General features: G+C 42.0%; 3 protein-coding genes across 4 annotated transcripts; 2 read left to right on the forward strand and 1 right to left on the reverse strand.

Annotated features, from left to right (window-relative positions):
- Window positions 1-6,596: 6,596 nt before the first annotated feature.
- LOC139320845 (membrane-spanning 4-domains subfamily A member 15-like) lies at window positions 6,597-33,287 on the forward strand. Of its 2 annotated transcripts, XM_070949311.1 has the most exons (7): window positions 20,306-20,330; window positions 23,698-23,858; window positions 24,930-25,046; window positions 27,354-27,410; window positions 28,866-29,024; window positions 30,428-30,547; window positions 33,126-33,287. In XM_070949311.1, exons 2-7 carry the CDS (start codon window positions 23,748-23,750, stop codon window positions 33,210-33,212), a joined length of 651 nt encoding a protein of 216 aa, XP_070805412.1. In that variant the 5' UTR covers window positions 20,306-20,330; window positions 23,698-23,747; the 3' UTR covers window positions 33,213-33,287. The 2 variants fall into 2 exon arrangements, with proteins under 2 accessions (XP_070805413.1, XP_070805412.1); XM_070949312.1 differs by lacking the exons at window positions 20,306-20,330; window positions 23,698-23,858; window positions 24,930-25,046; window positions 27,354-27,410 and adding exons at window positions 6,597-6,704; window positions 8,311-8,427; window positions 10,222-10,278.
- A 616-nt stretch (window positions 33,288-33,903) lies between these two features.
- LOC139320843 (sushi, nidogen and EGF-like domain-containing protein 1) lies at window positions 33,904-44,562 on the reverse strand. The gene is made up of 7 exons (XM_070949308.1): window positions 44,456-44,562; window positions 42,533-42,568; window positions 41,002-41,132; window positions 39,544-39,825; window positions 37,393-37,530; window positions 35,727-35,899; window positions 33,904-34,073 (listed from the first exon to the last, which is right to left on the reverse strand). Exons 1-7 carry the CDS (start codon window positions 44,490-44,492, stop codon window positions 34,070-34,072), a joined length of 801 nt encoding a protein of 266 aa, XP_070805409.1. The 5' UTR covers window positions 44,493-44,562; the 3' UTR covers window positions 33,904-34,069.
- Window positions 44,563-54,130: 9,568 nt separating this feature from the next.
- On the forward strand, window positions 54,131-74,388 carry LOC139321353 (IgGFc-binding protein-like). Its single transcript, XM_070950023.1, has 10 exons — window positions 54,131-54,289; window positions 54,426-55,323; window positions 58,962-59,587; window positions 60,995-61,559; window positions 63,398-63,993; window positions 65,722-66,286; window positions 67,645-67,844; window positions 69,713-70,096; window positions 71,959-72,241; window positions 74,012-74,388. The coding sequence occupies exons 1-9, from the start codon at window positions 54,131-54,133 to the stop codon at window positions 72,235-72,237; spliced, it is 4,272 nt and encodes a 1,423-aa protein (XP_070806124.1). The 3' UTR covers window positions 72,238-72,241; window positions 74,012-74,388.
- Window positions 74,389-144,179: the final 69,791 nt, after the last annotated feature.

The raw sequence follows: 144,179 nt of genomic DNA on the forward strand, positions 1-144,179 counted from the left end.
AGTACCATGGAGCGGCTACTACAGGGGATCCCCGGGGTGGTGCCCTATTTCGATGACGTGCTCATTACCGCCGACAATGAGCACCAGCTAAGAGAAAGGCTGAGGGAGGTGTTAAGGAAATTCAGGGACGCAGGACTCAGAGTAAAACGCAATAAATGCATGATTGCAGTCCCCTCAGTCGAATTCCTTGGGTACAGGGTTGATGGCACCGGCATCCACCCCACAGAAAGCAAGATCAGGGCAATCCAAGAAGCACCCACCCCCAAAGACAAGGCAGAGCTACAAGCCTTCCTGGGACTATTAAACTTTTACGCCATCTTCCTAAAAGACAAGGCAACAGTGGCAGAACCCCTACATAGACTGTTAACCAAAAAAGCCACCTGGAATTGGGGGAAGGCTGAAGACAGGGCATTCGCTGGCATTAAAAAACTGCTGTCAGCCGAGAGTTTTTTAATTCAGTACAACGCAACGCTTCCCCTTGTTCTAGCATGTGACGCGTCCCCGTTCGGGGTGGGAGCCATCCTGAGCCACAGACTCCCGAATGGCCTAGAGGCGCCCATCGCATACTACTCCCGAACCCTATCAAGTGCCGAGCGAAATTACAGCCAGCTCGACAAAGAGGCCCTAGCCGCCGTTTCGGGAGTAAAGAAATTCCACGAGTACTTGTTCGGGAGAGACTTTGAATTGATCACAGATCATCGACCGCTCCTGGGTCTCCTCGCGGGAGATCGACCAACCCCGGCAGCACTTTCGCCCAGGATGACACGCTGGGCCATTTTCCTCGCAGCATACTCTTATCGCCTGGTACACCGACCAGGGGCGGACATGGGCAACGCGGACGCACTCAGCCGATGCCCACTACCCGACAGTTTAGAAGACCCCACACCCGGCATCCCCATCCTGCTGATAGATGTTTTGGACTCTGGGCCCATCACATCAGCCGAGGTTGCGAGAGCCTCAACCAAAGACCACGTGATCCGGACAGTCGCAAGTTGGGTTATGAGGGGGTGGCCGGAAAGGATTGGGAGCGGGGAATTTAAACCATTCACGGGAAAACGGGACGAGTTGACAATGCAAGGGGGTTGTTTACTATGGGGCGATCGGGTTGTTATTCCTTCACGCTTAAAGGAAAAGGTTCTAACGTTGTTGCATGAGGGGCACCCCGGGATTGTAAGAATGAAGGGGCTAGCCAGGAGCTACGTCTGGTGGCCCAGCATGGATGCAGACATTACCGAGTGGGTGGGGAAATGCCAGCCCTGCCAAGAGTCCAGATCAGACCCGCCAACGGCACCCGTGAGAGAGTGGGAAAGACCCCAGGGACCCTGGTCCAGAATACATATTGATTTTGCAGGCCCCTTCCATGGACAGACCTTCATGGTCATCGTAGACGCGTTCTCCAAATGGTTGGAGATCAAGCTAATGAAGGCCACTACCACCGACGCAACCATTAGAGAGCTAAGACAATTATTCGCCACACATGGGTTACCGGACATCCTAGTGTCAGATAACGGGCCACAGTTCACCGCAACACAGTTCGAGGGCTACTTAGCGGGACTTGGGATCAGACACGTCCTTTCTGCCCCGTTTCATCCGGCTAGTAACGGACAGGCTGAGAGATTTGTTAGATCAGCAAAGGAGGCCCTTTCACGCTTAAGCCCCGGGGACTGGCAGGAAAGGGTAGACAAGTTCCTACTAGCCCAGCACTCCACACCCTGCACAGCCACAGGCCGAAGTCCGGCCGAACTATTAATGGGGCGGAAACTCCGGGGAATACTAGATAGACTGAACCCCAACTACTCCCCAGAGGTATTCAAGGGGGGGGGAGAGGAAACTTAGAGAGTTCACCATAGGAACACCGGTACACGCCAGAAACTATGGACAGGGCCCACTCTGGGAGGCAGGAACAATCACAGAAATCACAGGCCCCAAGTCATACCGGGTAGACATGGGGGACGGGAGAGTTTGGCGCAGACACATTGACCAATTAAGAAAACGGGTAACCACAAACACAGACGAGACATTAGACGACCCCATCTCCGACCACGACTACCAACCAGAGGCACAAGCCACTAGCCCGAGTAGAGCGGAGGACTTAGCTGAGGATTCGGGTATCCAGTGCCGTCCCATCGAGGTAGTCCCAGCAGCCGAAGTAGTCGCCGCCCACGAGGAGGTTCCGGAGGCCTCATTGGCGGAGCAGGGAGAAACAGAAAGTCCCTCCGACCTGCTCGACGACGCCCCTCCGACTGAACTGCGCAGGTCAACTAGGACTCGTACACGCCCTAGTCACCTGAGAGACTTTGTATGCAAATGACACCCCAAGTGACTTCTGGGAGGGGAGGAGTGTTATGTAAATAGGTTTGCTTGGCGGGAAGTTTGAACTAACTGACCCTCAGCTGATTGGCTGACCACCACAGCTGCAAGGTATATAAAGGGAGCTGGCTCCCCTGGTCAGTTGCTGGAGTCTCACCATATAATAAAGAGCTGTTGTCACTAACTACTCTGGCTTGCTGCGTCCTCATTCACCCCACTTAACAAGAACTAAGGAGAAATTTCCTGACAGTCGGAACAATTAATCAGTGGAACAACTTGCCTCCAGAAGCTGTGAATGCTCCAACACTGGAAGTTTTTAAGAAGATGTTGGATAACCAATTGTCTGAAATGATGTAGGGTTTCCTGCCTAAGCAGGGGGTTGGACAAGAAGACCTCCAAGGTCCCATCCAACTCTGTTATTCTATTAAATTTCTATGTTTTAAAAATTTGATTTGACATTTTTTACACGCTACAAAAGTCCCCAACACGCTCCCTTACTCTTTACAGAACAAAAGTTTACAAACGTTTGGAAGGCTTAAAAAAGATGCTCAGATGCCGGGATGGGTCTTGTAGCTGCAAAGATTAGGCTTGTGCAAGCCCTACCCTATTCCCTCAAAGGCTCTCGGCTGACGAAGCGAAATTGGGTTTTCGAAGAAGAGAAGAGGAAGGACAGAGATTTCTTTGAATTTCTTTGATTTTTTTCACAGAAAAATCCGCTCTGCTTCCTCGCAACCAATGAGTCCCTCGCCCGACTCTAAGGAAGAAGAAGAAGAAAGGAGCAGGGACGCTACCCTTCCAACGGAACTCCGACTAGGTGAGTCTTTATCTTGTCCTTCCCCGGCGGGCAACACTGGGGAGAACACGAGTTTGGAGCGGGCCAAGCCGAATAGGTCAACCTCAGCCGGTTCGCTTCCCCTTCTCCCTTCTCCTACTCTGCGGGGGGGGGGGGGGCGTTGGACTAGATGGCCTCCAAGGTCCCTTCCAACTCTGTTACTGTTACTGCTTCGGGGTGACTGTTCACGCTTAGCCCACCTGATTCCTAAACCCAGCGGTTGAATCCAAGCAATGTAGTAACTTTTGTAAATTATTTCAGATGGACGCTTTTTTTGCTTCCACCCCCCCCCCCCGCTTAGAATCTGCGCGTTTCCAACTCCATTCGGGCTTTTTGGGTTCAATCAATGGATCCTGCGCCCACGAAAGCAGATGAATGAAGTAACGGGGTTTGGATGTCTTGGGCGAATCGAATAAAAGCTCTCCGGATCTCCGATCTGTTCGGCGGGAGGAGGGGTAGGGACGGGTGGGAGGTTCAGGATTGGGGAGATTCAACCTCTGAAGGGTTGACTCAAAGGTGGAGAAAGTCTTGGGGGAGTTGCCAAAAAGGGGAGCAAGCTACTTTTAGGAGGGTGAGAGGAATAAATAAATAAATAAAACGGGGGTACCGGCTGGGCTGCGCCATACTTGACCCAATGAATTGTTGGACTCTCTGCTTACCAGCAGCGGGAATTTGGCATCGGTAATAAGACCTGTTGTTTTATAGTCTATTTCTTCTCCATTAGCGTTGGTCGCACAGTCAGCCGGATGTTTAAAGCATTGGAAAAGCATTTTTATGCCAAATCCTTCCCAAAGACCTGATAAGGAGATGCTATTGTTTGAAGGTATCATCAAGGCTATAGAGCAGGGGTCTCCAACTTTGGCCACTTTAAGCCTGGAAGACTTCAACTCCCAGAATTCCCCAGGTGGGAAAAGCAAAAGCTGGCTGGGGAATTCTGGGAGTTGAAGTCCTCCAGGCTTCAAGTGGCCAAGGTTGGAGACCCCTGCTCTAGAGAATCTGTTCCGGATAAAGCTGTTTTTTTCTAGGCTTCCTAGATTTGTTCTTTTATGAAAATAGGGTGTTCTCTCTTCTGCCCCCCCCCAATTAAAATGTGTTTGGCCCTTAATAAAAGATTGAATTGCCCTATGGATCGAATTGCTATCTACCAACCAACCATGGCTTTTAAATCTTGGTCTGTGCGAGAAACCGTAGGAATAGAATAACAGATTTGAAATGGACCTTGGAAGTCTTCTAGTCCAATTCCCTGCCTAGGCAAGAAACCCTACACCACTTCAGACAAATGGTTATCCAACATCTTCTTACAAACTTCCAATGTTAGAGCATTCACAACCTCTGGAGACAAGTTGTTCCACAGATTGTTCTCACTGTCAGGAAATGTCTCCTTAGTTCTAGGTTGCTTCTCTCCTTGATTAGTTTCCACCCATTGCTTCTTGTCCTACACTCAGGTGCTTGGGAGAATAGCTTGACTCCCTCTTCTTTGTGGCAGCCCCTGAGATATTGGAATGCTGCTATCATGTCTCCCCTAGTCCTTCTTTTCATTAAACTAGACATACCCAGTTCCAGAAACCATTCTTTATATGTTTTAGCCTCCAGTTCCCTAATCATCTTTGTTGCTCTTTCCTGCACTCTTTCTAGAGTCTCCACATCTTTTTACATCGTGGTGACCAAAACTGGATGCAGTATTCCAAGTGTGGCCTTACCAAGGCATTATAAAGTCGTATTAACCCTTCATATGATCTTGATTCTATCTCTCTGTTTATGCAGCCCAGAACTGCATTGGCTTTTATGGCAGCTGCAGCACATGGCTGGCTCATATCTAAATGGTTGTCCACTAGGACTCCAAGATCCCTCTCACAGTTACTACTATTGTGCATTTTGTTTCTCTTGCCTAAATGTAGAACCTTATTTTTTTCACCATTGAATTTCATTTTGTTAGATAGCCCCCAATGTTCAACCTATGAGGGAGGCTTTTACCGAACACTAAATTGGTTTCAAACAGCAGAGACTAACTTTGTGAAATGGATGGACGAAACTGATCTGCAAGATTGCCTTTTCGTAATGTGTCTTGTCCTCTCCAGTGGCTCCTAACCTCCATTCAGTTAGACCCACAACTCCCTATAGAGCTCCTGAAACGCAAGATTATTTGTTTAATCTTGTTGGAGGTTCAGACATGAACAGTTTTCTTGTCCGATCGAATTTGGGTCGGTCACTGGGACCAGAGATTTTACTCTTCCGAGCATTCGGACTCATGCTTGGAGCCCATCTTGTCATTTTTTTTTGTCATATATGGAAGAGCCTCTCTTTGCTCTTCTCCCAAAGACACGAGATTCTCCCTGCAGGCAAAATTCCCAGAATAACTTTATTTTCACTCTAGGAAAATGTAACCACTAATCCACTGTCTGCTCCCATAGGTACCTGCAATTTAAGGATAAATTTAAAAGTAAAAAGCAGGGGTGCTATTCAGCAGATTCTGACAGGTTCTGGAGAACCAGTAGTGGAAATTTTGAGTAGCTCGGAGAATCAGCAAATACCACCTCCGGCTGGCCCCAGAGTGGGGTGGGAATGGAGATTTTGCAGTATCCTTCCCCCAGGAGTGGGGAGGGAATGGGGATTTTGCAGGATCCTTCCCCTGGAGTGGGGTGGGAAAGGAGATTTTGCATTATCCTCCCCCTGGAGTCGGATGGGAATGGAGATTTTGCATTATCTTTCCCCTGGAGTGGGGCAGGAATGGGGATTTTGCAGTATCCTTCCTCTGGAGTGGGATGGGAATGAGGATTTTGCAATATTCTTCCCCTGGAGTCGGATGGGAATGGAGATTTTGCATTATCTTTCCCCTGGAGTGGGGCGGGAATGGAGATTTTTCAGTATCCTTCCCCCAGAGTGGGGAGGGAATGGGGATTTTGCAGTATCCTTCCCCCGGAGTGGGGTGGGAATGGAGATTTTGCAGTATCCTTCCCCCAGAGTGGGGAGGGAATGGGAATTTTGCAGTATCCTTCCCCTGGAGTGGGGAGGGAATGGAAAATTTGTGGTATCCTTCACCTGGAGTGGGGTGGGAATGGAGATTTTGCAGTATCCTTCCCCCAGAGTGGGGAGGGAATGGGAATTTTGCAGTATCCTTCCCCTGGAGTGGGGAGGGAATGGAAAATTTGTGGTATCCTTCACCTGGAGTGGGGAGGGAATGGAGATTTTGCAGTATCCTTGCCCTGCCATGCCCACCAAGCCATGCCCACAGAACTGATAGTCAAAAAAAATGAATTCCACCACTGGTAAAAAGTACTGTAAACTGCATTCCTTATAAGGTTCCTGGTGCAGAACCTAACTACTGAGGAATGGGAAATTAAAAGATGGGGATTGTGTCTTTTCAACAGTCTCTCTCTTTTCCCTTCCTTTCTATCGTCCCCAGCATTGTTGGATTTGCTGGCCTAAAGGAGCCTCCCTTCTTGCAAAGCCCAGCATGGATTCCCCTCTAGACCAGGGCCCAGGCTCCCTGTCTTCCACCACTCAGACGGATCTTCCAGTCGCACTGAAGAAGTTTTATCAGGGTGAACCTCTGGCTCTGGGGGTGAGTACAGAGAGAAACAGAATGATGGTCCTTGCGTTTTGGAAATCCCCGGCTCCCCTATTCTGTTGCAATCGGACCATGAGGATTCTTTGTTGTGTACATATCAAAAGCCTTCATCCATTTGTTTTATTGGCCAAGAGTGGTCCTGTTGTGGCCCGCCGGTGGCCAGCAGAGCTGGCAGAAGAGTTGGACAGTGGGGAGGTTGGGGAGGAACTTTGGCCAGTCCTGGGAGGTGGGGAAAGCTTGGATGAGGTCAGAGGCAGAGAAGGAGGTAGACAGCAGCGAGGTAGAGGAACTGCTGGAGCCTGTTCCCAGTGCGTGCATGCGCAGAGCTGCCAGAAGACAAGAACCACTCAGAAAGCAGGGTCGACTCTGGAGTAAAAGCCACACCTTGGAGGTGATTGGCCCCTCCCATAGGAAATAAAAGAGGAGAAAAGAGGGAGTGGGTTTTTGCAGGAAATAATTCGTTCATTCCGTGACTCTGAGAGACTCTGTTCCAAGTTTTGTCTTGTACTGTGATTGGAAACAAGTTACATGGCAGCTTGCCAAACGAGATAAGGTGAGTTGAGAAATATTCCTTTGAAAAATTGTTTGGACAAACTTTGCTGACTGTGAATGAACGTAATTCACGGTCGTGTAAATAAAAGAGGTTTTGCCAGTAATTCCTGCCTCCTGCTTGTTAAGGGAGCCTAGGCCAGAACAGGTGCGGTGGCCTAGAGGTGGAGCTCTCGCCTCACAATCAGGAGGCTGTGAGTTCGATCCTAGGTATCGCTGGGCACAATGAGAATATATCTATTGAACAAAGCTCCGCATTGGCGACAGGAAGGGCATCCGGCTATTAAAACACTCTGCTAGCTGCATTCAGTTGCCCAGACTCCATCCTGCAAGGGATTACGGGATTGTTAAATGATGATGATGATTTGTTTTATTTGCCAGCTAATGTAACATCTAAGAACTATATAACCCCCTCCCCCTTAAGGGAAGTTGGTCTTGAGGGCTGTACATGAGGCCTAGAAAAATAAAAACCAAAAAAAAATCCTTTTCTTAGTTTTTATCATCCTTTTTCAAAATCTTTCCTATATATATGGGTTGAACATAAACATGCCTATGCCTGATGAGTACCAACAAGGAGGAAACTGATTGGATAGTGCCTCCTACTGGGCAGTTGCTAAGGTGACGTGAAGAAAGAAATAGGTTCTCCAGAGGCTGGTGAACAATAGTGATCTAAACCAGTGCCAAGAGATGCTGGGAGTTGTCGTTCAGAGACATTGGGAGTTTTGTTGGTTCCTCACTCCTGACCATCACTGATCTTTTTTTTTTTTTTAATTTGATTTATATGCCGCCCTTCTCCGGAGACTCAGGGCGGCTTACAATGTGTTAAGCAATAGCCTTCATCCTTTTGTATATTTATACAAAGTCAGTTTATTGCCCCCACAAACTGGGTCCTCATTTAACCTACCTTAGAAAGGATGGAAGGCTGAGTCAACCTTGAGCCTGGTAAGATTCGAACCTGCAGAAATTGCAGGCAGCTGTGTTAATAACAGGGTGCATTAAACCACTGTACTACCAAGGCTCTTGTGATTTCTTTTTATTTTTCTCTTTCCAGATCACACAGATCTTCATAGGAATCATAGGAATTATTTTGGGGATCCTGCTCAGTGTAATCAGTGATAGTTTCATCGAGTATGTTTCGATAAAGATGCCTTATTGGAGTGGAATCTTGGTAATTTTACATAATGGTGTATTTAAAAAAAGTCAATAGCACAACCAGGGATTCTGGTGCATATCATACCGGTAGTAGTGGGGGTGGGTTCTACTTAGCTTTACTACCGGTTCGCTACGGGAGCACACGCACATACTTGCTTCCCTTGTGCGTGTGTGCGCGCTTCTGCGCATGCGCAGATCATCAATTATGACATCCGGGGGTTGGGTGGGTAGAGCCTCCTACCACTTTTACTACCGGTTCTAAAGAACTGGACAGAACTGGGAGCAACTCCACCACTGCATAGTAGCCTCAAGGCAAACTGGCCTTAGCTGAAGGGTGCTATAGTTTACCAGCTTGGCTAGTTTCATTTTGTGGCTGATGTCTGTTCTCCCAATCTCAGAAAATTTCAGAAAACCGCTGAACTAAGAGATTGCAAACATTAACGGAAGTAACTTCACGGTCTCTCTTTCCTCATTCCAAGCTCATTCAGCCGTCGTTCCAAATTACAATATGGGGGGGATGAGGGACGGACCCGTTTTCAAACATCTGGCCATCATAATCCCTCCAAGGTCCCCATGATCATGATTTGGTCGTTTGGCACCTGGTGTGCATTTTACAGTGGCTGTAGCATCCTGTGGTCATGAGATCACCATTTGAACAATCGGCTTCTGGCATTTTAAGTCAATGGGGAAGCCGGCAGGAGGTTGAAAGTCACCTTCATGGGAATTTCTGCTTCAAACTGTTGTAGGAAAAATAACGGACTAGGACAAGCTCTTCAGTGCAGGAAAGAGTTTTTATTTGCGCAAAGGTTCAAACAGTCCGAGGACCACGAAACAAAAGTCTGAACGCTGATGGCTTCTTCTGGCCATGTATTTATACAGTTTAAAGACAAAAGTATTACAGAGAGTGATGCATTTCACACGTAGAAGCTACCCTTTAATCTATCTCTAGGAAAGACATAACAGCCCTGTTCCCACAGGCTCAGGCTTTCAGCTCCGGAGCTCAAGACATAACAAAAGGAGATAAGAGGCTAGAAGACGCCTCACAAGCAGTAAAGAGGACAGTAAGGGAAGCAGTTTTTCTTCTCTAGGATATACATGACATTTGAGGTGCAATAAACATTAAACACCAGGATGTATCTGTTTAGGGTCAGTTTGCCCTTTTACAATTCTGTACCTACGTCAAATACCGTTTGTCATCTCAGCACCTTGGCATGGGAGAGGCACTTCTGTCTTGACCAAAGATTTGGATTTCTAATATTTGAGTTTTATCCCAATATCGAATCTTAGCCTGGCTCAAAACGACTCGTTTGATTTGCTTCATTACTTCACCTGGACCACTCTCGGTATAAGTCAGCACAGTCAGGTCACGTAACACTTCATAACTGCACCAAGTTGCCCATCTCAATTTCGGTGGGTAAGTGAGGACTGCCCATATAATCATTCTGAGTATCAGTTGCCATTTATGGCTGCCCTTCCTCGAGGTTTCATTCAACTCGAATCCTGAGTCTGAGAGTTGTTCACAGCGTCTGCAGAGCTGTGTCCTTGCCATAACAAAATGGGGGAAATTGAATGCTAGTGCAGAGCTACACAAATAGCCTGTGAATGTAGTAGCTCCTTTCTTTAATGGCTTCAAACCAGCTGCATCTTCAGATGGAATATGGAACGTTGACTGAGGTTCAGCACAACAGATAATCCGAGCACAATAAGCACTGACAGTAGGCAACCATTTAAGGTGGGAGGAGATTCTGGGTCTATATTTTTCTCTAGGGATAGAGCCACTGTGGCTCACTTGCTTTTCCTTCTCTTCCAGTACATCATCTCTGGATCCTTAGCTGTGGCAGCTGCTCGGAATCCCAAGATCCCTCTGGTAACTAACCCATTTGACATAAGTGAATGACATGGCTTAATCGGAAACCCTCAATTTCTGGGATCCTGGCCATGATCTCCATCTTCTTCAGGAAAGGTTGAAAAAGCCTCTCATCTGAAGCTCTGGATTGCTACAACCCACTGGGTGGTCAAACAGGAGCTTGGTGGATTTCTGATGTTCCTGAATCACTAACATCAAATGGAGCATCATAATGATTCTGCCTTGTTGCTTAAGACCTTCTCCGCTCCAAATACTTGCCTTGAGTTCCCTTTTTGGAACCTCCAGGTCAGGGGTGAAATGCTCCCGGTTCGGACTGGATCGCCCGATCCGGTAGTGATGGCGATGGGTGGTTTGGAGAACCAGTAGCAAAAATCTCTGCCCACCCCCCATACCCAGCTGAGCCGTGCAATCATCAGAGGCTTTTTTTTTTTTTTTACTTTTAAAAGCATTTTTTCTTCGGCCAAAAAAAATGCTTTTACAAGTAAAAAAAAAAAAAGCCTCTGAGGATCGCACGGCTCAGCTGGGATCGTCAGAGCCTTTTAAAAGCATTTTTTTTACAACCTCTTCGGCCAAAGAAGTTGTAGAAAAAATGTTTTTAAAAGTAAAAAAAAAAAGTTGGCCACACCCACCCAGTCACATTATCTCCCCAGGCCACGCCCACAGAACCGGTAATAACAAATTTTACATTTCATCACTGCTCCAGGTGTTTTGTGGGTCATTTTATGCCAGCTTTTGGCAAAGAGGTTGCTTGTCTCAGTCTCTGAATTGAATATTCTGATTGGATGAGGCTGTAAGGACTTGCCTCTCCTCTCTCCTCAAGAAAGCAGAACTCTTCAAACAGGCATCATTTCAAAAGGAACTTTTATGGCGAGAAAGTGATAGCAAGGAAAGCAAGGCAGGATCTGAAGTTCCTGCTCAAAAACCGTTAGATTAAATGTTGCAGAAAACCCCTCCCCTAGGTCCAGTCTGAGGTAGAGCCCATCCATAGGTGCAAAGTTGTTGTGAAAACTCAGAACTGAGAAGGTGATAAGAAGTTTTTCTCAGGCTCCTTCTGAGCTGAGACAAAACAGATGGCCCCCAGCCCAATCCCTCCCCTTCCCCTTCCCAAACAGGTACATCAAAGTGACAGGAAGAACCAGATACGTGAAAAAGGTTGTAGAAGAGCATTCAAGACCCCCTCCCCTCCAGAACGGCAGCGTCAGAGGCAGTTGCTTCCACAGAAGGAAACACCTTGAAACTCTTCCTCCATGGTAGTCCATCTGGCGTGCAAATGAGAGTCTCCAAATTGCACTACTCAAAAAGGACAAGAAGGAATTCAGCCATTCCTGAGGATGTAGAGCAGGGGTTTCAAACTCGATTTCATTGAGGGCCACATCAGGATTGTGTTTGACCTTGGAGGCTGGGGTGAGCGTGGCCAGCTCAATATCACTCTTGTTGGGGGCACCCTTCCCAGGCTCTGTTTTCAGCTGCGACGGCCTCCTGCAGTGTTGTGCCAGCAAAACATACGGCCCTCCCAAGCTCTGCTTTTGCTGGCACAGTGCTGAAGGAGGGCGTCTCAGCCAAAAACAGAGCCTGGGAGTGTCAGGGCGTTGATTAATCCCATTCTGCTTTTGGGATAATTGCACCTGATTACGAGGGGTGGATCGAGACCTTTCCTTGCAAGTATACTTTAAGAAAACAAAACCCGAAGATATTTTTTCTAAGAAAACTGATTTATTTGTTATAAAGAAAATAAAACACCTCACTAAGAAAGAAAATTAATTGTTACATTTTGAAAATAAAGTTCGTGCCAGCTGCTTCTCAGCAGCCGGACTTTTCTGGCAAGAGAACAAAAGGAAAAGATGTGAAGGAATGCGGATACACATAGCTTACTGATAAGAAGTTGGCAAGCTACGGAAAGTCTGATAGTCCAGAAATAATGAGCTCAGCTGGTAAATAAAAAAAACGCAGTGACCGGGAGGACCACGCATGGCCCTCCCGAGCTCTGTTTTCGCTGGCAGAGGGACTGTAGGCCAGTCCTTTGCTATTTCCAGGGTGACCCCATGGGCCAGATCGAAGCACCCCGTGGGCTGGATCTAGCCCGCAGGCCTAGAGTTTGACACCCCTGGTGTAGAGAATAAAAGTCTCCCATTTTCTGTCTAAAGCAAATTCAGAATTCAAAGCCAGCTGAATTTCTTGGTGTGTGTACCTGTTTTTATATGTTTATTAATTTATTTTATCCCTTCTAGGTGCAAGGCACGCTGGCAATGAATGTGATAAGTGCAGCAATAGCTGGTATTGGCATCATATTCCTGGGTCTCACAATCAAAATTACTGACTATCGTTTTTTTTACTTTTGCAACGAACATGTAGGCGAACCTGAGGAAAAGTGTCATGAAACGATTGTAAGTCTGTGACCTTTCAGAATTCATCTAAAAAGTTGGCTTCAATAAGGCAGAGAAGGCAAATGGTGACCTTTAGATGGACATGCAAATCTTTCGAGGACATGGTGGTGTCAAAAGCAGGGGTGAAATGCTCCCGGTTCGGATCGGATCTCCCGATCCGGTAGTGATGGCAGCGGGTGGTTCGGAGAACCGGTAGCAAAAATCCCTGCCCCCCCCCATGCCCATCTGAGCAGGGCGATCATCAGAGGCTTTTTTTTTTTTTTTTTTACTTTTAAAGCATTTTTTCTACAACCGCTTCGGCCGAAAAAATGCTTTTAAAAGTAAAAAAAAAAAAAAAGCCTCTGATGATCACGCGCCTCAGCTGGGATTGTCAGAGGCTTTTAAAAGCATTTTTTTACAACCTCTTCGGCCGAAGAAGTTGTAGGAAAAAAAATGAATTTAAAAGCCTCTGGCGATCCCAGCTGAGTTGCCTGATCATCAGAGGCTTCTAAAAGCATTTTTTTCTGCACCCTCTTAACTAAGTCCACCCAGTCACATTACCCACCACCACCACCAAGCCACACTCACAGAACTGGTAGTAACAAATTTTAGATTTCACCCCTGGTCAAAAGTCTATCTCAAACAGAGTTTTAACCATAGAATTGAGGGGTAGAAATGTTGTCTTGGGGTTTTAAGAGTTTGGCCTGCTCTAATTTCCTTTCCCTCGATCTTTTCAAGACAGCTTCAAGAGAAGTGTCTTCAAGGCATGGCCAAGAATGGAAATGGCAGCTGTATCAGTGCACCCAAAGTTTTGCCAGATTTTTATGTGGGACATAGGAAAATCTGGCCAGAGCTTTTATTGCACTGTTGTGTCCATTTTTTTGACCAAATGTTAACTCCCCCCCCCAAAAGTGTGGTTTTCAGTTTTTGTTGTGTAGACTGTGACCAAACTTGATGGTTGGAACTGGGTCCCATCTTGACTAGGTGCTAGCTATGCTACCCAATGGGCATTAGTCTGCCCCATCAGGTAGAACAGACCAGGAAACCATCTCTGCAGGAAAGCTACTACTAATTTTATTGAAATGGCTGTAATAATAGAATCTTGCAACGTTGATTGGACTGTCCCTCCTCCCCCTTCTTATACCGCCCTCGGTTAGGAAGGTGTTGGCCTGAGATACTTTTATACATTATCTCACTGCTCTTGACTTTAAAAAAACAACAACCCAAAATGTCATCCTCCTTTTTCACCAGGCAAGACAGAGCCTGCATATCTCATCCAGGCCATTTTCCTTCCTCTAGAATTGGAGATAAATATGCCTATCTCTGTGGGACATGGTGGCTCAGTGGCTAAGACGCTGAGGTTGCCGATCGAAAGGTTGGCAGTTCAGCGGTTTGAATCCCTAGTGCCGTGTAATGGGTGAGCTCCCATTACTTTTCCCAGCTTCTGCCAACCTAGCAGTTCGAAAGCCCGTATAAAACGCAGGTAGAATAATAGGGATCACCTTTGGTGGGAAGGTAACAGCGTTCCGTGCGCCTTTGGTATTGAGTCATGCCGGCCACATGACCACGGAGACGTCTTTGGACAGCGCTGGCTCTTCGGCTTTGAAACGGAGATGAGCACCGCCCCCTAGAGTCAGGAACAACTAGCACATATGTATGAGGGGAACCTTTATCTTTTACCTTTATGCCTATCTCTATTTATAAAAATGGATATGTTACTTTTCTGCTTCATTGATAGTACATAATTAATGGAATTTTGGCTGTTCTTACTGCGTTCAACGTCCTGGAGTTTTGCATCGCCATCTCTCTTGCGTCTTTTGGCTGTAAGATGCTTTGCCGAAATGCCTTCACTGAAACGGTAAGATTCCAAAGGAAGGAGGTTAGCTTATCAAAGGAAACATATTCAGAAACATGGCTTGCCAGTAAACTTAGGTTCTAGTTCATACATTGTACTAAGTGTGATGTAAAAGAAACAAAACAAAAATTTGGCTTCACACATTATGCTATGTTGCAAATCCTGAGTTCTAAATAGTGGTGGTTGATTCTCATATTGCGATAAACCTAAAGGAAACAAACCACCATTCACATCTCAGTGCGCCCAACCTTCATCTTTAATTGGCAGGGAAGGGGGTAATGTCCTCACCACCCAATTGAGACGTGCTCAGTGTTGCCTCGAAGTGCAAGATGGACAGCAAATGAGTTTGATAATGATAATAAAAAAATGAAAATAAGTACCACCTAATCTACACACGGTCCAGGCAACACTTCAGGTAGAATCCCAGAAATGTGTGAGAGCGTATCAAATATTGGGATTTGGGAGGCAGCGCCAGCCATGCAAAACCAGAAAAGGATGCAGCTGCTTTAAAGAGAGGCAGTGATGTCTTTATGCTCTAGGATTCTACGGAGAATCCAGATGCCTCTTGGGAATGGATTCAAAAGTGCTTCAGATCCTTATTTGAAACAAGGAGAGACAGAAGCATTCAACAGGCCGTTGGCAAGCTGAGAATTTCCATTCTAAGGTATAGAATGAGAAATGCATGCAAACATGTGGCTTAAAATCTCATTATATGTTTCTTTAGGTTGTGGTCATTTATCAGAATGCGCCTCCTGCCAATGCTGAACATCCAGCCATCGACTGCAAAGAGCCAGAATCCCCCTGAGTTGCTTTCCCTTCATGGCAGCTATTCTGGAGTGTATCGGCTCCTGCAAAATTGAAGCCTTAAGCTTTTAAAGGAATTACATGGAACTTTTCACCCAGGGGAACATAGAAATATTGAATGGGCTAAGCAAGGCACCACGTAAAAGGTCTTGGGAATGCGAATGTTCTTTGTTGCTGGTTAAAATATTTCCGTATGTGATGGTTGGCACCTGTACCAAGTTAAGTTTTGCTGTTGGAAAATGCACTGTTGGTGGGTTTATACAGCATGTTATGGATAAACTACCCTTTCCCCATTATAATGGTCGTATCACAGACCAGGCAAAGTCCAAAGCTCACCTCAACAGAGTTTAGCAACCATCCAAAGCTTGGAACCCATTCCAGAAATTGATTTGTGGGATGTAACCGTCTCTCCCTGGGAATTGTTCAAACAAAAGCCTCGGCAGCCATATATAGTCCCATGAAATATAAAGAGCCAAATTTATAGCCATAATTTACATTCTTAGCCAATTTGTTCTAGTGGTTGAAATACCAGGCTAGAAACCAGGAGACTCATCCCACCTTATAAAGAAAAGGCAGCTGGGTGACTTTAGGCCAGTCCCTCCCTCGGCCCGACTCACTTTGTTGTGGTGGGGAAAACAGGAAGAGGAAGGAATATTAGCTACCTTCGCTGCCTTAAATTATTGATAAAAATAATGAAGACAGGCTGTAAATGTATACATCAGAAGACAAACTTGTTTCCTGCCACTCGACTTTCCATCAGGTTGCCTTCTGCCAATCCAGCTCATCTCACCCATTGAGGCACGAGTGCACTCCAGACCAATAAATTTGCTGAACTCGTTATGGCTGTTTTCATTTTCTTTAAATTCCACAGAAATAAAGAGGAGTGGGGGGTGTGTTTCATTCTTTGGGTACTCTCTCCTCTCTCATTTTGCTGGCCCTCGTGCTTTGCAGCAAAGGAGAGTTTGGAAGGTTCAAAAACAATTGATCAGTGGAACAACTCGCCTCCAGAAGTTGTGAATGCTCCAACACTGGAAGTTTTTAAGAAGATGTCTGAAGTGGTATAGGGTTTTCTGCCTGACCGGGGGTTGAACTAGAAGACCTCCAAGGTCCCTTCCAACTCTGCTATTCTATTCTATTCTATTCTATTCTATTCTATTCTATTCTATTCTATTCTATTCTATTCTATTCTATTCTATTCTATTCTATTCTATTCTATTCTATTCTATTCTATTATTCTATTCTATTCTAAAAAGATATCCAGATGCTGCGAAGTGTCTGCAGTGACAAAGATCAAGGCTTGTGAAAGCCATCAATGGAAGCCAAAGTGGGACTTGGGAAGGAGGTGAGGAAGAGCTTCTGAACTTGACGATGGAGAAAAGTCCAATCTGCTTCCAGACAGCAATGAGTGACCGTCCGGTGGGTCTGGGTAGGAGGAGAAGGGGAAAGAACTGGAACCACCACCGCCTTTCCGATTCCGGATGGGCGAAACGCCCAGCGGTGGGTTCTACTTACCTTTACTACTGGTTCACAACGGAGCCACGCACTCTTCTGCACATGCGCAGAAGCATTTTGATGACATCGGGGTCGGTGGGCGGAGCTTCCTGCTAGATTTACTACGGGTTCTATAGAACCAGTGCGAACTGGGGGCAACCCACCACTGGTCATAAGTCCCTTTTTTTTCAACCCCGTTGTAACTTCGAACAGTCACTAAATGAACTGTTGTAAGTTGAGGACTTCCTGTATACCAGGGTATTCAATGCCCAGACATTCAAAGGGGAAGAAGCAGAAAGATCTCCATGAAAAAAAAAATAAAAGTTCGGATCAGATAATATTGTTTGGGATGCTCTCTCTCTGTTCTCATTTTGCTGGCCCTCGTGCTTTGCAGCAAAGGAGAGTTTGGAAGACTTTAAAAGATATTTTAAAACTCTTACGGCATTTCTTTGCACAAGTGGATTGCTGCTTTCCTGTCTAACAGACTGCAGAAAGTCAAAATAGGGAACTCGCTGTCTAATCCTGCATCGGTTAACCGTGGTGTTCCACAAGGCAGCATTTTAGGTCCCACCCACATTTTTTTTTTTGCTCTATATCAACAATTTATACGATCAACTTAAACGCAATTGCACTCTTTTTGCCGATGATGTAAAGTTATTTTATTTTATTGTCATTGCACCTCGTACAACGAAATTAAATGCCATCTTCAGTGTACATTATACCGTGTTTCCCTGAAAATAAGACCCTGTTTTATATTTTTTTGAACCCCAAAATAAGCGCTTGGCCTTATTTTCGGGGAGGTCTTATTATTTTGGGGCGCCTGGTGCAAGATGGGGTTCCTCTTGCCATCTTACCTGATTTCCAGCTCTGTCTCCCTAACCAGAAGAAATGACAGGGACTGGCTGCACATGCAGTTAAATATTTTTGGGGAGAGCTTATTTTTAGGGAGGGGGGCTTATTTTAGAGCATGCGCTCAAAAGCCTGATTGGGCTTATTATCAGAGAAGGTCTTATTTTTGGGGAATCAGGGTAACTATAAAAATAAAGCACAAACATACATCCCTCACATTCTATATAATTGAACTGAAAACCCCGATATTGCATTAATATTGCACTATACAGGAGAATTCAATATAGTTTACTGCTTTGGGAGAGAAGCTGTTTTTCAGCCTCTTTGTCCTTGTTTTTATTATCCTGTACCGTCTGCCAGATGGTAATAGTTCAAAAAAAAAAAAAAAAAAGGTGCCTAGGATGAGATGGATCTTTAAGAATGTTTTGAACTTTCTTAAGGCAGCGGGAGCTATTATTCAACTCTACAGATAATTCTGTTGTTTTGCAATGTGATCTCGACTATGTGTCTGAATGGTCATCTGTTTGGCAACTTCAAATTTCAATTAATAAATGCTCTGTCTTACATATTGGTAAACGTAACCAGGATGTCAAGTATAAGCTAGGTGGCATTGATCTAGCAGATGACCCTCCCTTTGTTAAGGACCTAGATCAGAGGTCTTCAAACTTGGCACTTTAAGACTTGTGGATTTCAACTCCCAGAATTCTCCAGCCAGCACAGCTGTGCTGGCTGGAGAATTCTGGGAGTTGAAGTCCACAAGTCTTAAAGCTGCCAAGTTTGAAGACCTCTGACCTAGATGTACTTATCTCTGACGATTTATGCTCCAAAGCTCACTGTAACAGCGTTGCTAAAAAAAAGCATTAAGAGTTGTAAACTTAATTTTATGAAGCTTTTTTTCTGGAAACATTGTATTGCTAATTAGAGCTTATAAAACTTATGCTAGACCAATTTTAGAGTATCGTTCAACTGTTTGGAATCCCCACCATATATCTGACATCAGTACAATTGAGCAGGTTCAGAGGTACTTCACCAGAAAATCTTGCACTTTTCTGTACACAATAGAATTCCTTATGCTACTAGACTCAAAATTCTCGTTTGGATAAGTTAGAACTGTGTCCCTTGTGGTCAGGCCTAGGTATTGCATACAAAATTATACGTAGTAAGGTTTTACCTGTAAATAACTTTTTCTGTTTTTAATTGCAATAATACGTGCGTGAACAACTGCTTTAAACTCAATATAAATCGTTCTAAACTTGACTGTAAAAAAATGTGATTTCTGTAATACAGTTATCAAAGCCTGGAATACTTTACCTGATCCAGTTGTCTCGGCTACAGATTTTCACAGTTTCAACCACAAATGGACTTCCTCGGACCTTGCTTCATATTTACAGCAAGTGATCAGTAGAGGGGGATGTGCATAAGTGCACTAACGTGCCTATTGTCCCTTGTCATTTTTTTTTTTAATTTGATTTATATGCCGCCCTTCTCCGGAGACTCAGGGCAGCTTACAATGCGTTAAGCAGTAGCCTTCATACTTTTGTATATTTTATACAAAGTCAGCTTATTGCCCCCACAATCTGGGTCCTCAATTTACCTACCTTAGAAAGGATGGAAGGCTGAGTCAACCTTGAGCCTGGTGAGATTTGAACTTACAGTAATTGCAGGCAGCTGGTCTTAATAACAGTGCTAAGGTGGGCGGATGGGCTCAAGGAGACCCTAAGAAGATTCTTGGAAGAACTGTGGATTGTTGCCTGTTATAGGTTGATCTGATATTTGTCTATTGCCCCCACAAACTCGATCCTCAATTTACCTACCTTAGAAAGGATGGAAGGCTGAATCAACTTTGAGCCTGGTGAGATTCGAACTTACAGTAATTGCAGACAGCTGGTGTTAATCACAATGCTATCAGTCTGCTGAGCTACCAGGCCGTCATTGTATTTGTATTCTCTTATTCTTGTTCTCGTTTTTGTTTGACAAATTCCAATAAATAAATAAATAAATAAAATATAAAATAAAATATAAAATAATAAAATAAAATAAAATAAAATAATAATATAAAATAATATAAAATAAAATAATAAAATAATATAATAAAATAAAATATAAATGAGGACCCAGTTGTGGCGGCAATAAGCTGACTCTGTATAAATATACAAAAGGATGAAGGCTATTGCTTAGCGCATTGTAAGCCGCCCTGAGTCTCCGGAGAAGGGCAGCATATAAATCAAATTAAAAAAAATAAAAAATAAATATCCAGATGCTGGGATGGGTTTCTTAGATCAGAATCAAGCAAGCCATGTAACGGAAACCTAAGTTGGTGGGGTCTCCTGCTTGGACAGGGGGTTGGACTAGATGACCTCCAAGCTCCCTTCCGATTCTGTTAATCTGGTAAACAGAGAGGAACAATATCGGCTTCTTTGAACCTGGCGGTTGGAGAAAACTCCGGGCTCCGCTTCCTCGCAGCACAGATCGCTGGCCCGACTCTCCCGGGAGAAGAGAAAGGAAGGAGGGAGGCGGAAAAGGCCGCCTTGTCAATGACAATCCGCCCGGGTGAATCACCTCCTCCTTCCCGGGCGGGCCTCCCTCGGGCAACGCTCAGCTCCGCGGTTAAAGGAGCGGCTGGGCCGGACGAGAAGACGGGACGGTGCCAAACCGAGCCGAGCCGAGCCGAGTTTAGCTGGAGCGGATGGGTCAGCCTTACTCCGAAGGGCAGGGAGGGAAGGAGGGAGGGAGGGAAGGGGCCGGCTCCCTCTTCTTCTTCCTTCGGGAGCCGCTGGAGGCGGTAGTCGGTGGGCAGGGAAAGGGGCTTTGCCGGGCGGCAGGGGATCGCAAGGAGGCGCCGGTTCTGGATCGCCTGCGCCTTGCGCTTCTTTCAGCCGGATCCGAGCGGCGGGCGTCTTTGCGCGCGGGGGAGGGGGAAACGGGGGGCGCTTCTGGAGCGCCCCGTTGCTTTGTGTCAGAGAAGCCCGTTTCCTGGGTTTTACGCGCGACGGCGGCTGAGCAACGGGCCGGGCCGGACTCGGGGCTGGAGATGGCGGGGTGGCTGTTCAGGTTTCACCTGTTGGATCGAACGCCGCGGCAGCTGCTGCCCTCGGGCGATGCTCTCAGTCTGTTGAGTGTTGTAAACTGGATTACTTTTTTGTTTGGTTTGGGTTGCATCGGCGCGTTTCCGGGCTCCATAGCTGGCACGACTCAGCGTCCTTCGCAAGCAGGTGGATGAAGTCAGGGCATTAAAGGGTGTTGTTGCGTCAATCCAGTCTCTCTCTCTCTCTCTCTCTCTCTCTCTCTCTCTCTCTCTCCCCCCACTCTCTATCATCTATCAATCTATCTATCTCTCTATCTATCATCTATCTATCTATCTATCTATCTATCTATCTATCTATCTATCTATCTATCTGCTATCATCTATCTATCTATCTATCTATCATCTATCATCTATCATCTATCATCTATCATCTATCATCTATCATCTATCATCTATCTATCTATCTATCTATCTATCTATCTATCATCTATCATCTATCATCTATCATCTATCTATCTATCATCTATCTATCTAACTAACTATCTATCTATCATCTATCATCTATCTATCATCTATCTATCTATCTAACTATCTATCATCTATCATCTATCATCTATCATCTATCATCTATCATCTGTCTATCTATCTATCTATCATCTATCATCTATCATCTATCTATCAATCTCTCTATCTCTCTATCTATCATCTATCTATCTATCTAACTATCTATCATCTATCATCTATCATCTGTCTATCTATCTATCATCTATCATCTATCATCTATCATCTATCATCTATCATCTATCAATCTCTCTATCTCTCTATCATCTATCTATCTATCTATCAGCTATCTATCTATCTATCAGCTATCAGCTATCTATCATCTATCATCTATCATCTATCATCTATCTATCATCTATCATCTATCATCTATCATCTATCTATCTATCTATCTATCTATCTATCTATCTATCTATCTATCATCTATCATCTATCATCTATCTATCATCTATCATCTATCTATCTATCATCTATCTATCTATCTATCTATCTATCTATCTATCTATCTATCATCTATCTATCTATCTATCTATCTATCTATCTATCTATCTATCTATTCATTCAATTTATATGCCGCCCCTCTCCGAAGACCCAGGGCGGGATCCCACGAACGCCAAACCTGTCACGGCAGGTGGATTTTGAGGAAGTTCAGCCTAGAGGTGGAGAAACTCCTGGGGATCTAGATAACAGATACAGATTAACAAGAGTTGGAAGGGACCTTGTAGGTCATCTAGTCCAACCTCCCACCCAAGCAGGAGACCCTACACCATTTCTGACAGATGGCAGTCCAGTCTCTTCTTGAAAGCTTCCAGGGATGAAGCTCCCACAACTTCCGAAGGCAACTTCTGTTCCATTCGTTGATTGCTCTCGCTGTCAGAAAATGTCTTCTTATTTCCAGGTTGAATCTCTCCTTGATCAGCTTCCATCCATTATTACCTTGTCTGGCTTTCGGGTGCTTTGGAAAATAGATTGACCCCAGTGGTGAAATCCAAATTTTCTTACTACCGATTCTGTGGGCATGCCTTGGTTGGTTGGCATGGCAGAGGAAGGATACTGCAAAATCTCCATTCCCTCCCCACTCCTGGGGGAAGGATACTGCAAAATCCCCATTCCCACCCCACTCCTGCGGGAAGGATAGTGCAAAATATCCATTCCCACCCCACTCTGGGGCCAGCCAGAGGTGGTATTTGCTGATTCTCCGAACTACTCAGAATTTCCGCTACTGGTTCTCTGGACTGTTCAAACTTTCTGCTACCGATTCTCCAGAACCTGTCAGAACCTGCTGGATTTCACCCCGATTGACCCCCCTCCTCAGCCTTAGGAAGCCTCTTAGACTAGGATGAGAGCGATGTTTCCATTCATCTCAAAGTTATCTATTGTTGGATCTCGGTTGGCAGACATCCTTGCGATAAATCTGGCTGTGGTGGGGCATGCTTAATCCAACGCCCAGAATTGTTGGACTCTGTCCATACCATTAGTATGGATTTGGCATGAATAGTAAGACTGGTATCTTAGCTTATGCCTTCTCTATATTGCTGTTGTTGTTTTATTATCATTATTAATCATCGCACAGTCAGCCAGATGCTCAGACTGGATTTGGCATATTTGTCTACCTATCAAGTCCTTACCAAGGACCTGGGATAGGCAGATCAGGATGTTTGATGGTGTTAACAGATATCGTCGCAGGAGGGAAGCTGTTCCAAGTAAAGCTGCCTTTTGCAATTGACTGATGGTGAATTTGTCAATGCCTGTGGTGTTCAAATGGTGCTCCAATTATTTTGGGATTGCACCCAAGGTGCCTATTACTATTGGTACTACCTTTGCTTGCCTTTGCCACAGTCATTCTATTTCTATTTGTAGGTCTTTGTATTTTGTTACCTTTTCCCGTTCTTTCTCTTCTCTTCTCTTCTGCTGTCTCCAGGCACTGCCACATCCACTATCCGGACTTTTGTCTTTCTTATTGACAATTGTTCAGTCTGGAGCATTATGTGGCACGTGCCACATTGAATTCTAAAGTCTCAGAGCAATTTAACGTCTTCGTGTTCTATGATTTTCTCTATTTTATGGTCCCACCAGTTCTTGCTTACAGGCAAATGATATTTCTTGTAGATCTTCCAGTGCACCATTGTTGCTACTTTGTCATGCCGCTGCTTGTAGTCTGTGATTATTATTATTGTCATCTCTTTTATTCATTAAACTTGAAACTCAGTCAACTGAACATTTAAAAATGTATCACAAATGGCGCTAATGGTTGATAGGACTAGGCCCCTGTCTGCTACTGTAGGGGAAAGCAAACGCCGCAAATTAAGGATAAAAGATAATGTAAAGTGCATTCCTTCTAAGCTTCCTAATGCAGAACCTAACTATTGAGGATTGGGAAATTAATAATGGGGATCATATGCTTTATGTTTTGTAAGACTCTCTATTTTATTATCCTCTCTCTGTTTTCCTTCCTTTCTACGGTCCCCCAGCCTTACTGATTTAGATGGCCTAAAGGACTTCCCTACTTGCAAAGCCCAGCATGGATGCTCAGCCTGTGGTCACGAGTGCGGGCTCTCTTTCTTACATCACTCAGACTGATTTTCCAGTCCCGCTGAAAAAGTTTTATCGGGGTGAGCCTCTGGCACTGGGGGTGAGTATGGAGATGAGTGGTACGATAGCTTCTCTCATTTTGAGGATCCCATGGTCCCCTATTCTGTTGCAGTAGGATAGTGAGGATTCTTTGTTATGCACACATGAAAATTCATTGATCCATTTGTTTTATTGGCTGGCTAATGTAACATCTAAAAACTATATAACTCTCTCCCCCTTAAGGGAAGGTGAGGCCCGTAGCACGAAGCCCAGAAAAATAAAATTTAACACCAAAATCCCTTCTTTTTGTATTTATGTTCCTTTTAAAATAGCACTTAGACTTATATACCGCTTCATAGTGCTTTACAGCTTATCTAAGTGGTTTACAGAGTCAGCATCTTGCCCCCAACAATCTGGGTCCTCATTTTACAGACCTGGGAAGGATGGAAGGCTGAGTCCACCTTGAGCTGGTCAGAATCGAACTCCTGGAGTGAATAGTGAGTTAGCTTGCAGTACCTCATTGTAACCACTGTACCACCACGGCTCATACATACACATACACATACACATACACATACACATACACATACACATACACATGCACATACACATACACATACCGTGTTTCCCCAAAAATAAGACCCTGTCTTAAATTTTTTTGAACCCCGAAATAAGCACTTGGCCTTATTTTCGGAGAGGGCTTATTATCAGAGGATGTCTTATTTTAGGGGAAACGGTACCTATACCTATACCTATACATATGAAATGGGTTGAACATGAGAATGCCTGATGAGTCCCAGCAAAGATGAAACTGATTGTGCAGTGCCTCCTACTGGCCAATAGCTAAAATGACATGAAAAATAGGTTCTCCAAAGGTTATTGAACAATACAGTAGTGATAAAACCACCAGTTGCCAGTGCTGAGAGATGCTGGAAGTTGTAGTTCAGCAACATCTGGAGTTCTGTTGGTTCCCTACTCCTGAATATCACTGAATTGCATGTATAATTAGATATTCTATTTTAAAATATTGTATTACTTTACTAACATTCAAGGTTTTTTGGAGGCGAGGAAAGGTATCAAATTTGCATGTGTGAGTTGGAAGTGAAGGCGCTGTTTTTTCTTCTCTTTGCAGATCACACAGATATTCATAGGAATCATACAAATTATTTTTGGGATGCTGATCGACATAATTGATGAGCGTGGTATTTTCTATCTTATTGTATGGATGCCCTATTGGAGTGGAATCTTGGTAATTTTACACCAGGGGTGTCAAACTCAATTTCATTGGGGGCCGCAGCAGGGCTGTGGTTGACCTTGGGGGGCTGGGTAGGTGTGTCCGACTGGTTGGCCGTGGCCAGCTTGATGCCACTCCCCAAACTGCTGGCATGTTTCCTCTTCATATTGGGTAAACCGGGCCAAGGCCAGGCTGGCCGGTTCCTTATATTTTCTAGGACGGCCCCATGGACCGGATCCGACCCCTGGCCCTTGTGTTTGACAGCCCTGTTTTACACGATGGTGCATTTAAACAATTCAATAGCATGATCCAGACATTAAACTGGACATCACAATAGCCTCAGGGCAAATTGGCCTTCGCAGAAGGATGTTTGGAGTTTACCAGCTGTTGGTTTCTCTAAACCTTTTTACAGGTTTTGCTTTAGGAAAAGGGCTGTTTGACTAATTCAATTTTGTGGGTGATGTCTTTTTCCCAAGTTTCAGACACTGAAGAACTAAGAGCCTAAAAACATAAAACAGGAGCCTGGATAGCTCAACAGACAGAAGCACTGTAATTTAACACCAGCTGTCTGCAATTAAAGTAAGATCGAATCTTGCCAGGCTCAAGGTTGACTCAGCCTTCCATCCTTTCTAAGGTAGGTAAATTGAGGACCCAGTTTGTGGGGGCAATAAGCTGACTTTGTATAAATATACAAAAGTATGAAGGCTATTGCTTAACGCACTGTAAGCCGCCCTGAGTCTCCGGAGAAGGGCGGCATATAAATCAAATTTAAAAATAATAAATAAATAAATAAATAAATAGAAGTATCGTCCTTTGTTCTTATCGTACAGATAGTTTTCACTTACTGCCTCATTGAGCAAACATTCAAACATTAAAAATGATGCTGGAAGAGGGGCACTTATGACCGGTCCTCGATCTTGGGGCCATTGCAGGATCCCCATGGTTGCAATTCAGGTGCTTGACAACTGGCTGGCATTGACAACAAGTTGCAGCATCCCACAGCTACGTGTTTGCAATCTGCGACCTTGACCGCTGGCTTCTGACAACCAGAATCAATGGGGAAGCCTGCAGGAGGTCGGTCACAAGTCGCGATGACACGAGGTTGGATTTAACGATCAATTCGATTTGCTTAATGACTGCATCTGAATCGGTGGTCAGCAGTCAGCACGGTCACGCAATAGGGTGCTTTAACCACCGAGCCATTTAGTGACAGGGGTGCTGGCCGCAACTGTGGTGGGTGAGGATTGTCTGTATAAACATTGTGAGTCGCCATTCTGTGGCTACACTTCTTAGGGGGCTTCATTCCACTTGAATCATGAGGCCGAGAGTTGTTTGCAGCATTTGGAGCTTTGATCATAGTGATGCGGAGAGGGGGGGTTTAAGTTGAATACTAGTGCAGTAAATGTGAGAGGGATCTTGGAGTCTTAGTAGACAACCAATTAAATATGAGCCAGCAGTGTGCGGCGGCAGCCAAAAAAGCCAATGCAATCCTAAATTGCATTAACAGAGGGATACAATCAAGATCAAGGGAAGTACTAATACCAGTCTATAAAGCCTTAGTAAGACCACACCAAGAGTACTGCATCCAATTTTGGTTGCCACGCTATAAAAAAGATGTTGAGGCTCTAGAAAGAGTGCAGAGAAGAGCAATCAGGATGATTAGGGGGCTGGAGACTAAAACATACGATGAACAGTTGCAGGAACTGGGCATGGCTGGTCTAGTGAAGAGAATGGACCAGAGGAGACATGAGAGCAGTCTTCCAATATTTGAGGGGCTGCCACAGAGAGGAGGAGGGGATCAAGCTATTTTCCAAAAATAGATTGTATGCCAGACATGGAATAATGGATGGAAACTGAGCAAGGAGAGATTCAACTTGGAAATAAGGAGAAATTTTCTGACAGTGAGAACAATCAGCCAATGGAACAGAAGTTGCCTTCAGAAGTTATGGGAGCTTCATCACTGGAAGCTTTCAAGAAGAGACTGTACTGCCACCTGTCGGAAATGGTGTAGGATCTCCTGCTTGGGTGGGTGGGGATTTGGAGTAGATGACCTACAAGGTCCCTTCCAACTCTGTTAACCTGTTAAATCTGTTAGTGCTGTGTTGCACAAAAATTCAACGTGTCTTCTGGCTGTGACACCTTAAAGCAGCTGCATCTTCAACTAGAACAGAGAAAGTTGATTGGCTTTCAACACAAAAGATGACCAGAGTGACAATAGGCAGCAGTTTAAGGTGGAAAAGATATTATGGGTGTCTACTGTAAATCCCATTCTATGGGGATAGAGAAGCCACAGTGGTTCACTTCCTTTTCTTTTTCTTCCAGTACATCATCTCCGGATCCTTAGCTGTGGCAGCTGCTTGGAATCCCAGGATGCCTCTGGTAACTAATCCATTGGAAAAAAAGTGGCTTAATCAGAAACCCTCCTCCTGTAGGGTTTCTCCCCAGCAATGAAAGATTGAGAAAGCCTCTCCTCTGAAACCATGGAGAGCTACAACCGATTGGGTTACCAATCAGGAGCTTGGTGGATTTCTGATGTTCCTGGATCACTAAAATCCAAGAGAGCATCATGATGGTGTTCTGATTTAGGCTTCCCCAAACCACGAAGCAGATTCTTTGTCTCGACAAAAAACCCTTTTTATTAAATTACTGTGAATTCTTCTCATTCACATCCAGCAAATTCTTTCAAGGGTGAATTTACAGTCACAGACCTTATCTGGCTTGGGAGAGCTGCCAGGCCGATATCTTCAAAACTTGGCAAGGCGTCTCGGAGAGTTACGAACCAATTAAGCGAACTAATTGTCTTCTGCAAAATCCCCTCCCCTTTCTCTCCTCTTTATTCCCTATGGGAGGGGCCATTCACCGTCCAACTGTGCCTTTACTCCCGAGTTGACCCTTGTTCCTTAGCTGTTCCCTTCTCCTGGAAACTCTGCGGATGCGCACATCGGGAACAGGCTCCAGCTATTCTTCTGCCCCACTGATATCCGACTCCGAAGGCAGCTGATAACTGTCGGACGGCCCTGCCCCATCTCTGCCTCTGATGCAGAGCCCTCATCAGAGCCTTCCCCAGACTCCAGGACTGGCCCATGTTTCTCCCCAATCTCTCCACCACTGGCGGGCCACAACACATGGTTGTGATTTCTTGTTTAAGAGTCTCTCCCCCAAATTCCCTTTTTGGAAGCTGCAGGTCTTTCGTGAATCTTTTTGCCTGATTTTTTTTTTTAATTTGATTTATATGCCGCCCTTCTCCGAAGACTCAGGGCGGCTTACAATGCGTTAAGCAATATCCTTCATACTTTTGTATATTTTATACAAAGTCAGCTTATTGCCCCCACAATCTGGGTCCTCATTTTACCTACCTTAGAAAGGATGGAAGGCTGAGTCAACCTTGAGGCTGGTGAGAATTGAACTTGCAGTAATTGCAGGCAGCTGGTGTTAATAACAGTGCTTTAGTCTGCTGCGCTACCAGGGCTCTTTTTTGGCCAAGAGGTTCTGTGCTTCCATCTCTGGTGATGGAATATTCCAGTTAGTCGAGGCAGTTGCTTCCATGAAAGCAAACGTCTTGAAGTTGTCTCTCTTCTTTCACCGTGGCTAATCTGCCATGCCGAAGAGTCTCCAACCAAGCTGCGGTACTCGAGAGGAGCAAGAAGGCTTTGAGCCAGTCCTGCAAAGGGGTTAAAGGATGCCAACCTCACCTTTTCTGTTGAAAGCAAATCCAAAACTGACACTCTTCTGTTCCCATCATTGTCCGAGAAACCTCAGTTGCATCATACCAGCCTGTGTGTGTGTGTGTGTGTCTTTGTGATCATGTTTATTAATTTATTTTGTCTCCCCTAGGTGCAAAGCATGGTGGCCATGAATGTGTTAAGTACTGTAGCGGCTGGTTTGGGCCTGGCATCCCTGTTTGTCTCCTTCAGTGTACTCTTTCCATTCGATTTGTCTTGGTACTGCCATAACCTTGAAAAAGACATTCAGAAAAAGTGTAATCCAATCCGGGTACGTCCTTTTATATGATAAGTATGTGACCTTCCTAAACTCATCCGTAAGAAGTTGGTTTCGACAGGGCAGAGAAGGAAAAAGAAGTTAACAATGACCTCTAAGTGGGCATGTATCTCTTTGGAGGAGATTGTCAGTTCCCTGATGTGATACTGCCATTCATATGGAGGGAGTGGGGAGCATGGGGAAGCTGTATTTTATAACCTTTTTCCTGGCGCCTAAGCGCCCTGCAATATTCTCACCTTTTGGGAATGAAATAAGGAGGGTTGGTTGAAAGCAAAGGAAGACCATGGGAACAGATCCTTATCTGGCTCTCAGGACGGCCATTACAATAAACATCTTCACATCTGTGGATTGGCTGAAATCCACATTCGAACTGGAGGGATGGATTCTAGAGCCCTATTTGTAACTGTGCAGTTTGGGAGGGAATTTAGAGTCTGCTTTCGCCTGTCCTGCTGTCCCTTCTTCTCAATAAAAGGTTCCTTTTGAAATACCACGTTTCAAGAGACTATACTTTCTTGAGAAAGGAGGAGAGGCAGATCCTTACAGAGATCTAAAAATCTCCCCAAATTCCCAAATAGAGTTTTAACCATGGAAAGGTCATTACCGTGGGATTTCTAGAGTTTGGGTATTTTTCTTTTGCCCAATCTTTCCAAAGGATATACACCAGGGCTGTCCACAAGAATGGCCGAGGTTTGAAGGTAGCAGCTCTAACAGCACAGTCAAAGTTTTGCTAGATATTAATGTGTGGCATAGAAAAAAAAAACTGGCTCAAAATAGTCTGATTGGGCTTTACCTATTTTGGGTTGTACAGTTGCTTGGGCTACTTCCAAATGTTATCTCACTGCTTGGAATGCCAAGATGTCTCTGATAATTAACCCATTCGAGAAAAAAAAAATGAAGGCCATGGCCCTAGCATTCCAAATGTTAGCTCACTGCCCCCAATATCTATGGGGCTGCCAGAAAGAAGAGGGGGTCAACCTATTTTCCAAAGCGCCAGAAGGCAGGACAAGAAACAATGGATGCAGAGAAGCAACCTAGAACTAAGGAGAAATTTCCTGACAGTTAGAACAATTAATCAGTGGAACAACTTGCCTCCAGAAGTTGTGGATGCTCCAACAGTGGAGGTTTTTAAGAAGCAAGAGGACAACCACTTGTCTGAAATAGCATAGAGATTCCTGCTTGAGCAGGGGTTGGACTAGAAGATCTCAAAGGTCCCTTCCGACTTTTACTCTGTTTCTGTTTTGGACCAAAAAAAAAAATAATACTTCAATCTCCTTATGACCTAGGCAATAGATCCTCCCTATCACACCCAGGTCATCTTCCCTACTCTAGAATTGGAGATAAATATGCCTGCCTGTATGTATAAAAATGGATATGTTACTTTTCTGTTTCATTGACAGAATATCGGCCGAGGAATACTGATTGTTCTTACTCTGTTCACCGCCCTGGAGTTTTGCATCACCATCTCAGTTGCGTCTTTTGGATGTAAGATGCTTTGCCGAGATACCTTCCCTGAAAAAGTAAGATTTCCAAAAGAAGATGGGTAGTTCATCAAAGGAAAAGGATTGAGAAACATGGATTTCTGATATTTGGTTGAATAATAGGGAATAGTCGGATTGGAAGGCAATACTTTGGATAGGATAACATGTCTTTCTCACCTCCTCTCCTCAGGCTAGTTTTCATATGCAATGGTACTTGGTACTCGGTGTTAATTGGTTTCAGGAGGTGTGATAGGTATTAAAAAGGACAAGTCCTAAACAAACCAGGTGACTTATCACTCTTTGTTTTGGCTGGGAAGAACTTTCTGCTGTCCCTTTTCCTATGTCAGTGACCTTCCCAGCATGGCTGACTTCCTGTCTGTCCTCTGTGGTTATCCCCCTCCTTGTGCAGTGACCTTCCCAGCATGACCGACTTCCTGTCTGCCGTCTGCGATTGTTCCCCTCCTTTTGCAGTGACCTTCCCAGCATGGTGTCAGGTTTCGATGTCATCTCAAATAAATTGCACTCCCAAACAATTAATCTTTGCTGAAATATTCCATTTATTGAGTACGACAGATCTGGCCCCGACTTCGTCGTAACCGATACTAACCCTCTGACCCCTAAACCCTTCCCTTTCCATTCCCCAATTCTCATCTTCTCATTGGCCATCTTCCAAGTCAGTCTCCCCAGCTTCTGACCTCACCCCACAGAAATGTTCCCCCGTCCCATCCCATCTCCTAGGGGATATTATTTACAGAGAAAATAAGTAGGTGAAAAGTCAAGCCTCGTCTTTTTATGGCAGCATCAGAATGCTGACACATGGCTGATTTCCTGTCCGTCCTCTGTGTTTGTCCCCCTCCTTTTGCAGTGACCTTCCCAGCATGGTCGACTTCCTTTCCATTCTCTGCAGCTGTCCCTCTCTTCCTATCACAGTGCATCAAGTACTAAACAAACGCTGAGTACTGGGACATCATTTTCAGGTCAAAATGTGTCAAATACCAAATTTGACAAGTTTTGAAGTAGTCGAGTACTGAAGTACCACTGTAGGGAGATTCTGAGTTACTCTTGTGCAGGCGCCTTGATTCATATGTGTTTTAGAGATGATCATTAAAAGGATAAAATACTTATGGAGGTTGTTTTGGCATGAGTTGTGATGAGTGCCATTTGGACCCCAGAGGAGAGTGAAAAAGCTAAAGCCTAGAGAGATTACAACCACATTTCCATTCACCATAACTCATTAATTTTGCAGATGAGCGGTGTGGTGGCTTAGAGGTGGAGCTCTTGCCTCATAATCAGGAGGCTGTGAGTTCGATCCTAGGTAGATATTTCTCTCTCTGGGCACCATGTGAATATATCTGCTGGAAAAAAACTCCGCATTGGCGACAGGAAGGGCATCTGGCCAGTAAACACTCAATTCCATTCAGTTGCCCAGACTCCACCCCGCTAGGGATTATGGGGTCATTAAAAGAGGATGCTAATGGTGATGATGATTAATTTTGCAGATCTGGCTGTTTTGTTACATGTTAAATATAGGCACTGAATTGCATTATAAAAATAAATGATAAATAAAAGCAATGTGTATACTATGGCTTCAGGCTAAGGGATGCCATTGGCAGCAAAGATGAAAGATTGCTGCAAAAGGTTGCCAAGATGCGGTGAGTTGTACTAGGTATACACAAAAGAATAACTTGGTTTCACGCATACGCTGTGTTGCAAATCTAGCTTATAAATGGTAGTGGATAGATTCTCATATTATGATAAACCTAAAGGGAAAAAAACCCACCTTATAAATCTCAGCTCAGATTCCAACTGATTGGCAGAAGACAATATCAGGTTCTTACTACCCAAATAAGGAGGGGTAGCTAATCTGTGCAGGCTCCAGCAAGCGCTTCAGACTGAATTCCAAAAAGATGCTTTGAAATGTGTGACAGCTTGAACCCAGCAACTCTGTTAATGTTTTTAAAGCAGCTGCATCATTTTCTGGGATTTTGGAGGGAGCTCTAGCCATGGAAATCAGAAAAAGGATTCAGCTGCTTTAAAGAGAGGCAGTGCTATCTTTATGCTTCAACAAAGATCAAGATTCCTCTTTTGGGAATCAAAGTGCTGTAGAGCAGGGGTGAAATCCAGCAGGTTCCAACAGGTTCTGGAGAACTGGTAGCGGAAATTTTGAGCAGTTCGGAGAACCAGTAGCGGAAATTTTGAGTAGTTCAGAGAACTGGCAAATACCATCTCTGGCTGGTCCCAGAGTGGGGTGGGAATGGAGATTTTGCAATATCCTTCCCACAGGAGTGGGGAGGGAATGGGGATTTTGCAGTATTCTTCCCCTGGAGTGGGGTGGGAATGGAGGTTTTGCAGTATCCTTCCCCTACCACATCCACCAAGCCACGCCCACCAAGCCACACCACACCACGCCCACCAAGACATGCCACCAAGACACGCCCACAGAACCGGTAGTAAAAAAATTTGGATTTCACCACTGCTGTAGAGTCTTACTGGAAGCAGATAGATTCAGTCCAAAGGCTGTTGGAAAGCTGAGGAGTTCTGTTCTGAGCTGTGGAATGAGAATTTATGTAAAAAAAAAAAAAAATAGTCCTAAAGCTTTTGTTATTTGTTTCTTTAGGTTGTGGTCATTTATCAGAATGTGTCTCCTGCCAGTGCCGAACAGCGTCCTCCTCTCGACTGTAAAGAGGCAGCAATTCAGCCCTGACTCGCTTTTCTTTCATAGCAGCTATTCTGGATTGCATTTACCTCCTGCATCTGGAAGCCTTATTTTATTTTTTTTAAAGGAATTGCATCAGGGATGAAATCCAGCAGGCTCTGACAGGTTCTGGAGAACCGGTAGCAGAAATTTTGAGCAGTTAGGAGAACTGGAAAATACCACCTCTGGCTGGCCCCAGAGTGGAGTGGAAATGGAGATTTTGCAATATCCTTCCCCTGCCACGCCCACCAAGCTACGCCCACAGAACTGGTAGTAAAAAAAATTGAATTACATCACTGAATTGCATGGAAGTTTTTAAAACAACCTTGGCCAATTTAAGAGCTCTGGATGGGGAATTCTGGGAGTTGAAGTCCACAAATCTTAAAATTGCCAGGATTGGACACCTCTGGCATAAAGAATTGAATAGTCAATGTGTGTATGGAGATATCAGTATGGATGTCCACATCACATTTTCCATCCCTTGGGATTTTACATCTGCACCCATCTCCCATGAAGGAAACCAACTTCAAAGAAGGTTAGGCTTGTCACTCCCCTTAAAAGCATCACACAAGCGCATGCACACACACACACACACACACACACACACATACACACACACAACCTTTATATATGCACAGGCTGTCGTATTCACACATATAACAATGCATTTCTTTCTTGCACTCCACAATGGACACACCACTTATGTGAGTGCAATCATTTATTGCTAAATCTACAGTCAATGGCAGCTCCCGAAAACTTTTTCTTGTTCAAAGAGGGTAGCAGAGGGATTTCAGAAAGATGGCAGATGCTGTTCAACTTGTCCCAGGCTGGCATGGAGAAGCAGATTGTCTGCGTTGGAATGGTCTTCACCTGATGGAAAGAGATAACAGCAAAATAAGTAAGGGGCCATGGCAGTGGTGAAATCCTCCTTGGATCACCACTGGTTTGCTGCCCGTGCATGCACGGTGTGCACTAAAATCACACTGTGTGCATGCACAGTGCACACCAAACGTGCACTTCATGAGGAAAAAGAAGATTTCACTAAGTAAGTAAAACAGCGAGGGGGGGAAACAGCTGTGCTGCGTGGTTTAGCTTCGCTAGAAAGCAGGATTTCCTGCTTTCTAGCGAAGCTAAACCACGCGGCACAGCTGATTGTCGGAAATACCGGTTTGGATAAACTGGTAGCTTTTTTAAACTACCAGTTCAACCGAACCCATAGCTTTTTTTTACTACTGATTCACCCGAACCGGTAGTTTTTATCACTACCGGTTCACCCAAACCGGAATGAACTGGGAGCATTTCACCCCTGGGCCATGGATCTAGTAATTACTTACATATTTATCATCATCATCTTCCTTTTTTAAAAAATAATATTTATTAAATTTCCAAAGATTAAAATACACAGTACAAAAAGAAACATAATACACAAAAAAAAAAAGCAAGGAAAAAACACACACGAAAAACCCAAAAAATATAAACAACCAAAAACAAACATATCAAAATTTCAATACTAATAACAACTTTTCTGCATTGGTATCTCTAACCTATTTAACCTCTTTACACAAATTCTACTTCTAAATATCTGTATCTTAAACTTACATCTTTATTTAAATTATCTTGATTTCTATTTACAATTCAATCTCATAACAACAACATCCCTTAAATTTTATGTTTACTCTCCAGCCAGGAATACCATTTATTCCATATTAAATAGTACTTGGTATCCTCCCTCTCCTTCATTTCCATATATAATCTGTCCATCCCTGCACATTCGTATATTTTTTTATTATGATTTGATCTGAAAGGGTGTCCGGTTGTTTCCAATTTTGTGCTATCACAATTCTACTTGCCGTTAGTATGTGTAATATGATATATTGTATACTTTTCTGCATTTTCTTTTCCAGAATAACCAGGAGAAACAGTTCGGGCTTTCTTTCTATCTTCTGCCCTATTATTTCATCCAGCCATTTTTTAATCTTGCCCCAAAATTTCCTAATCTTAGGACAGGTCCACCACATGTGGTAGAATGTCCCTTGTTTGTGCCCACACCCCCAATAATTCGGAGACCTATTCAAGAACATCCTGGCTAATCTCTCTGGTGGTAAATGCCATCAGTAGAACATTATGTAAAGATTTTCTTTATAAGCAGCTGACATCGTTATTTATTTATTTATTTATTTATTTATTTATTTATTTATCGGACTTATAAGTAGTTTGTAATTTCTCTCCTATAATCTATCCCTATCACCATCATCTTTTAATGACCCCATAATCCTTTGTGGGGTGGAGTCTGGGCAACTGAATGGAGCAGAGTGTTTACTGGCCGGATGCCCTTCCTGACACCAATGCAGAGTTTTGTCCAGCAGTTATATTCTCAGCATGCCCAGAGAGAGAAATATCCGCCTCAACCTAGGATTGAACTCACAGCCTCCTGATTGTGAGGTGAGAGCTCCACCTCTAGGTCATTCCAATTTTTTACATATCTATCCTACTAGCCAATAAAAGAGAAGGTCTGACACTTACTTATTCAAGCAATCACTTTTTGCCGTGGGAACGCCAATAATTGACTTATCCACTTGAAACAGCCAGCGACCTGGTTCATCGACATTGCTGGTCTTCATAATATTGAGAATTTCAGGAGTTCGGGAACCAGGGATGTTGTAGTAATTTTCTTTGTCCCCGCTGTCAAAGCCAGCCTGGTGAAGAGGTAGAGAAAGAATGACATCCTTTCCTAATTAACACCCCAACAAACTTTCTCATTGGATTGCAAGTCTGGGTATCAATCATACAGTAGTGGCCAAAATTGTGGAAACCTTTTGGGAAAAGTGTATTTTCTAAAACTAGCTAATACTTACTTACTTACTTACTTTATTTGATTTATATACTGCCCTACTCCCGAAGGACTCAGAGCGGTGAACAGCCAAACAGTAAAAATACATAGATACAAAATTTAAAAACAAAGTAAAATCGAATTAAACAATTTGGCCCAGACAGATTAAAACACCCCAATCATTTAAAAACTGATTAAAATTTGCATAATTAAAAAGAGGGAAAAGATTAGGCCAGGCCCGCCTGGTGGAATAAAAAGGTCTTAAGAGCGCGGTGGAAGGTGCGCAGATCCGGGATCCTCCGTATCTCCAGGGGGAGTTCGTTCCAGTTCGTAGGTGCCCCCACAGAGAAGGCCCTCCCCCTAGGGGCCGCCAGTCGACATTGTTTGGCCGACGGCACCCAGAGGAGCCCCTCTCTATGAGAGCGTACCGGCCGGTGGGAGGCTATTGGTGGTAGTAGACGGTCCCGTAGATAATCAGGTCCTAAGCCATGGAGCGCTCTAAAGGTGGTAACTAAAACCTTGAAGCGCACCTGGAAGACCACCGGGAGCCAGTGCAGTTCGCGCAGGAGAGGTGTTACATGGGAACGCCATGTCGCTCCCATTACCACCCGCGTGGCCGCACTCTGCGCCAGTTGGAGCCTCCGGGTGCTCCTCAAGGGGAGCCCCATGTAATACCACCACTTTGTTTTTTAGTAGTGCCATAAAATTATATATCAATGGAAAGATAATCAAGAATGTAATGCAATAACTTATATGAAGGATTTTCTATTAGAATAGCAGTTACAGTATAAAGAAGAAAAGTGAAACACGTAGAAAAAATGAGATAGACAAAAATTATCCTCATAGAAAAAACGAGTTAGACAAAAATGATCACCCTGTCAATTAATACTTAGTTGGGTAACCTTTAGCATGAATTACAGCCTTACAACTACCTGTTCAGATTATATGTATGGCGGAAGAAATGGAAGCTAGGCTGGGCTTCCTTGGAGAAAGGATCAAACCGTTGCAGACATACACACATGTTTTCTGAAAGTAATAGCAAATCTTCAATTGCAAACTTTGACAATACACATCCAGAAAAAAACAGTTCCGTGATAGGCGGAAAGCTCTCTTAATGTTTGGTCCTGTAAAACCTGCCCCCATTGCTGTAGATAGCCTTCCTGTAAATATTTAGATTTTTTTTGAAGTTTTCTGAAGCTCACAAGAAAGGGGAAAAATCAGCAGCATAAAAGTATGAGTTGAGAAGGATAACTAAGGGCCACTTTTTGTATCTGTCCGCTTTGATTAAATGAGGTTGCATTGACTGGGCAAATATAACCCTGCATTTCTTGTTGCACCTTCAAGCTATCCCAAAACTACCTGAGCGGGGATTCCTCCAAGTCCTGTATAGATATCTCCATCGTTTCCAGTTCCAGTGGTCCACTGTATATCAGCATAATTCAGCAGGATGAAGGATATTTCTCCATCCGTAGCCAAGACAGCTTGAAAAGTGTTGACCTGCAACAAAAGGGGGGAAAATTGTATTTTAAGGCCTGGCTATTGTTGCAAAGGGGATGTGGTGGTGCAGTGGCTAAGACGCTGAGCTTGTCGATTGAAAGGTCGGCAATTCAGTGGTTTGAATCCCTAGTGCCACGTAACGGGGTGAGCTCCCATTACTTGTCCCAGCTTCTGCCAACCTAGCAGTTCGAAAGCACATAAAAAATGCAAGTAGAAAAATAGGGACCACCTTTGGTGGGAAGGTAACAGTGTTCCGTGCGCCTTTGGCGTTTAGTCATGCCGGCCACATGACCACGGAGACGTCTTCGGACAGCGCTGGCTCTTCGGCTTTGAAACAGAGATGAGCACCGCCCCCTAGAGTCGGGAACGACTAGCACATATGTGCGAGGGGAACCTTTACCTTTACCTTTATCGTTGCTTAGCAAAGTTGTTTCTAAAGGAGAGTCATCTTGGAGTTGAATTCAAGTCCTAGTGGTTAACAGAGTTGGGAGGGACCTCAGAGGTCTTCTAGTCCAACCTCCTGCTTAGGCAGGAAACCCTACACCACTTCAGACAAATGGTTATCCAATATCTTCTTAAAAACTTCCAGTGTTGGAGCATTTATAACTTCTGGAGGCAAGTTGTTCCACTGTTTAATTGTTCTAACTGTCAGGAAATTTCTTCTTAGTTCTAGGTTGCTTCTCTCATTAATTAGTTTCCACATTAGTTTCCCAATGAAACTTGATTAGTTTCATTTACTTTGAACATGTATCCTTGCAGTTCTCTTGATCCCATTAAAAAGATCACTCCTTTCGTTTGGTACACTGTCCAACGTCCAGGACCCATCCATGTACTGAACAGAGTTAATTCTACAGATAATCCTTGACTTAAGCCCTGCTTGTTTAATGATAGTTTGACATTATGGTGGCCTCAGAGAAAGTGATTTACAACCTGTCCTTGAATTTATGACAATCGTACAGCTCCAGCGGTCATACAATCACAATTTGGGCACTTGGCAACTGGCTTGCATTTAAAGTGGTTGCAGCAATCTTGTGGTCATGCGATCACAATTTGCCACCTTCCCAGGTGGCTTCCAACAAGGTCAATCTGGGAAGCTGGGTTCACTTAATGACCATGTAATTCACTTAATGACTGTGATAAAAAAGGGTAGTAAGTTGGATCTGATTAAGTGATGACAACTGGATCAATTTACAATAGAAAGTCTGCTTCCAATTGTGGTTGTAAATCAAGTCTACTTGACTTACAGATCTAGAAAGACGCTACTAGTCTTTCTAGATCGGCAAACTTGGCTATCCCTTTTTTTGCAGGATGATAGAGGTGCCATCTAGCATTGCATGTTGAGAATTATTTAGGAGATCCTCAACCCCTGGCCTGTGGCCCACTACTGTTCACGCATATGGAGCTGTGTGTGCTTGTGCATGTGCCTACCACTCACACAGAACCATTCCTTCCCCACCCCCAGTGGGCCACCAAGCTGGAAAGGTTTGGGGGTTGCTGATATGGATGATCAGTTCAGTGTTTCCTTTCCTTTCCTGATAAAAATATGGGTCTTCCCCAAAGATGAAGGGAAACATTTTGGATCCTTTTAGCGTGGGAACTTTAATTCTAGCCTGACTTTACTGCAGTCAGCATCTTTTAATAAAAGAACCTATCACTGCTACCAAATGGAGTCAAGGGTCTTTCTTTCCTAAGGGATCAGACTGGGGCAGGTCTGACAGTATTGAGACTAGAAAGACAATCTTAAAGTCATCCAGGGAGCCTCTATGGATTTAAGATGGACTTAATTCTGGGTCTTGGTGCTTCTTGTCCAACATTTTCACCTCTACCTCCATGGCTCTTGGACTGAGAGGGAAAGATTGACCCAAAGTCATCTAGTGAATTTTTGTGATGGGGAGGGGGGGGAGGCTGTAGTTCAGCACTTTTACCTCTACACTACATTTACTCTCAATAAATAAGCAGCAGCCACTGGAGGAGGAGGAAAGCTCTAGATTGCCATTATTGTGTGAGACCTACCTTGTCTGAAGCAGATCCGTAGTAGCCTACTTTGTCCCAGGTGGCAATAAACATCCACATGGGTGTGAAAGAAATATCAGGGTGGTACCGACTGAGGTCTGCAGCAAAACGGCTAAGCAGCACTGGGTCTTCGGTCTGTCTCCAGAAGATGCTCCCACTGACTCTATTGTCAACATCAGACCAAAATGGAGCAACAAAGGCTATTCCATTTTTCAGAGGGAAAGCATTAGGAGTGTACTCTGAGACATACGTTCCAAAAGAGACAACCCCATTGTTGTTGACCTGGAGAAATATAAAGCAAAGTGGTAGGCTGTGTTCATTTGACACACTCAATATTATTATGAAATTAGGCAATTTTCTAGAATCTTAAAAGACATTAAGATATAAACTAAGTAATCTGAGTTAACGTAGGATGCTGTCTCTCTTTCTCTTACACACACACACAATCTATCTATCTATCTATCTATCTATCTATCTATCTATCTATCTATCTATCTATCTATCTACCTACCCACCCACCCACCCACCCACCCACCCACCCATCCATCCATCCATCCATCCATCCATCCATCCATCCATCCTTCTGTCTGTTTGTCTATCTATCTATCTATCTATCTATCTATCTATCTATCTATCTATCTATCTATCTATCTATCTATCTCTATCCACACAACTCTCTCTCTCTCCACACACACTAACCAAAGTTAACTAGATGGTTAGCAAATGGGAACAACAGGTTGCAATAGTTCCCATTGTTCCTTAACAGAAATCATGAAACTAGTGTAAGTTAATATCAGAGAAGGGGAACCTGTGGATCTCAAGATGCTGTAAAATTTTATTTCCCAACATCGTCATCTTCAGTTGGACCTATTGGGACCTGGAGGTCAACACTGGGAGCCCCATACACTTATCGCACTGATTTCTACTGTGCTCATGATTGAATGTATTTAGGTGACTGTAGATTGCTCATATCCCACCCATTCATTCTCATAAAGGCATATTAGTGGGCAAGTATTAGTTGTGACTCTTACCTATCCAGGAAGCTATTTTAGAAATGAAAGCCATGGGGAGTTTGGTCATCCCCAGCTACCTCAGCAAATGTTACAACTTGTCTCTCCAGAGAGGTATAAAGAAATTCTGCATTAAGCAGGGGTAGGTTCTACTTACCTTTACTACCGGTTTGCAATGGGATCGCACGTGCACCAAGCTTCTGCAAGTGCACCAAGGTTCTGCACATGCGCAGAAGCTTCTGCGCATGTGCAGATTGCCTATGATGACATCTGGGGCAACGGGCAGAGCCTCCCTCTGGTTTTACTACCGGTTCTTGCAAACCGGCCTGAACCACTGGCATTAAGGCGTATTTAGAGTCAGGGGGTGGGTGGACAAGCTGAGTTGAGCAACCCGTTTCTTAGTTTCTATAAAGAAATACGAGGTTTATATCTGGCAGGTGTTACATACAAAAAGGAAGTTGTATTTCTTGCCGTAGAAGGAGAATGGCATTTTGATGGAGATCTTTGGAGAATTCCCATCATCAGCTACTGGGTTTTCTGAGTCACCTTGGGTTTTTCCATAAGGATAGAGCAATGATGCTAGAATAAGAGAGAACATCACTGGTTTACAAAAGCAGGTATGTTCAGACCTTGGCATTTCTCCTCCCTCTCCAAACTGCTATCTGAAACATCGATTTCTACAGATGTTGCTCATTCTAAATTCCCTTCCTGCCTCCACCTGGGTTGGATACTGGTCTTCAAAAAAACCATCTTTGGTTTTGGGATTTTCAACCGTTAGCTGATTGTTCCGTTGATGGCCTACTGGGAATTTTCTAACCAGGGGTGGGATGCTGGGGGCTTGCAGGGGTTCAGGAGAACCTCTAGCTAAGATTTTGTGCAGTTTGGAGAACCCCCAAATCCCACTCCTGGCTGGTCCTACCCACCCTGCCCCTCCCCTCCCAGGAGTCCCCACATGGCCTGTTTTGGATACAGGTAAGTGCAGGGCATGCGCGGAGGCTCGGGGAGGGTGAAAAACGGGCCTACTGGAAGTTCAGGAAGGCCAGAAACAAGTCCGTTTCCAACCTCCAGAGGGACTCCGGAGCCTGGGGAGGCTGTTTTTGCCCTCCTGGAAGCTTGACAAAAGCCTCCGGAGCCCAGGGAGTGCAAAAACACATCCCCCCACCGTGGTGCAGGAGGCCAACTAGGCCACGCCCACCATGGCCACGCCCACCCAGCAACCGGGCAGAAAACCCCTTGCTAAAATTTTTGAAGCCCACCTCTGAATGTAACCCCGATCTCTATTCACAAATGGCTAGTTCATGATTGCTCTTGGCAGGATCTCTGGTCAATTGATGGTTTAATTTGGGGAGTGACCAATAGGGGCCAGTAGAAATTTGTTATTAATATAACAGCAGTAGGTCTCTAACATTTTGTGCAGAATATTCTATGATTTTCCAACTTTTTTTTTTTTTGGATTTTAAAGATTGATTACCAATATTCAACTGCAATCTCATCTGAGTTCTGCTTACAAAGGTATTGATGGCATCAATGGGAGTTTAGAAATTTGCCAGTTGATCCCATCACAATAAAACAGACTATGGTCATAAAGAAGTTCGTACTTGCACTCAGATGGGTGTGAGAAGAATTCTTTTGAGACCTTGCCGTCCAGTATAGCAGGTCTCGGAAGAAACATCTGGGCATATATGAAGGTGTAAGGCTACCTTCTCTAACTTGAATGTCCTCTCGATGTGTAAACTTCCAACTCCTAGAATTCTCCCAACAGCATGGCTGCCGTGAGACTTCTGGGAGGTGTAGTTCATACACCTGGAGAACATGATGAGGGCAAGGTTGATCTGGAATGTGGGAGATTATTTTTGGATGAAGCTAACTCTGATCCTTGTCCTGGGATCAACTTCCACCATTCTACTTGTTTCAGCATAGCATTGTTTTTGGCCCTGGAAAATTCCCTAGTCAGATTGATGGATTCAACTAAAACTTACTATTTGGGCTTGCAGTCAGACAAGGCAACGCCAATCCTGAAAAAAAGTAGAAAAAAAAATGCAATCAGATCTGGAGTGTTTTTATTCATGTATGTAAACCCAGATACATGCAAACATTCCTTATTCAGTAATTTTAATTAAAATAAGAATGAACATGACTGAAAACCACTTTGATTCAAAAGTAGAAGATAGAAACACAGATAGATTTTTCTGGAGGTCTAAAGATCTGTTGTGCAATGTCAAACGAGGAACTCAGAATACAGAAAGTGGAATAATTTTCAGATGAGCTTGTACATGTTTGACATGTGAGTTCCTCTTGGACATAATCTTCTTAAAAAGAATAGGACTTGTGCTGACGGTAGTACTTTCTGTAATGCTCCCATAGTCAGAAAGGAGTACCATCAAGTCCACCCATTCTACGTAGCTATGTCCTGATCTCTGCTAAAACCTCCTTGTAGTCACCAAACCCAAAGTAGCATCCTTCAGATGGAAACTGAACAAGGAGTGATTCAACCTGGAAATAAGGAGAAATTTTCTGACAGTGGGAACATTCAACCAATGGAACCGTTTGCCTACAGAAGTTATGGGAGCTTCATCACTGGAAGCTTTCAAGAAGAGACTGGGCTGCCATTTGTAAGAAATTGTGTGGGGTTTCCTGCACTAGATGGACTAGATTACCTACAAGGTCCCTTCCAACTCTGTAAATCTAAATCTAAATCTAAATCAACTAAATCTGATGGATGCCTTCAGGTTTCCTTATCCAAGTGCCCTCCAGACATGTTACCATTCCCCAAATGACTAGCCAGCATGGCCAAGAAATGGATGGCAAATTCTCCAAGCTATCTCGAAAATGCCAGAATGGAGAAGGATATTTCAGAGGATTAAGTTGCCTGTCCTTTGGAATAAGAATAATCTACTTATTTATTAGATCCATAGGAATGTTAGGCTACACTAAAACTGAACTCAGCAATCCAGGAAGTTATAAGAATTCAGCTTTTATCTTTATAGGCTGGAAGGACAAGTTCATTCTGTTATGATGTCATTTGAAGCATTGCATATTAAGATGACTATAGTATTTTATAACTTAGGCTGAGTGTTGGCATGTTGTATGAACAATCAGATCACATAGCCACATGTGTTCTTTCCATTCCATTGTGCTTCATAGTATTAAAACTTAAAAACAATCTAAAGTTTTGTATTTTTTTTTATTAGATTTATATACCGCCCTACTCCCGAAGGACTCAGGGCGGTGAACAGGCACAAAATAAAATACATAAATACAAAAGTTAAAAGATATAATTAAAACCAGATTAAATAATTTAGCCATTTATTAAGGTGGTTAGTCCAATTATTTATTTTATTTTATTTTATTTTATATCAAATTTATATATCGCCCTTCTCCCTGAGGACTCAGGGCAGTGTACAGCCAAAGTAAAAACATAAACTACAAACATTAAAATACAATTAAAAAGATATATATATTTGGCCCCATAATTAAAAGCAATGACAAAACAATTAAAAACATTTTAAAAAAAGTATTAGGCCAGCCCGGCTTGCTGAAAAAAGAAAGTTTTAAGGGCACGGCGGAATCATGTTCTGATTTTTTATTAACTACATTATGCAGTTATCAATTTTTAACTCTTCTTGTGGGTTAAAAAAGTCACTTAGGAGCTCTTGGGTTTAAACGGAGATGCTCTCATTTTAATTATCTAGCTTTGATGATCGTACAGTACGACGATAACCTGTTAAAATATGTTTTAACATATTTAAATGCTTTTTACCTCTATAAGATAGCAGGGTGGACTATTATTACATGAAATTGATCTGAAATCCAACTTCCTTTTCGGGAATTGAAATTAGGCTCGATCTGCCATTTGTAGGGAAGAAAACCAACAACCCCCAACATTTCAGATCTTCACTTACCCGCTGCTAGTAGTAGGAAAATATAAAAGCTCTCCATCGTGTTCCTTTTTTTGGTTGAATGAATGTCTGCAAGGTTGTTGCAGTGACCTGTGGTGCCTTCGTTTTCTTGTACGGTAAGAAAAAGCCAACATGCGTTGTGTGTGTGTGTGTATATATATATGTATCTCCACACACAAAGACCCACATATGCATCTGCCACACCTAGGTTTACAAAGGCAACAAATGTTTCTCACAAAGGAAAAGGAACCTTAACCAAACAAAAATGCGTTGGAACATTTCAATCCATTGTATGAACTTCCCCGTCTTTTGTGAGAAGCCGTCAACACCAGAATTGATGGGCAGTCCAGCTTCCTGGGCTGAGTCACGGCAGAAGGAAGAAATGGTCACACTTCTTAAACATTGAAAAACAAATTTGTTCCAGGTATTGTTGGGCCCTGAATGCCAAACCGCTGCGAACCCCCAGCAGCCCACCTGTGCAAATAACCGCTGAGCAGAATAGTTATCGGTGGCATTTCCAAAGACCCTGCTTAGAGATTCTGGTCTCCACATTCAGGCCTGTATGAGGGAAAGATCTCAGATGAGGCAATTGTGGAGATGCAGTGCCACTGAATGATTGTGAGGAATCCTTTTGAAGTCTAGACACTGGGTCTCCCAGTGAGCAATTTTGAAAGTATGGAGAAAAGACAAGCTGAAATTCTCTCATTATTATTTTTTTTTTTTGTCTTCAAGAGGGAAAAATGGAAAAACAGGGGAGCAGAGACATTGCATGTATGAGTATGTGACAATGAAAGATCAAGCCTACACAAGAGTCCATAAATGAAGCAGTGCGATTAGCTAATCGTGTGATCTCCGATCTTCCAACTACAAAATATAATCCATATGGAATGATTATTGATCTGCAAATGCGGTGGTGTAAAGACATCCGAGTTCTCTTCTCAACTCAGTATTTTTATCTGGTTTTTTTTAAAACCCTAAAATTAATCATCTGTGTTTGTTTTACAAGAAAAGTAAACTTGCTTGCTTTCTTTACAAATGAAAAAGGGAGATTGTTTGGTGTTCTGCTGGTTGACAGTAATGAAATATTTGCTTTAATGTCTCATTTGATGCCAAAGTCCCGTCTCCAGCTTTATTTTCAAGGCGGTGGTTATTTTCTGTAATCTGAGAAATGAATTTGAATCCTTTGCCCATGACTATAATAATAATTAGTAATTATTAATGTATAGATAAAATGAGCTCACCAACATTGAAGAACAACCTAGAACGAAGCAGAAATCCCCTGACATTGAGAACAATTAAGCAGTGGAACATCTTGCCTCCAGAAGTTGTGGATGCTCCATCACTGGAGGTTTTTAAGAAGAGATTGGACAACCATGTGTCTGACATGACATAGGGATTCCTGCCTGAGCAGGGGGTTGGATTAGAAGACCTCCAAGTAAAAGGTGTGAGAAATGATGATGGGAGTTGTAATCCAAGAACATCTTCTCTATTGCCACCTTCAAGTTCAAGGTTGGACAACTTCTTCATTGGAGAACTAGAGAATTCATCATTGGCCAGCTGGTTGTCCTCCTACAGTGGGGAAAAAAAGGTGGAGAGATAGAAGGGGCCATTTTGGGGGAGTCAGGATTTCTGGCTGAGCAATATTAAAGAATGTCAGAGTATGAATGTTCATAGACTGGAATAGACATGGCAACAGGTCAGCCAATGGGGACTGTTTGGAAACTGAAACATAGTCTTTGTTTGTATGGGGCCATAAGAGACAGTTTGGAGTCTGGTCGTAGCTTAGACTTGCTGAACTTTATTTAAGAGTTGGTTTGGCTTCTGTAATGGCTGCCTCTGTACAATATATTAGCCTCTGTATCTCTCTACTCTGTAATGATTTGCTGCTATGAATATTGCTTCTGTGTTCCTGATATTGTATGCTGAATCCTGCTGAAGTTCATTTACTTGTGTGTTGGTTGGATGTGCTGCAAACTCTGACAAAGAAAGTTATGGTTCTCCCAGCTCTGTAGTAGTACTTTCCTAGTCCAGCAAATGGAACCTGCAATCAAAGTTTGGGTTCCACCAGATTTATTTCTATAGGTTTGCAATGAAATTACTTCTGGAAGCATTCCCCACCCCCTCCTCATAATGCCTTCTTCAGCCCAGTAATGGGTTACCCCCGGTTTCGACTGGTTTGCAAGAACTGGTAGTAAAACCGGCAGGAGGCTCCGCCCACTGACCCGGATGTCATCATAGGTGATCTGGCATGCGCAGAAGCTTCTGCGCATGTGCAGAAGAGTGCGCGTGTGCAGAAGAGTGCGCGTGTGATGCGAACCAGTAGTAAAGGTAAATAGAACTCACCCCTACTCCAGCCCCATGCGCACCCACTTTGGGACAAATCTGAATGAACAACTTGGAAATGACTTGAGGGTCAAACATACTTTTGGATCAAAATCACATTCTCATGTGTAGCAGATATCCAAATAAATTGAGCATCAGCAAAAAAAGAAAGAGAGCTAGACAGAGTAAGGTAAATTTCTCAAACGTTGCCTTGCGAAAGAGCCAATGTGCTGAGCCAGCAAGATGCACAAAATAACTAGAAGCTGAAGGCTGTTATTAGCGTCCGGGTGAAATTGTGTGCTAAAATGAGGTGAGGGAAATGGATATAAAGATCCAGCCTGGGATTTCAACGGGGAAGAAGTGAGGGGAAATATCTGCCTCTCATATATTAATTTTGATCTGGCCATTCGAATCTGTGGTTACAAATCTCCAAGCGTCCGCAGAACCGATTGCAGAGTTTCCTAATAATGCAACTATCTTGTGGAACAGATGACATACTTCTCTAAAATGGCACAGGGCAGCCGCATGGAACCTAAAGGGAAATCATTTCTCTCAAAGAAATTGCACATCGTTCCTTTTAGCCAATATCCTTTTAACAGAACGATGTTACGATATAGACACTGAAGGGGCAGCAGCCCACAGGATGTAATGCCTCTAGAAATCTGACCAAAAAAAAAAAGGAACTTAAATTCAAATAAATCCCACTTGGTTAACAGCATGCACACTTTGCAAAATCCCTCACCATCAACCCAGGCCAAAAAAAAATAAAAAATAAAATTAAAAAAGCTCCTTTATCTCTCTCTTCTACTTCCATCTACAAAGGCATTTGTAATGGCAAGAAACCTCATTTAAAAAAAATATATATATATGTCCTGGGCTTAGCTGTGGGACTAAGGGTAAAGTTTACAAGGGGCTAATTTTCCAGTTAACGTTTTGGCAGCCCAACTTTTCGACTGCTGTCGGAAAAGTCACTCAGTGTTATCTTTTTAACAATGGGCAATGAATTTTTGAAGGTTGAAGACAGTCTGTGGGATAAGCTGATGCAGTTTCAAGAAATAATATGCCCATTTCTGGAGCTTCTCTGCTCTGAGGTAAATTGGCTAGAAACCTTCCATGTCTGCTTTTCTTTGTTATTTCCATGGAAGGTATGTATTGTACGTATTTTCTCCATACATTTGAATGGGAAATAATCCCTGAAAATCCCGTCGGAATAAAAGCCAGGCAGAGAAAATGTAGCAGGTTGCACCAGAAACCCAGTATTTACCTGAATTTTGGATGCTATCTAACAGTAGCATCACCTCTGCTTGAGGTGATGAAAACAAGCATACACAGATCAGGGAAAGGTATAGTACAATGGGTCTGAAAAGCAAGTTTTCTAAGAGATGAGTGAAATTTCTTCTTGGAGCCTTTTTAAAGATCCTTTTTTCCACTCCTGAAAATAATGTCTTGATTTATTTGCATGTCAGATGCATCAAACCTTGTTGCAGGCTGGATTAAAGTTTCTCTCCCAGGTGTTTGGTATTAGAATGAAATCAGACCAACAGTAAAGCTTCATTGCTTTTCTCAAGCAAAGCTAGCTACACACACACACAAACACACACACACACACACAAACTGACATTCACGCTTACCTAGATAATGCAATATTAATGCAATATCGGGTTTTCAATTTCAGGTATATAGAATGTGAAGGATGTGTGTTTGTGTTTTTATTTTTATAGTTATAATGTACACTGAAGAGGGCATTTAATTTCATTATACGATGTGCAATGACAATAAACTAAACTAAACTAAACTAAACTAAACTAAACTAAACTAAACTAAACTAAACTAAACTAAACTAAAATAAAATAAAATAAACTAATCCTGGGAGCACACAACTGTACTTGGCAAGGCACCAATTTGGAGAAGTTAGGCTCAAATTTCTTTCTTTGCTTACTTAGTTTTATACAAAGGCTTGTTTCTCGGAAATAGAAATCTTGTCCTGTAGCCATGAATCAGCTGAGATTCTTGAAAAACCAGTAACTTTCTCCTTGTTCTCTGCTTTATTTATCAGGACTTTATTTATTTATGCACCAAAGACAAATTCCTTGTGTGTCCAATCACACTTGGCCAATAAAGAATTCTATTCTATTCTATTCTATTCTATTCTATTCTATTCTATTCTATTCTATTCTATTCTATTCTATTCTATTCTATTCTATTCTATTCTACTGGTTGCAATTACCAGAACTTTCAGCTTACTCCCCTTGCCTCTCTTTGTGATTTTCTTACTCTGCATACATGCTGGCTCTGCCTTGAGCTCAGGACAAGAGTGTTCATCAACTTATAAAGATAGCTCTGCTTTGGTCTGGTGTAGGACATTCACTCCTCCCCTTGTCATCAAACTAAGCTACATACGCCATAAACGAGGCAAGCTCTCAACTCCATCAGAGCACGCACTATTGGTAATCATAAATGTTTGCAGCATTAAAAAGAAATAGCATTAATACTCAAAGCCTTGTAGATTTCTCTCCCGGAGCATCTTAAAAGGCACTGCATTCCTAAAAGCATCCTGATAAGAATTAAAAGGCAGAGTAGAATTTACATCCCGGAGTAAACAGAGAAAGGTTTTTAACACCCTGGTGAAGCAAAGGGTTTAAAAGTCATGGTTGGGTTGGCATGTAGGAATAGAATCATTGCCTTCAGCATGGCTTCCGTGTGATGATAGCAAGCCATCAAATTGGTGTTGACACGTAGCAACCACAGATAGGTTTTTTCTTCAGGGCAATCTGAAGATTGTTCCAATGGTACAGAAATTGCCATTATAACTGAGTCCATTCACCTTGATACTGGTGAGGATGAGCCATGGTGGCGCAGTGGTTAGAGTGCAGTACTGCAGGCTACTTCTGCCGGCTGCCGGCTGCCTGCAATTTGGCAGTTCAAATCTCACCAGGCTCAATGTTGACTCTGCCTTCCATCCTTCTGAGCAGGGGTGAAATCCAGCAGGTTCTGACAGGTTCTGAAGAACCAGTAGCGGAAATTTTGAGAAGTTCGGAGAACTGGTAGCGGAAATTTTGAGTAGTTCGGAGAACCGGCAAATACCGCCTCTGGCTGGCCCTAAAGTGGGGAGGGAATGGAGATTTTGCAGTATCCTTCCCCTACCACACCCACCAAGTCACGCCCACCAAGCCACACCATGCCCACCAAGCCATGGCCACAGAACCGGTAGTAAAAAAATTTGGATTTCACCATTGCTTCTGAGGTGGGTAAAATGAGGACCCAAAATTGTTGGGGGCAATAGGCTGACTCTGTAAACTTAGAGAGGGCTATAAGGAACTGTAAAGCAGTATATAAGTCTAAATGCTATTGCTATTGCTACTGGTTGTCCTTTTTTTCTCTTTCATCCACTTTCCCCACCCCTTTAGACTTCTCCAAAAGACAAAGTCTTTGCATAAAGTATCGCAAATACAATTTAAGCCTAATTATATGTGCCTCACAGGAGAACTCTGGTTAGATTTGTTCTTTGACAAAATTCCACTGGATCTTCCTTACTTTTTACCTCTTCCTTATTTTACCCTTCTTGACTAGAGAAGCTATTTTTACGTCAACGCTAAAGTCTTCAGACAGGGTTTTGAATTATTGAAGGAGAGTTGCATTATTTCCTGTTCCATTACTATATATTCTATCTATTTAGTGTTCCTTTTTTAATTTGCTTTTTGTTTTGCATTTGTGTCACAAGTACCAAGGTGCTTCCGGGTTGAAAGGATTAGCCAGTGACATTACCATTGCCTAAAGTTGCCCAGTTAGAGACTCCCAGAATAGCTGGAATAAAGGACGGGAGCTCACGACAGCACTTGGGTCTCAAATGTGGGTTTGCTAACCTTCACTGTCCTAACCACTCGAGTGTCCAATGTCCTAACCACTTGAGCTACCGTACTCCAATCTGTGGGTTGAAAATCTTTATAACCCAATCTGCAATTGGGAATTCTTATCAGCCAAGTGCTACAATTGCAGAAAGAGCCAGAAAGATACAATGCTTATTTATTTATTTATTTGCAGATATTTACATTACACTCATGGGTGATCAAAGGATGTTTGGGTAAAGCTAACATACAACTCATTCTATACTTCTCTGGAAGAATTCCTAGCCCTTAAGACAAATCTGCTTCCAGTAAAATACAGCCAGAAAGGAAACTCTTGAACATAAGTGAAAAATTCCTTCATAATCCCCTTTCGTTTCAAAGCAATCATAGATGATTAGACTACTGTAAATAGTGGTAAACAACATCAGGTTACCAAGGAGATTCAAGGGCAAGTAGGATTCCTGGAACTTCCTTATCATAACGAAGTAGTTAAATGAACAAACTTCGTTATAGTGTATAATTAAACTGTAGAGGTCTACTTATTAGAAATATAAAGATAACTTCTCATCTTTACCCTTGGAGCTAAATAATTGTCTATGTAATTGGCTCTAAAACTGTATTGCACAAGTATACTTGGTCTCCTAAGATTAGATCCAGTGACTCACTACATTAAAAATTATTGTGAAATGATTGATTGGATCCTTTCCTCAAACCCCATCCAAGTTTATTCGGGGCTGTTTCTACCAGGGGTGGGCTTCAAAAATTTTAGCAAGGGGTTCTCTGCCCGGTTGCTGGGTGGGCGTGGCCATGGTGGGCGTGGCCTACTCGGTCTCCTGCACCACGGTGGTGGTGGAGGACATTTTTGCCCTCCCCAGGCTCCAGAGGCTTTCTTTGAGCTTCTGGGAGGGCGTAAACAGCCTCCCCAGGCTCTGGAGGCTTGAACTTCCGGTAGGCCCATTTTTCGCCTTCCCCGAGCCTCCATGCACGCCCTGCACTTACCTGCATCCAAAACGGGCTGTGTGGGGAGTCCTGAGAGAGGAGGGGCAGGGTCCAGCCAGGAGTGGGATTTGGGGGGTTCTCCAAACTGCACAAAATCTTAGCTAGAGGTTCTCCTGAACCTCTGCGAACCCCCAGCAGACCCACCCCTGGTTTCTACCACTGATCATTCTAAGACAAGAGTCCCCAGCCCCCAATCTGCAACCCGGTGGAAGTGGTGGGCGGGTGTGCACGTGAAGCCGTGTTTGTGAAAGTGGCCGGTGTGCAGCATGCAAAACCATCCTCTCTTAACTCTCCCTCACCCCGGCCACTGCCCCCAACGATCTGCCGAGCCAGAAAGGTTGGGGAATGCCATTGTAAGACAAATCCTGCGCAGGGCTTTGGCAAGAGCTCGCTATTTAGCAATAAAACCCACAAAGTGTTTTTTTAAGCACTTTTAAAATGCCTCCTTTCCCCCAAATCAAACATTGTTGAAGTGTTATCTGCAGGCCTTTCAGCCTCAGGGTGGACACCATACACTCCTCAACAGAAGGGTTAGATAATGTTGTTGTTCAAGTTGGGATGGCTGAATCAACCGTACAAACTATGGTCATCTATCTTGTGTTGATTAATGATGATCATAAATTGGACGTGATTCCTTCTGGTGTTTTTTCCTCCTCCCCTACCAGTAACTGCAGCCTTTGGGGTTTCTTCATTTCTCTGGCAGCAACCTTAGTGGTTGTCTTGTTTTTGACCTTGTGGGTGTTTTCCCTCTCATTTCTGTGAATGCTGCTCCCTATAAAAGAGGAAACAGCGGCAGGGAGGAAGAGGGCGAGCACAGACAGTGCTCCTCTTCTCTCCTCAAACCCAGAGAAATCTCCTCAGTGGTGGAAGGTAAGAGTTGCGACAGACATTTTGTCCTGTGCCTTTTGTATTCTCCATCATGCAACACGTAGCTTGAATCTGTATGATGGGAGGACCGAGCTCTCTTTTTCAACAGGTAGTTAATGCTCTATTCTGTTTTTTACCCTCCACCCCCCAGAGTTAAATTCCTTTTTGAAAAATAAACTGGTGTTCTTCTCTTGCATCTTGTCAAACAGGTTTCATTAGATTTACCTATAGACAAATATAGGCTAACAAGTTTCCTTAAATGGAAATAATGGCTATTTTCAATCACACAAGGAAATAGGCTGTCTGCCACAGAGTATTGAGTCAGGTATTGGATCCTGTGCGAGGAGAAAATTTTGCTTTGTTTACTTGCTTGGGGAGTAATTTTTTTTCTCTAATTGTATAGGAGAAATTGCCTATCTCTTCCTTAACAGTTTGGAAAGATCTGGAGATTAAAAAAAAAAACAAAATACTGCCCACAGAGGAAACCAAAATGGAGAGCTGCCTTGGGTCCCAGAACTGGTGCTAAATTTTGAACTGTATTTATTTGGGGCAGGGGAGGTAGGGAAAGGGAGGGGGAGATAACCAAACAAATGGGAAAGGCTTGCCCTCTTGACTTCTGCCTAATAAATCCATAGAAATTTAGCATTTCATCAAGAAATCTCTATACCAGTCAATGGCCCTAGTTCCTTTTCACATCCTATTTAACATTTCTTCTTATATTCCTTTTGTGTCCCGTAGCTATGGGGATGCTACCGCTGCTACTCCTTTCATCCTTAATGCTGCAAAATGGTGAGTAAACCCCAACCCAGTGGGAGAAGGTCATTCCCAAATCCCAGGCCAGTCCATCCATATACGTTTGTTTTGTTTGTCTGTTTTCTCTTCCTCTCACAGCCTGACCCATGATAGCCAATTGTGCTGAAGGGGTCAGGACTGGGGCGATTCAGATTTCAAATGAACCATAATTGGCTAGACTGACCCAATATATGAAAGCCCACAATAAGATATTAGACTAGGACCAGAGAGATCCTAAAAAGTCATTGTGTGATCTTGGATCTTTCTCTCGCTTCCCCACCACCAAATCCCTGACAGAGTTGTGGTCATTGGGTGATCTTAGACATCTATCTTAGTATGTCTGTTCCCTCTCTCTCTCTCTCTCCCTCTCTCTCCCCCTCCCTCCCTCCCTCTCTCTCCCCCTCCCTCCCTCCCCCTCTCCTTTCCTCTCCTCCCTCTCTCTCCCTCCTCCTCCCTCCCTCTCTCTCCCCCCTCCCTCCCTCCTTCCCTCCCTCCCTCTCTCTCTCTCTTTCTCTCTCCCCTCCCCAAAATATTACAGAATTGTTGCTGTGGGAAATACTATGCACTGCCTTGAGTTCCTGAAGTGAAAGTGTAAAAAATGTAAGGAATAATACAATAAATCAAACTTGTAAACACTTCAATAATGATAAGGAAAGTGAAACATAAATTATTGGTGCCTTTCCATTTGGGCCATAGCCCTTTCCCAAATGTGTTCTCTTCCCACCCACTTTCTTCTTTCTTGGGGTATTTTATTGCTCTTCTTTCCTGAGCTCATTTTTTTCCATGCTTTTCTATCCTTCTCTCAGGCCAAGGATTTTCAAGCTCCCAGGGAAAGCAATTCATCACGGCTTTCATGGAAAATTTTGAGACCAACAGGCCTTCTGAAACAAGCTTGAAGCTATTTCTCGTGGGCCATGGCAATGACACCACGGTCTCCGTGACAGTGACCAGGTCTTCCTCCCGCCAAATTTACTCCGTTGCAGGAGATGAAACGGTGCCTGTGGATCTCTCCGTGAGATTGGAAATGAAAGGCAGTGGCCTTTTTGCCTATTCCATTGTGATTGAGGCTGAGCATGACATTTCAGTGGTCTCATTTAACCGAAAATTGTATTCCATTGCGAGCATGACACTCTACCCCGGTCCATGAGCTTGGCGATACCTATTATGTCATCACACCTCCGGGCACCAAAGTGGACAGTTACAAGAAAGAATTGGCTGTCATAGCTTGGAAGACTCCTACCCAAGTCACCATTGAACCGCAAGGTGAAGTCATCTTCAAGAGAAGGTCGTACACAGCAGGGACTACTCTCACGGTACACCTCCAAGCTTTCGAAGTTCTTCAGTTGCAGAGTATGGAAGACTTGTCCGGTACCAAGATTCAGTCCTCGGCTCCCGTGGCTGTCTTGAGTGGCCATGTCTGCGTCCAGGAAAATTATTACTGCGACCACGTCGCCGAGCAACTTCTGCCAGTCTCCAAGTGGGGCAAAACCTTCATCGTTCCTCCTGTACCTCTGCAGACTGGTGTCGATATTATCTATGTGGTGGCTGGTCAAAGCACACGTGTTGTTTATCAGTCAGGACAGGATAAAGGCTTTCAAGATATGGTGCCTGGAGAAATCATTCAGTTTCCGCTCCAGTCCTCTCAACCGTTTTACATCTCTGCCGATGCTGGGATCCAGGTGGTTTTGTTTTTCACCGGGATCAAGATCGGGAACATAGGATACGATCCATTTCTCATCAACATCCCTGATGTCACCAGTTATGGCCTGGCCTACCGAATTGATGGTCTCGAAAAGTTTGACAACCATGTTCTTATCGTAGCAAAAAGCTCCGAAACCGTTACTTGGGATAAATCTGTTGTGGCAGGCATTCAATGGCAATTGATCCCTGGCTCAGAGCATTCCTGGGCAGAATATAACTGGAAAGCTGATATTAATCATCATTCAGTTTTTCTTGAGAATCCTCAATCTCCCTTTGGTGTGTTGGCCTACGGAAACAAGAATTACGAAGGCTACGGCTTTGCTCCATCACCTTTCGGCACACTCGGTAACTAATTGGCCTTTGTATAATAATCAGCACTATGACTCGTATTCTAAGATTCTCTCATAATTATTTCTTTTGAGCTAGAAGAATTTCTCACATGATTGCTAATGCTGTGTCAATGATCTGCCCTCTAATTTCCTCTAAGTTCATTTGCATTTTATTTTTGGTTGTAGCTGTCTTTAATGTTATCTGAGGTTGGATGCTACGGTTGGTTTCTTTCCCTTTCAGCCATTTTGCAGCTTCTTTAGACTTCCTGATCTGGAAAAATATCTCATAGAGGACTTTTCTATCTTATTTATTTTTAAAAGATGATTATTTACTACATAGACATATGTGACAGAAAAAGAATTGCGGGGGGGGGGGGGAGATATAAATAAAGAAGAGCTTTAAAAGCACTTTAATGTTTAACTCCCTCCCTACCTCACAAACAAAAATGAAATGACAGCAATGATAAATCTATAAAATATTGTGCATCAGTCTGAAAGATGAAATTGGAGTTAAAATTAATCAGTCTTGGAAGTCTTCCCTTTGGATTAAAATGAGACACAATAACCCAGAGAGACCGTTGAAGAGAAAAATGGGTTGTTTTTCTGTAGGTATGGTACTTTGCAAAAATACCTCAGGGTGGGATCAAAACAAATCAAGATGGCGGCCAGAATGGCCTAATGGAAGCTACACCGCTATCTTGGCTTATTTTTTAAACCATACCCTGCAGTCACCCCTGGTATTTGTTAACTCTGAGGTATGAAAGGAACTCATAAGTCACTATTAAAAGAGAAATCAACAAAGGTTGGTCTTTGGGAGACAGTAAATTTGCATCTAAAACAGTCTTTCCCAACCTTGGCCACTTGAAGTTGTATGGACTTCAATTCCTGGAATTCTGGGAGCGGAAGTTCACACATCTTCTAGTGGCCAAGGCTGGGGAAAACGTATTTTTTAAAAAATATAGTGTTGCAGGCAGCATGTCTTGGATTTCGATTATTTAAAGGTTGTCGGAAGAGATTGAAAGAAATAGTCTGGGTGCTACAACAGATTAACAGAGTTGGAAGGGACCTTATAGGTCATGTAGTCCAATCCCCCGCTCAAGCAGGATACCCTATACCATTTCTGACGAATGGCAGTCCAATCTCTTCTTGAAAGTCTCAAGTGATGAAGCTCCCACATTTCCGAAGGGTGGGGATGCTATGTCTGATCAGATCAGTTAGTACCCAAATTGGGGAGTACCAGCATATAATCCATGATTATAGGTTAGATTGAGAATTTAAATTTTTTTAAAAAAAAAGATCCTGGGAAAAGGTAATGATTTTTGTAGTATTGCTCCAAAAATTATACTGGTAGTCCTTGATTTACAACAGCTCACTTAGTGACCATTCAAAGTTACAACGGGACTGAAAAAATAGATTTATGACCCTTTTTTACACTTATGACCATTGCAGCCATCCCCATTGTTAAATGATTTACATCCAGATGCTTGAGAACTGGTTCGTATTTATGACGGTTGCAGTGTCCCGGGGTCATGTGATCCGCTTTTGTGACCTTCTGGCAAGCAAAGTCAGTGGGGGAGCCAGATTCACTTAACAACCGTATTGCTAATTTAACAACTGCAGTGATTCACTTAACAAATGTGGCAAGAAAAGTCGTAAAACGGGGCAACACTCGCTTAACAAATTTCTCACTCAGCAACATAAATTTTGGGCTCCGTTGTGGTTGTAAATCGAGGACTTACCTGTACAGATTTGTCCAGAAAGTCACAAAAACTTCAGTTTAAAGTCCTTTTTCTTTAGTACAAGAAGCAAAACTGGACAGAATAGTCATCTGGCATGTATTGCTCAGGCGATTCTCATTGTGAGATCTTTTTTGTTTTTTGTTTGTTTTGAATATTTATGTGTCATGCTGCAAAAGTGACAGGGATTTGCAGAACTTCCAGCAAGGGGGAAAAAAATATTGACCAAATCAACAAAAGTTGAAATCATTTCCCGAAAGTCAAATACAGCTTTCAGCACATGCAAGCCCATTTCTCAAACTGTACCACATCACTGTGAAAACTTATTTACTTATTAAACACACACACACACACACACACACGGCTGTGCTTTCAGAATGACTCCGTAGCAAAGAACAGATGGCCACAATCTTTACTGTTGTTGTCAAGTTACTTTTCAGCCTACGCACAAAGACCAAAGCTTTGCCAAGATCATAGCTTGGTTCCTTAACCCCATCTCAAGGCTGAACATTTCTTGGTTACTCTGAGAAAATGGGAATGGTTTGGAGAAAATGTGTGAGATTGCAATGGGTTGGGTAGCTGGAGTTGGATCCTCTAGTCGGCAGGTCTTGGGTTTTGTGCAGTGGTGGGTTTCAAAATTTGTTATTACCGGTTCTGTGGGCGTGGCTTGGTGGGCATGGCTTGATGGGCGTGGCAGGGGAAAGTTACTGCAAAATCCCCATTTCCTCCTGATCATCTGGGACTTGGGAGGCAGAGAATAGATGGGGGTGGGGCCGGTCAGAATTTTCACTACTGGTTCTCCGAACTACTCAACATTTCCACTACTGGTTCTCCAGAACTGGTCAGAACCTGCTGAAACCTAACTCTGGTTTTGTGTCTTTTCCACTTGACATGTGAGATACTTTCTTATTTTGTTACTTGTTCAGTGGCAGTACCTGTATTTTAGCCTCCCTCGCTACATCATTGAACCAATGTTTCTCTATCTCAACAATGTTAAGAGGTGTGGACTTCAGCTCCCACAATTCCTCAGTCAATTCTGGGAATTGAAATCCACACATCTTAAAATTGCTGATGTTGAGAATTAAGGCAAAAGGGATGCGGGAAAACAGCACCAAGTGGAGGGCCGAGTTGAATCTCAGTTCCTAAATATTCGTGCATTTGTGTCAATGCTCCAATATAATTTTAACATGATGGTCTCCAAGACTGGAGAAAGAGCCAGTTCTCCACCACCTTCTGAAGCTCCAGTCGAGTTGGGGCCACCCAGTTCTCTGGAGGGAGGCTATTCCATACAGGAAGCACCAGAACAAGGTCCAGTTTATGTGGAATCTGACTAGTCAATTGCAAATGAATGCTATCCATATGTGTTTCTCTTCCTAAAGAAAGTTACTGTATTTTTGGAGTTTAACATGCACGTTTTTCCCCCTAAAAGAGGGTGAAAATTTGGGTGCATCTTATACACCGAATGTAGCTCTGCCCCCCCGCCTGCCACTCCCCTGTAAAATGGGGCATGCAGAGGCCGCAATAGGCTATGGCAATCCCTGCAGTCGGAAACAGGTGATCTTCGGAGGCCGATCCAACCGACGATCAATTGCTTGTCCTAATCAGGTTGTGCTGAAGCTGAAGCTGAAATGGGCTGTTTGCTGCAAGGAGGCAAATTGCTGGGAGGCAGAGGCAGATTTTTGTTTTCTTGTGCTGATCAGGCTGTGCTGAAAATGAAAATGAAACAGGCTGTTTGCTGCAAGGAGGCAAATTGCTGAGAGGCAGAGACAGATTTTTTTTCTTGTTTTCCTCCCCAAAAAAGATAGCTGTGTCTTATAGTCCAAAGCGTCTTATATTCCGAAAAATACGATACCTTGTTATCTCTAATGTTGCTGAGATTCCATCTGCCTCTTTTGATCTTTTTTTTTTTTTTGCTTAGCTCCTGTTCCAGACCCGGTTCCTGTCCCGTTGACCTGCCCCGAGAACAGCCACTATCTATCCTGTGGAAATGCCTGCCCAGCAACGTGTTCTGACCGAGAGGCTCCATCCAAATGTAAAAATACCTGTGCAGAAGTCTGCCAGTGTGACCAGGGCTACCTCTTCAGTGGAGAGAAATGTGTTCCCAAGGAGAGTTGCAACTGCACTTACAAAGGTGTGACCTACAGAGCAGAAGAGGAGTTTTGGGCAGACGAAAACTGCCAGTCCCATTGCAGGTGTGATAACAATGTAGGCAGAACTGTATGCGTGAAGTCTTCTTGCAAAGCCAAGACCAAATGCATTGTGGTGAATGGCGTTCGTGGTTGTCACGCCACCACCTACAGTACCTGCATTGCATATGGGGATCCACATTACCGTACGTTCGATGGAACCAAATACGATTTTATGGGAAGCTGTGTGTATCAGATGGTGGGCGTCCGCTCCAAAAATCCAGCCCTCACCCCATTTTCGGTCACAGTGGAGAACGACAACCGAGGCCATAAGGCTGTGGCTTTTACCAAAGAGGTGAACTTGGAAGTCTACAACATGACCATCGGTCTGAGCAAAAGTGCCCAACATCGGATTAAGGTACGGTGGGTGAACATTGGAGAAACATGGGGGAGGTGTAAATCTGGTAATTAGGGCCACTTAAAATACTCTGCAGAAGCACGTCCAGTCTCTTGCATGCAATTCTCATTTTCCTATATAAGGAGACGTTGGGGAATTTGTAGAGTAAAGCTCAAGAAAGGGCTATAGGTCTACTTTGGAAAAAGGAGAGAAATGTTACCATAGCTAGGGACTTTTGCTGTTTCTATGGGGTGGGGGGGGGGAAAGTTGAATCCTCCAAACCATTCACTGAAGTTCTTCTGTTGCTGAAGGTACTTATGAAAGCTACACCCAATCCTGGTTCTTCTTAATTCTGTAACAAGAAAATCACTTAAAAGTGATTTACAAGGCCGTGTTTTATGCAGAATATGTCATCTTTTTGTTTGACGACTCCAAACCAAACAGAGAAGGAAGAATGCTAAGTGAGGAGTCCTTGTGCTCTCTGAGCTTGGTTGTTTTCTTGAAATAGTTTTTATGTGGCCAAATTAAAAGTTTATTTGGCATTCATTCATTCATTCACTCACTCACTCATTCGTTCATTACATCAGGGTCTCCCCTTCTGTATCCTTGTACCAGAAGGCAACTTTAATGCAGGAGACAATCCTGCAGGTATGGTAGTATTCAGCAATGCCACAGAAATCTACTGATGTTAGACTTGGTCTGATAAAGAGCATAGTAAACATTTAGCAAAATCCTACAAGCACTCAGCAAACGATCAATCCTGATTGGAGAGATTAATATCTGACAGTTTTCATACGATAAAGGAATCTCCTTCTCTACTGTATTATGATAGAGCAAAGGTGAGCAAAACCTAGAAGGCAATTCATAAATTCTGCATTGGTTCCACAGCTAATCTTAAGCCATTTCCCCTATAGCAACTTAAAGCATTTTCTTGAGACATCCAACTCTCATCGAATCAATATAAAAGGCTTTATATCACTTAAGTGGTGGTTGGGTGAGGCCATAAAGACATCGTAAGTCACTAGTGAATGCAGTAATCAGACTTCTGACCTCTAATTAAATCATGAGTCTCGAGCCAAGCTTCAAAAGAAATCCAGTTGTTTATGCCAGCTCTGACCCTACGTAATTTACACTCCAATTATGACCCTGTTTCCCCCCTCCCCCCCCCCATTCGCCAACGGAGCAATTTAGAGGTCACTCCCCTTGACTGCTGTAGGTAACCCTGGGATACAGCCTTGAGAGAGATAAGTGTGGAATGTGCATCTGTCTTTGGCTGCTGTGCCATTTTGCCAGTTTCCTATCCCCCTCTGGCCTATGGCAACTTGAGAGCAGGCCAGGGATGCTTTGCAAGTTGACAGCAATGGCTTAAATCATCTTAGGACCCCATTTTCTGAATTTGCTAAAACCTCTGGATTGTTTGTCTTTTAGGTCAATGGTGTTTTAGTGGATTTACCCTTTTCTTACGAAAATAAACTAAGTGTCTACCGGAGTGGGGCTCATGGCTTCATTCAAACCGATTTCGATTTGACAATCACTTATGACTGGTCCAGCTACGCCAGGGTCATTCTTCCCAGTACGTACGCCAATTCGGTCTATGGACTCTGTGGCAATGCCAACCAGAATCGTCATGATGATTTTGACATGCAGGATGGAAGTCAAACCAATGATATAACACAATTTGCAAACAGCTTGAAAGTGAAGGATGTCCCCGGGTGTTCTACAGGATGCACCGGTAAATGCCAAAAATGCAGTGAGGCTGAGAAACGAACCTACCAAGTAGAACGTTACTGTGGGATCCTCACCAAAAGCAATGGACCTTTTGCGCCATGTCACAGGACAATTGACCCAATAAACTTCTTTGAAGATTGTGTCTTTGACACCTGCACATACAAGGGACACCCAGATGTTTTTTGTGGGGCCATCGCTACTTATGCCACAACCTGCCAAGCTCAAAATATCCAAATTAAGCCGTGGCGATCCAACTCCTTTTGCAGTATGTATAATTTTATGAATTTTTTTAAATGACAGGGATTTCTGTCTAATTAAGTCTTGGGGTGAATATGCCATTCTGCTCATGAATACTTAATACAGCTCCATGTTTTATTATTCCAAAGCATGAAACACGATCAATGGTACATAAGTTACAGGAAGATAGAATCCAACAACATTCTGTAATCTAGAGAGGCATCTGAAATTGATGAGACTTTAGTAATATTAATTCCCTTCTTCTTTTGTCAAGTCTCAAGTTTGGGGAGTTATAAATCTCCAAACAGGATAATTAACACTTTTTAAAACACTGCTGTTTAAACATAAAGCTATTACTGTGTTGCTTAGATTTTCCATTATACTGGGATCTATTTAATAACCAGAACTTTGGAGAACATTTTTCGTTCTCCACAGTCTTATCTCTCATGTTAAAAACTGGTAAATGGAAATAGTTGGTTATTCGTATATTTTAATGATTTAACTGAATCACTGAATCATAATTTATCCATAGCCCACAGCTAAAATATCTGAAGAAAGAGCATATTTAATGTGTTGATGCTATGCAAAAATGCCATAGGAAACAGCCTTTTTGAAAGTTATTTCTTCTAGAATTAGGGATGAAGAAAAGGCTTAGACATTCCCAGTTGATCAGATCTTTATCCCATTTGTACCGTTCCAGACACTTAAAGCTTCAATAGATCAGGCAAGAGACGCTGTTCTAAGTCTTATTTCAAATAAGCAACATATATTTCTCAGCAAACATTATTCGGATGCAAGGGAGAAATGGTAATTTTTTGCTGTAATTAGTATAGGAAGAGAAATTTCCTTCATTTACAAGATGGATAGAGAGTTTTCTAAGCATAGAAAGGGCAGTGAGGCAGTAATATTTGTCCTGTGCATGGATTAGAACAGGGATTTCCAATCTTGGCAACGTTAAGACTTGTGGACGTCAATTCTTCAACTCTTAAGTAGAAGTCCACCAGTCTTAAAGTTGCCAAGGTTGGAGACCCCTGGATTAGAAGGATTGGATAGACAGTTCTTATAAATAAGTACCAATAAAAAGGATCATGAACATGACCTGCCCCCTCCCCCCCACCACACACATAAGAGATGTTTCAAAATTCATGGAAAATTCATATATAGGTCAACTTTCCCCATTTTGAAATCCATGCACAAGATATGGGGATAGGTGATATAGAGAGCCATTTATTTATTCATTTATTTTTATTTGATTATTTATATCCCGCCATTATTGTTTGTACAAATACTCAAGCAGTGAACATATTTACCCCTTCCTCCTCTTATTTTCCCAACAACACAACCCTGTGATGAGGATTGGACTGAGAGAGAATGACTGCCACCCAGCCAGCTTTCATGCCTAAGGCGGGACTTGAACTCATGATCTTCTGGTGATTGGCTCAAAATCACCCAGCTGGCTTTCAGGCCTAAGGTGGGATTGGAATGTTCAGTCTCTTAGTGATTGGCTCAAAGTCACCTAGCTGTCTGTCATGGTTAAGGTGGGTCTTGAACTCATGATCTTCTGGTGATTGGCTCAAATTCACCTAGCTGTCTGTCATGGTTAAGATGGGTCTTGAACTCATGATCTTCTGGTGATTGGCTCAAAGTCACCTAGCTGTCTGTCATGGTTAAGGCGGGTCTTGAATTCATGGTCTCTTGCTTTCTAACCTGGTTCCTTAACCTATTAGTGATAGGCCTCAAAATATTTGGAAACCCCTACACCAGAGCAACATGTGGATGGATCAACATTAATATATCTTCAGGGTTCCTAAAGTCAATACTTGGAATGCTGTATTGACAATCTATCTCATCATCCATCTCTTCCAGGTTTTTCCTGTCCACCTCATTCCCACTACGAATTATGTGGAAATGGCTGCCCTTCCACCTGTCACAATCTTGTCAGTTCCAACTCTTGCGATGCTCCCTGCGTTGAAGGCTGCGTCTGCGACTCTGGATTCGTCCTCAACGGGGACGAGTGCGTCCCTGTTACTGAGTGTGGTTGTGTGCATGAGGGCAGGTACTACAAAAAAGGAGCAGAGTTCTACCCTACAAACGCTTGTCAGGAGAAGTGTCGTTGTGTGGACATTGGTGCTGTTGACTGCCATCAGTTTTCCTGTGGGAGTTATGAGGAGTGCAGGGTGGAGAATGGCATCCAGGGCTGTTACCCTGTCGGTTATGGAACAGTGATAACATCTGTTGGAAGCCATTATACTACCTTTGATGGGAAGAGTTTTGATTTTGCTGGCTCCGGCTCTTACATCTTAACTCAAGTAACCAACAAAGATACTCAGCAGGTGATGTTTTCTGTGGTGGTGGAACATGAGAATGCTGATAATGGATCTTTGGTTGAAATAACATCAGTTGTCATTGACATACATGGACATACTATTATCCTGGAGAGAGGAAAGAAGTGGCAAGCTAAGGTAAGCGCCTAACGTATTAACATATGATAATATCTCCTTGTGAGCAACTATATGAAAAATAATGTGAACAGGAACAATAATTTCTCTGTATATAGATACCTTTGGTTTAATTTTTTTTTAGTTTAGATTCTATGCTTTCCTCCTTATCCCTTAAAAAAAGTAAAATAACATTCAATGGATTTATGGCAATGGATGGAAACTAATCAAGGAGAGAAGCAACCTAGAACTAAGGAAAAATGTCCTAACAGTGAGGACAATGAATCATTGGAAAGACTTGCCTCCAGAAATTGTGGGTCCTTCAACACTGGAAGTTTTTAAGAAAAGATTGGACAGCCATTTGTCTGAAATGGTATAGGATTTCCTGCCTGAGTAAGGGGGTTGGATTAGAAGACCTCTTTTCCTCTAGCCAGGTTTTCCCTACGTAACCAAGGTTTTTCTGCAGCCCCAGCTCAGTAGAATCACATCCACTCGATTCTGGGCTTTTTTCTTTTCTAGCAGCCAGCTAGAAAAGCTGGTTAAGAAAATAGAATAAAATATCTATAAGAAAATAGATACTATACCTTTACAGGGAGGATACATAAGATGTGGGTGTGGCCTACTGATGAAAGCAAATGAGCTGGAAATAGATCTATATAGGTCTCCCACCTAGCAGGAAGAACTTGCGGGCTGCTAGAAAAGAAAAAAGCCCAGAATCGAGTGGATGTGATTCTACTGAGCTCGGGCTGCAGAAAAACCTTGGTTACGTAGGGAAAACCTGGCTAGAGGAAAAACACACATAAACCCTACGAAGAAGTAAGAATATATATATATATATATATATATTAAGTGTTTTACCGAGACACCTGGTCTACTCCTACATGTGGGAGAGAGCATTCTGCTCTCTTTTGCCTTTCAGCTCCAACCCAGGAGCCCTCAAGCAGTTGCATCCACAACAAACCATTTTTTTATACCAAATATATTTTACCTTTATTTCTTTATCAGTAAAATATATATTTATTGGTTCGATTTATATGCCGCCCTTCTCCGGAGACCCAGGGCAGCTTACAATGCATTAAGCAATAGCCTTCATACTTTTGTATATACCTGCTTAGTAGGGCTTTCGGCCCCCCTAAGCGGTGTTCTTTTTTTATACAAAGTCAGCTTATTGCCCCCACAATCCAGGTCCTCATTTTACCTACCTCGGAAGGATGGAAGGCTGAGTCAATCTTGAGCCTGGTGAGATTTGAACTTGCAGTAATTGCAGGCAGCTGGTGCTACTTAAAAGTACTTTAGTCTGCTGCACCACCAAGGCTATATATCAGTCTATGAAGAAGATGATCCCAGATCCAAGACTTTTTTACATTATGGTTTTTTTTTTTTCTATGTGCTGCAATGGATGCTGATGTAGGATTTGAGAGAGAATGATTCATACATTACATCAGTGTTTCTCCACCTTGGCAACTTTCAGATACGTGGACTTCAACTCCCAGAATTCATGCCAGCTGGGGAATTCTGGGAGATGAAGTCCACACATTTGAAAGTTGCCAAGGTTAAGAAACACTGCATTATACTGTAGCTAAAAGCTGTATATTGTGAAAGCTCTACTTTCATTGACTGAGTTCCATTCCTACATGGCAATATGTGCCACCTTCTAGTCTATTAATTTCCAGAGGAATTAATGTTAATCTGCCACGCACCTGCAAAATTGTAGCAAATAATTCATTATTTATTCTTGTTTCCTTCTTCAAGGTACAAGACGAGCTTTACAACCTACCATTTAGCAGAGACGATGGACAATTTCAGATCCACCAAGAAGGGAATAATATTATTGTTCAGTCATCTGAAGGTTTCAAAGTCATTTATGACACTGCCAACTATGTCGAAGTTTATGTGCCTAGGAGTTACCAAGAGCAGACATCTGGGCTTGGTGGCAATTTCAACAATAACTTGGATGATGATTTCTTGATGCCGGATGGAACTCTCACCCCAAGTGCTGATGACTTTGGAATCTCATGGGAAGTCCCCAAAGCTGGGAGCGTTTGCTCTAAGAACTGTGTGCACACGCTCCCTGCTTATGACGAGGCCCAAACAATACCATATGAAGGTGACAGATACTGTGGCCTCCTCACACTTGAGGTGGGTCCATTCAAAGACTGTCATTCATTTGTGAGTCCTATGGAGTTCTTTCACAACTGCCTGTACGACATGCAAGTTGTCGGCGAGGGATCTCTCTGTCAAAACCTTCAAGCTTACACCGCTAAATGTCAAGCAACTGGAGCTAAAATCGATGACTGGAGAACAGCTGTCTCTTGTCGTAAGTTTATAAAGTCGGCTTCCCTTATCAAGGGAAATACCGTAATTCAAGGGTCTCTAACAGTGGTGGAATTCAATTTTTTTTTACTATCAGTTCTGTGGGCATGGCTTGGTGGGCATGGTGTGGCTTGGTGGGCGTGGCTTGGTGGGCGTGGCAGGGGAAGGATATTGCAAAATCTCCATTCCCACCCCACTCTGGGGCCAGCCAGAGGTGGTATTTGCCGGTTCTCCAAACTACTTAAAATTTCCACTACCGGTTCTCCAGAACCTGTCAGAACCTGCTGAATAGCATCCCTGGGTCCCCAACCTCAGGGCCACAGCCCACTAGTGGGTCGTGACCTGTTTGCAACCAAGTCACAGAAATGGTGGGGGAGTGCACACATACATGCACGCATCCCCACTTGTGTAAGCAGTGGACAGCCACATCTGTTTGCGGTGGACAGTGGACAGGCACTCTGTTTGCGTGACCACATGCTTGCCAGCCACTAACGTGGAACCATCTCCTCTCCCCCTGTCTTCCCCCCCGGCTGGTCCACAAACCTGGAAAGGTTGGGAAACTGCTGTAATTTGAGCCAGGTTTAAATTAACCTGGTTCCAAGGCTATGGTGACAAGTGAAACAAACTTGACAGAATGCCTCTTATGGATACTTTAAGAAACTGCCAGTACAATTGAGATAAATTCCTCATATCTAGGATTGATAATCCCCAGTTGTTAGACTTATCTTTCTTGCCAGTTTTTCCTGTAAGAGAGTCTCTTTTCTCCTTTTCTCCTACACAAACCTTAATCCAATGCTACTTTCTTCCAAAGTTGGATTACAGAAAGAGTGAGAAAAGTAGCATTAAATGTAGATTATATTTCCAAACCCCTTTCTGAATGTTATATTTTGATAAGCCCCATTTCAGATTTATTTTTTTTAATTGATTTTTTTATTAATTACATTTCTTAATGCTTAATAAATATCGTGTTGTCTGGTTAATTTAATTTGTTTAACAATACATATTGTATTCTTAATCTACACCCCTTTTTTTCCAACCACTAATAAAATAGATTCCATGTTTGATAATATTCTGTATCTTTTAATGTTCAGTCTGTCCATTTCTGCACACTCCAGTATCTTCTTAGCTATTTCTTCATCTCGTGGAGTTTGTTCATTTTTCCAGCATTGATATCGGTTTCTTGTTGACTCTGTATTTGCAATTATTATATGCGAAAAACTCCATGTGACGCAGAGAATCTGGGTAATCTATTGTAATAGAGGAAAACCTGCTTCCGTGTTGCTAAAGCTTCCTCCTACTTATATTTTATTCAGCGGCAGAAGGAAAACATTTGGCAAACCTTTTCTCCTTTTACCTCTTCAGCTCTCCTCTGTCCAGCTAATAGCCACTATGAGACGTGCATTAGAGCTTGCGATTCCAGCTGTGCCAATTTCTTCTCAGCAGTGCAATGCACTAGGAATTGTTTTGAAGGTTGCCGATGTAATGATGGCTACATGTTTGATGGGAATGCATGCGTACCTCTGGAAAAGTGTGGCTGTACATTCAGTGGACTCTACTTGAAGGTAAGCTGGGCAGCCCAGTGTTGTGACCTAGGCTTACTGAGTCATTACAAGACACAATTAGTCCCAAATAAACCTATTTTATTGTAACAGCTGAGAATTACGCTCATTCCCAGCTGAGTCCCAATTAATTGCAATACAAGTCCTTTGGAAGAAGTCTTTCTGGATAATCACCAACCTTTATCTTCTTTGGCACCATGTCAAAGGCCTTACTTGGCAAAGCCCCACGAAGTTCGGAAACAAACAAGAGACGCTGACTGGAAACAGAGTTAGCAACATTGCTTTCCTGCAAAAGGCCCCAAGTGCCTTTGTTTCTCTTTTAAGCCTTATAGGAGGGGCCAATCATCTCTTGGCCTTACTCCTGAGTCGTCCCTTTTGCTTTAGCTTCTCTTGCCTTCTGGCAGCTATGTGTATGCGTGCACTAGGAACAGATTCCTTCTGTTCCTCTGCCTCTCTGCTGTCCGACTCTGGGAGCTCTGGGAGTCCGCACATCACTCCCAGGCCCCATCTCTGCTTCCGACGCAGAGCTCTCATCCGGACCTTTCCCAGACTCCAGGACTGGTCCATGTTCCTCCCCAACCTCCTCACTATCTGACTCTGCCGCCAGCTCTGCAGGCTGCTGGCGGACCATAACACCCAGTCAGTTTTTGATTCCTGGTGACCACATAGATATAAGAGGAGTGGCAGAACTTGGGGGTGGAATTAAAAGAGGGATCAGCCTAGAATCTCTACATAGTATTCCAGGATTTGAGGGGCTGCCACAAAGAGAGTGGGTCAAATTATTCTACAAAGCACCAGAGGAGGCCCGTTTTTCTCCCTCCCAGAGCCTCCACATGAGCCCTGTACTTACCTGACATTCAAAATGGACCACCTGGAGACTCCTGGGAGGGGAGGGGCAGCATGGGCGGGGCCAGCCCAAAATCAGCTGGCTGGTGCACACGCATGCACGGTAGAGCTGACCTAGGGCAATGGCTCATGTGCTCTTAGAGATGACTCCGTGTGCCACCTGTGGCATGCATGCCATAGGTTCGCCATCACGGCTCTAAGTGGTTTGGGAACTTTGGGTCCTTATTTTAATGATCTCGGAAGGATGGAAGGCTGAATCAATCTTGAGCCGGTCAGGATTGAACTCTTGGCTGTGAACAGAGCTAGCCTGCAATAGTTCACCTGCATTTTAACCATTTCACCACCATGCCTCATTGTACCTACTGTACATGGAGACTTAATATTTATTTATTTATTTATTTATCAAATTTCTATACCGCCCTACTCCCGGAGGACTCAGGGTGGTGAACAGCCAAGATAAAATACAGATAATACAAACATTAAAAGTCCCTTAAAATTATTAAATATTTTGGCCGAAACACAGATTAAAACACCCAATTTATAAAACAAATCAAACGATTTAAAAATTTAAAAGGGAGAGTTAGGCCAGGCCAGCCTCCTGAAATAAAAAAGTTTTGAGAGCACGACGAAACGTGCGCAGATCCGGGATCCTCCGTATCTCTGGGGGGAGCTCGTTCCAGATGGTGGGTGCCCTCACAGAAAAGGCTCTCCCTCTGGGGGCCGCCAGTCGACACTGTTTGGCCGACGGCACCCTGAGAAGCCCCTCTCTATGGGAGCGTACTGGTCGGTGAGAGGCTATTGGTAGCAGAAGGCGGTCTCGTAAATACCCTGGTTACATACTATATTAATAGTATGTAACATCCAAATTTCTCAATGTTTCTCACTCTCAGCAGGTTTAATATGTCTGGATTTCAGTTCCTAGCCAGCATAGACACCATTCTGATAAAGGGCATAGCCCTGTGCAAATCTAGTCACTCTTCCTTGTTTTTTCCATGTCTTCTGCAACTGGTGGATTATCCTCATAGGCTGGAGAAAGCATCTTTTCAACCAACTGCACCGAGAAATGGACTTGTCAAGGTCTGGATCAAATCACCTTTGAGGAAACAGCATGCCGGGGTGAAGAGATCTGTGTTCTTCAAAATGGCGTGCGTGGCTGTGAGCGCAGAGAAGGCCAGTGCAAAATTTCCCGAGAGGCCAAACTTGTTTCTTTTGATGGAACTTCAGCAGGATGGAACTTCTGCGGTGGGGTTTATGATGTGTCCTCCATGTGTGATGAGAGGGACCCCTCCTGGTTCAGGGTATCTATCAACATCGGAAAGGACTATGAAGATAACCTGTCAGTGGTCAGGGCTGTTCATGTTTATTTTGGAGAGGCTGCCATTACTCTGAAAAAGAACAACCGGATATGGGTAAGTGAGAAGGCTGGGAAAAGAATCAAGCAGCTCTTAAGTCAATCAGGAAATTGTACCCAGCATCGGTGGTGGGTTTCAAATTTTTTTACTACCGGTTCTGTGGGTGTGGCTTGGTGGGCGTGGCATGGCTTGGTGGGCATGGCAGGGGAAGGATACTGTAAAATCTCCATTCCCACCCCAATCCAGGGGAAGGATACTGTAAAATCTCCATTTCCTCCCAGTGAGCTGGGACTCGGGAGGCAGAGAATAGATGGGGGTGGGGCCAGTCAGAGGTGGTATTTACCGGTTCTCAAAATTTCCGCTACTGGTTCTCTAGAACTGGTCAGAACCTGCTGAAACCCACCTCTTTCCAGCATCCTTGAAAGCTGCTTTCCTTCTCTGCCTTAATCTTCTATCACCAAGTCTGCTAATTAGCTGAAATCTGATCCATTTCCGTGTTTCCAGTGTTTATGTGTTATTCTGTTTCTTTGATTAATTTTGTGATTTCGTCAACAACCCTAAAATAAACCCTAGGAAAAAAAATTACATTCATAATCAACAATAGGCATATTTTTGTATGCAAATTTCACACTTTTCCAATACCTTGAAAAATATATCCATGCATGTGATATGTCCTACCCATTTCTCATTAACTGTCCATTCCATTACTACCTTGTCTTCCCGCAAAAATATTAAATTCTGCCTTGGATCTATCCAAATATTCCAAACCCCAATTACTGGTAGTCTTCGACTTACAAGAGTTCATTTAGTGACCATTCAAAGTTACAACAGCACTGAAAAAAGTGACTTATGACCGTTTTTTCACACTTACAACCTTCGAAGCCTCCCCATGATCACGTGATCAAAATTCAAATGCTTGGCAACCGGTTCATATTTACAACGGTGGCGGTGTCCCAGGGTCATGTGATCTCCTTTTGCAACCTCCTGACAAGCAAAGTCAACGGGGAAGCCAGATTCACTTAACAACCGGGTTACTAATTTACCAAGTGCAGCGATTCACTTAACAACTGTGGGCAAGCAAGGTTGTAAAATGGGGCAAAACTCACTGGACAAATGTTTCATTTCACAACAGAAATTTTGGGCTCAATTGTGGTTGTAAGTCGAGGACTAGCAGTACTCCAGGAGATAACCATATGCCAGTGATGGCTAATCTTTTCGGCACTGAGTGCCCAAAGCACACATGTGCGCGCGCATCCCCAAAATGCAATGCATGTGCATCCTCCATGCATGTGCCCCACCCCTGTGCATGCGCCCCCGGCCCATTCACATGCACACACATCCCCGCGCATGTGCCCCACCCTGCGCATGCGCCATGTGCCCCACGCATACGTGTACACACCTCGCAAGCGTCTCCCTCCCCAACATGCACTCCAGCCCCTGTTCATACGCGGCAGAGACCCAAAGACCAGCTGCCGGTGGGAGGCAGCTGTGCATGCGTGACAGAGCCAAGCTGGGGGGACGGCTCGCGTGCCCACAGAGAGGGCTCTGTGTGTGACTAAGACACTAAGCTTGTCGATTAAAAAGGTCGGCAGTTCGGCGGTTCAAATCCCTAGAACAGGTCTCCTGCGTGAGCAGGGGGTTGGACTAGATGACCTCCAAGGCCCCTTCCAACTCTCTTACTGTTACTGTTACCTCTGGCACGCATGCCATAGGTTCACCACCAGTGCCATATGCCATTGTATATGACTAACAAAGACCAACAACTTCTTTAATATAAATTTGGGCAGCTTCTGATGAATATTATGTCTACAGACAGTTTGTTTAAAAACTCTTCGTAACTTTCAGGATTGGACACGTGGTATTCTTGGGCTTGCTCAGAATGGTTTTTTTTTAATGTCCTAATATTTTATGTTTACTAGGTGAATGGACGGTCAGTAAACCTGCCGTACAAAGTTTCCAAACGCCTGACTTTAAGCAAGGAACAGAATGGGATTGTGATTGCCCGGGCTTCTGATATACAAGTTCAATTTTCTCCTGACGGTGGGGTAACTGTGAAAGTCAAGGATATCCCTCCAAAGAAGTTATGTGGACCATGTGGGAACTTCAATGGAGACCCCACAGATGACTGGAAATTGCCAAATGGGGAATCTGCGAACACTGCTGAGGCTCTCTATGCTTGGAAGGCCAAGGACTTTTAAAGCGGTAAGGTATAATTCAGGCAGCAATCTTGGCAGATTTAAAAAAATAATAATAATATTTTTTAAAACAGGATTGGACTTGCACTGGTGATATCGGGAAATCCTAGGATTGTAGGCTAAGCTAGGATTTGAAAAATTGCATCACAGGAAGACATTAGCAAACCGCTTTTGTAAAGCGGCCAGCTGGTGTTGACTCAAGAGGGTCTTTAACTTTTATTCTTTCTAATAAAATAACTGAAAACAGATTGGGGTGGGGGTGGGGGTTGGAACAACCATGAAAAATGTGATGTGCAGTTTGCATCTAAATTTACATGAAATAAAATATAGCTTTGGTTCCTGAGTTAGTTGAAGGTCAGACTGGGAAGCTCCCCCCCCCATCTGAATAGCAAGAAGATTAACTAGGGTAATCAACTGCCTTCCTTGGTCACATAGATATAATGGATGTATGTGAAATTTGTCAGTTCCCTAGTCAAATTTAAGTTTGCTGCATCTGCTGCAGTGAGTTAAATAAGCCATTTCTTAATTAAGTTTCCTAACAGAGCAAAACCTGTTTTTATTTTGTAATGTCTTGTTTAATGAACCTTAAATTAACAGTCATTCAGCCAACAATTAAAAGTACTAATCAAATTAAGTGCTAGTTGCCACTTGATGAATAATGTACAATAATTATAAGTGGAATAATAGTGCAGCACAAAATCATCGTTTATAGGATTACATCAGTTTTCAGCTTTGGTTCTTTACTGTCCTATGAAATTGCTGTACCTTGGAATGTTAGTCTCCATTCTTAACTTTTTCTATAATCCACTCCTATTGATAATGTTTGTGCTGAGCAAGCCAGCCAAACTGAAAAGCTAAAATTTACAAGTTATTTAGCCCTCGAAAACTAATTGCTACTTTGGTGGTTCCCTTGTTGAATGTCTTCTCCAATGAGTTTCAACTCAGTGCTGCTGATTGATCTATTAAAGAAGGATCATTACTTCTAAATAAGGCCGTCACCACTGAGGAAATCTTAGCTGGTTGTGAGTTCTAATTGATTTACTTGATTAAGGTGGGGCAATTTAATTGACTCTCAACCTAAATTTGCATATGAATGATGCAAAAAAAAAAAAGAATAAAACTTTGGGTTTTACATGATGCACATTTCCCCATAGACTAGCACAACTACTGGTCCCTTAACACAACAAAGTCCAGATAGTTGGGTTGACATCAGTCTTCATTCTTGATTGGCCATACTGACTTTTAGGGCTATCATCAACTGAGTTCCAAAATCTATATAAATTTTCATTAACATATTAGATTTTTTTAAAAAAGGTAATCCCAATGTAATTGAATGAATGACTAATAAATGTCCACTTACTAGTTGATGCCTTGCAGAAATTGGATGAATTATTCCCACTGAGTTTTATTGATGGGTTTATTGATTTTTTTTGGAATTGATTTTGCAATTTTGCAAAATAGCCTTGGAACCTCTTCAGAAAGAACAGCGCGTGGATATTCGCTGCTTTACTTTTTCTAATGCATTTTAATATCCTAGCAACCAAGGATGAATTTCTAATGACAGAAATTGTAAGATGATCATCTTAAACCATAATGTGCAGAATGTAGCAGCGCAATACCTGTGAAGGGCGAGAGCTGTTAGTGCCATATAATAGCAGTAATATACTCTGCCAGTCACTGTGCTGATTGCCAATATGCTTCAGAGTACGGTTTAAAGTGCTGTTTTGTAATCTCTCAACCTCTTAAGGTCTTGGTACTTTTTTTTAAATCCATGCAGGACCACCTGCTTCTCGGAGGAACCAACCTGTTCAGTGCGCTCAGCCCAGAGGGGCATATCACTCCAATCCAACAAGATCTGAAGAACGAGTGGAAGAGCACACTGCAGTTCCATTGATATTCCTCTCCTAAGGAACACCATGCTTCTGGAGAACTGGATGGTACCCTCCATTGCATCTTCTGGAAGACGTCCAGATAAAGCTCTTTGGTGGTAGAAAAATTGCTTTTCAAAGACTTCTAGAGATGATCAGATACAGGGTTTGTTTTTTCTTTTTTCTGCTGTGGTGGCATGGTCTTTATTTTATGGATTTTACATATTGTAGACTGCTGAGGATGGATATAAATTTGACAGTGTATAAGTATCACAATATGAATGAATAAATGGATGAATGATGCCAAACATAGATAAAGGACTCATTTTTAAAACAATATGGTATTCGCTGTAGGCTGTAAGAACAGTGGTTCTATAAAATGGTAACCGAGCAACTTTCTGGTTTATTATTTTCTTTGGGGAGTGCTTATTTTATATGCTGGGATTATAGGATTTGGGACTCTTCAGGTGATGCTAAGCTACAATTCCTAGCCTCTTTTATCATCGACAATTGGCAATTGGTCATTCAACTATATTTATCATAAAATATTTATCAACTATATTTATCATAAAATATTCTAGCTAATAAAAAGGGACAAATAAGCAGGGGCCAATTATTATATTTTGGACACTACATTTTCTCCTATCTCCCTTGGGAAGTCTGTAATGCCAGAAAAGCTAGAAAGAAAGAGAAGAAGACAGCACCTGAGGGAAGGACAAGAAGTAATGGGTGGAAACTAATCAAGGAGAGAAGCAACTTAGGAGAAATTAACAATTAATCAGTGGAACCACTTGCCTCCAGAACTTGTGAATGCTCCAACACTGGAAGCTTTTAAGAAGATGTCTGATAACGATTTGTCTGAAGTGGTGTAGGGTTTCCTGCCTAAGCAGGGGGTTGGACTAGAAGACCTCCAAGGTCCCTTCCAACTCTGTCATTCTATTCTATTCTATTCTATTCTATTCTATTCTATTCTATTCTATTCTATTCTATTCTATTCTATTCTATTCTATTCTATTCTATTCTATACCAGACCAGACCAGACCAGACCAGACCAGACCAGACCAGACCAGACCAAACCAAACCAAACCAAACCAACAGTATGTTTGCTGGATTACAGCAGTGATGAGCATATAGTTGGAAGACCCAAAGAGCCAGATTGGAAACATATCATCATCCGGGAGAAGATGGTCACAAGAGCTGGCACTGACTTGGTGGCACATAACCAGAATGAAAATGGTAGCAATGGAGTTGATGAGCTGATCATATGACCCATTTTTTTAAAAAAAACTGTTAAAAGACAGCTGAAGCATTCTTTAAGACCTAGGAAGCAAGGTAATATTGGAAGCAACTTAGGGAAATGACTCCCTGATTCACTGGCGTATAAGAAGGAGGGGAAGTAAAGCACATTCAGACTTGAGTCATTCTATTATACCAATAGTCCTTGACTTATAACCATTCATTTAGAGAAGGTGTGAAGTTGCAATCGCACTGAAAAAAATGACTTATGACCACTTTTCACACTTACGACCATTGCAGCATCTCCTTGGTCATATGATCACAATGCAGACATTTGGCAACTGGTTCATATTTATAACGGTTACAGGTTCCCGGGATCATGTGATATCTCTTTTGCAACCTTCTGACAAGTCAAGTCAATGGGGAAGCCAGATTCACTTAATAACCATGTGACTAATTTAACAACTGCAGTGATTCACTTAACCACTGAAGAAAAGTCGTAAAGTAGGTGCAAAACTCACATAACAACTGTCTCACTCAGCAATAGAAATGTTGGGATCAGTTGTGGTCGTAATAGCAACAGCAATAGCACTTAAGAGTTATCTATCGCTTCACAGTGCTTTTCTAAGCGGTTTACAGAGTCAGCCTATTGCCCCCAACAATCTGGGTCCTCATTTTACTGACCTTGGATGGATGGAAGGCTGAGTCAACCTTGAGCCAGTCAGAATCGAACTGCTGGCAGTTGGTGGGATTAGCGGGGGGCGAACCGGTAGTAGCAAAATCTGAAACCCACCATTGGAGGGAATCAAATATTATTATTTCAACAGCGGAACCAGCAAATGCAAAAGTTCTTAGATGGACATTTTGAGAAGTATAGTGTGGAAAATGATGTCCAAGTCTGCCACCCTGTGGAATATGAAACAACTGTAGCATCTAGTGATCTTCAAGGCATTCTCTTCAATGTTCCTAAGATTTAAAATCCTCAGCTCTTGCATAGACAGAGTAGTCAATGACTGCAGCTAGTAATCTCTGCATTCTCGTTTTGGAGAGAGGATTGAAATTCAAGATTCTTATCAATATCAATCACATTACACGTCAGGTCAAGTCTGGGGGTAGGGGGTCACTGGTGTGAAAAATGCCAGCTGATTACCAGCTGTATGGATTTGTGTTTGGCCAGAAATGATTTCCCTACTGACATTCTCTTGACATTTTTGCAGATGAAGAATCCAATACTCCTTGAATTGTTTACTTAAGGTCTAACAACACACCTTAAGGGAGTATGGTGGCTCACGTGGTAAGGATGCTCAGTAGGAGGTTAGCAAGCCTGCGTTTGAGACCCAAGTGCTGCCGTGGGGCAGGGTTGAGCTCCATTCCCATCCTTCGCTCTAGCTCAGGGGTGTCAAACTGGATTTTTTTGATGGCTGGATTAGCATTAGTTCTCCGTGGGCCGGTGGGTGGGGGGAGTGGGAGGGAGATGGGAAGTATGTCTCCTGCAGCAACCTGCCGGCCAAAACAGGGCATGGGGGGCCGCATACACCCCCCTGCATCCTGTTTTTACCCTCCATTGTCTCCTGCAGTACTCTGACGGCCGAAAATGGGCTGAAAATGGGCCTCACAGGCTTCACAAGGTCTCTGCACTCCCCATTTTTGACCAGCAGAGTGCTGCAGGAGGCCATTCAGGCTGAAAATGAGCTGTGGAGGATCTGTACTTGCTCTGTTTTCGCCGGCAGAGGCACCACGGGCCAGTCCTTTGAAATTCCCAGACCAGCCCTGTGGGCCAGATTTAAGCACCCCATGGGCCAAATCCGACCTGCGGGCCTTGAATTGGACACCCTGCTCTAGCTCCTGCCAGAGATATGAAAGGAATCCCCAACTGGATATCCTCCGGGCAACAATGATGTCACCGGCTAATGATCCTTTCAACCTGGAAGCGCCTCGGTTCTTAGGACACAAGTGGTTTGCCACAACACACCTCTTTTCATACACATCACTTGGGAATGATGATTGAGGACCATGGTCATCCACGGTTAAGTCAACCAGGGGACAATATGCATCGAACTAGAAGCTTCCTGTGGCACCGGATGGACTTTGGTTTCTATTTGCTTCAATATTGGGGATAATTGCAGAGAAAAAGTCATGAGACAAAATTCATTACAGAGTAAAAAGAACCTTACTTCTTTCTGAGGGAGACCTTAACAAAAAATACTTCAAGAAATTAAAATAAGGAACTATTAGCAAGTGTTGGTACCACACACCAATGTCTAAATTCTAAGCCTTAAATGTGATGGCTAGGGAATTCTGGGAGTTGACCAGGGGTGGGTTCTACTTACTTTACTACTGGTTTGCAATGGGGCCGCGCGCATGTATTTGCTTTGCGTGCGCAGAAGCGTTTTGATGACATCGGGGCTGGTGGGCGGAGCCTCCTGCCGGTTTTGGAGTTGACACCTATACATCTTAAAGTTGCCAAGGTTGAGAAACACTGATCTAAAATTGCACATATTAATCTATCAGAATAAAACTGGAAGGGACCTTGGAGGTCTTCTAATCCAACCCCCTGGTCAAGCAGGAGACCCTATACCCGTGATGGCAAACCTATGACACACATGCCACAAGTGGCACATGGAGCCATATCTGTGGGCACATGAGTGTTTCCCTAGCTCAGCTCCAGCACGCATGCGCGTGCCGGCCAGCTGATTTTTGGGTCTTCCAGGTCCACCAGAAGTCAAGAAACGGGCTGTTTCCAGCCTCTGGAGGGCCTCCGGGTGGGGGTGGGGAAGGCCGTTTTCATCCTCCCCAGGGTCCAAGAAAACCTCTGGCCTACCGGGCCCACTGGTAACCTTTTTGCCATCGCATGCTAAAAGCAGGGGGAGCGCAGGGGAGGGGGGGGTGTTGCGTGCGCATGCGCGGGGGGTGGGGAGGCATTGGATTATGGGTGTGGGCACACGGGTGTGCGACCACGCAACCATCCCGTGCTTCCCCCCCTTTTGGCATGCGATGGCAAAAAGGTTAGCCATCACTGCCCTATATCATTCTAGACAAGTCTCTTCTGTCCAGTCTCTCCTTAAAAACCTTCAGTGAAGAAGTGCCCACAACTTCTGAAGACCAGATGTTCCACTGGTTAATTGCTCTCACTGTTAGGAAGTTTCTCCTTAATTCCAGGTTGCTTCTCTCCTTGATCAGTTTTCATCCATTATTTCTTGTCCTGCCTTTTATCATTAATATTAATATTTTTAATAAATAATTTTATATAAAAGTAACATATTTTTATTATTAATATTGATTTATTTTGGGGGAGAGCAATACGTTCTGTTAATCAAATGGGATCTTCTGATGTAGAACTTCCTCCAACCTACCTGCAACTGGGATTCCTGGTTCACTGAATATCTGCAGAGTTGAACATGACAAAGTATAGTTCTCCATCAGTGGTCAAAACACCCTGGAAAGTATTGACCTGCAGCGAGAACAAAAGAGAGACTGTAGCTCTTTACTTTTATATTGGGCAATGAGTCTGCAGTATATTGGCAATTGTGTTCAGGAGATTGTACACAAACAAATGTTTCTTCCCCCAAGTAGCCTCAGTAAGGGAATCTCTTGGGTTTAATTTAAGAGATGGATCCTCAGCAATTTAGTTTCGGAGGTTCTTTTATAAGGCTACCCACTTCGTTATGAAAAATGAAAATTGCACCTCTAAGCATATAGAGGGTTTCATTTCTTGTTGCCAGTGAGAGAGGGGAAACTAGCTCAGATCAGTATCACTTGGAATCGATCTGCACTCTTTCCCATCCTAGCAAATCAGGAGAGCCCAGATATTTTTCCAGGTCAAACTGAGAATCTCAGCAAAATAAAAAAAAAAAAAAATTTCCTGCCAGGTGTATGCAGGGGTGGGCTGCTGGAGGTTTGCAGGGGTTTGGAAGAATCTCTAGCTAAGATTCTGTGCAGTTCGGAAAACCCCCAAATCCCACTCCTGGCTGGCTTCACTCACTCTGCCCAGCCCCTCCCAGGAGTCCCCACGTGGTCCGTTTTGGATGCAGATAAGTGCAGGGTGCGTGTAGAGGCTCGGGGAGGGTGAAAAACAGGCCTACCGGAGGTTTGGGAAATGGGACCATTTCCGGCATCCAGAGGTCCTTCGGAACCTGGGGAGGTCATTTTTGCCCTCCTGGAGGGGCCCAGGGAGGGCAAAAACACCCCCCTGCCATGGTGCAGGAGGAAGCCAAGGAAGCCCACCATGGCCATGTCCACTCAGCAACTGGGCAGAGAACCCCTTGCTAAAAATTTTGAAGCCCACCCCTGGGTGTATGCTTAGGGAAACCATCCCTTCTCTTCTCTTTCTTCCCTGTGACGCATGGAGAACCAGTTCCAAAGTATCGAGGACAGGGGTGTCAAACGGGACTTCTTCGAGGGCCAGATCAGCATTGTTGTTCTCCTCCATGGGCCGGCTGGTGGTGGTGGTGGGGAAACAGGATGGCCGGCCTCCTGCAGCACTTTGCCGGCCAAAACAGTGTGTAGAGGGTGCACATTGTCCCCACATACCTCATTTTTGGCCTGGACAGCCTTCTGCAGTACTTTGCCGGCCAAAACAGGGCAAGGGGGGGACACGGGAGGTGCGTGTGGTCCCCCACACCCCATTTTGGCTGTTAGAGGCACAGCGGGCTGGTCCTTTGCTATTTCCAGGCCGGCCCCATGGGCCAGATTTAAGCACTCAGGCCAGATCCAGCTCACGAGCCTTGAGTTTGACACCCCTCATCGAGAAGAACATTTGAGCACCATGAGCCACGGTGGCGCAGTGGTTAGAGTGCAGTACTGCAGGCTATGTCTGCTGACTGTTGGCTGCCAGCAGTTTGGCAGATCGAATCTCACCAGGCTTAAGGTTGACTCAGCCTTCCATCCTTCTGAGGTGGGTAAAATGAGGACCCAAATTGTTGGGGGCAATTGTGGTTGTATAAAACATTGAGAGTGGCAAAAATGAATTATATTAAGAAATCGGAAAAATGATATTATTTCAGATATCCAGGAATGGTTGTTGGAAATGTACGATGGCCAAAGGATACAGCAATATGAATTACTATAGCAGATATTTTGTGGTATCTTATAATAATATAGTGTTTATATTATAGGAGTGAATTCATTGGTAAACAAGGGATTATTATTAAGTATAAAATATTAGATAGGGTTTTTTTTTTCCTGCTTAGTTTGCATCTTTAGTTTGTATGTTTATTTTTTTAGATTCTTTGTTTGAACATTTTGTTACACAAAATAAAGATATTAATTTAAAAAAGAAAAGGAGTCAGTCACAACCAAGTGATAAAACTCAGAAGATAAGAGGTAGGTGAATTTAACAGAGGTTTTTCGAATCAGTTGGTAGAACCATGTCTCTAAAAAAGCAGACTGAATTCAATTACTTAAGAATTCAGCAAACTTTCTTGATACATACGTAAAATTTGAATTAAATCCAAAACACCAGAACAAGAATTCTGGAGAAGATCTGAAGAGACAGTAAACTATATTTTCTATTATATCTTATAATGGAAAAATAGATACATTGATTGGATTTCCCCCCCCTAAAATATGAGACTATGCGGTCTAACCTGAAGGGTGAATACACACTGCATTAAAAAGGCAAATGATGTCTAGCTATCTAGACAGATAAATAGAGACAGAGAGAGACTCCTATTTATTTAAATTGTTCAGATTATTTACTGGAATGCCAATAGAAAGATAGTGTCATCTCCTCCCATCTTGCCAAAAGACAAATCTTGCCACTCATATAAATCAATGACCAAAGCATACCAGAGAAGTGTTTACAACCTAAAATGTCAGGGATGTGTATGTTCTCCTATAAAGTTGGGGTGTAGCCTTCATAGCCTTTCCCAAAACAGCAGCAGAGAGATATCTCTTTAGGAAACAAAAGGAAAAATCATTACGTGACTGCTAAATAGACTGTAGACAGACAGTATTTTATTTATTTTGAAACCCTTATGAATTTCAATGAGATCAAATTTGTGTTTTGTCCTGATCCTGTCCACAATTCGTGTTGTTGTGCTGGAACTGTCTACTTTTGGGAGTTGGTTTTAGCACATTACTTAGAAATCTAATCTTCCCCTTAGTCCAAAAGTGAGTACAATCCTTGGAGAAAAAGGCAAGATATAGAGGCAGGCTGAAATCTATGCCATCTCTTTGGAGATCAAGTGTAGCAATTGTAGGAAACGCATCATAAGACACGAGTCTCTGCCACCTGCAACAGATCTAAGTCCAGCTCACCTTGAATACCTTCTTCTTCCTGGTCATTTCCCTTGATGGTTAGTATGTCAGATTCTTGTAGAATAAATCTTTTTACTCATTTGAACTGCCTGAATCTCCTAATTTCCCTATGGTTTGACAGCAATGGGGTTTATTAGATATATATATATATATATATATATATATATATATATATATATATATATATATATATATATATATATATATATATATAGAGAGAGAGAGAGAGAGAGAGAGAGAGAGAGAGAGAGAGAGAGAGAGAGAGAGAGAGAGAGAGAGAGAGAGAGAGAGAGAAAGCGGAGTGGTGCAGTGGCCTAGAGGCGGAGATGTTGCCTCACAATCAGGAGGCCGAGAGTTCGATCCTAGCTAAAGGCAAATATTTCTCCCTCTGATCACACTGAGAATATATCTGCTGAAAAAAAAAAAAAAAACCCTCCACACTGGTGACAGGAAAGGCATCTGGCCAGTAAACACTTTGCTAGCTCCATTCAGTTGCCCAGACTCCACCCTGCAAGGGATTATGGGGTTATTAAAAAAAGGATGATATACAGAGTAAGTGAAAATCCTTGCCATAGAAGGGAAACCTGTGTCAGTAGAGATCTTTGCACCTCCTTGATTTGTGCCATAATGTAATGATACTACAATGGGAGAGAAAAATCTCATTTTGACCATAGTGGCAAACAATTTTAAAGTAGGTTTTAATGTGTTGGAGCAGATTCAATATCCTCTACAAAGACTGGGAGTGGAGAATGTTAAGAAATAAAAAGGAGTATCTTTTTGGGATAGAAAAGTATAAAGGAGTCACCTCCCATCATAAAAAAAAAAAAAGAATTCTTTCTTTTTGTTTCTTTCAGATTTTAGATCATTGTGCGTTGACTTGAAGGCAAAATTTAATTTATTTAACATAAAACTTTTGCTTTTTCTAGGGAACAATGGTTCCTATCCAATCATAACTTTTTTTAAAATTCAGTTTTTGTCTTGCACTTGGAATGTTCAAATTAATTAGCAGAACACAATGAATAAAAGAATACAGAACTTCTAAAAAAAAAAAGGAAGTTAAAAAGATAGGAAATTAACTATTCTGGTTTCACTTTGGACTTCTTTGCATCTTCTCAGTTAGAGCTTTGTTTCTTACCATTTACAATTCCAGGATTTTGAGTAAGAGTTTTTGCTAGCTCTGTTTGAAGATGCTGGGGATTGAACCTATGACTTTCTGCTATTTTATTGCTTGATAATTATGTTTTGTATCTTCCCAGGTTTTAGGATTTCAATGATCTGAGGCCTAAGACTAAACTTAGAACATTAAAACAAATTCTACAATACTTTCTGCAGCTTCTCATTCATGGAAGAATCTTCTTTAACATCAACAACAAGCAATTGCCTGGGGAATTCTGCATTTTAATGCTGCTGAGGTTGAGAAACACCGTTCGAGGTGATAGCAGGAGCTGGGGAAAAATAAGTTTTTCCGTGAAAAAAGTGTTAGAAGATGTCCTGTCCTGTTACAGGATTCCTTCTTTCTAAGCAGCTTCAAAAACGGGATAAATCCATTATCTCAGAAAACTTTCCTAGTGAAACAGTAGCTCAGCAATATTAGAGCCTTGATAGTACAGGGGTTTAGTGCACCCTGTTATTAACACAGCTGCCTGCAATTTCTGCTGGTTCGAATCTCTCCAAGGCTCAAGGTTGACTCAGCCTTCCATCCTTTCTAAGGTAGGTGAAATGAGGACCCAGTTTGTGGGGGCAATAAGCTGACTTGGTATAAAATATACAAAAGTATGGAGGCTATTGCTTAACGCATTGTAAGCCGCCCTGAGTCTCCGGAGAAGGGCGGCATATAAATCAAATTAAAAAAAAAAAAAATTAGAAAGAGACCAGAGGTAAAAAGCTACCAGTTCAGGCGAAACGGTAGTAAAAAAAGTTACCTGTTTGTCCGAACCAGTATTTCCGACGATCAGCTGTGCCGCACGATTTATATTCGCTAGAAAGCAAGAAATCCTGCTTTCTAGCGAATATAAATCGCGCGGCACAGCTGTTCCCCCCCTCGCTGTTCTACTTACCTTCAAATGGCTCCTTTCTCCACGTAAAGTGCGTGTTTGGTGTGCAATGTGTAGAGCACGTTTGGTGAGCACTGCGCATGTGTGCGTGCAGCATGTGCTTCGTGTGCACTGTATGCATGTGCACAGAGTGCATCTGGCATGCATTGCACATGCACATGCGCAGCATGCATCTGGCATGCACCACACATGTGCAGGCAGCGAATCGGTGGCAACTCATGGAGGATTTCACCACTGAAAAGACTGTCAGAAAATCAGGCTGTTGTTGGAAAGTGGGGGGGGGGAATCTAAATGTCCACTGCAGGTGGAGGGAAAAATCTAAAAATCCACTACAGCCAGCCCCAGCAGATGACAGAAAAAAGACTGAGGAAATAAGCCCAAAAGGCAGGGAGAGAAAAGAAGAAACCATTAGCAAAAAGTGTAGATGACATCTTATCTAATGAAATTAGTTCCTATCGTATGTGAGGCATTGTCTTGCTCTGAGCGACAAGTTTGATCTCAAAACAAGGATGTTAACCTTCTTGCAGTAAATGAAGATTTTGACCTTCACGTAGAAATGAAGTGTTGGAATTATTTATCAAATTAAATATACTAAGGACCTATATTTTATCCACAGGATATGTCTGCCTGCCTGCCTGCCTGCCTGCCTGCCTGCCTGTCTTCAGAAGAAATTGGATGATACAGTATATCAGGAATCTATATTATGGGAATGGGAATTAAATATAGAATGGGAATTAAAGAATTCTTCAACTGCTGGGTTTTTTTTAAAGTCAGGACAGGCAGATAGGTGGATTAGGATTTCTGGCACATTAAACAGAGCTATTTAACAGCTAGTTTCAGGAGGCCATGAAGGTTTTTTAATAATAAAAAATAGGCAATCCATTACTATACTAAAGCTTCTTATATAAAAAGGAAGGTTAGATATTCCCTGCCTTGTATAATCCTGATCTAGAATTTTGTATTTGAAAGAAAAGTAAGACATAGCAATAAAAGTGAGAATGTTGTGGATGAGTAAAAATATCTGCAGGAAAGGAATAGTTAGACAAACAGAAATGGCAAAATTAAAGTCTTAATTGTGAACCGCTCAACTTCTAATCTTTCACCTTGATAGATTTTACATTACAGATAGATTTTGAATACTTACTGCTGGAGCCAAAGGCCATAAATCCATGCCCATCCTGATATGAACCTCCAGCAATGAAGAGTCCAAAAGGATTTATAGGTTGCTCTAGACTCTTTGCTTCTGAACCCAGGAGAAGTTTAGCCCAAGAATAGACTATCCGAAATTGGTGTTCAATGAATGTTTTCAATGGGCCTCTTTTCTAATATGTTCTGGTTTAACTCTGAAATATGGTGACTGCATAAATATTCTTCTACTTCATCTTATGAAGCTGTCTGTAGTAACTTGCAAGCTGGAATGTAGATAAGGAATGGATCATAGATTTTGTTTTTCTCTGGGGCTTCAGAAGCCAAACAAAAGAGCTGGATGTAGGATTTGTTACTTATAGAAGCACTAGGGAAGAACAAAAACGCCTAGATTTTAGGATCAGCAGAAATGTACAATGGCTCTGAATGTGTTAGGCCGGACAGGAAAAATTCTCCAGCTAAAAAATTTATGGGTCTTTTCTTTAACTCCAGATTGATATATGATAACATTTTGTGGGGATGCAACAACCTACGTGACATCAAAGTAGGTAAGATATCTTCGGTAAGATGGGACAACGAAGGTGGTTCCCCAATTGAGAACTGGCAGGAGCCACTCAAGCAACATGATCACAACTTGTGAACTTTTCAGCACAACTGTGTCCACTCAAGACAGTCACAGATTTGGTCAATTCTGGCTAGGTGCCTAACAAATCTGTGTTTTTGCAATTGGGTTACCCGGAAGGCCCTGAGATCTATAACAAATTTGCTTCTGCAGGGTAAACTTTCCCTTGAAAGTCACTGGCCCTTTTACATGGATGTCTACTTGAGTATTGATAGCAACAATAATGGAGATCATTCAGGGGGGGGGGTGTTATCACTTAATACAACTGGTCCAGTTGGTGGGTTGATGACTGTTGCACCTGTTGAGTATTCTTTATGGCTGTGATAACAGACTGAGATTTCTTTGTTAACTTGGATTAGCGCTGTACTATCATAAACACCAGTCCCTGGCATTTCAATGGAGGCTGGGAGCTGAACTGATACTGTGTGTTCTTCAGGAGGGAAAATGATTTTTTTTTTTAATTTGATTTATATGCCGCCCCTCTCCGGAGACTCAGGGCGGCTTACAATGCGTTAAGCAATAGCCTTCATTCTTTCGTATATTTTATACAAAGTCATCTTATTGCCCCCACAAACTGGGTCCTCATTTCACCTACCTTAGAAAGGATGGAAGGCTGAGTCAACCTTGAGCCTTGGAGAGATTCGAACCAGCAGAAATTGCAGGCAGCTGTGTTAATCACAGGGTGCACTAAACCACTGTACTATCAAGGCTCTTTTTGGAAGTTAGGCTCATTTACAGTCACTGTGACTATGTTTGCAGGGGGAGGTGCACTGATAAGCTTCTTGGATTTTGCATTGGGTTGCCTTTCTCTGAGGTTGAGCAGAAATACTGTGAGGAATTTCTTCCCATAAATTTTCCCTGAAAAATAATAAATGAAAAATGAAAAATAATAAATGAAGATTTTAAAAGAATTAAGAGAATGCAAGTATCCATTTCAGAATTCAATTTCAAGCTGAACTGAGTCTCAGACTGCATTTCAAACAGGGAGGCTGAATGACTAATAAGATCTGGTGAGGAATGCAGATGCCTTCAGATGCGGCTGAATTGCAACTATCCGTATTTCTCCTTATTGGCTCTGGTTTCTAAGGCTGCTGGAAGTTGCAGTTCAGCAAGGACTGAAGGGTCACTCAGCCCAAACTTTGCTGGGAACCCCTTCAGAATATGTACTATTTCTTCTAGGTCCCCCTTTATTTATTTGATTTTTATCCCACCTTTTATTATTTTATAAATTACTCAAGGTGGGAAACATATATGTACTCTTTCCTCCTCCTATTTTTCCTACCACATTAACCCTAGAATAAGTTGGGTTGAGAGAGAATGACTGCCCAAGATTACTCAACAGGCTTCCATATCTAAGGCAGGACTTCCTTCCTTCCTTCCTTCCTTCCTTCCTTCCTTCCTTCCTTCCTTCCTTCCTTCCTTCCTTCCTTCCTTCCTTCCTCCCTCCCTCCCTCCCTCCCTCCCTCAGTTTGATGTAGTTATTAAGTTATTACCAGTAGGTTAGAAACAGAGGTGAGTTCTAGTCCCGCCTTAGTCATGAAAGCTAGGTGGGTGACTTGGAATAGTCACTCTCTCTCAATCCACTTCACAGGGTTATTGTTGTGGGGGGAAATAGGAAGAAGCAGGAGTATTAGATATGTTCATTGCTTTGAGTTGTTTATAAAGAAAATAACAAAGGCTGGATTAAATACATATTAAATATAAATAAATTCAGCCACAGATGCCTTTAACCAATTATTGAAATTATCCATCTGATTAGTAGCACAAACTATTTTCTAAATATCCTGTTACCTTCAGCTCTCTATACAGAAGTCCTTAGTTTCTCCAGGAATAAGTATAAGCAACCTGACTAACCGCTTTTATCTCCCATCTGCTCCTTCTGCTGTTATAGAGAAAAGGAAAGCTCCTTCACAAATAACTGCCAAGGAAACTCGTCTAGCCTCTGAAAGATTAAAATTTGTTTAACCTCTTGGATTTAGATGATTTGTTGGACAAAGGCAAAAGCCAAATTTCACAAGATACAGCAAGAAGTCAGCTTGTCAAAACCCGTGGCATGATAGGTTCATTCAGACCGTCTAGAGAAACATAAAATATTTATACAAGTCATAGATATTGGGTAATGTAATTCTTCAGAATTATAAATCAGAAATATACTTATCTTTGTTACAACAGCATGACAAGTTGATTACTTTAGCCATCCAAAAGAACCAAATAACAGGGACTTTACATTCATGTTGCCAAGTACATTAGTTATCTCTTGTATAATTCTTGGACATATCAAGTTCATGACCTTTTAAAGGCGTTTCTCTGGTTATGATGAGAGATTCCGATTGTTTCAGTCTGAATGAGGGCTATCATACCAAGGGACCATGAAGGGCTTGGAATAATGGGGTATAAAGTCCAACACAGTGGAAGAATACTAGGTTGGGAAAGGCTGCACTAAATGATAATGGTAGAGGCCAACTTGGGAGGAAAGATGATTGTGGAAGTATTGGTTATGTTCAATTTTTGCAGCATAATGATTCCACCTTCTCAGGCTGGTCCTCTGAGGCAGAATGAGAGAACTGCCACAGGTGGCTCAGATGCAAACAAATACTGAATGTTCTCCATGCTTTGCTTGAATGGCACATCCTGGTTCCCATTTAGTTGAATTGCAGCACAGGTATGCAGACAGTGATAATCCGACAGAGTGCTGCCCAAGAAGGACTGGGATCTCTGCACCTGAGCAGTCGGGAGACAAGCGCAGGCGTCTGCAGAATCTGTTTTCTGACAAAAGCAACATTGGACCATTGCCCACAAGTATCACTCCTTTGAGGTGTGTGTGTGATATTATGATGCACATGCAAAAGGAGGCCGAGCTTGTAGCAGGATGGTGTTGTGGCCCCGCCCTCTGAGCCTGTCCCATCGGAGGAAGAAAGCTCCGAGCATGAGGAAGATGAGTCAGCCAGGCCTCCCTCTCCAGGCCCCTCCCCTCTGGCATTGTCTCAAGTGCCGGCCGAGGGAGAGGAGACAGCTGGTTCGGATCAGAGTGATGAAGAAACATCATTCCTGGACGCACGCTTCCGAAGGCGTGATAAACGTTTGCAGCAGCTTAGGAGGCATGCTAGGGATTAGAACTGAGTCACTGGACCACACCCCAGAGACTATATAATAGAGGGTGGTGGTCAAGGATCCTTGTGATGAACAAAGCAAACCTTAGATAGTCACTAAAGCCTCGTCCGGAACTGCTGAGAGAAAGATTTAAAGTGTCGGACATTTGGACTCTTGAGTATTTATCTTTCTGTTTTACTTTGAAAATAAAGTCACTTGGCAGACGGTGTGTCTATCGCTGCCAAGTGGGAGATAAGACCTGGGTGCGTTCCAAAGTGTTTCCTTAACCCTCGACTGGCTGTGTTGGTGTGTGTGTGGGTACGGGGACAGATCAGATGGCATGATAATGTCCTTATTAATCTGCCCCCTGTTAACTCCTCTTGCAGATGTTGCGGGAGGCAGATCTGTCTGCACTTACATATCGCATATGCCATTGTCCAATGAAAACTGTCTTTCTCCCTCATAATAAGGAGGAAGGTCAACTGTTCTAATCCAATTGTATCAATGGAATGGAGGTACTATGCATGTCAGCCAGCCAAAGGTCTTGGGTCTGCTTCATTTATTATGGGAGCCCAACCTTTTGCCATTGAGGAAATATTATGGAGCTTACAAGTGGGCAGAGCCACAGAGAGATGGTTATGGTCACAACAGAAAGTGGCCTTGTCTGGAATAAAACCATGGTTTTCTTAAAAACCCATTTATTTTCTTTCTGCTCCACCTCAAGTAGGTTTTCCTTCCTCCTACCCTCTCCAACCTCAACCATCCTTAATTGTTGTGGCTCCGTCCTCCAAGCCTATCTTATCAGAGGGAGAAGGCTCCGAACATGAAGGAGAGGAGTTGGCCAGGCCTCCCTCTCCAGGCCCCTCCTCTCTGGCACTGCCTCAGGTGCCGGCCGAGGAAGAGGAGATTAGCCAGGAGCCAGGTGTCTCCAATGATAGCAATGGAGGCGATCTGTCGTTCCTGGACCACGCCAACGAAGGCGTGATAAACGGTTGCAGCAGTTTATTTATTTATTTATTTATTGCGATTTATATGCCGCCTTTCTCCCTAGGGACTCAAGGCGGCTTACAAAATGACAACTTCAATACAAATCACAATACAATACCAAATTAAAATCAGTAACCCAATTAAAAAACGATTTAAAATTATACCAGTGTACCCCCAAACGGATCAGTTTAATTGGCGGAAGAGCCAGTTGAGGAGGCGTGCCAGGGATTAGGTTGAGTCACTGGACCACACCCCAGAGACTATATAAGAGAGTGTGGTGGCCATTTAAGACTCTGTGATGGACAAAAACTAACTCTGGCTAGTCACTTTGAACAATGCTTAAATCTGCCGAAGGTTTCTTGTTTTGAACTGGACTATTTGCAAACTCTGCCAAAGGTTTCTTGTTTTGAACTGGACTATTTGCAAACTGTGTGTATTTCTGTTTATCTGGTGAAGGGATATTAAGTAAAAAGCACTTGGCAGTCGGTGCTCATATTGCTGCCAAGTTTTTGATAACAAACTGTGCGTGCCAAGTGCTTCCTTTAACCCTCGGCTGGCTGTGTGTGTGTGTGTGTGGAGACGGGGACAGAACACTTAATAGTTTAATTTAACTTTACGTATCAAAGCTTAGTAGTAAGTGAGGAGCAGACTGAGGTGCTAATTAGAATCACATATTTACAATGCTGTCACGGGCCAGGACTCAGAAGAAGAGCCTCCAGCAGAACCTGTGGAATGGCAGCCTCAGGGGACATCAAGCCAAGAATCACCTGAGGATGATCAAACACAGGGACCTCCTGAACAGCTGGAGCAGTCAGATGATGACAATGTCAGGTCCCCCAGCCCCCAACCCCCATCAGACGAATAGAGTATATAGAATAGAGATATTCTATAATAGCCCGAGCCCCCTGTAACAACATTGCCAAAAAGGCATTAAGAGTTGTTAACCTAATTTTGCATAGCTTCTTCTCTGGTAATGTTGTACTACTAACTAGAGCAAACAAAACATTTGCTAGACCAATTCTTGAATACAGCTCATCGGTCTGGAACCCGCACTGCATATCGGACATAAATACAATCGAGAGAGTCCAGAGATATTTTACCAGAAGAGTCCTCCATTCCTCTAACTGCAATAAAATACCTTATGCCACCTTATGGGGTTAGACAACTTAGAACTATGCCGATTTCAGTCTGACCTAAGCATAGTACATAAAATTATCTGCCACAATGTACTTCCTGTCAATGACTACTTCAGCTTCAACCACAACACTACACGAGCAAATAATAGATACAAACTCAAGGTAAACCGTTCCAAACTCGATTGCAGAAAATATAACTTCAGTAACAGAGTGGTCAATGCCTGGAATGCACTACCTGACTCTGTAGTTTGGCTGGGTAGTTTATGTAATGTCTTGAGCAGATCGCTGTGAAGCCACATCCTGGGCTTTGGTTTGGCTCCGAGTTTGAGGTCTTGCCATGTGTTCATGGCGTGTGTCAGCTTGCTTTGTGTGGGGATTGGAGGGGGGTGCAGCAGCTGGTGATGCTGCCGTGGTCTGGCTTCTGGATGGTGGTTGTATTTCGTCTATGGGATGGGTTTGGGTTTGAATCTAATGAGGATGATTGGTGGTGGTGTCATGTGTTATCTTGGGTCTGGTGTTAATCTTTGTGGCTGGGACTCGTCTGTTGACTAGGACTAGTTTTCAGATGTCCGGTAGGCGGGAGGTATCGTCGTGTTTATTCATGTTATGGGGGTGTTTCTCTATTTCGATGGCTATTTTTATTTCGATTTTACCTGTTATCTTATATATGCTTGACAAAATAAACTTCATCATTGGCATCCTTCAGTCTCAAGAGACTATGGTATCGTGCTGTGGAAAGAGCATCTAGTGTGACTAAAAAGGCCAATTCAAGAGTGGCAATCCCTTCCACACTGAGGGCAGATATATTCTGTTCCCTGCCCAGCCCCCAGATTTCGCTGGTTTCAGGACTGCCTCTTTGCCTCAGACTGCCGAACAAGTGTCTCTTCGAATTGGAAAAAGCCATGCTGCATCTTTAGCCTCCAAGCTGAATGATCGGAGGTCAAGGTTTCCTAGTTGTTAATGTCCATTCCCAGGGCCTTTAGGTCCCTCTTGCAGATATCCTTATATTGCAGCTGTGGTCTCCCTCTGAGGCACTTTCCCTGCACTAATTCTCTGTACAGGAGATCATTCGGAATCTGACCATCAGCCATTCTCACGACATGCCCCAGCCAGTGTAGACGTCACTGTTTCAATAGTGTATACATGCTAGAAATTCCAGCACGTTCCAAGACTGCGCTATTTGGAACTTTGTCCTGCCAGGTGATGCCAAGAATTCGTTGGAGACAGCGCATATAAAAGGTATTCAACTTTCTTTCCTGCCGTGCGTAGAGGGTCCAAGACTCACTGCAGTACAAGAGTGTGCTCAGGACGCAGGCTCTATAGACCTGGATCTTTGTATGTTCCGTCAGCTTCTTATTAAGCCATACTCTCTTTGTAAGTCTGGAAAATGTGGTGGCTGCTTTACCAATACGTTTATTCAGCTCAGTATCTAAAGAAAGAGTGTCAGAGATAGTTGAGCCAAGATACACAATCTCTACCTTATCCAGGATTACCTTTATCCATGGCTTGTTCCAAGTGGCTTGTACCAAGTTGAGGGAACTATTAGATACAGAATGGAAAACTGATATTTGTCTGTTTAAAGATACTAAAATCATAGGCAGAATTTATTGGGTGCTTTCACAATATCACAGCTTTGTCCCTAAGGGAGATTGCAAAATTTGAGGAACTAGGCATCAATTATAATTTCTTTTTCAAACAAAAAAGCCTCAAATATGTTCCTGTTTTTGGAACTCATAAATAAAATCTGCCTGGGCAGCACCCCAAGGATTTTAAATTTCCATCCAAACTTCTATCAAACCCCAAAATTATTTTCTTTTCTTTGAGAGTTTAGAAATATCCACAATGACCTTTGCTTTATTTGGAATCAATCAGAATCAAATATTCCATTTAAAAAAAAACTCAGGCTGCAGCAGAAAAACATAAATTTAGCTAAGTATTGAAAAAATGCTCAGGATTTTTTATTGGTTGCTGATTTGAAAAAGTATAGATAAAAAATTAGTACTTTATAATTGGCAGCCACTAAATAGTTAATTGACTTACAACCACAATTTAGTCCAAAATTTCTGTTGCTAAGTGAGGCAGATATTAAGTGAGTTTAGCCCCACTTTATGACCACAGTTGTTAAGTGAATTGCTGCAGTTATTAACTTAGTAACACAATTTTAAAGTGAAACTGGCTTCCCTGTCAACTTTGCTTGTCAGAAGGCTGCAAAAGCTGATCACATGACCACAGGACACTGCAAATGTCATAAATATGAGACAGTTGCCAAGTGAGTGAATTTTTATCATGTGACCATGCAGATGTTACAACAGTTGTGTAAAAATGCTTACAAGTCAGTTTTTCAGTGCCATTGTAACTTAGATCAGTCACTAAATGAAAGATTGTAAATCAAAGACTACCTGTATGTTAATTTCATAGAAGTAAACTTTTTATTTTTACATGGTTTTTTATTATGCTTTTGTAAATCTTAATACAATGCAGTGATGTTTAATTGAAGCTTATTCACACTCAGTTAGTTAACTTAGACCATTGGAAATGGAGAAAGAAAAAATAAGTATTTTATAAATATCAATTATGATTTAGGATGTTACTATTACAAGCATATTTTTTTTTAATGCATAACTGAATATATTAAAAGAAAAATACACTTACATCAAAATATTTATTGTATAGTCAAAATTTCAATCTTGAGCTGTTTACTTATGGTCCCCATTGTATTGTTATTTAAGGTTTTGTTTACATGTTAATAAAAGGAAAATGTAGATAAGCAAAGGAAAGCAAATTAAATCCTACCCCCCCAAAAAAAAGAAAAGAAAAAAAATGATTGCGTTTCCAACTTCTCCCTTTTTAACACACCTGCTGATTTACAGTGTTTGCAGGTATTTAAATGCCATGCTTTAATTAATTATATTTGCCATGCTGCATGATGTATTGTGTGTACTGGAATTTTTCTCATTTAAATTTGATTAAACTTCTATTGTGAATATATACTGTTAATTTTGCCATTGCTGCTTATTCTCCAAGTTTAAATTCTCAATCTGATATTGTCAGAATTGCATCTTTCGTCCGATGTTGGCCAAATTTTAAGTTTCCCCTTTCTTTAAAGACAGAGGCAAAAGCCATTGCCCCACATATTAGACCAAAGATTGGTAGTTCACCCAAATTCTCAAAGATCAAAATGGTCAGGATCCCCAGCTTATTTTATATATTATGCAATTGCTCCAAAGATGAACTGTTACTCAACAAACGTTTTGGCTGATCATAGCTGTTTCATTTCCCTTTTCTTGTTAGCTATAAAAAATGACCTGCCTTGTTGTTGTTAGTTGCAAAGTCATGTCCAACTCATCGCGACCCTATGGACAATGTTCCTCCAGGCCTTCCTGTCCTCTACCATCCTCTGGAGTCCATTTAAGCTCATGCCGACTGCTTCAGTGATTCCATCCAGCCACTACGTTCTCTGTTGTCCCCTTCTTCTTTTGCCCTCAATCTTTCCCAGCATTAGGCTCTTCTCCAGTGAGTCCTTCCTTCTCATTAGGTGGCCAAAGTATTATAAATTATCTTGGGAAATAGCAGCTGCTTCTAATACATATTCAATCATAAAGCAAGGCCAACCATAACTTTTTGTTAAAAAAAATTGTGATATGGTTAAGACCCTTCTGTAAACAATTGTTTACAGATACATGGGACTGTGAAGCTAGCTGATTTAGAATATGGAAGATAGGACCTCTCCAAAATGAACACTGATTGATTGGCATCCCACTATTTGTCCCATCTCATTCTGTATCCTTATTCTCGAACTCCAGATACTGGAGAGAGATGGGTGAGTTTAAATGAATGCAGTGATGTTCAAAAGACACACAGCACATGTGTAGGATGCTTCATGTGCAAAAACAGCTGGAAGCACAATGTAGCTTTAAGAGCAATGGCATTTAAGATTATATAGCAATGGCATTTAGACTTATATACCGCTTCATAGTGCTGTACAGCCCCCTGTAAGCAGTTTACAGAGTTGGCCTATTGCTCCCAACAATCTGGGTCCTCATTTTACCAACCTCAGAAGGATGGAAGGCTGAGTTGGTGAGAATCGAACTGCTGGCAGTGAGAAGAATTAGCCTGCAATATTGTATTTTAACCACTGGGCCACCAGGACTTCTTTAAGGACGCAAAATGGTGGCAACCAACAGAGTAATAACTGAAAGAAAGAATTTCCAATTAAATAAAAATTGTGCAGAGCTTAGTTCAGGCCATAACTATGTACAGGACAAAGTCTTACAGTGTTTCAATGCCTTTCTTCAGACTGTCAAGTTAAATGTGTAACCCATTTGCACCACAACCCCTCACAGTCCTGCAAGGGTTAACATAACCACATATCCCATCATTCCCACAATCCCACCTTACCTCTAACTCCTCCCCCTGGGTATAAGAGGTCTCACCACGAGGCCATCCAGTAGTTCCAGATGTGTACCTGCAAGAGAAGGACAAAAGGTCAGTTGCTGTTAGATGAATGGGCCTAGGAACAATCCAGGCCTGCAATAAAAGAATTCCTAGAAGATATTACTCTGTCTTGTGAGTTATTGGGTTATATTTGGTGTCCCGGCGGACGTTCATATCCCCAGACAATTAAGAAAGAAAGGAGAAAAAATATCCAAAAGACTAAGATTCATGGGGTATGAACCAGGAACAAAAGGTTTCAGGTTCGTGGATTGCAATAACAAGTTTATTGTGTCTAGATCTGCGGACTTTCATGAACATTCAAATTGGTCACGACATTTTTCTTGGTAGGGACACGCACTCATGTAAACAAAAGGATGAGGAACCGATCACTGAAGAAGCAAAGGAAACCAAAACACACAAGCCCAAACACCACGAACTAAGGACCGAGGAATAGAAGGAAGGGCACCCCACTTTAAACTTGGATAGCCTCACTGACAAAGAAGCCGAGTACCTGCACAAAACAGACACACCTTCTGACAGGCCAGTCAGGGCAAGTAGGAACAAAATACCAAAGAGACTTGAGGATTATGTCATGTCTATGCACACAAACAATATTACACCCAGTTCCTATGAAGAGATACTCAACCTTCCCCAGGAAGAGAAAGAAAAATGGAAACAAGCCATGGAAAGAGAAATGGAGAGCCTCAGGGACCTGCAAGCATACTCACCAGCTCAAGTACCAGAAAACAAAAAACCAATAGGAACCAAATGGGTGTTCAGGATCAAGACCCTAGAAAACAACAAAGTACTGTACAAAGCGAGGCTAGTCGCACAAGGCTTCGCCCAGAGGTACCCAGAGGACTACACAGACACCTACTTGGCCACGGTCAGAGCTGAGAGCGTCAAGAGTGCCCTAGTAATAGCCACCATCCTGGGACTAGAAGTATTTCAATTCGATGTGCAAACTGCATATCTTCATGCAGAATTGGACAAGGAAATTTATGTCAAAGCCCCACCAGGATACAACGAAGGAAAGAACAACACATGGATCCTGAATAAAAGCTTATATGGACTCAAACAGTCAGGTAAAAGGTGGTACGATTGTCTAGCCAAAGCCCTCAACTCTATGGGCTTCACCGCCACTTCAGCAGATAAATGCTTCTTCATAAAGAGAGAAAATGAATCATTTGAAGGTATCCTTGTCTACGTGGACGACATATTATACATAGGGAAGCAAAAGACCAAATGTGACAAGTTTGCCGCTGAATTAAGGAATCATTTCTCATTAAAATCACTAGGGAAAATAGACAAATACTTAGGGGTTCAAGTGACCAAAACTGACAAAGGTTTCCGACTCTCACAAAAGGAAAAAATCATAGAACTATTATCAAAATGTAATATGTCAGAGGCAAAACCCAGCGAGACTCCCATGCAATCAGATTGTCTAAAAAATATGTATAATGAAGCTGAACCCTTCATTGATAACAAACTATACAGGTCTACCATAGGGTCACTACTGTACATAGCCAATTGGACAAGACCAGACATTGCTTTAGCTGTCAACTTACTATCCAGACATGTGAGTAAGCCTACAACTCTACACTGGGATGCCATCAAAAGGTTACTCTGGTACCTAAAATACAGTATCAATGCCCATTTATGCCTTGAACCAGACCTATCAACGAAACCAAAGTTAACTTGCTATGCAGACACTGACTGGGCGGGAGATATCAAAAGTAGGAAAAGCACTTCTGGGTACGTACTTTTCCTCAACAACAGCCCTATACATTGGTACACAGGAAAACAAAAATTAGTAGCCACCTCTACCACCGAGGCAGAATTCGTCTGCTTGTCTAAGGCCGCAAATAACCTGATATGGTTTGATGACTTACTCAGTGATATTTGGACTGAACCATCATACCCAATAATCATTCATGAGGACAATAAAGCAGCCATTGAAATATCAAAGGCCGATGCCGTTGGTCAACGGTCAAGGCATATCGACATTAAGTGTAAGCATGTTAGACAATTCTCAGAGATTGGATTTATTAAGGCTATACACTGTGACACAGAAGAGCAAACAGCAGATATACTTACCAAACCTTTACCTCACAAACAACACGCATACCTCATGTCGAAAATATGTGTCTATATATAAATCATGTAATTTTATGTACGTTAATATGTGTGTATGTAAAAACCATGTACCTGCCATCAGTTAGACATTTAGAGTGGATGAGTTGATAACAAATCAATTGCAATAACTCTCAGTCATAATTCTTCAATGGTGGTAGGGTAATTTCTGGCTAATTTCATTCCTCACATCTTCAGCCCTTATGACTTCTCCCCACTTTCGCAGCTCTACCATCCAATCATTCTGTGAAAGGAACATTTTCAACCTTCAACAGATTATCTGTTTTCTGCAAGGCTGCTGTCGATTCCAAGAGAGATTCACCAGACAGGTGAGTCAAACAGTAATTAATGTCAATTTTATTTGCCTCCCTTGTAAATCAGATTCATTTAACTACAAACTACTTTGCATGATTCCCTCCAATTTAATATTGATTTGAGCAAATATATCAGATGCCATCATTAAGCAATCCTGTGGACCAACTGTACATTGGGTAATATCTAAATCTCATTAGTTTATGGTTATCTATCATGGTTCAGATGGTTGATTGCTCAACTTCTCTCTTGGACAGTTGCCTCTTGGATTGCTAGCATTTTTATTTCTGATCACATAGTTGGGAAATAAACTGCTAAATCATTTCATTCAAACTTGTGGTTTCATTGCCAAAAAAAATTTAGACTGTGTCATGATTAAGGCTTCCCCTTTATTTTTCCAAGTAATAACCCCAGTCCTCTGGGTATACATGATTATTCCACAGAAATTCATTGGAGAATTTGTTTTGATCTCTGTATCTATATAAAGGAGGAGGAACACTGATAAAAATAGAGGGAGAAGAATTCTCCTTTCTCTTCCTTCTTGCTCAGACCAAGGCTGATATCCTGGGCTGAAGGTAAGCAAGACTTCTTTACATCAAGCCTTAGGTGACTTCTAGGCTGCTCCAGCAAACTAAACAAGAAATGATACTTGAGTTATCTCAATTAAGCTTCAGGTTTTTCCCCTTATCACCTTGCGGTCTTCAATAGTTCCTCTTTGGATCTAGAATTTTAGAAAAAAAAAAATATTGGCAATGAAGAACAGGAGAACACTCCACCTTACCAAATGAAGTTCTGCTCCAAGTTTTTCATCTATGTGTCTATTGAAGTATCTATATAGGGAAGGATGGAGCACTGGATCTGATCAGTTGAGGTTTTAGAAAATTGAAAATTCTATTCCAAAGGATTTGATGACATAAGTAAACTTTGCTGCCTGATTTTTTTTACTTCACAATTTAGAGAAATCAGAAATCTAGGGGTACCTAGGGGTAATCAGAAATCTATGAGTTTCAACTGCTTTGAAACTCATCAGATTTGGTATTCAATGCATTTTGATGCAAAAAGTTTTGTCCCAGTACTTGTTGTTTGGTATTCAATGCACATGCTAGAACCTGTTGGTATTGGCTGCCTTGTAACTCATCACATTGTTCCTTATGGGGAAAAAATGTTCAGTACTCATCATTTTTGGTAATCGTTGTGCCTCCCAGAACCAATTAATGATGAACACCAAGGTACCACTGTAGATCTTGCCTGGTTCCATTTGTCTGATTTTATTTATGTCACCCTTTTTTCTCCAAAAAGCACAAAGCAGAACTCATTTCCTTCCATTTTTAGCAGTGCTGTCAGTCTAAGAAATATAGACTAATGTAGAGTCAACTTTTGAATTTTAAAACTGTGGGCTGGTGGGAATTTAAAAATGAAGAAGGGTATTTTTCCTTTAGTATGTAAACTTCTACATGTGTTTCTTTGTACTGCTTCCATTAGTATGAATGTGTGTCATTCAACATATATGTTTGCTTTATAATGTGCTGAGGTTTTTTAAAATTTTGTGAGTGTGTGCTTACATTTTGCATGGGTTCTTGAACAACTGTGAGGGCTGAGTCCAGTGTTTCCCCCCCAAACACATCTGATTTTCTTGCATGAAATCAATCGATACTACAGCTATGTGAAGCTTCAGTTTGAAGGTAATGCAACCAAATTGGCCCTTTGATTTAAATAGATGAACCAAATTGCTGGATCAATTCAATGCTTCAGATCAAATCAAATGCACTCAACTGAGTTCAAAAATTTCATGGACTTTTGTGCATGCCTGACATGCATACTGAATTGATTTATCTCTTGAAACTGAAGCACAAATTTGAATCAGATACTACCTGTTTTATAACTCCACAATGAATACAGTGTAGATCTGAAAATTCAATACTGTATGGAGTTTGGGGATTAATTTCCAATTTTGCTACTTATTTAAGCTATTTAAGCTTTTTAAAAACAGCTCACTGCTTTGCTTTTGATAGAAAAAAAGCATTTGGGGCCCAATAACATCCTATAAGCATCCATGAGGACTATGATGTTATAACACATTTCGACATTTTGTCAAAAACTCCAATTGTCAAGGATGGCCATGCACCCATCAGGGCAGCCATTTTGTGAGAGCAGCTGCTACATGTTCTCTACAGATGAAATATACCCCTGGATTTTACTTATTTGGCCTTAAAGCCCTACCCATATCTGCTCATAGATTCAATGGGACATTTTGTCAGCTTAATGCAGACAGGAGTGGAGCCTAGAGAGCAACTTTACCCTACTTCACCCAGCCTTACTCAGATTCAGGTTCTCTCAAAAGCCTCATGAGGGCTAGTCCCTTAACTAAAGGCTGCAACACTGAGGCACTTTCATACATTTATTGGCACTGACCAAAGTTGGGCTGTTTATTTCATCTGGTGTGAGTTATAATAAATAATCACACAAAGATAGGTGGGAACATTTCAAAAAAAATATTTCTGCACAGAGTTAAAGTATTTATGCTCAGAACTAATGTCTTAAAGCAAGCGCACCAAATCTCCTCACAACAGGTATTTCATGCAGTTCATACAATACATCAGCTATTCTGATTGGCTGGCTAAATTCACCTCACCAGCTACCTTAACTTTTGGTGGGCTTTTTAATCTCCGGGTAGATTTGCCTAACACCCTCAAGGGGGCGCCTAATAACACATTGTATGTAACCCCTTTTCCTTCTAGAAACTTCTAGCATCTCTTGTGTTGCCATCCTATTGATACCAGTGTCAACATATTGAACCAAATATTCAAAAAATAAAGACTATTTTTGGTGTGCCTTTAAATATAATCGACTGATTATTGATCTGCCATCAAATTGGTGCCATTTCTTAATGATCACTTTGATCTTCTCTGGTCTTTCATGGGTGTCCCATGGTCACTTTGCCGCTGGTCATCCTTTTTCCTTCCATCTTTCCCAGCAACAGAGCCTCCTCCAGAGAGGTGGATCATTGCATAATGTGCCCCAGAACCATCATCATTAATAATAGTTATCTTCAATCCACTCATGACTCCTGATGAGGGGTTTGTCCTGCCTTCTCATGGGAGGCTGAGAAGGGAATGGACTGAAAGTCACCAACTGCTTGATATAATAGAGAACTAGAACTCCCAGCCTGGTGCCTTTTATTGATACACCAAACTGGCTGTCAATCATGGTGCTCCTTATTATCATAGTTTCAATTTCTTTTAATTTCATGCCAGTTACAATGATGTCTGCATGGTGACAGCTGGGCTTGGTGTCCCCAGTGGATCTGGGGGTGCAGAGGAAAAAAAAATCCTTAATCTCTTCTCCTTTTGTAGGTATGGCACTGAGGAGACTTCTGTTCCTTTTGGCAGGTTTGGCACAAATATGTGGTGAGTAAACTGGACTGTTTTTTGATATATACTTCTGTTGTTTCAAATGGGTGTAAGCCACTTCATGAATGAAGGCCTGGTGAGCCTGGAGCAGGTTCTGTTAGGCTGCAGAGCCCTCTCCACAGAAAGAAAACACCACTTTAAAAACACCACAGGTAAGCTCCCCCTGAGCTGTGGGGGAAATTGCACTGTTCCTTAAGGCAGCCTTTTTTGAGGGGTAGTTAGAGCGAAATGGGCTTTTTAAAAGCCAACTGGACTTTCTTGGGGTATTTTTCTCCAGTTTTTCCCCCGAATGCCATCATTCTGCTTAACAACTAATTCCCAAAACACTGTCAAATAATTTACTAAGACTGTATTACTATTCTTCTCCTCCTCCTTACTAGTATCTATCTATTCCCACTTATTATGTAACCATGTTGCTTGTATCTTTCAATTTACACCTAAGACAAATTTCTTGTCTGTCCAATAACACTTGGCCAATAAAGAATTCTATTCTATTCTATTCTATTCTATTCTATTCTATTCTATTCTATTCTATTCCATTCCATTCCATTCCATTCCATTCCATTCCATTCCATTCCATTCCATTCTATTCTATTCTATTCTATTCTATTCTATTCTATTCTATTCTATTCTAAATGTTTAGCTAATGCTAACGACCAGATGACTGTAAACAGTATAAATCCTTCTATTCCCCACCATTCAGTCAGAACTGAAGAAGCTTCTTGGATGAGAAGTGAAATGTTTTCAAGGAAAAATACACACCAAGTCCAGTTGCCTTTGAAACGCACATTTGGAATAACCATGATCGGGATAATTGAGACTCTCCATAGACACTAGAATTGAAGTTGAGGCCCAGATCTCTACTTCAGGCCCAGCCTTGGCCCTGCCTCCGAGTACCCCTATTTAGGGTAGTCTAGATGGAGGTGTGGGGCAGGGGTGAAATGCTACCGGTTCGCACTGGTTAAGGTGAACTGGTAGTGGCGGTGGTGTGTGGTTTGGTGAAGCGAGGCTCCACTCACCCACCCGGATGTTGTTACTCCCTGGTTTTAACCAGGGAGTAATATGTTTTTGACTCTCTGCGCATGTGCAGAAGGCTTTGCGCATGCACAGAGGGTCCAAAATCACATGTGATATGCACGCAGAGCGTGCACTTCCAAACTGGTAGGGAAGGTATATAGATTTCACCCCGGTGTAGGTGGGGTAGAAAATTGTCTCTGTCCAGTTGCCTTTGAAACGCACATTTGGAATAACCATGATCGGGATAATTGAGACTCTCCATAGACACTAGAATTGAAGTTGAGGCCCAGATCTCTACTTCAGGCCCAGCCTTGGCCTTGCCTCTGAGTACCCCTATTTAGGGTAGCCTAGATGGGGGTGGAGGTGGGGTAGAAAATTGTCTCTCTTTTTGGGGGGAAGATATGACACCTGCAGAGTCAAGTTAGGCATTTTTCAAATTTTTGACAGGTTTGCCATCAGTCCCCTAGCATTTAAATGTACTTGATCAGGAAAAATTACAACCTCTTCTTATCTATTGGGTAAATGTTTGCTGTGGTTCTTTTTGATGGCCAAATGTTGGCTTTAGGTTTGTGCCTTAATTAAATACTGAAACTGGAGGACCATTTAAGTCATAATTTATTTTGAATGTTCCAAGATAAAAAGGATTCTTTCTTTTCTTTTTTCTTTTTTTTTTTTACAAAAGAGAGAATGTGGAACATAGACTTACATTTTTTATGGTTTGCACAACAAAGATACTTCAAAGTAAAAGTTGATTGGATTAGGAAAAGTCATCTGTCCAGTTACATCCTGAAAAATTAGACATCTAATAATATGTAAGCATAAGGATTTGTAAAAAAGCATTTGCAAGGGGAAAAAAATGTCAGAATGGGTATTGGTAAATTATACATTCACCGAACTTTTCCAAGTTCCAACAACTTGCTTCGTGAGTTTAAGTTTGGGAACAACAGAAAACAAAAGTATTTTTTTTACAATGTATCAAACAATTTGGACAGTCCTAGTTTCTAAAGGAAAGGGATTTTAAAAACCTTTTTCTTGAAGGTTAAGTTTTATGACAAATTATTAGCAATACACTTGAAAGGGAAAGAGAAATAAGGCTAATTAAAATACAAGAAAACCCATGATAGTTCGTTCTCTCTCTCTTTATATATGTATGTATGTATTTGTGTGTGTGTGTGTATACATACACATACTTGCAAGAGAGAGAGAGAGAGAGAGAGAGAGAGAGATTTGTAGTAATATTACTACAAATCTCTCTCTCTCTCTTGCAATATTACAAATTTTATACCGTGTGTACCTCATTTTCTGTCCAGAATTTCATTTTTAAAAAATAATAATCCAGGTTTAAATTTGTTGATCATTTAGGGAGCAAAGAATGGCTGGAGCTGTTTTGAAATGGGTTCAAGATGAACCATAATGGTTAAGATTAGGGTTAGGGTTAGGTAACCCAAATCTAGTTTTGTCTCTTTATAAAGCAAAATATCCTGCTGCTCACAGGATTGTGAAGAGCTGTCTGAGGTTTACTTCTCCCTTGTAGGAACTCAAAAAATCTGCTGTGCAACTATGCAATCCATCCAGACCCAAAATGTATCAAACTCGATCTCATTAAGGGCTGCATCAGGGTTGTGTTTGACCTCGTTGGGATGGGGACATGGCCAGGGTGGAGGTGGCCAGTTAGACGTCATTCATGTTGGGGTTGGTGGGCCTCTTGCAACCCTCTGGGCTCCATTTTCAGATGCCCTCTGCCCACTGCCCTCTGCCAGTGAAAATGTGGGGGGGGGGCGTGCGTGGCTCCCCAGAGCTCTGTTTTTGCTGGCAGAGGCACTTGCGGGCCAATCCTTTGCTGTTTCCAGGGTGGTCCCGCGGGACAGATCTAAGCATTCCATGGCTGGATCTGGCCCCAGGGCCTTGAGTTTGTCACTCCTGCTTTAGAGCAATAGTTTAAAGAAAGTGTTGATAAATTGTTCCTCAAAAGCAACCATTTTTATCATACCTCTCTCCCCCAAAAAAGTCTATGTTCATGTGGTCATTATGGTTAAGCTTTGCTTAAGCCAAATCTTTATAATCAGTCTTTCTCCATCATCCTCAAGTTGTCATCCTAGGACAACATGAGGATGATGTTGTCAGGACATCATCAGATGACAGAATCGATCATCTGACGTGGTAAGTTTAGCCCTGATTTTCAGTACCTTTCTTAATAATACCATGAGAGCTGGTTCTCATCCAGTTACAAGCAAACAGTTTGACAGAACAGCCGGATAACAGAACAAGAAATATATTTGTATCTCTCCCCCCCAAAAGAATATTTTTTACTTCATTACATGACAGTTACCAATTTTATGTCTTTGAAAGTCTGCTTTTGTCACTTCTTGTGCAATTGTTTGAGAGAAGAAAAACCAGAAAGTCCAGTTGCCTCTTGAAAAAGCAGCTTTGGGGGAAACTGCTCCCAAAGCATGAGAGAAACATGACCAAGATCTTTGTTTTCTCTTCTAGATTCCCAAATACCAAGTCCTCGTGGAAAGAAATTTGTCATGGCTTTCATGCAAGACCACCAGAAGTACCAACGCAATCCACCTGACATTAAATACCAGCTGCTCATCACTGGTCATCATCACTCAACTGTTACCAAAGTGTCAGTAAGCAAGCATATGTTCTGGAGAACATTTGTAATCAACAAAGGAAATACAGCAACAGTTAAAATCCCCAAAACATTTGAGATGAGTGGATCAAATTATTTCGATATGACTGTGTTCATTGAAGCTAACAAAGACATTTCAGTCTTTGCCCAGCATGAGGGAGGGTCTTCGGTTGGCACTACTCTTGTGCTCCCATTCCACCAGCTAGGTAGAGTGTATCATGTGGTAACTCCAAATGTTAGCAACACAGATGGTTTCAAGGAATTTGCCATTGTAGCTCAGGAAACTCCAACTGAAGTTGATATTTCCCTAAAAGGAGATGTGCTATTCAATGGACAGGCTTATCCTGCAGGAAGTAAACTTTCTGTTAATCTTGAGGCGTTCCAAGCACTTCAGCTGCAAAGCTCAGATGATTTATCAGGTACCAAAATTGAATCAAAAGAACCTGTGGCTGTCTTCAGCGGACACAGCTGTATTATGAAAGACAACGCCTGCAACCAGGTTTATGAACAGCTGCTGCCCAGTTCAAGCTGGGGCGCCTTCTTCGTTGTCCCTATGCTCCCTTTCCAAAACAGGGATGGCATACTGTATATAACAGCTTCCCAAAACACTTATCTCAAATATCAACATGGGGATGTGCTCAGCTCCCAGACCCTGGAATCTGGAGAAGTCATGCAGTTAAACAAATATTCTTCTGAGCCAGTTTCTATTTCCGCCAGTGCTAGAATCCAGGTGCTTTACTTCTCTACTGGTGGTGAAAGCCAAGGCCATGGACCATTGCTACTCAATATCCCAGCGGTTACAAGCTTTTGCAAATCATATGATCTTCTTTCCATGAAGCAGTTGGATAATTATGCTATCATCGTAGCCAAAACCTCTGATCCCAGTAGAATCAGAATTCAGAGGAAGACCTTGGCAAAAAGCCAGTGGAAATCAGTCCCAGACACAGAATACTATTGGACTGAATACAGCTTGGCTAGAGGAGGAGGGATTCTTTCTTCAGAGGGTCTTCGTGTTCCACTTGGGGTCTTCATCCTTGGATTTTCACAGAATGATGGCTATGGCTCACAGGATCATTGTATCACCTGTAAGTATTGTCAGACTTAATACCTTTAATTTTGTGAGTCTTTCCGATTGTGTGGGTTTGCATTTTTGCTGAAAGGAGCTCTTCCTGAAGGAAACTCTATATCGTATTTGCCTGGACAAGAGCTCTTTTATACCATATGATTTATAGTTCATTGAAGGATTAAACCAGTCGAGTGGGATGCACATGGGAATAAGCCTTGGAAACTATCCTTAGAGCAATGGTGTCAAACTCACATCGTCATGGCTCTGTCACATGACTTTTTCTCTTTTTCCTAAACCGGGCCTGCTTTAGAGTGTCACAGTATGATACTTGAGTACAGTTTTCTCAACCTTGGCAGCTTTAAGATGTGTGGACTTCAACTTCCAGAATTCCCCAGGCGGCCATTTTGGCTGGGGAATTCTGGGAGTTGAAGTCCACACATCTTAAAGGTGCCAAGGTTGAGAAAACTTGCTCTGGTATCATGCATGGTTAAGGCTCACAGGTGTTTGTTTCTCTGATAAGTATTTAAAGGCTTAATATTACTTTCAAGAAATTAGAGGGGATGTGGAGTTTAAATATATGTTAATATCTTTCTATATATGGAAAATCAATACAGGTAGTCCTTGATCAACAACTATTGATTTAGTGACCATTTAGTAACAATGGCACTGAATGAATGGTGGTTATGACAGGGTCTTTGAAGTTCTGGCCTTCCCAGCACCCCTGTGGCCATGTGATTTGGTTGCTTGACAATAGGCTTGTACTTACGACAGTTGCAACATTCCATGGGCACAATGTGGCCAGAGCTACACCTCTCTTGCAAGTCTAGAAGAGTTTTCATGACAACATTTGGCAGCCACAGAACCATTAAGGGCAACATTTTTAACTTTTCTCAGTTCTGACTCTGTATCTTCCAACTTCATGGGTCCCTCTGACATTTGTTTCCACACTGACTTGCAAGTAAACTAACAAATTCATATCTTCCATGTTGGTCCTCTGGAAACTTCTACTTATTGTTTGTCCTTTCTTTTTTTATTTGCATTGAAGGAAGGATTTTAATATTTAATTCTCATTTTATGGCAATCAACTGGCTAACTAATCAGTTCTAACCTTTCTTAAAGTTCCTGAATCTGACAGCATCTAACATTAATAAATGTGAGGTCTTTATGTGACTTTAAGCATGTTTCAAATAAGAAAATAATCTGATGTAAAAAGATTGGGACTTCCTTTTCCAAATCTATGTACAATCTGCTCTGGGCAGTGCTCTGTATAGTTTTAGATCTATCAACTCCAAGCTGATAATCGCCAGAAGTGATTGGAAATTAGAGAGCTGAAACTGTAACATTCTTGAAGGCATCTAGCTGGAAAAAAATGTTGACATGGCTAAGAAAAAAATCCTATCAGTGACCTTTCATCTATAGAGATTCCTGGTCATCCAGGTCCTGGTTGTCTCAAATATGCTTTTTCAAGAGACTACTGGATTTTCTGGGGGTTTTTTTTTGAAGACGTTTTGCTTCTCATCTAAGAAGCTTCTTCAGCTTTGTCCTTGAAAAAGAGCTGAAGAAGCTTCTTGGATGAGAAATGAAATGTCTTTGGAGAAAAACAAGAAAGTCCAGTTGTCTATTGAAAAAGCATCTTTGGAACCTGTTCCTTTCCTTCCATGGATCTCGTTTTCTTCTCTGCTTACCAAGAGGTACCCAAGATTGTCTGCCTTCTTTCTTCTCATCTTGAGTAGGCAATTATGATTTCCTGTCTCTTCTTTCCATTTAGCTATGACCTGTCCAGCCAACAGTCACTACGAAGTCTGCACTGACACTTGCTCCAACCACTGTGCCAACACCACAGATGCTGAGCCATGTCCAGAGACCTGCACGGAGGGCTGCCAGTGTGATGATGGATTTTTATTGGATGGCATTGATTGTATTCCCAAAGAAAAGTGTGGGTGCTTCAGCAACGGACACTATTATCAAGTAATTATGTTTGGGATTTACTCCTGTACTCTCTGTTGTTGCTCTTTTACTTACTAAATTTATTCATTAAATAATTTGAGATAGCCATCCCTCTATCTCAGGGTGGGTTCTACTTACCTTTATTACCGGTTCGCAACGGGGCTGTGCACGCTCTCTCTCTTTGCTCGTGCGCGTGCACTCTTCTGCACAAGCGCAGAAGCTTCTGCACAGAAGCATTTTCATGACATCGGGGTCAGTGGGCGGAGCCTCCCACCAGTTTTACTACCAGTTCTATAGAACTGGTGCGAACCGGGGGCAACCCACCACTGCTCTATCCACAGGAACTCTGGGTGGCTCATTAAATAAAAACACAATGCAGTAAAATGTTTAAAACATTAGTCCTGCTCAATGAATGACAGATAAATTTTGGTGATGGTTGTTCTTCAGAGTATGTGGAATCATGTTCCCCAATTTCTCAGTATCCCTTCTTTGTGATCATTAAAAATTTATCATCTTTGATAAATTCAAAGACAAATCTGAAAGAAATGAAACTGTAAGGACTGGACTGCAAGAGATAAATATTTTTTATACATCTGAAGCTCAGGGTTTTCCCTCTAAATGATGCCATCTGATTCTTCTTGACTTTGTACTTTGTGATCTCCCAACTGATAATTTTTCAGGGCTTTCACATTGCATTAGAAATATGATGTTTGCATTTACTTGCATTATTTAGAGTCGTGCATCAAAGTGATGCAAAATGCTGTGCTTTTAAGAACAACGATGATTTCTTATAAAAGACTTGAAATCCTTTATGGATTTTTGCTGAAAATGGACAAAGATGAATTGGTGAACTTGAGGTATACTGATTAAAAGGGGTTGTTCATGGGAAGAAGGAAACCATGATACGTATTTTGGGACAGTGGAAATGATAATTGTAACCATGTTTGTAACTGCTGTAAGCAAGATTGTAAATAGCTTCTTTAGATATTTTTCTCTTTTTTTTCTTTTTCTTTGACTTTTAGAATTTTTCACTTTTATCTTTTCATATCTCTTTCTTCTAATTCTCTCTTTATGTAGATTTTAATCCATTGTGAACAGTGTGCAAATAATTATTCTTCATGTTGTTCTCTCTTTCTTTCATTCTCCCTTACATGGATACCTTAGTTTTATGTGAAAATCCCACAGATACATCTATTCAGAACTTTTCAGTGAATTGTATTTACAGGTCAGATCTCTCATTGTTGTAGATCTGAAATCAGCTTTGATTCTGTTTTGTAATTTTGTCTTTCCATTTTGACAACAGCGCAACGAGATGGTTCTGTTGAATGCTTGCAAGCAGCAATGTACTTGCATCCCAGGTGAGGGGCTGATCTGTACTGACCACAGCTGTGCTGCTGAGGAGACCTGTGAGTCCCAAGAAGGAGTCATGAGATGTGTTCAGAAAGGTAACCAGAATTTCAGAATGATGGCTGAAAGGGGTTCTAATGGTTCAGAGTTATCTTAAAATATGATTCTCAGGATATTTATCCACAGGGAAGATAATCCAAACAAATGGAAAAAGATGAAATATGCATATTGGCTTAAACCAATGATACCAATCAGTAAAAGATACTCAGGGCCATACAGTGACATATTGACCTGTCTGAAGGCCACATGGGCACGGATGGAGGTGTTGCAGTGTCACCAAAGTAGATGTGATTGATATATTTTTAAAATATAGATAGGTAGAAGGGGGTGATGGAGTGATAAAAGGGTAAAATTGCTGCCTGGGGGTTGGAACTCAGAAGTTGCCATTGGCTATTATTTTCCTGGCTTTATTCTGGACTTTCTGACAACCAGAAACAAGAAGAGCAGACAGGGAAGTATCCCAATTTAATGCACAAGCAGATCTATCCTCCTTTAAGAGTCCTTCTTTGTTTCAGGAACTTGTCATGTAAGTTCCCGAGGGAAGAGTTTTGTTACTGCCTTCATGCAGAATTACAACCCTGGGCAATCTGGTCAAAAGCTTGAGCTGTACATCTCTGGATATAATTTTGCGACAAATATTAAAGTGTCAACAAGCAATACGACACTATACAAAACCATCAATGAAGGAGAAGTCATTTCCATTCCATTACCACAGTCCTTAGAAATGGTGGGGACTGACAAATTTAAAAAGGCGGTGCTGATTGAAGCTGACCAAGACATTTCTGTCATCTCCTACAACTACTTGCCGATAACAAGTGATGGAACAATCACCTACCCCATCCACCAGCTGGGACAGTTATATTATGTGGTCACCCCCACAGGAAATGGTGCAAAAGAATTCGCTATCATAGCCCATGAAGATCTCACAACAGTGACCATCCACCTGAAAGGCACTGTGAGATACAAAAGCAAGGTTTACCGTCCTGGGTCCATCTTGGTGACTGAGCTCAAGGCCTTTGAAGCAATTCAGCTCCAAAGCTCAGATGATTTATCAGGCACCAGGATTGAATCGACCAAACCTGTGGCTGTCTTGAGTGGACATATCTGTGTTGTCAAGTTCACATCCTGTGATCATGTTGTTGAGCAGCTCCTGCCAGTTCAGAGCTGGGGAACCACCTTCATTGCCCCTCCTCTTCCTTTCCAGATACAATATGATATTGCGTATATTGTTTCTGCAGAGAACACTTTACTCAAATATCAGTCTGGCTCCAAAACAGAATCCCGTAGTCTGGTGGCTGGAGAAGTGGTTCAACTTGAGATCCTGACTTCTCAACCACTTTTTATCTCTGCTGATGCTGGAATCCAAGTCCTTTTTTTTTTTACTGGTGCCAAAAGAGGAGACAATTTCTATGATCCTTTCCTCATGAACATCCCTGCCACAACATGCTATTGCAATTCATACCGCATTTATGGAATGAAGGGCTTCACAAATCATGCTATGATTATAGCCAAATCGTCAGAGTCCGGTAGGATCAAATGGGGAGAACAGACGATCCAGTGGACAAAGATCCCAGGCACTGAATATTCATGGGCTGAACAAGATGTGGCAATAACAGATCGTGCCCAGCTAGTGGAACATGAGAACTCTCCATTTGGACTTTTCGTCTTTGGAGGTGGTAAATCTGATGGCTATGGTACTCCTGCTCTTTGTTCTTCAGGTAAGTATCCTCATAAATCCATGAAGATATTTAACTTCTCAGAGATCACTCTCACCCATTCCATACCTTCCCTCTAGCTACAGTATTATGAGAATGCAAGGACAATTGCTTCAAGTGAATACTTGAAGCAATTCAAGTGAAGAGCCTCCATGGTGCAGAGGACTAAAGTGCTGTTAAGTGCTAGCACTTAGCTGCCAGCTGCCTGCAATTAGTGCAAGTTTGAATCTCACCAGGCTCAAGGTTGACTCAGCCTTCCATCCTTTCGAGGTAGGTAAATTGAGGACCCGGATTGTGGTGGCAATAAGCCAACTTTGTATAGAACAACACCGCTGGGGGGGGGCAAAAGCCCTAATAAGCAGGTATATACAAAAAAAAGTATGCAGGCTATTGCTATAATGCATTGTAAGCCGCCCTGAGTCTACGGAGAAGGACGGCATATAAATTGGACTAATAAATAAATAAATAAATAAATACTCTCACCCCAGTCATCCCAGATCCTAAAGTAATGAAAATTCTTTAACTTTCAGTGTCTATGGAGATTCACAGTTATCCAGGTCATGGTTGTCCCAAAGGTGTTTTTTCAAGAGGCACCTGGACTTTCTGGTTTTTCTTTGAAGATGTTTTGCTTCTCATCCAAGAAGCTTCTTCAAGTCTGACTGGATGGTGGGGAATGGAAGGATTTATACTCCTTGTAAACAGCTGGCTATTTGCATTCTTTTAGAGAGTCATTGAGGCCACCTGGAGGTCTATCTGTGTCATCAGGGTCACCTGAGTAGTGCAAATGGGTGTGGAGCCTTCTTGGAACTGTTGAAAGGACTGTGTTGTAGACTGGAGATAGATGATGTCGTATCCCTCCCACTCTGTTGAGAGAGGGCTGTTCAATTTTGACATAGATGGCCTCTTTGACTTTAACTTTTCCTTAACTTTCAGTTTCCTAAAAAAGAGCATGAGATAAATCACTAAAGGCTCTCCTTTTTCCATCCACACAGTGTGTATTACACAATGTGGTAGCTTGTTGAGAAAATTGGAATGACTGATTAGAAAGTGTAAGGGTATATCCCGCCATAAATCAACTCAGCTTTCAAAGCCAGCTCATCTCATAGGTCCTAAGACAGGACAAAGTTCCTGTCTTAGGACTCCCTTGGAAACTGATATTGAAAGCCCCATTTCAAAAAGTTTCTAAATAAACATGTAACCTGTGTCTCAGATCCTTAAAGGGAATCCTGTGGATGCATCAGAGCAGTACAATCATTCTGTTCCCTACTTGCAATTGTCCTCCCCACTAGCTTCGTACAGTGTCTCCATACATATTATCTTACATCACAGCCACACTACCTTCAATTGGTAGCTACATCCACTTTATTCCATTTTCCTCTGCCTTGAATAGCACCCAGGAAATTTCAACTAATACACATATGTATATTTCCAATGTAGTTTCAAGCTGCCCAGTCAACAGCCATTACAGAGTGTGTGCCAACCTGTGCCCCACTTCTTGTGCCAAGATCAATGACCCTGATCCATGCTCAGAGACCTGTGTGACAGGATGCCAGTGTGATGCCGGCTTCTTCTTTGATGGCCTTTCCTGTGTTTCTGTGGAAAGCTGTGGCTGTTCTCAAGATGGACACAACTACAAGGTTAGTGAATATACAGATGATCCTTGACTTATGACCACAGTAAAGCCCAACATTTTTGTTGCTTGACAAGGCAGTTGTTAAACAAATTGTGCACCATTTTATAAGTGAATCATGGCTTCCCACATTGACTTTGCTTATCAGAAGCCAGCTGGGAGTTACAAATGGTAATCACGAGACAGTGCTTCTGTCATAAATACATGCCAGTTGTGAAGCTCATAAATTTTGATGACATGACTATGGGGATGCTGCAAGAGTCATAAGTGTGAAAACAGGTCATAAGTAACTTTTGTCAATGCTATTATAACTTAGAACGGTCACCAGGTGCAGTGTGGTGGTTTAGTGGTGAAGGCCTTCTGCTTGGAAGGTTGAGAATTCAACCCTAGGTAGTGGCAGATATTTCTCTCTTTGGGCACAAAGAGAAAATATCTGCTGTGAGCTCCACATAGGCATCAGGAAGGGCATACGGCCAGTAAATGCTCAGCTCCAATCAGTCTCCCCAACTCTACCCCAAATGAAGGGATTACAGGGTTGTAAAAAGGGAGGTTTTTAATGTTATGCAGTTGAGATTTTAAATGGTTCAGAGTGGCTTAAAACCTTAAACGGTTCCACCAAACAATGAATAAGAATCTGAAGCATGGATTGGATATTCCTTCTACATTGACCGTATCTGAATGAATTTATTGGAAAATAGGAAAATGATACACACATTTTTTTACATTGGGGACTCATGGAATGAAGAACATGATGTGAACCAAGGTTATAATAAATTCAAATAAATAATATGATTAAATAAAATTTACCATCTATCCCAAAGTCAATATATGTATATGTAGTAATTCAGAAAATCTCTGTTTCTTCCTACCAGCCCCATGAGACAGTTCTGCTGAACAAATGCCAGAAAAAGTGTACTTGTGTTACTGGTCAAGGGCTCCTATGTGAGGCCCACTCTTGTGCCGCTGATGAAACCTGCAGCCTTCAAGAGGGAGTCCAGTCCTGTGTGAAGGGTAAGCATTTATTCCTTTATGTTCACTGGCTATGTATCCTCAGTGAAAAGCAATTGTAGCTTGAGGACTATAGCCCAAGGGAGATGGACAGTTAAGAAATATGAAAGGTAGGTAGGTAGGTAGGTAGGTAGGTAGGTGGGTGGGTGGGTGGATGGATGGATGGATGGATGGATGGAGAGAGGGATGCCAGCTCAGCTCATATGTCCTGAGTTGATTCTATGATAAGACAAAGCTCATGAATGAAGAGACCTTTGGAGACTATCCCATTGAAAGCTCGGTTTAAAATGATCTCCAAATAAAGATGTAAAATGATATATAAATCTCAGTTCCTTAAAGGGAATCCTGTGATGCATCAGAGCAGTACAATCATTCTGTTCACTACTCGCAATTGTCCCCCCCCCACTAGCTTTGTCTGGGGTGTCCATACATATTATCTTCCATCACAGCCACACTACCTTCAATTGGTAGCTACATCCACTTTATTCCATTTTCCTCTGCTTTGAGTAGCACCCAGGAAATTTTAACTAATATACATATGTATATTTTTCCCATGTAGTTTCAAGCTGCCCAGTCAACAGCCATTACAGTGTGTGTGCCAACCTGTGCCCCACTACTTGTGCCAAGTTCAATGACCCTGATCCATGCCCAGATACTTGTGCGACAGGATGCCAGTGTGATGCCGGCTTCTTCTTCGATGGCCTTTCCTGTGTTTCTGTGGAAAGCTGTGGCTGCTCTCAAGATGGACACAACTACAAGGTTAGCGAATATACAGATAGCCCTCAATTTACAACCACAATTTCTGTTGCTAAGCAAGGCAGTTGTTAAGTGATTTGTGCCCATTTTGTAACATGTTTGGCCACATTTATTAAGTGAATCACTGCAACTGTTAAGTGAACCATGCCGTCACTAGGAAAACCTGGCTTCCCCCATTGACTTTGCTTGTCAGATGCCAGCTGGGAGTGTTACAAATGGTAATCAAGGGAGAAACGTCTGTCATGCAGTTGCCAAGGACACAAATTTTGATCATGTGACCATGGGCATGCAGCAACCATGAATATGCTACAACAGTCATAAGTGTGAAAGCAGGTCAGGAGTCACTTTTTTTTAATGCTGTTGTATCTTTAAATAATCACTAAACAAATGGTTGAAAGTCAAGGAATACAGGCAGGTCACATTATCCAGCACAAGAGATATATGTGCATGTATGAGGAAACCTATGATTTTTCATGATCAATTTTTTTTAAAAAATTTTAATGATGAACTTCTTTTCAATTTATTCTTTCAGAAAAGGAAATATTTTTAGTATTATGTTAGGCATAAATGGTTCAGAGTGGCTTAAAACCACAAATGGTTCCGTCAAACACTGAATAAGAATCTAAAGAATTCTTTTCTTGATATACCTACTGGTGATTATTTCCATGGATATTCCTTCTACATTGACAGTATCTAAATGAATTTATTGGGAATTAGGAAAATCACACACACATTTTGTTCTATTGGGAACTTTTTTAAAAAACTTACCTTTTTAAAAATCTAAGGTCATAAATGAACTAAAAAAAAAATAATAATAAGAGAGGAATATCTGCTGCTAAGGTGCCTAGGATCAAAGTCAGAGCCTCCTGATTGGGAGGCAAGAGCTCCACCTCTTAGGCCACCATGCCACTCATAATAGAATAGAATTCTTTATTGGCCAAGTGTGATTGGGCACACAAGGAATTTGTTTTTGGTGCATATGTTCTCAGTGTACATAAGGAGAATAAAATACATTCCTTAAAAATAAAAAGATACAACACTTAGTGGTAGTCAAGGTTACTAATAAGCTATCAAATCATGCTAGGAAACAAGTAAAAACAGTATAATTGAAAGATACAAGCAACATGGTTATAGTAATAAGTAACAATTTTAATAAGTAATATAGTAATCATATAATAATACATTCAAATAAATGATATAATTAAATAAAATTTATATCCCAAAGTCAATATATGCATATGTTGTAATTCAGAAAATCTGTTTCTTCCTACCAGCCCCATGAGACAGTTCTGCTGAATACATGCCAGAAAAAGTGTACTTGCGTTCCCGATCAAGGGCTCCTATGTGAGACCTATTCTTGTGCCACTGATGAAACCTGCAGCCTTCAAGAGGGAGTTCAGTCCTGTGTGAAGGGTAAGCATTCATTCCTTTATGTTCACTGGCTATGTATCCTCAGTGAAAAGCAATTGTAGCTTGAGTACTATAGCCCAAGGGAGATGGGCAGTTAAGAAATATGAAGGGTAGGTAGGTAGGTAGGTAGGTAGGTAGGTAGGTAGGTAGGTGGATGGATGGATGGATGGAGAGAGGGATGCCATCTCAGCTCAAATGTCCTAAGTTGATTCTATGATAAGACAAAGCTCATGAATGAAGAGTCCTTTGGAGACTCCCATTGAAAGCTCAGTTTAAAAAGATCTCCAAATAAAGATGTAAAATGATGTATAAATCTCAGTTTCTTAAAGGGAATCCTGTGATGCATTAGAGCAGTACAATCATTCTGTTCCCTACTTGCAATTGTCCACCCCACTAGCTTTGTGTGGTGTCTCCATACATATTATCTTCCATCACAGCCACACTACCTTCAATTGGTAGCTACATCCACTTTATTCCATTTTCCTCTGCCTTGAGTAGCACCCAGGAAATTTCAACTAATACACATATGTATATTTCCAATGTAGTTCCAAGCTGCCCAGTCAACAGCCATTACAGAGTGTGTGCCAACCTGTGCCCCACTAGTTGTGCCAAGATCAATGACCCTGATCCATGCTCAGAGACCTGTGTGACAGGATGCCAGTGTGATGCCGGCTTCTTCTTTGATGGCCTTTCCTGTGTTTCTGTGGAAAGCTGTGGCTGTTCTCAAGATGGACACAACTACAAGGTTAATGAATATACAGATGATCCTTGACTTATAACCACAGTAAAGCCCAACATTTTTGTTGCTCGACAAGGCAGTTGTTAAACAAATTGTGCACCATTTTATGACCTTTTGCCAACTTTGTTAAGTGAATCACTGTATTAGTTAAGTGAATCATGGCTTCCCACATTGACTTTGCTTATCAGAAGCCAGCTGGGAGTTACAAATGGTAATCACGAGACAGTGCTTCTGTCATAAATACATGCCAGTTGTGAAGCTCATAAATTTTGATGACATGACTATGGGGATGCTGCAAGAGTCATAAGTGTGAAAACAGGTCATAAGTAACTTTTGTCAATGCTATTATAACTTAGAACGGTCACCAGGTGCAGTGTGATAGTTTAGTGGTGAAGGTGGTCACATCCTGCTTGGAAGGTTGAGAATTCAATCCTAGGTAGTGGCAGATATTTCTCTCTTTTTGGGCGCAAAGAGAAAATATCTGCTGTGAGCTCCACATAGGCATCAGGAAGGGCATACGGAGAGTAAATGCTCAGCTCCAATCAGTCTCCCCAACTCTACCCCAAATGAAGGGATTACAGGGTTGTAAAAAGGGAGGTTTTTAATGTTATGCAGTTGAGATTTTAAATGGTTCACAGTGGCTTAAAACCACAAATGGTTCCACCAAACAATGAATAAGAATCTGAAGTATACTACAGGTGATTCTTTGCATGGATTGGATATTTCTTCTACGTTGACCGTATCTGAATGAATTTATTGGAAAATAGGAAAATGATACACACATTTCTTTGCATTGGGGACTCATGGAATGAAGAACATGATGTGAACCAAGGTTATAATAAATTCAAATAAATAATATGATTAAATAAAATTTACCATCTATCCCAAAGTCAATATATGTATATGTAGTAATTCAGAAAATCTCTGTTTCTTCCTACCAGCCCCATGAGACAGTTCTGCTGAACAAATGCCAGAAAAAGTGTACTTGTGTTACTGGTCAAGGGCTCCTATGTGAGGCCCACTCTTGTGCCGCTGATGAAACCTGCAGCCTTCAAGAGGGAGTCCAGTCCTGTGTGAAGGGTAAGCATTCATTCCTTTATGTTCAGTGGCTATGTATCCTCAGTGAAAAGCAATTGTAGCTTGAGGACTATAGTCCAAGACAGCGTGGACTTCAACTCCTAGAACTCCTCAGCCAGCTGTCTTGGAGAATGCATTTTGAAATGGCCAAGGTTGAAAAACACTGGAGCACATGACTGGCAGAGTAAGTCAGTTATGGGAACATTTGAGAAAATGAGGATATATTTTCCAGGTTCTAACAGGCTGCTCTAAAATGACTGCTATGATAGACAACGGATTAAAGATATACATGGGCAAATGGACATGGCAACTCTTTCAACTAATCACTCCCTTAAGCTTCTGACAGCAGTTAAAACAACTTTTACCCTGGAAAAATATTTACATCTAGAAATGCCATCAGTGGAGAGAGAGCTATTTGTCAAGTTTAGATTTGAACTTTTAGATACCAACGTTAAATTTGGCCGTTACCGGAAAATCCCATATGACGAAAGAACATGTATATGTGGGGTAAACATCGTGGAGGATATGGCACATATAATATTTGAATGTAGGTTGTATGAGGAAGTAAGAAAACAATATCTGTCCCCAATTATAAATAAATTTCCCCACTGAAATGTAAGGTATAAATTATCATTTCTATTGAAGGCAGACTCTCCTCCCCTGGTAAGGGCTATCACTCGCTATCTTAAAAGGATGACAGCAATATGAGCCAGTTATATCGAAAAGAATTTCATTGATTGTAAGAAAGATGAGCTGAGTTAGAGAGGAGCTATCTTATTTGGGTTACCTAGTTTTGGAAATTTAGTTATTGAACTTCGATATTGTTAAATTTTAAATGCCATATATCATATATTTTTAGACTGTTATTTCTGTAACTGTTTGTTTTATCTTTTTTTTTTTTTGAAAAGGCCTTCGGGCTATTCAATAAAAGAAATCGACATGATAAGCAAAGCCAGCCAGTATACCAAACACTAATTACCAAGTAGAAAACACTTGAAGTTGCTTCCTGCTGTCGCTTCAAGCTATCTGCCATTTTGTTTTTTAAGACGATCAATTTGGATCCCACCAATTTCATTCCAATTAAAAGTTGGGGCAGGACGTGGGATTTTACTTTGCAATTTTCCAACGCCATATTCATTCATTTTTTTAAAAAAAAAATCCAAGTATTTATGTGAGTGGGTTAGGAAACAACACTGTGAAAATCAAGGAAGATATTCACCAGTACATTGATGTCAATGGCTTACAATATCTAGCCGAGATTATTCTTCTATCAGTGTTTCTCAACTTTGGTAACTTTAAGACTTCAGCTTCCAAACTTCTGGGAGTTGAAGTCTACATGTCTTAAAATTGCCAAGGTTGAGAAACGCTGCTCCAAGTCAAGCATGTTCAATCTTCATCAGATTGAGCCAGGGATGAAATCCAGCAGGTTCTGGCAGGTTCTGGAGAACAGGTAGCGGAAATTTTGAGTAGTTCAAAGAACCGGCAAATACCACCTCTGGCTGGTCCCAGAGTTGGGTGGGAATGGAGATTTTGCAATATCCTTCCCCAAGAGTGGGGAGGGAATGGGGATTTTGCAGTATCCTTCCCCTGCCATGCCCACCAAGCCACACCATCCCCACCAAGCTACACCCACAGAACCGGTAGTAAAAAAATTTGAATTTTATCACTGGATTGAGCCCCTATATTGAATGTTTCATAGTACATTATTGGCCATATTGTATAATGAGCAAAACCAGAACATTTCCCTGCATGGGGGCTCTAAAAGTGAACATGGAAGGAAAGGATATGGCTGAGTTCCCTCAAGGGCTGATAAATGAAACCTGATTGAAGTTCTCAGAGGTTGACACAACATAGACAGAGCTATAACTTTAATGCAACTCTTTCTAATGCAACAGAGTCATTAAGAGAAAGATGTATTCCATAATTTTAAACTCTTCTTGGATCAAATCCTTCACCTTCTTTCCCCATGTTCCTCTGCCTTAGAAATGGGTTGGCAAATTAATATATTCCATGTTGCTTTTCGGAAAATCTCTCCCAACTAATGTATCTTTGCAAAAATGGATTCATTGAAGAAAGAGGATTTCAATGTTTAATTCCAATTTTATAATTTGTCCTTATGGCAATCTATTGACTAACCACCATCACTTCAAATTTTTCATCCTATCTACATGCACAAGCAGATTCCTCTATTAAGAGTCCTTTTCTTTTTCAGATACCTGTAATGTAAGTTCCCGAGGGAAGAAATTCCTTACTGCCTTCATATTCAATTATTTCAATTACCAGAGTAAAAAATTGGAGCTGTATGTCTCTGGATATCATCCTGCAACAAATATTACAGTGTCAACAAACACTGGGATAATACACAGGACCATTAATGAAGGAGAACTCACTTCCATTGAATTGCCACTCTCCTTAGAAATGGAGGGGAGTGACATCTATAATAGGGCAGTGCTGATTGAAGCTGACCAAGATATTTCAGTCTCTTCCTATAGTGATGTATCTGCTTCAATTGGTGGTACACTTATCTATCCCATTGACCAGCTGGGACAGTTATATTATGTGATCACCCCAACAGAAGATTCATCTCTAAATTTAAAAGAGTTTGCTGTTGTAGCTCATGAGGATCCCACATCAGTAACCATCCACCTAAAAGGCACTGTAACTTTCAAAAATGAAGTTTACCATGCTGGGTCCACCTTGGTGACTGATCTCAAGGCATTCGAAGCAATTCAACTTCAAAGCACAGAAGATTTATCAGGCAGCAGAATTGAATCGACCAAACCTGTGGCTGTCTTGAGTGGACATATCTGTGCTGTCAAGTTCACAGCCTGTGATCATGTTGTTGAGCAGCTCCTGCCAGTTCAGAGCTGGGGAACCACCTTCATTGTCCCTCCTCTTCCTTTCCAGACACAATATGATATTGCGTATATTGTTTCTGCAGAGAACACTTTACTCAAATATCAGTCTGGCTCCAAAAAAGAATCCCGTACTCTTGTGGCTGGAGAAGTGGTTAAACTTGAGGTCCTGACCTCTCAACCACTTTTTATCTCTGCTGATGCTGGAATTCAAGTCCATCTATTTTTTACTGGTTCCAGCAGTAGAGGCTATTCCTATGACTCCTTCCTCATGAATATCCCTGCCATAACGTGCTATTGCAATTCATACCATATTTATGGAAAGAAGGGCTTCATAAATCATGCCATGATTATAGCCAAATCATCGGAAATCAGGGGCATCACAATGGAAGGCAGGATGATCGAGTGGAGACAGATCCTGGGCACCAAATATTCATGGGCTGAAGAAGATGTGGAGATAACAGATCGTGCCCTGACAGTGGAACACAAGAAGGCTCCATTTGGACTTTTCGTCTTTGGAGGTGGTAATTCTGATGGCTATGGTACTGCTGCGCTTTGTTCTTCAGGTAAGTATCTTCATAAACTGATGCCAATATTTAAATAAATATTTTAACTGAGGTGTGTTAAAAAAACACACAGGCTGTTCACATTTATCTGCAATCATGTTTAGTCTATAGTCCCCTCCTGGGTTTCTCTTCTCAGAGATCATTCTCACCCATTCCATACCTTCTCCTCTAGCTATTAAGGGAATACAAGGACAAATGCTTAATGAATGCTCTGGGGACAGTCACCCCAGATCCTGAAGTAAGGAAACTTCTTTAACTTTCAGTCCACAAAGAAGAGCATGAAATGAATCACTAAAGTCTTCCCTTTGTTAATTTATATTGTGAGCATTTCAATATGTGGTTGTTTGGTGAGAAATTTGGAATCACTAACTAGAAGATCTAAAGTTGTATCCCACCATAAACCAAAGGAGCTTTCAAAGGGAAGAGGGAGTACAGGGAAGATGGGCGGCTAAGAAATATGAAGTATAAATAAATATATAAATAAATGCCAGCTCATATTTGGGGACTCACTAGGAGACTATGACATCGAAAGCTCTGCTTCCAGAGGCTTCCAAATAAGAATGTAAAATAGCAATAGCATTTAGACTTATACAGTATAGTGTCACATAATGCTTTATATTTCTCTCTGGGAGGTTTACAACATCAGCATATTGCCCCCAACAATCTGGGTTCTCATTTTACTGACCTGGGAAGGATGGAAGGCTGAGTCAACCTTGAGGCGATCAGGATTGAACTACTGGCAGTTGGCAGAGTTAGTCTACAAGACTGCATTCTGCCATCGCGCCACCATGGTTCAATGTAAATCTCAGGGTAAAATGAGACGTTATTCTCAAATCTGTAAAGAGAATCCTGTGAAGCTTCAGAGCAACACAACATTCTGTTCTCTACTTGCAATTGTCCTCCCCACTAGCTTTGTGTGGTGTCTCCGTACATATTATCTTCCATCACAGCCATACTACCTCAACTGGTAGCTATGTCCATTTCGTTCCATTTTCCTCTGCCTTGAGTAGCACCCAGGAAATTTCAACTAATATACATATGTATATTTTTCCAAAGTAGTTCCAAGCTGTCCAGTCAATAGCCATTACAGGGTCTGTGCCAATCTGTGCCCCACTACTTGTGCCAAGATCAATGACCCTGATCCATGCTCAGAGACCTGTGTGACAGGATGCCAGTGTGATGCCGGCTTCTTCTTCGATGGCCTTTCCTGTGTTTCTGTGGAAAGCTGTGGCTGTTCCCAAGATGGACACGACTACGAGGTTGGCAAATATACAGATGATCCTTGACTTATGTAAAGCCATAACATTTTTGCAATTGTGTAAAGGCCAACATTTTTGTTGCTAGGCAAGGCAGTTGCTGAATGAATTGTGCACCATTTTGTGACCTTTTGCTGACTTTGTTAAGCAAATCACTGCAATTGTTAAGTGAATAATGTGGTTGTTAAGCGAATCCGGTTTCCCCCCTTGACTGGTTAGAAGTAACAAACGGTAATTGTGGGATAGTGCTTCTGTTGCCAAATGAATAAATTTTGATCATGTGACCCTGGTAGGGTTGCAGCTGTCTAAGAGTGAAAACCAATCATGTCAGGTTTTTTTCCAAATCCGTTGCAACTTTGAACGGTCACTAGACAAACGGTTGTAAGTCAAACACTACTTGTAGTTCACAGTCATCCAGCACAAGGGATGTGTGTGATGTGTTTAGAAACCTATGATTTTCATGAGCAATTTTCTGATTTTTCTTACTAATGAACTTCCGTCTAGGTTATTCTTTCACAAAAGGAAACAGTTTTAGAATTATGTTATGCAGTTGTGGTTTTAAAATATACAGAGCGGCTTAAACCACAAATGGTTTCCTCAAACACTGAATAAGAATCTGGAATATTCTATGGGTGATTATTTACATGGGGATTCCTTCTACATTGAAAGTATCTAAATCAGTGGTTCTCAACCTTCCTAATGCTGCGACCCTTTAATACAGTTCCTCATGTTGTGGTGACCCCCAACCATAAAATTATTCCTAAAACCATTGAAAATATGTGTTTTCCGATGTTCTTAGGCCAGGGATTCCCAACCTTTTTGACCTCAGGGACCACCAAGTTCATAATTTTAAATTCCGCGGACCACTAATATGAATCCAGCGCCCCACTTGCTGAAGCACCTGGACTCCCAGTGATGAGATGGGGTCTTTCAGGCACTCTCCCTCCTCTCTCTCTCTCTCTCTCCCACTCTTTCTCTCTCATTCACTCTTTCTCTCTCCCTCCCTCTCTCTCTCCCCCTCTCTCTTTCTCTCTCTCCCACTCTTTCTCTCTCGTTCTCTCTTTCTCTCTCCCCCTCTTTCTCTCTCTCTCCCCCACTCTCTCTCATTCTCTCTTTCTCTCCCCCTCCTCCTCTCTCTTTCTCAATCTTTCTCTCTCCCCCACTCTCTCCCTCATTCTCTTTCTCTCTCCCCCTCTTTCTCTCTCTCTCCCCACTCTCTCTCATTCTCTTTCTCTCCCCCTTTCTCTCTCCCCCACTCTTTCTCTCTCTTTCTCTCTCCCCCCTCTTTCTCTCTCTCTCTCCCACTCTTTCTCTCTCATCCTCTCTTTCTGTCTCCCCCACTCTTTCTCTCTCTTTCTCTCTCCCCCCTCTTTCTCTCTCTCCCACTATTTCTCTCTCATTCTCTCTTTCTGTCTCCCCCACTCTTTCTCTCTCTTTCTCTCTCCCCCCTCTTTCTCTCTCTCCCCCACTCTTTTACTCTCTTTCTCTCTTTCTTTCTCCCCATTCTTTCTCTCTCACTCTCTCTTTCTCTCCCCCCTCTTTCTCTCTCTCTCTCTCCCTCCCCCACTCTCTCTCTCATTCTGATTCTCATTCTGATTCTCTCTCTCTCTCTCTGAATCTCTTTCATTTTGTCTCTCTCTCTCATTCTCTCTCTGATTCTCTGATTCTCTCTCTTTCATTCTCTGTCTCTTTCTCTGTCTTTCATACTCTCTCTCACACTCTCTCTGATTCTCTCTGTCTCTTTCTCTCTCTCTCATTCTCTCCCTTTCATTCTTTGTCTCTTTCTCTTTCTTTCTCTGTCTCATTCTGATTCTATCTCTTTCTCTTTCTCTTTCTCTCTCATTCTCTCTTTCATTCTTTGAGGAGTGCCCTTAATGCCTCTGCTTGCTCAAGGATGTGAGGAACATCTGGTGTGGACCAAGGTTATAATGAATTCGAATAAATAATATAATTAAATAAAATTTACTGTATATTCCAAAGTCAATATAGGCATATGTTGTAATTCAGAAAATCTCTGTTTCTTCCCACTAGCCCCATGAGATAGTTCTGCTGAATACATGCCAGAAAAAATGTACCTGTGTTCCTGGTCAAGGGCTCCTATGTGAGGCCCACTCTTGTGCCGCTGATGAAACCTGCAGGCTTCAAGAGGGAGTCCAGTCATGTGTGAAGGGTAAGCATTCATTCCTTTGTGTTCACTGGCTATGTATCCTCAGTGAAAAGCAATTGTAGCTTCGGGATAATAGCCCAAGAGAGTATTTCTCAATCTATGATATGTGGACTTCAACTCCCAGAATTCTGCAGCTAGCAGTCCTGGGGAATTCTGGGTATGGAAGTCCACACATCATGACGTGGTCAAGGTTGAAAAACAGTGGAACATATGAATGGCAGGCTAAGCCAGTTGTGAGGACATTTGAGAAAATGAGCATATATTATCCAGGTTTTAATTGGCTGCTCTAAAATGACTGCTATGGTAGGCAAAGCCAACTAATATACCAAACACCAATTACCGAGTAGTAAACATTTAAAGTTGCTTCCTGCTGTCTGCCATTTTTGTTTTTTAAGATGATCAATGTGGATCTCACCAATTTCCTTCCAAGTAAAGTTGGGGCAGGAAGTGGGACTTGACTTTGCAATTTGCCAACCCTATTTTCATTTTAAAAAACAAAGAAACAAAATAGTTATCTGTCTGGGCTAGGAAAAAAAGTGTGAACATTAAGGAAGGTATTCATGGGTAAATTAATGCCAACAGCCTGTACTATCTAGCCAAGATTTTTCTTCAAGTCATTGTTTCTCAACTTTGGTAACTTTAAGACATGTGGACTTCAACTTCCAACTTCTGGGATTTGAAGTCCACATGCCTTGAAGTTGTCAAGTTGAGAAATGATGCTCCAAGTAAAAGTATGTGCAGTCTTCATCAGATTGAGCCCCTATACAGTATTGAGTGTTTCATAGTCCATTATAGGCCATATTCCATAATGGTTGAAATCAGAATATTATTTTCCCTTTATGGGGGCTCTAAAAGTGAACATGGAAGGAAAGGATATGGTTGCGTTCTCTCCAGGGGAGACAAATGAATCTTGAATGATGTTCTTGGAGGTTCACACAATATTGACAGAGCTATATCTTTCATGAACCTCTACAATTTTCCAATGCAACATTCAGCAATCACAGAACCATTAAGGGCAAGGTGTATTCATAATTTTTAAGTCTCCTTGGTTCATATCCTGTACCTTGTTTCCCCATGTTCTTCTGCTGTATGTCTCCCACACTCAGGAATGGAGTGGCAAATTGATATATTCCATGTTGCTTTTCTGGAAATCTCTCCCAATTAATGTATCTTTGCAAAATTCTTTAGATTCATTGATTCACTTTCAATGTGTCTGCATGCACAAGCAGATTTATCCTCTATTAAGAGTTCTTTTCTCTTTTTCAGGAAAGTGTAATATCAGTTCCCGAGGGAAGAAATTTGTTACTGCCTTCGTGGAGAATTATTATGCTGGCACATCGGATAAAAAACTTGAGCTATACTTCTCTGGATATCATCTTGCAACAAATATTACAGTGATAACAAACAATGGGAAAATATACAGAACCATTAATGAAGGGGAAATCATTTCCATTGAATTTCCACCATCCTTAGAAATGGGGGGGAGTGACATCTTTGATAAGGTGGTGCTGATTGAAGCTGATCAAGACATTTCTGTCTCCTCCTCTAGTTATGCATCTAAGACAAGTGGTGGTACATTTATCTATCCCACTGACCAGCTGGGACAGTTATATTATGTGGTCACCCCAACAGAAGAGTCATCTTATAATTTAAAAGAGTTTGCTGTTGTAGCTCATGAGAATCAAACATCAGTAACCATCCACCTAAAAGGCACCATAACTTTAAAAAATGTAGTTTACCCTGCTGGATCCATCTTTGTGACTGACCTCAAAGCCTTTGAAGTAATTCAACTTCAAAGCACAGAAGATTTATCAGGCAGCAGGATTGAATCAACCAAACCTGTGGCTGTCTTGAGTGGACATATCTGTGCTGCAAAATTTGCAGGGTCTGATTATGTTGTGGAGCAGCTCCTGCCAGTTCCATGCTGGGGAAGCACCTTCATTGTTCCTGCTCTTCCTTTCCAGACACAGTATGATATTGCATATATTGTTTCTGCAGAGAACACATTGCTCAAATATCAGTCTAACTCCAAGGGAGAATCCCATACTCTCGTGGCTGGAGAAGTTCTTAAACTTGAGGTCTTGAGCTCTGAACCACTTTTTATCTCTGCTGATGCTGGAATCCAAGTCCATCTGTTTTTTACTGGTGCTAACAGAGGAGGCTATTACTATGACTCCTTCCTCATGAACATCCCTGCGATAACAAACTATTGCAATTCATACCATGTTTATGGACTGAAGGACAACACAAATTATGCCATGCTTATAGCCAAATCATTAGAATCCAGTGGGATCGCAATGGAAGGAAGGTCAATCCAGTGGACACAGATCCCAGGCACCGAATATTCATGGGCTGAAGAAGAAGTGGTGGTAACAGATCGTGCCCTATCAGTGGAACACAAGAACACTCCATTTGGACTTTTCCTCTTTGGAGGTGGTCACTATTATGGCTATGGTATGGCTGCCGTTTGTTCTTCTGGTAAGTATCCTCATAAAATGATGATGGTGGTGGTGGTGATGATGATGATGATGATGATGATGATGATGGCGATGGCGATATCTATCTTTTAAAGCTAGTTGTTATTAGACTATACATTCAAAATGTTTTAAACTTTATTGGATACACAGGCCGTTTATATGTATCTGGGGCCACTTTCAATCCATTATCTCTTCCACCAACTTCTGTTCGGAAATCAAGCCAAGTTGATCTAGACTCTGTTTGCAGCTAACCAGGAGGAGAATGCAAAGATAATAAGCATGGTGACTCCAATCACTATACAACCTTAAGTATTAACAAATTCCTTAATTTCCACTCTACAGAAAAAAGGAACAAAATAATTGACTACAGTTACATGCTCTCTTTCTCTTTCTCTCTCTCCGTCTCCTTATCAGTTCATCTTTGTATTGCCATTTCCTGAGAAAATTGGCATGACAGAATAGAAGATGTAAAGTTGTATCCCTCCATTAAATATAATATGCAGTGCATATTTTGAAAATAGCAGGTCAGCATCCTTTCATGTCCTGGAGAGGGTAACCTTGGCTAAGGGAGCCAGCGGAGATTTCTTCTGAGTAGAAGCACTGAGATGTAGTGAAGTCACTGAAGTTCAGAGGGGAGTGATATAAATCCGAGATCCAGAATGGAAGATGATACAGCAGGAAAAATAAAGCAATCGAGATCCTTGTAAAGCAGCAGAGCCCAAAACCAAATGGCATCAACATTGCTGCAGTTGTAGAAAGACGGTCATCACATGTAGGGTTTTTGCTTACAAATTCATTCCCTCTGGGCAAGATTACTTCAGCCTGTATGGCATGGATCCTCTTCCCAGGATTAAATCTCATGGAATGTACATGGGAGTAAATTTTGGCTTGTTAGGACTGCAGAATTTGTTTAATTCTGTTTGTTAATCTTGTTTATTTTTCACTGAAAAATAAACTGACAATAAATCAAATGTTTATAAGGAAGATTAAGCATTAAATCGATGTGCATTTCTCTTGCATTTGGATATTTATTTATTTGGGCTTAAATGTTGCTCTAATCATGTCTGACACTGAGTCACTTCCAAAGCAGCAATCAAATAAAAAATTAAATCCAACTGAATCTAACTCTAGAAACAAATGTTGTAAGCCAAAATCCAAATGATTCATGGTTTCATTATTTCTCTACCAACCCGCCCAACTTTAACCCATCCAAACTTTAGGAATAGAAAAAAAAAAAAAGAAAAACAAAATAAAAGAATAGATAGGTTTGGTTTTTTTCCTTCCATGGTTCCCTGTACTCTGAAAATAATGTATTGTTAACTAGCAAATTAGAGATAGGGGATGAAATGGAAAGTATTATCTTTTTCTCCTCTTGCTAAATGGGTAAGACAATGTTTCTTAACCTTGGCACTTTGAAGATGTGTGGACTTCAACTCCTAGCATGGCTGGCTGGGGAATTCTGGCAGCTGAAGTCCACACATCTTCAAATTGCCAAGGTTGAGAAATACTAGGGTAAAAAGTGTTTTCCTTCCTTCTTCCTCCCCCCTCATTCCTATATTAATTTTCCACTGCTTATTCAGCCATCTTATCCAACCAACCAATTTTATTAAAAGGGGTTGGCTCTTGTGCCTCTTTGCATCTGATGAAGGGTGCCGCAGCTCACAAAAGCTTCTGCTTTTTAATACAATGTGTTCCTTCTGGTATTTTTCCTGTCATAAACTAACACAACTCTCCTCCTACAATGCAGATTGGGTGAGTTTCCTTCGTAAAGATGCTTTCCTCTCTTCCCGAAGCTTTAAAAGGACTTCCTGTTGCATTGTCTTTCAAAATCTCACAAGGAAAGCCTGCTGCTCCTTTGATTATCCAGAACCTATGTGAATCTTTTTGTCCCTTTTCATTAGATACACCAGTAATGAAGTGCATGTCAATAGTCACTAACCTTGTTTTAACCATGGTTTCGTTAAATAGTCCCAATATCCTGCCCTGAGAACAGCCACTATGAAGCCTGTGGAAATGCCTGCCCAGCCACCTGCTCTGACCGTTCTGCTCCCAGCACCTGCAGGAACACCTGTGCACAAATCTGCCAGTGTGACGAAGGCTTTGTCCGCAGCGGTGAGAAGTGCGTTCCAGTGGACACCTGCAATTGTGTTTACCAAGGCGTGACCTATAAGGCAGGGGAAGAGTTCTGGGGAGATAAAGTCTGCCAGAGTCATTGCAAGTGTGATGCTAAATTAGGCAAGGCTGTATGCCAAACGTCTTCTTGCAAGGGCAAGACAAAATGCAGCGTGGTCAATGGTGTCCGGGGATGCCATGCTGTCAGTTACAGGACCTGCATAGGAACCGGAGACCCTCACTATACAACCTTTGATGGGAAGAAATACGATTTCATGGGAACCTGCGTTTACCAAATGGCTGGGCTCTGCTCCAAGGATCCTTCCCTTACACCATTTTTGGTCACCGTGGAAAATAACCACCGAGGCAACAAGGCAGTGTCCTACACCAAAGTGGTGACCCTGGAGATCTACAACTTTACCATCAGTTTGAGCCAGGAGTTTCCCCAAAAGATCCAGGTATATAACCTAATCCATGGCTTATTAATCTAAGGGGGTGTTGGAATGGCTTATTAATAATAAAAATAAAAGTCATTGCAAGGTTCATATTCTCAGGCATAAGAGCTTCATAGGTGTTAATTCTCAGTGTTTCTTAGTTCTTGTTAGTCTATGGAGGTCTAGCTATGATTTCTCCAAACCAGGATGGGATGATAGTTGCAGATTTTACAGTATACATTTAAGGGTTCAGGTATATGGGACTTGCAGAGGCCAGAATATTATCATCCCTAAGTTAATGCCACCAGTGTAAATGTTGAAATATTTATATTTATATTTATTTATTTGTCAAACATGTACAAGATAGCAGGTATAGGTATAAACCTAAACCTAAACAAAGGAAGTAAGTACAGATAAATGGGGACAGCAGGACAGGGACGGTAGGACGGTAGGACGGTAGGACGCCCCCTTTATGGACCTCTTAGGAATGGGGTGAGGTCCATGGTAGACAGTTTGAGGTTGATGCTGTGAGGATTTGAGGCTATAACAACGGAGTTGGGTACAGCATTCCAGGCGTTGACCATTCTGTTTCTGCAATTAAGTTTGGAGCGGTTTACCTTGAGTTTGTATCGATTGTTTGCCTATGTATTATTGTGGTTGAAGCTGAAGAAGTCGTTGACAGGTAAGACATTGTGGCAGATAATTTTGTGTACTATACTTAGATCAGACCACAGGTGGCGCAGTTCCAGATTGTCCAAGCCCAGAATTTCAAGTCTGGTGGCATAAGGGATTCTGTTGTGAGTAGAGGAGTGGAGTACTCTTCTCGTGAAATACCCCTGGACCCGCTCAATCATTTTAATGTCTGATATACAGTGTGGATTCCAGGCAGGTGAGCTGTATTCAAGAAATGGTCTGGCAAAGGTTTTGTATGCCCTAGTTAGCAATACAATGTTGCCAGAGAAGAAGCTTCACAAGATTAGATTAACAATTCTTAATGCCTTTTTGGCAATGCTGTTACAGTGAGCTCTGGGGCTTAAATTGTTTGAGATGAGTACTCCTAGGTCCCTGACAAAGTGAAGGTTGTCTACAAGATCGTTTCTGCCCAAGTTGTATTTGGTGTTCTGATTTTTTTTGCCAATGTGCAGGACAGAGCATATATTAGTTGAGATTTGGAGTTGCCAAATGTGCAACCATTCTGACACATAGTCAATGTTGCTTTGTAAGACAGCAGCATTGTCAATTTTACATCAACAGTGAAGGGGACACAGTTGCTTTTAATATGATCACATAGGCCATTGATGTAAAGCAGAAAGAGTGTGGGTCCTAAAACACTGCCTTGGGGGACACTGTTAACACTGCTGTTGCCAGATTTGATTGGGCCCTCCCTATTTTGACTATTTGTTGTCTGTTGGACAGGAATGTGGCTATCCACTTGTGCAGGGATCCGGAGATCCCATAATTTCAACAGTACTTTGTCATGCACTACTGAGTTAAAGGCTTTACAGAAGTCTTTATAAATTGCATCTATTGCTTTATCTTGGTCAAGATATATGGTCCAAATGTTTCTACAGTGTAGAAGTTGCAGATTATAGGACAATTTTTTTCTAAAACCAAACTGCTTGTTAGATAGTAGGTTGTTTGTCTCTAAGTGGAGGGTGATGGATTGGTTTATAATTGATTCCATAACTTTACAGGTGATGCAACACAGTTTGATTGGTCTGTAATTATCTACTAGACTAGGGTCTCCTTTTTTAAAGATAGGTATGACTGTGGTTAATGACCATAGGTCGGGCAAGGAGCTGGTTCTGAAGGATACCTCATAGATTGTGCATAGAGGTTCAGCTATGGCAGTGGCAAGCTTTTTTAGGAAGTAGGCACATAATCCATCAGGGCCAATAGATAGAGATGGCTTTAGGTTACATGGTGCCGTTTCAATGTTATCTACTGTAAAATCAATTATGTACTAAATCATTACAATTTGTTATGGTACGACTAAGAAATGGGGGGTAGCAGCCATTGCTGTCGACAAAGACTGAACTGAAGAACGTATTGAAGAGGTTGGCCTTAGCAGCTTCATCATTACAGTCTTCCCCGTTAGGCCCTTTTAGGGGTCAGATAGTTCTAGAGTCTTTAAGTTTGGCATTGATGAAATTATAGAAGGCTTGGGAGGAGTTTGAGTTTAGCAGTTCTTCCTCCTATTTGCAATACTGATTGGTAGTAAAATAATTTTCTGCATGGTAGAATCCCAAGAGATCATCCAGGTTTTCAAGACTTATTAGCCTCACGCAAGACTTTTCATGAGAAAAGCAAAACTGCATATGCTTTTGTTGTGTCTTGGGATCGGCTTGGCTGTGTTCCGGGTTGCAACGGCCCCAGCCGGTGGTTCTTCGATTCTACCAATAGGTGGCTGGGGCTTAGGACCAAGGGCTGGCCGGGGTTTTAGGTCCAATCAGCTTTGCTGGTCAATTACTCCACCCAGTGGCCAGCCTGTAGCAGCAGCCTTAACAATATATATTCTTGGTCTGTTCCTGGTTAATCAAGCTTGTTCTAGTCCTTTCTTACTTGCTTTTAACATGGAATAAAGAGAGTTGAAGTCACTTGGAGTTGCCTGGCTCATTGGAACCCACTACATTTCAGCTTTCATGGAACTCCCCCAAGAACTCAGTCTAAACAGACTGCTGGCTTCTGATTTAGGGAGGTGACACCCAGCATATTTTCCTTGCTGCAGCTCTTCCAGTCAGAGACCTACTGAAGATATTAGTTAGGAAGTATATTAGCAATTTATTTCATAATTAATACTACTAGTGTCAAGCCTTTTACAGTAGCTCATAATCAAGAAATCAAGATTCAAAACTTGAAAATAGGCAGGTATATTGGGAATAAAAGATGGAATGGGGTTAGGATACAGAATCCCGAACACTAGGCATGTACACAGTACTTTGAGTCTTATTTCTTAGTGAAGACATTAAAGGCAAGACCTCCCTATTGTTTTTGATCCAGTTCCCAACAGAATATTGGTTTCAGGGAAAGGAAGGAAATCACTTATTTGATATCATAAAATATCTGTTTATGTTCTGCAGTATCTTAGAAACGTCTACAGAATGTTTGTTCTTAAACTCAGAGAATTTTATGAGAACAAGTGAGGAAATTATTTCAGTTATCAATAAGCTAGTGTTTTAATTGTTTTTTGTAATATTTATAACTTATTTTATTTGTTATACTGTTTCATCTTCTAGTGCCAAATTTAAATTACATCTGCAATTTCCTATTTGGGTTTTTTTGGTTATATATAAATTTATTGTTATTATATAATGACAGATTTCTTACTTTGCTTATTTATCAACAGCCCATGGAGATGATTGGTCTGAAAGACAACAAGAACAAATCTATCCCTAAGATTGAAAGAATTGTTAATGCCTTGACTAATTTTTTCTGTATCTTAATTCAGGTCAATGGCATCTTTGTGGAACTACCCTTTTCGTATGAAAACAAACTGAGCATCTACCAGAGTGGAGTTCACGGCTTCATCAAGACAGACTTTGATCTGAGTGTCAGCTTTGACTGGTACAGCTATGCCAGGGTCATTGTTCCGGACTTTTATGCCAATGCACTCTGTGGCCTCTGTGGTAATGCCAATGAAGATCAAAATGATGACTTTCTCATGAAAAATGGAACACAAGCAGAGGATGAAATTCAATTTGCAAACAGCTGGAAGGTGAAAGATATTCCTGGCTGCTCTTCTGGGTGCACCCAAAATTGCCCAGTGTGCAGTGATGCTGATAAACGAACCTATCAAGGTCCATCCTACTGTGGGATTATTAGAGAAAGTGGGCCTTTCAGGCAATGCCATGATGCCATTGATCCTCAATCTTATTTTGATGATTGTGTCTATGATACCTGCGTATACCAAGGTCACCATGATGCCCTTTGTAGTGCCATCAGCTCCTATGTGACAGCATGTCAAGCTCAAGGCATCCAAGTTGAGGAGTGGAGATCACCCTCCTTCTGCAGTAAGTCTTCTCTCCTGCATTCAACATTTACTTGGCATAAGAGATGAAAGAGAGCCTAAATCTAGTAACAGAAATGGGAGAGTCATTTGAAGAAGCGCCCCATTTATATCACAGTAGCCTTCCTCAACTTGGTGCCCCCCAGATATGTTGAAGCCCAACACATCTGAAATGGTGGCAGGTTCAGCAAGGCAATGTTCCAAGATCTGGGGATCCAGGATCTGTGATAAACTGAAATCTCCACACTGCACTGGAAAAAGGAAAGAGGCCCAACATTAAAATATTAAAAAATATTAAACCAATCTTTCCCACAAATTAATTAAGCACCAGAGTGGTTGTGAATGAACAATGCAACCTGTATGCAACTTTACAGAACAGAAAACATTTATATTTATCAGAGTTTAAACCCAGTATTAATACCCCCACCCCATTTTTTATGTATTTACTGTATTAATAATTCTGTAATATATCTTGAACTCTGACCCGTTGTTCATGGATATATTGCTTCAATTCAATGCCTCGAGGATTTTTTTGAGATGGATGCAACTATAGTTATGGTTGTAATAAATATTGATTTCCTATAGCATATTAATGGGACATAGTTGGAAGAAATTTAGTTTAGATTCAACCCATTATACAGAAGCATTAAATGGTTAGCATCAGAACCAATGTATTAACATAAAACTCCTTGTCTTGTTCAATGAAAGTTTCACCTTCCCTTTGGCTCTACACTTTTGACGAATTCATTCCGAGGAATACATTTGTTTTAATATTCATACTCCTCTCCATAGGTACTTCTTTTGGTTTACTTTTCCTAGTGTGTACATTTTCTGAATGCAATATTTCATAGGAAGAGCAGGCCAGAGTTCCTCAGTGTTGTAAAAGCTGGAATTTCAAGCCACCATTACCAATGGATATGTAGTTTGTATGTACATTTGAGAATGCAAGGATGAAGAATAACAGAATAACAATGTTGGAAGGGACCTTGGATGTCTTCTAGTCCATCCCTTTGCATAAACAGGACATCCTATAACATTCTAGGCAAGTGACTGTCCAGTTTCTTCTTTAAAGCCTCCAGTGATGAAGCACCCACAACTTGTGAAGGCAAGCTGTTCTACTGGTTAATTGTCCTCACTGTTGGGAAATTTCTTCCTTAGTTCTAGGTTGCGTCTCTCCTTGATTAGTTTCCATCCATTGTTTCTTGCCTTCTGGTGCTTTGGAAAACAGGTTAACCCCCTCTTCTTTTTGATACTTTGACAAGCAACATTCTCTCTATTCTGTTTTTCAGGTATTTCTTGCCCATCTAATACCCACTATGAGCTGTGTGGCAGTGGTTGTCCAGCCACATGCAAGAGCCTCATCTCACCGCAGAAGTGTGATGTTCCATGCCTGGAAGGATGTTTTTGTGACTCTGGATCTATCCGCAGTGGGGATCAGTGTGTTCCAAAGGCCAAATGTGGCTGTTATGATCAAGGCCGATACTACAAGCTGGGAGAAGAGTTTTATCCCACCACTTCCTGCCAGAAAAAGTGCATCTGCATGGCTAACGCAACCATAGAGTGTCAAAAGTTCTCTTGTGAAGCTCATGAGGAATGCAAGATTGTAAAGGGCGTTCAAGGCTGCCACCCCTTAGGTTATGGAAAGGCCATTGCACTGGGTGACCCTCATTTCATTTCCTTTGATGGAAGGCATTTTGAACTCTACGGCTCGTGTACTTACACCTTAGCTCAAGTCTGCCAGCACAACCCTCAGCTCCAGAACTTCACTGTGTGGATAGAGAATGAGAAGCTTAGTGATGGTCCTTTAGAACTAATCTGGAATGTGAAGGTCTTCATTCATGGTTACACAGTCACCCTTCAGTGGGGAGAAAAGTGGCAGGCAATGGTAGGTGAACCACACATTAGACAACTGCATGCCTTACAAAATGCAGTCGTGAAACTACAGCCACAACTACCTGATCCCATCTTAGAATCATTGGATTGTAGAGCTGAAAGGATTGCAAGCATGATCTAGTCCAGGGATGTCAAACTCCATTTCATTGAGGGCTGCATCTGGTTGTGTTTGACCTCGGGGGAAGGCAGGGGGACATGGTCAGCATGTTGTCACTTGTGTTGGGGGGCACCTATGGTGGCCGAGCGTTCTGCCAGCGAAAAGAGGTTCCTGAGCTCTGTTTTCAGCAATCCTCTGCCAGTGAAAATGGAGTTTGGGAGGGTTGCACGTGGCCATCGTGAACTCTATTTTTGCTGGCAAAGGCACCGCAGGCCGGTCTTTCGCTATTTCTAGGGTGGCCCCGCAATCAGATTTAACCACCCCACAGGCCGGCTCCAGCTCCCGGACCTTGAGTTTGGCACCCCTGATCTAATCTAACTCTTTTTTTAAAATGAAGTTTTTATTTTTATTTTTCATAAACACATCTACATGTACAGTCATTTCCATCATTTTTCATTCATCTTTTCTTTTAACTTTCATTTTTCATTTTTACTTTTTTGGGGCTGCTCTTTTACCCTTTACCTTTACTCCAACCTTTCTTCTCCTCCCCTTTTCTTCCTTCCTGTTTCTCCTCTTACTTTCTTTGTTCTTCCTCTCCTTCTCTTTCCTACTTCCCCTTCTCTTCCCCCACTCCTCTCTTCTTCCCCCGTTCTAACCTTCTCCTCTACTCCTCTTTCCCCTCCCTCTTCTTCCTCTCCTTTTCCCTTTCTTCTTTCTCCTCTTCTCTCCTCTCCTCTCTTTTCCCTTCCCCTCTCTCTCTACTCCTTCCGCTCTCTCCTGTTGTTTCTCTTTTCAGTTCAATCTAAAGTGGTATTCGAGCAGCCCCAATTTCCTAATTATCTTTATTCTCATTTCAATTTCTTATTCAATTATTATTTATTTTTATTTCATCATTTGCGTACATTTTTATAATATCTCATTTTTTCCCTTTTACCTCCCCTCCCCTTTCTCCTTTTACTTGATCTAATCTATGCATTCTGCAAAAAAGCCAATCAAATCATCTTTAAGGTGTGGCTGTCCAATCTCTTCCTAAAAGCCACTAGTAATGGAGAACCCAGAATCTCTGTAGGTGGACAGTTGTAAAGAGCTTATCGCTAGTTAAGTTTATTTTATGGGTTTTTGTTATCATATTTGGGGAAAAGGCTTTGAATCCTAGGGCCAGCAAACTGTTTGGAGAATAAGGGCTCCACTCCTCCCTGCACATTTTATTTGGGCTTTGTATAACTGCAGAGAACATGGAAATATTGCAGAGATAGCTCCCAAATGAGTGGAAGCAGAAATCTCTGCCTGTTTGTTTTCTTTTAATAAAGTAGGTGCATTAAATTTACTAGAGGCTTAATGAACCACAATCAAGCAGAAAACCTTAGTTTTACATTCAGCAGTGATGTTATGGTTTTAATTTCAGAAGATTCAGGATTTGCAAAAAAGAAAAAGGGGAGGGGAGAGACTTGGGAGTTAAATGCATGCTTTCTACTTCTGATGATTTTGCTATGTAGACTGAGTACAAGATCATAAGAGAAGCTGCATTTTATTCTTTTCCCAGGCTTGTGAAGAGGGAAAAAAAAGATGTTAATTACTGCTATGAAGCAATGTGAAACAAGCATTAAATTGTATGCATGTAAAACCAGCACTTAGCCCCAATTTTTATTCTTTGTTGGTACAGGTGGATGGACAGTTGTATACCCTGCCAATGAATGCGGCTGATGGGAAATTCTGGATCAACCAAGAAGGGAACAACATCATTATCTACACAACCTTTGGCCTCACGGTCTTATATGATACTTCTTCATATGTTCAGGTTTCTGTCCCCAATACCTACAGGGGTCATATGTGTGGCCTGGCTGGCAACTTCAATGCTGATCCGAAGGATGACTTCATGCTACCTAATGGAAAACTCACTGAAAACGTGGAAGAATTTGCGGCTTCTTGGAAGGTCCCCGTGAATGGTGTAATTTGTTCTGATGGCTGCGGGGACAGATGTCCCATCTGCAACAAAGCCCAGAAAACAAAATATGAAGCTGGGAACTTCTGTGGAATGATCCCATCCAAGACAGGTCCATTCATAGACTGCCATTCATTGGTGAACCCTGCAGAATATTTTGAACACTGTTTGAATGAGGCCTGTACAACCCATGAGGTTCAAGAATCCCTTTGTCGAAGTCTTCAAGCCTATGTAGCAGCTTGCCAGGCATCTGGTGCCAAAATTAGAGCCTGGAGAAGCTCTTCCTTCTGCCGTAAGTTTGTAGGAAGTTACTTTCCATAAATAGCCAAATCTCTGCCTCAAATGTCTTAGTCTGTCCTCCTATGCCTTGCCTTACTATTCTTATTAATGGCTGCGTCTATCCAGTTCACAATCATTTATAGCCTAAAATCCTCTGGTGCTTAACCAAGCCTGGATGCATCCTGATTCAAAGAGATTCCAGAGTTGTTTCAGCAATTACTGTGTTTCCCCAAAAGTAACACTTATTCCAAAAATATGCCTTACCATGTTTTTTTTGTGTATGTGCTCAATATAAGCCCTATCCCCAAAATAAGGAAATCTTAAGCGCCTGCACAGCCACCTGGCCACTCATTCCATCTGTTTGCTTGTGGTGTCATGGCCGCGAGACCTCCTGCCCCACAATGAGGAAGCAGAAGAAGTGGGCCTGCCATGTACTCTTAAAGTAAATGGGAAAAAAACTAAGACATCGCCCAAAATAAGCCCTAGTGCTTATTTTGGAGCCCAAAAGAAAATAAGTTTGGGTCTTATTTTCGGGGAAACACAGGTACTTGTTCCAAGAATCCTCACCTTTATTGCCTAGTTGCTTATTAATCTTTCAATATTGTACTCAGGTTCTTTGTTGTGTCATTCATCCCAATGTGAAGGAAGAGGGAAGAATAGTAATCTGTGGGCCTAATTGTTTTGGTTAGGTTCTCAGCCACATCTTTGATTTTTGCTCCAGGGAGACAACATACCTCCCTAGATTGTACTTTCCTCCCCTGGAAGACGTGATTGTTAGTCATTAGCACTTCAATAGAGCCGAGCTTCTCAACTTGGGCAATTTTAGGAGATGTGGACTTCTCTTCCTGGAATTCCCTAGCCATTTTAATCTGTTTGCTTCTTCTGTTTTCCACAGCTCTCACCTGTCCGGCCCACAGCCACTATGAGCCATGTACCAGAACTTGTGATTCCACCTGTGCCGCCTTATCTAGTCCAAGTCAGTGCTCAGGGAACTGCTTTGAAGGCTGTCAGTGTGATGAGGACTATGTCTTTGATGGATCTCAATGTGTAACCATGAAGCAATGTGGCTGCACTTATCGCGGAGCCTACCTCAAGGTGATTTCTCTCTCCCTCGATGTGGCTGAGGGCAGAAAGGGCCTTTTTCTGATGAGATGGCCACTGGGAACGATTCCTGACAGACTACAGACTTACAACAGTGTGTTTAGTGACCATTCAAAGTTACAAAGGCACTGAACAAAGTGACTTATGACTATTTTTCACAGTTAGGACCTTTGCAGCATCCCCATGGTCATGTGACCAGCATTCAAATGTTTAGCAACTGGTTCATATTTATGACGGTTGCAGTGTCCTCGGGTCATGCGATCACTTTTCCCAACCTTTTGACAAGCCAAGTCAATGGGGAAGCCAGATTCACTTAACAACTGGGTTACTAACTTAACAACTGCAGTGATTCACTTAACAACTGTGACAAGAAATGTCGTAAAATGGGGCAAAACTCACTTAACAAATGTCTCACTTAACAACAGAAATTTTGGGCTCAGTTGTGGTCATAAGTGAAGGACAAACTATTCTAAAAAAAAAGTTAAAAATGGCATTTTGGGAAAGGAAAGGGCCATTGTTTGGTAATCTGCCAGTCAGATGGCCAAACTGGCAAGGTTGTGTAAGCCCATAAACACCGTATATTTTTATTTTATTATTTATTTTATTTTATTTTATTGTTTTATTTATTTATTTATTTTATTATTTTACTTATTTTTCAAAGTTTTGAAAACGTCCATCTATCCTCATCAGGACCATGAAACAGTAGCTATTATCTTAACTCTTTGGACCCCTCTGTTGGTGTCCCTGGTTATAGGACCTGCAACATGAATTTACAATTACATTCATTTAAAAATTGGAAGGAGGGAGGGAGGGAGGGAAGGCTTTTCTTTTCTTATTGTAGCTGACTCTGGGACTTTGCTCAACAGATTGGCGAGCACATTTACTCAAAGGGCTGCACAAAAAAATGCACCTGCCAGTCAGCAGGCCAGCTCCAGTGTAAAGAAAGCAGCTGTCAGCTTGGAGAGACCTGTGCCGTTCGGGAAGGCGTGCGTGGCTGCTTGACGCTGGGAACTCAATGCAAACTCACTGCCCAAGCGCATATCACTTCTTTCGATGGTGCCTCAGGGAGATATTCCTGCAGTGGAGTCTATGAAATAGCTTCTCTTTGTGACCAGAACTCTGCTTCCTGGTTCAGGCTGCTAGCGAGCATCGAAAAGACGCATACGAAGGAAATGGTGGTTGGGAAATCTATCTTCTTTTACTTTCGAGGTGGATCCATCCAGATTATAAATCGAGAAAGGTTTTGGGTAAGTGAAAATCAAGAACAAATCAAGAACTTACGGAACACTTAGTAGCCTACATTCTTCAAAGTCTCTGCCCCCACCCCACCCCTAGAATCATCCTTCATAAATTCTGGCTAGAGAATGCAAAAGGCACTGGTGAGCTGATAGGAGAATTCATACTTTACCCTTAAGCATTTTTACATATTTTAATAATAAAGTTGCATTTTAAATTTGGTAGTAACTGAATGAAAGTAAAAATCTCCCTTGAATCAAGCTAGATTCTGGTTGAATTAATGGACACTCCTCTGTTGTACAGAAAATTTTGCCACTGCCATCTTCAGAAACACTCTTTGATTTTTCAGTAAAGGTGCAGTTGTAAGATTCCCTTTCAATTATTTTTTTATTAGCTTATAGAATAAAATGCAAAAATACAAAAGCAAATAGTAGAACACTGTGGGGAGGAGAAGGGGAAAGAAAAGTGAGGAGGGGAGAGGTAAAAAGAAAAGATTGACTTCTGATTCCCTCTGTTGCAGTAGAATAAGGTATCAAACCTCAACTTTTTACTTTTCCATAATGTTATAAACTAGCCATTTCTATGACGATAAATCAATCTAATCAGAAACACCCAAAATCAAAGCTTCATTTTCTTCTAGCTCAAGGAAACCCCTTTCAATTACTAACCAAGTTGCCATGGCTTACCTTCCAAAACTAGACAATAATAGCCAGCAACAGCTATAAACGGATGAGTTGATTCCTGATGAAAAAAGTATGCAGATGTTTCAGCAACTCTGTGCAAATGGGGAGATACCTATTCTGTCTATCCTGAATAGCTTATTTTCTTTCTACACAGCTGCTGTCTGCAAGGCATCTGATCTCTTGCAGAAGATTTTGAAATTAAGCTGAGGACTATTTGAGTAGATTCAAAGGAAGAAAACAAACTTTTAAAAATAGGGGTAGGGATGTTTTCAGGTTGCTAACTCTTTTCCTACCTCAATCATGTTTTCCAGGTAAATGGCCAGAAAATAACGCTGCCATATGAGAACAGCCCTGTGTCCATGAGGAAAATTCAAGAGAAAATTGTTATTGACCATGATTCTCAAGTGCAAGTTTATCTCCATCCTGATGGGATGGTGACAATGGCAGCCAAGGAGACCCTCAGAGGGAAGCTGTGTGCCACCTGTGGAAACTTCAACAAAGACCATTTGGATGACTTGAAGTTGGCCAGTGGAGAGGGAACAAATAGTTTTGATGAAGTACTCAAGTCCTGGGAGGCAGAAGATTTCCTTTAAATTACTTCTAGACTGTTCCAGCTGTGCTTGCGATCTGATGTAACAGCAAAGCACAAGGGAAGCCCAAATGAATAAGACTTTCAATGAAACAGATAACTTGATTAATTTCTGCATTTTGGAGGAACTATTGTTAGCCTCACTAGGTAGATCAGACCAGGAAATCACGGGAAAACTGAAACCACTATTATTGAGATCAGCTATAGTAGTAGTATCTTGTAAATCTAACTCTGCTATACACCCTCCTCCTTCTTATACTTCAGGGAATTAGAGAGGTGTCTGACTGAGACACTTCAGAATGTAATCTTCCTTCTCAGGACTTCATCTCCTTTTGCCTAGGTTAACAATTCCTGCATATCTCTGTCAAGGTTATCTTCCTTACGCTCTACATCATGTGCCTTAGCTGCAAGAAGCATTTGTTTATGGTTGAATATATTGTGTAAATACAGAAAATGAAATAATCCAGTAATGAAGTTAAATGTGTTATGCAAACTCATGCTATAGGTTATTATTATGGCTTGAATATGCTGGAGAACAAACTACCCAACTGCATTTTTAAGCTTAGCCTGCGGACATAGTGAAGTTGAACCAAGTTATACTTAATTCTACCTCCAGCAAAGATTGATGGGAAAACGTTACTCACCACACTAGATAATCATAAAGTAATTTAGGCAATTGCAGGGCTGACTGCAAATTGCTCATGCTTTGTCCTCCCCTATGTTTCTCCCCCCCCAAAGTTTACACCATAATTGCAACTTTCCTTTTGTTTAATATTTAAAACTGCTTGCTTGTGCAGCACACACTTTTCACTAAATATTACAATAACTCTGCGCACTAATTCATTCAGAGGTTTAACTGATGCAAATGTGAAGGAGAAACAACTAAGATATTGTTCCCATTTCAAAATGTAATAAAGTTGGATTAGATAAATCAATGCTGCTTCCCACTTTTTTTCAAGCTATAAATATTGCTCATACACAGGGAAATGCTTCACTATTTGGGTGCTCAGACTGACCACAAAATGATTACAAATTCTAAAGTCCTATATTATTGCACATCAGCTGAGCTAGAGATCATTCATAATCTATCAGAAGTCCTGTCATTGTTGGAGTTACTGAAGAATCTGATAAGGAAATCTCTCTTAAAATATGACCCAATAGGTCCTTGTTGGTCTGCTATTTCTTATACTTTGACCAAAGTCACACTGTATGAATTAATTCATCAGGACAATAATCCTGTGCCACACTTAATTGGAGTATATAATAATACTCCATTTTGCAACAACAAATTCTTTGAGCCTAAAAAATGATCAACATTTTTAATAAAAGCACTGAAAAATTCAAAATAAAAATGATCACAGAAGGACCACAGAAGGTGGAATGTTTATTTATTTATTTATTTATTGTCGTATTTATATGCCGCCCTTCTCCCGAAGGACTCGGGGCGGCTCACAAAATAAGCAGTCCAACAATAAATAGAATTAAAATGGTACAATCCAATTTATGATTGAATAAGGCACTGCTAGGAATCCTAATTTGAAATAAGAGATATTGGGCAGTTTATGTGCTGGTATTTGTGTTTGTATGCATACATATATATTGTATAACTACAACATATATATTGTATAACTATTGTGTTTCCTCCATCCCTTTACTGGCCCTGGTTCTCTTTGACTACATTCCTGGCCACTAAGAGACACGAATGGATGTGTTACCTAAATTATGCAGCGACCAGTTCCAACTGCTGGTTCCAGTTTCTCTTCTCTCTCCCATTTGCAATGGGGATGGAATACGTTACCTATGTAGCTTTCATTCTCTCTCCTCTCCCCTCTCCTCTCCTCACGCACAGAAGACCAAGTCACTGTCCTTTTTTTCCTTCCCACATTCAATTGTAGAGAGGACTGAAATCTATTGGGTGATTTAATAAAAGTGAATTACTATACTCCAGGCTTCTGGGGCGTTCATAAGAGCACTTTCTTTAAGGTCCACATGCAGAGATAACCATGGCAAACTTTGACAAACAACTGAGGGCAGGCATCCTAATTAGGGGGTCCTCCCAATGTGTGTTTTAGAGTTTCACCCTTGAAACTCCTGGCCTGAACAGCGCCTGTTCCCTAAGGGTTCATACTGGAATTATTATCTTCCTATTATATGTGCTGCATTGTCTTTCTCTGAGTGGCAACTTTGATCTCAAAACGAAGATTTTAACTTTCTTGCAGTAAATGAAGATTTTGACCTTCACATAGAAATGAAGTGTTGGAACTACTCGTCAAATTAAATATCTAAGGACTTTATTCTATCCAAAGGGTCTGTCTGTCTGTCTGTGTTCAAAAGAAACTGGATGATATAATATATCAGGAATCTACATTATGAAGAATGGAAATTAAAGAATTCTTCAACTGCTGGAGTTTCTTAAAGTCAGAACAGGCAGATAGGTGGGTTAGGATTTCTGGCACATTAAACAGGACTATATAACAGCTAGTTTCAGGAGGCCATGAAGATTTTTTAAAAGAAAAAATAGGCAATCCATTACTATGCTAAAGCTTCTTATATAAAAAGGAAGGTTAGATATTCCCTGCCTTGTATAATCCTGATCCAGAATTTTGTATTTGAAAGAAAAGACAGAGCAATCAAAGTGAGAATGTTGTGGATGAGTGAAAGTATCTGCAGGAAAGGAATAGTTAGAGACACTGAAATGGCAAAACTAAAAACTTAATTGTTAACCGCTCAACTTCTAATCTTTCACCTTGATAGAGTTTATATTACAGATAGATTATAAATAACTGCAGGAGCCAAAGGCCATAAATCCATGCCCATCCTGATATGAACCTCCAGCAATGAAAGATCCAAAAGGATATATACTGTATTTTATGGAGTATAAGACGCACCTTTTTCCCCCCTAAAAGGGGGTGAAAATTTAGGTGCATCTTATACACCAAATGTAGCCCTGCCCACCCACTGGCCCCCACCTTTTGGCCTCTGCCTCGCAGCAGTTACCTCCTCGCAAGCAAACAGCAAAAAAAAAAAAAAAAAAACAGCTCCTTTCAGCTTCAGCACAGCCTAACAAGCACACGTTGATTAGATCGGCCTCCCGACTTGCAGCTGATTTGTTCTCAGCTATTTTGCTCAGGGCTCTGCTGCTTGCTGCAAAGACATAAA

This window comes from Pituophis catenifer, unplaced genomic scaffold (assembly GCF_029215685.1).
Source record: "Pituophis catenifer annectens isolate HBS135680 unplaced genomic scaffold, rPitCat1.0.hap2 SCAF_9, whole genome shotgun sequence".
In the NCBI taxonomy this organism is placed as follows: domain Eukaryota; kingdom Metazoa; phylum Chordata; class Lepidosauria; order Squamata; family Colubridae; genus Pituophis; species Pituophis catenifer.

Excerpts from the sequence above, each read along its gene's own strand:
- LOC139320843 (XM_070949308.1), bottom strand. The coding sequence starts at position 44,492 with ATGGAGAGCTTTTATATTTTCCTACTACTAGCAGCGG. Across the intron at positions 42,569-44,455 it reads TTTCCTACTACTAGCAGCGG|GATTGGCGTTGCCTTGTCTG; the intron begins GTAAGTGAAGAT and ends ACTTTTTTTCAG. Across the intron at positions 37,531-39,543 it reads ACGGATCTGCTTCAGACAAG|GTCAACACTTTTCAAGCTGT; the intron begins GTAGGTCTCACA and ends CTTTTGTTGCAG.
- LOC139320845 (XM_070949311.1), top strand. The coding sequence starts at position 23,748 with ATGGATGCTCAGCCTGTGGTCACGAGTGCGGGCTCTCTTTCTTACATC. Across the intron at positions 27,411-28,865 it reads GGAATCCCAGGATGCCTCTG|GTGCAAAGCATGGTGGCCAT; the intron begins GTAACTAATCCA and ends TGTCTCCCCTAG. Across the intron at positions 29,025-30,427 it reads AAAAGTGTAATCCAATCCGG|AATATCGGCCGAGGAATACT; the intron begins GTACGTCCTTTT and ends TTTCATTGACAG.
- LOC139321353 (XM_070950023.1), top strand. The coding sequence starts at position 54,131 with ATGGAAAATTTTGAGACCAACAGGCCTTCTGAAACAAGCTTGAAGCTA. Across the intron at positions 63,994-65,721 it reads GAAAGAAGTGGCAAGCTAAG|GTACAAGACGAGCTTTACAA; the intron begins GTAAGCGCCTAA and ends TCCTTCTTCAAG. Across the intron at positions 66,287-67,644 it reads GAGAACAGCTGTCTCTTGTC|CTCTCCTCTGTCCAGCTAAT; the intron begins GTAAGTTTATAA and ends TTACCTCTTCAG.